The sequence below is a fragment of the Brachionichthys hirsutus genome, chromosome 8, assembly GCF_040956055.1.
Source record: "Brachionichthys hirsutus isolate HB-005 chromosome 8, CSIRO-AGI_Bhir_v1, whole genome shotgun sequence".
In the NCBI taxonomy this organism is placed as follows: domain Eukaryota; kingdom Metazoa; phylum Chordata; class Actinopteri; order Lophiiformes; family Brachionichthyidae; genus Brachionichthys; species Brachionichthys hirsutus.
In genome coordinates, this window is record NC_090904.1 from 3,950,753 (window position 1) to 4,086,630 (window position 135,878).

Genomic DNA, 135,878 nt, shown 5'->3' on the forward strand with positions numbered 1-135,878 from the left:
CCTGGATCACGTTGACATTTTTGGTAACATTGCAGTAAATGGAGCTTCATAATTTGTTCCTCTATATCTCAGTTGATTATTGACTGACGAGTATGGAATTTGACACAGTTATGTAGGGTGGCGACCTCTATCTAAACACCGAATTTCTTAATCTGGAAATTTTGAGATTTTGAGAACTTATTCCCGAGTTCTATCTTTAATACCTGAGGAAACGGATCCAGTTGAAATCGGGGTAAATTTTCACAACAAAAGGATTTTGTTTTATCTTCAAACGCTATGGGCAGAATGGAGGAAGCAGGATCGGCAAGACAACAGGTGGCTGGAGCGTGAAGATCTGGAGCAAGGCAGGAAAAAATGTATGTATGTTGCAAAATACAAGGTTCAGGTAAGTCAGACTGAGAGAGAGCTGGAAGGTAGCACTGAGTGAGTATTGCAATCTTGCAGAGCCATGCGGCTCAGTTGAGGGCTCCCTAACCTTTCCCATAATGTTTCTATGACATGTATTTTATAAATGGTGGGAAAAGTAGGATTATAAATTATGCACAACACAAAGAGCAAAAATTATGTCTCTGGTAAAAAAAAAATGCACTGCATTAAATCAAATATTTTACATACGGCACAAATACTATTAAATAGCCGTGATGTATTAAGACCCCGAAGGCACTGATCACGCTCTATCTTTAATAGGTAAGTGTGGAAATAAAGTCTTCACAAGAATGAACTATTTTTCAAAGGAATTACAACAATTTGCATGAAATCACATATATGAGAGTAAAAATGATGGCAAGGCAGTTTTCACAATCCACTTCAAAAGAGTAAAGTTATGGTATTATATGACAATTACAGCTCACCTCTATTGGTGGAGGGACAAACTCTAATTTTCACATAGTGATTAATTGATTTTCTGAATCTTTAGTGGAAGCCTGGCTCCAAGATACATTTAAAAATGTCATTGGAGTAAGAAAAGAAAGTCAACTTCAAAAAAACAGCCAACAAATTGCTGATATCAGTGGACATAGTTCTGTTCTATAGCCACCATGCAAGGTATAAAGTATGTTTCTTACAACCTGCTAAAGGCCACTCTACAAGATTCACACGTGAAGTCATGTGAGTTGAGCTTTGCAAGTTGTTTTGTATGCACTAATATCAAAAGCTAATTGTGCTATTAAGATTTGTCTGTGCATGTTCTCAGTCATCCAGGTGGAGGTAAATCAAGAAGAGCAAATCAAGTTTGATGGATGATAGTGGAAACATCTTCAAAGAGGCTTTTTCAGTTCAGTTCAGCCTTGAACAAGTCCAGATGACTCTTCATTTTTGCTCTTCGTGGCTATTAAAATTGTTTGCGGCGTCAATCTTGAAAACAGGCATTTTTACAACATAAATGTTGATGGTGGTGATTCAGAATCTGCTGACTGGATGGGATTTGAGATAGATCAATATAGACTGCTTGTAAATCCTTAAATCCTTTATCAGTTGGGTGTCTGGGTTCACAGTAAGCAGTAGATAGTGTACAAAAACTCAAAAATGCAATAATCTATTCCTGGTAATATTCCCAACATTTCTTGTCAATTTCGTCAAGATCCATCTGAAACATTTTGAGTTATGTTGCTAAAAGTCAGACAGACAAACCAACGGCGGCAATTCCATAACCTCTAACCTGTCGTCCTGGTGCTGAAGCAGCAAAGCATCCCCATAACTTTATACTTTACTTTAGATATAATACTGTTTTATAGAATGTTGTATTTTGTTTACACCAGAGGTAACAGGTTCCTTTTGTTTCAAACAGCTCAACTTCTCATCAGTAATATTTTCTCCCAAGATGATAAAGCATTTCTTTCAAAACTTGTAAACCGAGAAATATTTTCTGTATAACTGAGCTGTGCCATAAACTCAAAACTATTACACAAACATGAGTCAAATTATTGCACTGGGTGGCATTTTAATTTATTGGTTTAATCCACAAATGAAACTAGCACCCACAAAGTCATGTTTTCTTAAAACTGCCATGCCTGGTCACTCTCGAAAATTACTTGGTGTTTCTTTAATAATGTAATTTGTATTCTGAATGTTCATGCCGTTTATTGACAATAGATAAATAGATATATAAATTATTGCATGCATTTTCTTCAAATCAAAGAAGTCCATGCTTAAATATTTAATATTAAATAACGTAGACTAAATGCATGGTCACTTGCCTCCAGCTGACAGGTGGAACATTTTGTAAGAAAAAAAGCTGGACCGGTTCAGTTTGCACAAAGCCCCCCCCCCCCCCCCCCCTCCATGGTCCAAGATTCCTAATCATGTCATGAAATAAATCCCCACACGTTCCCAGTGCAGCAATGTCATGTGTGTTTAAGAAAGAAAGAAAGCTTTATTCAAGTCATTGATACACTGCAAGCACACAATGAAATTATATTTACACCCTAGTACAACGGGCTCCATGAAACAACCACACATGCAGGGAATAAGGTGAAGGCGCCGGCATGATCGGCGCACCCGTAGCAGTTTTTTGGGGGGACGGTGCCTTGCTCAAGAGTACCTCGGCAGTGCTCTAGAGGTAGACTGGCCCCTCTCCAGCCACCAGTCCACACTTGCTTTTTGTATCTTCCTAAAGATGCATAGCAGCCGATGAGTGCACATGTGCCTGAATTTCCCTCTTGGATTATTAAAGTATTCTGAATCTGAATTTAGGTGGAGAAGAGCAGGCCCCGCCAACCCTTCTAATTATGGCGGATGCCATCAATGCACGGACATGCCAGCTCTTTGAGAACTGAGGTTCCCCTGAGGGGTGCCCTGAAGTCTTCTATGTGAGGACTGTAGGAATTTGGAGGCTGAGCTGGATGATGGAGTTGTTCTACATCCCCAATAATAATCTCAAATGCTGAATAGAACAATTAAGTTTCCTCACCATACATAAATATTTCAGGGTCCCAACATTGCTCCAGGGTGTCCATTATGCTTGTAAGATGATCATTTCATATGGTATATGAACACATCCCACCTGCATGGTAACTGAGATGGCGTGCCTTCCATCATCAATCACCTGATGATTCTTTTTATATAGGGATAAGTAGCTGAGTGGAGGGATAGTCTTAGCGTCGCTAATGTGATGGTGTGGAAGGACAGAGCAGCTGTAATGCAGATTTGGGTGTTACTGAAGGAATTTGTTCCAGATTAAGATAACCCAGGGTTATAGTGCAAATAAAGTAGCACTGAATAAAATGTAATAGAATCAAGACTGAATTTTACAATTAGAATGTCACTGCTTGGGACCTGAATAGAGTCCAAATCTGAGCTCGGAACATGCTGCCACCACTTGTTTAAAAGCATATTTTTTTATATCTCTCAGCTAATTTTAGAGCACAAATGTTCTTTAGCTCATCACGTATCAGACCTGAGAGAGGTTTTAAGATTTATGAAGGGATGGGTTTTTTCATGAGTGGTGAATATGCAAAATTAATAGTCGAATTTTCTCCTTAATTGTTTTTCTTCTTCTGATACATTTCCTACTTATCAGACTTACAAGAGAATTAATATTTGCAAATTCTACCTCATTGGTATGCCAACTGAATGTAAGATTTCTCATAATAAAGAACAACCAGCCATCAAAGCAGAACAGAAATGAAAATTCAACATCTACATACCCACGATAGATATTAATTCCCTTTAGCCAGACTCATATTTATCTTGAAAATTAATTCTGCTGACTGATTTGCTGTAATAACCTAATAGTATTCCACTACCATGCTCACTCGACTGGAACTGATAGGGAGAAGCCAACTATCGATTGAGAGGTCTTCACCATGTGCCCACAGATTTATAGCAGAGTCATTTTTGTGTTTATTTTTTTATTCTTGCAAGCTCAAAAACATAATTACTTTAAATGAAAGAGAAACATCAAATGGATATTTGAAACACAGATGAGAAAGAATTAAAGCTTTATTACCAGTGAAAATACACTGACTGTGAATACAAGAATAGCTTTGTCTTGAAATCAAGAAGCCTTAATGGGGGGGGTCTGGTCTAAAGAGAAGGGTGGCTGGCCTTTTCGGGTGAGCTATGAGCATGGCATTTCTCTCAGTTGCAATCTGTATCCATTTTAAAACATGATGCCAGTTTGTTTTCAGCAGAAGTGACACTGCACTGCATTTTACTCAGTGTGTAAGATGGAGTGGATGTTTCAAAAACAAACGCATTCTGATATGTCTTTCACACTTGCCCACACTCCCCTGCTCCGCTCTAAGCTGGCAATGTTACAGCTATTGTTTCTGCTCTGAATAAACTAAAGCCCCGTCCGTGCATTAAAGAAAGTATCAAAGCAAATTATTTAGTTATTCACATACTTTTCTTTTCTCCAATAACACGTAATATGTCCTTGTCAAAATTGACTTTGTTTTTACATGTATTTATTTATTTCCCCCTTGGCTACAGTAGAAGGAATGGGTGGGAGGCGGAGGAGAAAAGATGCATCAGCCTGCAATATGCCAGGACTTCCTCTGATGCAATACTTCTGTTTGTACTGTGAGTAATGTTGTTTTGTTGCATGTTAAAAATCTACGCACATGCAGTTTGGCACACTGTGCAAACACTTACACAAGCATTTTGCAGCCCCAGCATCAGCAGATGAAGCCCCTTACAGGTTGTAAAAACATTACATTACAATAGCATCTGCACACATCACCCCATCAGTCAGTGCAATGCCGTTTAGAAGATTTAAGAGGTTTTATTGGTCTGGAGGTGGGGGGGGGGGGGGGGGAGCACCACAGATGGCGGTGGCAGAATGAGAGTTACAGCTACAATAATCAATATTTTCTATTATCAATTGATCAAAATACACAAATGTTTGTTTATCAAGTCATGTTAAACATGCAGGATTTTATAAGCCAATTACATCACTCATTCTGTCTCGGAGTTGTCGTTAAACTTATGTTCTGCAGCACAAGGTAGTTGCATTTATTTGAAAAAGCTCCAATTTAGTAACTGTATGCCACCTGCTCAGCACCAAGCACCGGGCCAACTGTGCAGCTCTTGTGCCAGGCAACAGCATAAACATTTTAGGATTCTGCATAGCCCTGGTTTGTTTTTAATGCTGACTATATGAGGATAAGGTAAGATTGTGGAAAGGTGGATAAGGGAGAATTTAAGTTTAGGCAAATATACACTTGACAAAGGCAAAAAGACGGTGATGAGAAGTAATGAAACGGGCTGGTGAACACTACAAAAGCAATACACTTAAATCTGGTGTCAGCATTCAAACTTCCTGTTGGCTATAATTCTGATGCTGCCAACTACTTCATTGATTTAGTAAAACTGACATTTACTATGGAGGAGGAGTTGAGCTTTTCAACTTGTTGTCTTGTCAATGTATACAAACTGATGATGGAATAGAACTAGTTCTCTCATCCAATCATTCAATGTATGTTATCTTCCTCTGTGTGTGTTTTCACAACCCGAGTCCCTTTTCCCAACTGTGCTGCCATATCAGTGGCAAGAATGATTTCACAGGGTGTGTTAAAGACTAATCCTGCTGCAAAACAGAATCATAGGTGTTGAAGAAACATCTGGAAAAAAAAGCACACACACTAAAAGGCTACTCAGCTCAGACTTCACCATCAAAATGTCAACAGGACATGTGCATATACTTTCAATTGTTTTTTGCAACACTTGAGCTGCCAAACATATTTTTTACCCTTCACGGATGAGGAGAGCCTTTTAAGTGATTCCCCTTCAAGTGCAATGCCTATGCAGTGTTTACACCTAAAACTCCTTCGCTCCACAATCGGAGGTGGTTTCTCACTAAGTGCACATAAGTAGAAACCCTCCCAGACACACAACTGCACAAAGTTTTATACGCAGAGGTTTCTTGAGGTGAGTGATGAACACTTTTTTTTTTAAATAAACAAGTAAATAGTTCAGAAAACACAGGAGCATGAGAGCTGGTAAATAATCTATTTTTTTTCCCCCATTAAAAAGCACCAACACGATTCATGCACATAAACACGATCAACAAAAATAGCTTTGGTACTGACAGCTTCGAGAGCTAAGCAGTTGATGCTTTTTACAGTTCAGCAGTTAGTGAGTATCTAGAGGGTAAATTTAAAACCCTTGCCTTTGATTTAGTGTTTGAGCTATTTCTAAGTCATCAGCCATGAGCATGCATGGCACACACACACATATACACACCCCTGATATTATCAGGCCGGCGCAGAGAACGTGTTTACTCTTGAAACGCCCTCAACTCAAATATTTAGACTGAGTATCAAGCTCTTTGCTTCGAATTGAAGTAATTGGTTGGTGTTTGAATTGAAACTTCTCAGACAGAAGATTCCTACACATTCTGGGGTCCGAAGAAGTATCCTAGCCTTAAAAAATGTGTAGTTTGCCGTTTTAGTATTCTGTCAGTAAATTCATATGAAAGCGTTGTCTCTCTCTTTTAAAGTCACCCCGACCTCTCCTCGTTGGTGCACTCTAGCTCTTTTCCTTTCTGTGCAAAGGTCCTGAGTGTGCCCTGTGGGCAGCTATTAATGAGGGACTACGTGGTGAGTCTTATTAAACCTTAATGACAGGCAGGCACCTGCCTGGATGTCGGCACGAGTCAAGCTCAGCCAATCATCAACACAGGGAATCTCTGATTCAGTGTGGAAAAGGTCCCTTGGCAGGATGGTTCTGTGATCTTCCATCTGAAATTTGCTCTGAAACGGCCCATTTAAAATGTCATGTAAAATGTCTGTGCCAGCAGACGCATGCTGCTCTGAGGTTTACCTTGTCAGGCGAGCACGGAATGATCTACCGATGAAGAGCAGAAATACAGATTGCATATGTCGCACAGATCACACAGATTGAATGAATTCATTTAACAGAGGCTTGAATTTGACAAAAACAGATTCAGTATCTCGCACATCAGAGGACCAAGAAGGACGCCACCTGAGACTAATGCGGACCATCAAACCTTCCAGCGTGAGACTCGGGAGGAGATCCACCATTGTTACTTATGTGACCAAGTTACACGCAAATCACAGGACTGTTACACAGCGGAACCTCAGTTCCCGAAATTAATCCTTTCTATGACTGCGTTCTTCAGCCACTTGATATCATTACCTGAATAAAAACATTTATGATAACACACTGTGTTGTGGGTTGCAAATATGGCAAGTTTTTAGACTTATGGGAAACATGGGGATTAAATCAGAGATTTATGTGGCTCATGGTGTCAGCTGTGCTGGATTTTATAGAAGATTAAAAAAATATTTTTGCATATAATTGTTCTGCTGGTTTCAGAGGCATACTACTATAAAAAGAGCGTCTATCTGTGTGTGTCTACGTGTATCTCTTTGTGAAAGTCAGGTGGACACTGATGGATTTCCAGAGCTTTTTTGATCAAAGAATTTCGCGATACAAAAGACTTCTTTGGGTACAACAGAAGAGGCCACTCTGCTTTAAATGCCATACACAGTCAAGAAGAATCTTTCTATCTATTGTCCCTGTATTTAGAAGACGTCTGGCAGGTTGCTGTTCATTCCAAGAGAAATGGAGAGACCCTGCATGACTTGTCCATGCATTGAGGAAGATGAATCTCATTAAAAGTTAAGAGATTTTCTTTTTACCTCTGCCGAGGAAGGGTGTTATATATTTACCGGCGTTGGTTTGTCTCTTTGTCTGTCTGCCTGTTGGCAAAATAACTCAAATAGTTACGGATGGGTCTTGATGAAATATTCAGGGAAATATTGGGAATGTTACCAGGAACAGATGATTACATTTTGGTGATGATCCAGAAGAGATCCTGGATTTTGTATCACTTTTAATTTTTTGTTACCATTGCAATCAATGGAGCTTCAAAATGTGTTTTTCCCCTCTTCATATGAAAACTATCGCTGTTAACACATATAGAACATAGCGAACAAGCATTCTACACCAGCAGACAGTGATATAATTTGAACTCGTACAGCAATGGAAGCCAATCAGAAGTATGGGTATGATATTATTATTAGTCTCTTTTTTTTTCTTGACAAACTTTGCTAACACTCCAGGCTTACAGCAGTGCCTGGAGATACTCACCCTTTTCCTGGAGCGGCATCCGTGCAAACCCAGAAAGAGGTTCCACATCGCAAAAAATACATCACCAGGCTGTTATCACCACCATGATGTCCCATATTTCCGTCGGGATCAATAAAAATATTTGTCTTCTCTTTTTATAGGTTTGCTATTTTTATTGCATGACAGTCACTTGACAGAGCAGGACATTTAAGGCAGCTGAAGTGAGGCCGACCGTTCATCTTGTGTTTTTATTGGTAGCTGTTAAAAAGGAAAGGAAAGTTAAGAACAAAAACATCAGACAACATACGATTCCTTTCACCCTGATGTAGATATATAAATAGCTCCAGATGTGTTGAGTGTGTGTGTGTGTGCATACGTGTGTGTGTTGTAAATCTTTTTTTTTTGTCAATGCTTACACAGGGTTTAAAGTGGACAAGCATTTCTTTCTTCTCTCCAGATGTGTTTGTGTATTGTATTTCTAATCCTATCCAACCTGGTCACTCCCAAGGAGAACCTCAGGATCTTCATCTCCTCCACTTCTAGCTCCGCCTCCTGTCTTTTCCTCAGCGCCACTGTCTCTAAGCCGTACATTATGGCTGGCCTCACCACTGTCTTGTAGACCTTTCCCTTCATCCTCGCTGACACTCTCCTATCACAGAGCACACCTGATACTTTCCTCACTCATCCAGCACACGATTCTTCACTTCCTTTCCACATTCTCCATCACTCTGCACCGTGCTCAATACAAAAACATTTAAATTTTATTATTTTTGAAAACAGCATTGCAGGTGTATCCATTATAAAACCAATTAAAAATACAAAAACATGACGAGAGCAAAATGATATAAAATTATTTTCATACATGAATAAGATTGGAGAATGTTTTTAGTGGTTCTTTGTGTTTGATACTGAAAGCATCAATCATTCAAGCTGCAGAATCCAGCTTTTATTTCCACTCGTCACCACTCTTTATTTTCTTTATACATACACACAAAACTTAATATTCCCACACTCACCCCCTCTCCCAGCCCCAGTTACTGATATTATATCATGTTTTATTCTATGTTTTATGCGGCTTATAGAGTGAGGTATTCTATAACTCAATGTGTCAGAGTTCTGCAATAGCTTCTGGCTGGATTCCATTCCCTCCACTAACACTGAAGACCAGGTAGCCTTGAAGTATCGTGTGTGAATGTTTCCTCCTCTGTTCTGAGTATAAATCAGTCTCAGCACCAGTGAATAAGTTGCTGCCAGCATATAAAAGGACACATGAATCTCTGGCCCCATAAAAGTATGAAGCAACAGAATGTAGCCAAAGGTAGCCTGAAGAGATGTGCTACTTTATAGACAGATAGATAGAATCAGAATTGGTCTATTGCCATTGTCAATGAGGGTTCACAGAATAGGATTTTTTTCTCGGTACAATCGTGCAACATGTAACATAAGGTAGCGACAATAATAAAATGCAAACTACAGCGCTATGCTGTAAAATAGGTGGGATTAAAAATGTAATTAATGCGATTAATAAACATAACACACTAAGTAGGACTGTAATTAATTAACCCCTAGTTATTATTATTATTATTATGTTGCTGTGAAATTTGGGGGGATTTTTGAAGGTTCTTTTTAGACAGTTACAACACCATTATGAGCCATGGTGAGAACATATGCCCACACAATACTTGAACAAGTCACCAAAGGAAAGGCGAAATCAAAGGGCCTGTGCCTCTGATCAATATTACAACTCTTGAATGCTGGTGCAAGTCCATTAGACTAGATGCGTGAAACCATCATAATCACACGCTCTTTTTGGAACAGGCATTCAGCTTAGGTGTTGAGAGGAATGAATGAATCTCTTAACAGGAGCATATGTTTTGTACAGGACCAAAGCTTCTACATGTCTTGCTTTGTGAGGCGTCCATGCAACTGATCTGCCAGATGGAAGTGAATGCAGAGGTGAAGAGAAGTGAGAAATAAGTCCTGTTATCATAGAGCAGACGAGTTGTGTAATGTCTGTTAGCTTGGCCTGCCGGCTACTAACTGGAAGTTTGTGCAGCTGCATCTAGGCCTATCAGGCCAGCATAATGAGGCTACATTATTTTAGCCTTGCCATTACCTCAGTTTATCTGTGGCAGCGCAGTCATATCAATTCCTTCAACACACTGAGCAAAATAGTGGGAAAGGTATTATTCAGAGAAATATCTCCACCCAATTATTTATGAAGTCAATTGCCCCCTAAAAGCAATATCAGACGGCAGGTCAGAGAGTGAGAAGAAAAACAGAAAAGATGATGACAGAAAAGGTGCAGAAACCACTTTTAAAGGAAAAGTGAGAGCCAATGAGGCCACGCTGTCGTCTAATGTAAAACCATTGGTCTTTTATCTGGGTCTCAATTATTCAACGCGGCCGCATCCACCCCCCCTCTGAGAAAAGTGTAGATATTGGACTCTTCATTACCTTTTGTCAGGGGAATAGTGGGACTGCAGTACATTCCACCTGAGAGGCTGTTCTGGGACCAGGCACCGGCTGTGCCCCTAATGACATCATCAATTTCTTGGGGCCTCCTGGAACAGGATTATGGTGATTTACAATTTATTCACATCTGTTGTTTTGTTGACTTCCTTTGTACTTTGTTCAGCTGTTGCGAGCTCTGTGATCCACTTCTCTTGGGCTAGTTTTACTTCAAACAGGCAGCAACGGTTCAGCAAAGTAAAGACCGTGTTAAAGCACAGTAGGTGAGGCTAAATGTTCTGATCACATACAGAAGCCTCCTCTGTCGGTCTCCCATCTGCACTTATGTACTGTGTCCCGGTTTAATGACACTGTATTTTTGAACCACACACCACGTCTGTTGCTGTAAGGGAGCTATATTAGTGCTATTGAAATAAAATTGAATTGAATTCAGGAGATTATGCAGTTTCGTCATTGCCCATTACATACAGGCGTGTTCCAGGAGCCTCATATCTTCTTTATTGCCCTCCTCCATACTCACCATTCATTCATTCATCTTCCCGACCGCTTTCTCAGTTACCAGGTCATGCCACAGCCTATCCCAGCAATCAACGGGCGAGAGGTGGGGTACACCCTGGACAAGCCGCCAGTTCATCGCAGGGCCACACCGTCATTCACACACACATTCACACCGACTCTCTCTAATGTCGGCTCGGTGTCAACACAGTCCTCTGATGACCCACTGTCTTGACAGCAAGAACTCACCGCAGTGCTTCTGTGAATGTTAGATGGATTGAGATATAGATTAGATAATAATGTTATTTGCTCTCATCTCCTGCTGTAGCTTCAGCCATTATGCCTCTTTGAACAGAGCCATGTGGTGTTGCTATGACGATAACAGACTGCCAGCAGACCCGACAGCCTGTCTCTTAATGGGAAATAGCTGAATACATTTAAAAAATAATAATAATAATAATAATATGGGATACATTTGAAAGAGTAAAATGTTTAATTTAATCTTAAAAAGTTAGTCCAGTAAATATGAATGTACATCATCACAACCCACATCCATTGTGTATGTGGTACAGGCATGATGTGGATTTTTAAAAGAAGCCGTTACTTTAACAAATATTATTTAAAACTAAGAAACAAAAGTTATGGCCTCATAAAAAAAAAGATATATATCAACAAATATATACACATCTGTAAAAACATAGCGACTAACACTGGGACAAATCCTAAACTGATTACAATTTTATTTATTCATATTGTAACAATTCAAAGACATTTCAAATGTTATTTACGCATGCATAACATAGCAAAATAAAAATAAAGCATGAAGAAATCAACAAAGTATCTTAACTATGACCTCAACACGTCACTTTATTTAGGGTAAACATCATCAAGGTCCAAGGACAACAACAACAAATAAAGAGTGCCGATGGGTAACTGAGTTTTAAGTCAGCAGCAGGTGCAGCCATCCCAGTGTGTAGTTGCAGCACTGTCAGTCAGACTTATGTACCTGTGCACCAAATCACTAATACATTAAAGTGAACCCAGAAACACCCGAGTGACTATAGCATTATATATATATATATATATTGAATGTAAGTGAATGTATATATATATATATATATATACATTCACTTACATTCAAATTGACAGCAGATGAACAATTTCCTCTCCTGTAGTCAATTTCAATACATCGGATCAGACATCATACTTTATGACCGCTGGCTGCACAATTATTTATTTCATATTGATGTCAGCTGTTAAATCCACCTTGGTTGACCTTTGCTGTATGACACGACACACTTAATGAAAGTACTTTATAATGAAATACCTATACTCAGATCCGACACATGCAGAACTTACATGCACACTGCAAATACACACCCACACACACACACGTTTATCACTGAAGCTGCCAACATAATCTAGTTGATCTCTGCTGTATGTAATATATTGCGCTGGTGTGAGTGAGCAAAGGAGAAACAGACTATGACTGGTGCAGAACCAATTTAAATTTTCAGATTGCCAGCAAGGTCAATGTGAAGTGAGGCAGGCACAGTGAGGCTGCAAGCTACAAGGGAGGTTTATCAATGAACACAGAATTCATTTGAGGGTGAATCTCATTTTGCGGACTCCAGTCCTCCTCCCTTGCTGTACCGTCTGGAAACAATTAAACAGGTTAAACAGGCATGGTGATGATGCATTTGACTGTTCACTGTTATTGAATGCAGGCACTGATCGAAGTGAAATAAGAAGAGCTGAGCTGTTAATCAGGTTGTTAATCAGGAGCATTCTGCCAAAAGATCTTACATTTGGTTGTTGTTTTTTCTACATATATGAGACCTTTAGTTTACTAGGTTTGTCCCACAGATGGTTGGAGAGACTGATGTTATTTTCTCTTCAGATAGAATCACTTGTCATAGCAACTAAACACCAGAGACTGTCAGCCAGGTTCATTCATTCTGTATGTAGTTCATCGAGTTTCACACATTCCGACTGTGCCTTCCACGTGTCTGTGAGCATGTGTGTGTGGCTGCACACACTTCAAAGAGGGAAGTGAAACCACTCTTCCAGACTGACCATGGGAAGAAATCAAATAGCCTGTTCTTTTTCTTATTTTATTTTATTTTGTGGCCAGTAATTTTGACACAGGTTTCGCTTTCCATCTTCCCTCTCCCCTCTTTTCAGCCGTCCTTCCTCTAAGCAAGAGCATTCGCCCTAAATTGAAGATTGTAGATTATCTTTGAAGCTTGCGCCTGCAGCTGGAGCAAGTTGCTATGAATTCAATTTCAGGGTCAGTCTCGGCTGAATTTATACAAATGTTCTCCACAGTTAACGCCCGTTTGGATGTTTGCCATCTATTACCAGATGCAGGTCGAGCAGAACTGATAGTAAGACTCTTTTTTTTACATTTGGACAAAACCAGGTGTTTGGTGTTTCCATCTGACGCTAAACAATGCACAAAGCTATGGAAGCTGGTGGAGTCAGTCTTATTTTCCACAAAGGTGGTATTGAAAGGATCTGAATCCACTCCAAACTAACATAAATCCTACATGTGTGTTTTTTTGTCTCTGGTTTAGATGGAAATACTGTAGCTCGTGTCATGCACAAGTTGGAATTGCTTAGTTTAGGATGCCATGGTCCATCAAATCTGGTCGAACCACAGACAAATAGTCCTATTGAAGTTTATGTATAATTGTATTTTATGTCTAAGGTGAACTTTTAAGTATACATTGAATTGTAAAGGGTTGTGCAGGCATATGTGCTTCCATATGTTCTATATGCTCTACTTGAACATGAATTTCATAGTCACATGATGGTGGATTGGAGTAGAGACGAGGTCTTAAATTACTCTAGCTGCCTTTCTTGAAGTAGGATTTGTTGTTAGCCACAGGCAAGGCTGATAAACATGTATATAGCATTGTGGGAGAAGAGAGGTCATGCGCAAACTCTGAAGTGCAGCTCATTTCCATTTCCTGTATAATGAGCTTCAGCTGTCACTCGATAGAGTGACTTCTGGTGTGGGAGCTGATCAGGATTACGTATATGCTGCTCCAGGACACTGTTTCGAGATATGCAGTTGTTATTTGACAGATATTATTGAATGGTGGAGGATTGCGTAGCACTGATAGAAATGCTGTGTGTGGAGACAAGCGGTCTGTGGCCGTCAACCAGTGCACTTCCTTCCAGCCCTGAAAGGGTGCAGCTTTCCAAGCGACTCCCGATGTGAGAGATAACCTATGATCCAAAATCGCTGCGATCAGGACTAGTAGCTTTTTCTTTCTTTCTTTTGTTATTGATGTTTGCAAAAGCTCTAAGCCACTGAATAGTGTACTTTACTTGATATTTGGCACCAGTCACAATTTGTATTTTGTCAGTGCGCGAAACCGAAGCGAGATCAAACCAATTATTGTGTCACAGAATTTCATTTGATGTGGAAACCTAATCGAATGCATTCCTCCGAACGTTAGGACAATTTGATCAAAAAATTTTAGCTGAATGAAATCCGTTTACATATTAATATGCACGCTTTATTTCATTATTTTCATAATGATAGCGTTAGCACCCTACAAAAAGCTTCACATCATCTCTCTCTTTCTCACTTGCTCTCTTTATTAAAAACAAGTACAAGTTATTAGGGAAGTATTATTTACTATATCTAACATCTCTTCATTGTATCTATCTCAGTTAATGTATTGTTGTCATTTCACTGGTTTCTTCTGAAATAAACAGGCAAAAGTGAAATTTATGTGGTGTGGAGAAATGTCAACCAGACACAGTTAGTATTGATAAGACTTAAGCCATGTACCTGTAACAATACAGCTGCCATTAGACATTAAGGCCATTCATGCTCTCTGGCTGTTTTTAGCCTGGCAGGGAAGATCAAGATGGAATGGAACAGTGTGACCTGGTGAATCACAGGCACAGGCCTGAGTAATCATGGCAGGCTCACAATGTGAAAACCTTTTATGGATTTCTGCATCCTGCCATTTCCTGATGAGAGGGACATTTTCAGTGGGTTATAATGACTGCAGTCAGGGGATCGTAGCTTGCCAGATTATGGGTTTGCCGGCCATATAGAGGTTATAGAATTTGTTTTTACCTCCCTTTTAATCACCACCTCATTCCTTCTGGATATTCACTGACTCTCCCTCATTCTGCATCTTTTGTATTTCATGTAGCTTGTGTGAATTAAAATGCACTCAAATTTGTGAACGCTCAAACTATGGGAGAAAACGATAAATGTCAGACTACAATGCTGACTTTATTATGAAACATTCATAAAGGGAATGCTAATACTACTGAGGAGTCTTATAGCCTTGGTGGTTTTGGCCCCTTCTTTGTTTTCTGCTGCAACAAGAGTATAAGTATCTCTACCAGTCTCTCAGAACTGAAGAAGCCTCTTGGATGAGAGGTGAAACGTCTTCTATCAAACTTGAACAAGTCCAGTTGATTCTTCGTGTTTTGCTCGTCATGATTTACCATGACCTGGATGACTGAGAATCTGCACAGAGATTTATTATCTGTTATTTAAGGATGTCAGTATCAAACATAAGAAGTCTGACTTCAAGAACATTTCACGACAAGTGGTATTGATATTATAGAATTATATGACACACTTGGTTAGAATTAGCCTTTTATTGATATAGCTTTGCAGGTGGCACAGTGGCGCAATGGGTAGCACTGTTGCCTTAGAGCAAGAAGGTACTGGGTTCGAATGCGTTCTGTGCAAAGTTTGTATGTTCTCCCCGTGTCTGCGTAGGTTCTCTCCGGGTTCTCCGGTTTCCTCCCACCTCCAAAAACATGCACATTAGGTTAATTTGGTCTACATGTTGACATGGAAGCAATATTACAATTAATTAAAATCAAAGCAACTAAAATGTATATTTCCATTAAGAAAAAAGAGGCATAATTTCATAATTCGTCCACTGCAACTCTTTCACGAACTCCTCGACAAAACCTTTTAATTTTCTAAATGTTTTTCAAAATGTAGAAAATGCTTCCACATCCTCTGGCGAAGCACTTACACACCCATTATCCCCTTAAGCCTTTGGCACCCAGGTGCCAGTCTGCAAAAGCTAAAGGCATGCATAACAAAAGTCACTATAACCCCCCCCCCCCTCTCTCTCGCTCTGTCAGTTATTTTCTTCTAACCATCTTTCATCCTCTCTTCCCGCAAAAATCAGCCTGTAATTCCATACAATTTCTCACCATAGATAACCAGACAATATTCCGCAGCACTCTCCCAAGAGTGCTATAAGGAGAAGATAATGTCATCTAACATGGGTTTGTGAAATCCTTTGATCCATTTTTTTTTAAATGGCAAGGGGGTACCATTATCTTCATCATAAAAGGCAGCAAATCTTCCAGTAACCTCCCTCATTTATGTAAAGTGGGGTTTTATCAGAGCTCACGCTGTGCCCCCCCCTTTCCCCAAGATGCACAGGAAACTTGCAAAGGTCAGAAGCTCTTCTCAAAGTGTGTCATTTGGTGCAACTACAGTTAAGAGCAGCAAAATGTAAAGCAGTATAGGCTGGTACCTGTGAATATGAAGAAGCTAGTTTTAAGTGAAGTACTGTATTGCATTTATGTTCACAAGAAAGTAATTTATACCAATTTTCAACAAGGGCACAAACACAAAGGAAAACAGTGGCCATGAATGGATTTAGAACAGCTTTGATTTGCATTAACTCCAAAACAATACAGTACATCACACCCCGCTCCATAGCCATAAAAACTGTTTGTGATTCAGTGTTTACTTTTTGTTCAAATAAAAGTTCACGGTCTGAGACAAGAGTAAATACAACAACAAAACAGTCATGAAAGCCCTTCTCATAATCCTTCCTGGTCACACTTGGGATTCTATATTGTAGCTGTGTGTTGCAACATCTGGCTACAGCTTATCTTTCCAGCACCCATGAGCACAGAGGCGTGCACGCACACACACACACACACACACACACACACACTGACACATGCCTCGAGGGTGTGGAGCATGCCGACTACAAAGTGACGTTAAACTGTGACCGTGTGCGGTGCCATGTAGTGTGCATGCCTGCAAGTCTGTGGATGGTAGAGTCTGGTCTGTGTAGCGATGCCAGTCGTCACACACCAGGCTGTCAAAGGCAGCGCTGTGCAACTCCTGATAGTCCAGCTGTCTCATATTGGAACCTTCCTCCTGTTCAGGAAGAAGGTTCTGACGCCACGCCGGTGCCACGCCACCGGCCACTGCCAGCAACTCCTCAGAGATCGCATATAGAGACGGGTTCAAGGGTGGAAAAAATGTTTGCAGGTGCCACATCATTGACGTGAACAGGATATGCCACTGAGTATTTTATATATTTATTTTTTATATCTCCTTTTCATTTTTTTTTACAATTTCCAACTGTTTGCTCACTCGTGCCATCAAATGGGCTCGAAGTCCCAAACGGACAAATTGGTAGACGGGGAAAAAAGATTGTCACTTCTGTTCACTGCTCTTCTTAGAGGCAGCAAGAAGATGACACCTTAAAGAGAGAGGTTAATTTTCAACCCAATGCAACCGGCCAATACCAACAAGATTCAGCTCTTGTGGCTGGTTTGCTGTTTGAAATAGCCAGAATTCCAGTTCACAGTCCAGAGCTGCAGGTGAGGGTGACGAATCACGTAATTGGTTGTTTTATGCGCTCACCCTCTCCCCTCTCGCTCTCGCTCTCTCTCTCTCTGCTGGCACATTTTTTTTCCCATCAAAGTAGTGCCTTTAAATGGTCAATACACCCTTTGCTGCATTTACGGCACGCTGAAGAATAAATGACACCGCGGGCTTGTGTTGAGAATTTGGACAGAATCATGAAACAGAGCAGCGAATGTGTCCCTGCTTGCCTTGAGATGGCCAGGGAGACAGTGAAGAAGGCTGAAGCCTGGAAGCAATATGATTAGATAGATTTAATCTTGAGGCTGATGTGCACTAAAGGGCTATATGTGCGCCATTCTGAGATGCTAATAAAGCTGTAATAGAACCATAATCAGCCAGCCAAGCATGGTTATATAGCAGGACTGCACACAGGAGATTTATGGCATTTCTAAAGTCATTCAGACTCAGAATGCACAATGAAGCCAAAACCAAGGCGACCTCCGCCTCAGGCTGCCTCTTACAGATCTCGTGAAGTAATCATCTGGTCTCAGCAGGATATTTTCCTCCCCTTAACCCCTCGCACATCACACACACAATGCTGGCGGTCGATTTATGTTGCATGCAAGAAGAAATGGCACAACTGCTTCAGAAAACACCCTCCCGAGTTTTTTTTTTTTTTGCTCAAAAGGTTTTGGTTATTTAATGTAAGGCTTGAGGAATTTGAATTTAAATGGCAATGGATTAAAAACAAAAGGATGAATGTGTGTGAATTTTATAGCTAGGATTTTTTAAATTTTTTGTTTCAAATCTGCTTTGTTTTAGTTAAAAATTTAGTTTTGGCCTTTGATTTCTATTTAGATTACTCATACATATATTTCCCTTTATAACACGAGACAGGTGTGTATTATATCATTTAGGGTGTGTTTGCTGTTTCCTTCAGGAGTATTTTCCGGGGCAGTTGTTTCAGTACTTCATGCTTGGGATGTCCTACATTGAGTAATGCTGAACCAAACATATGAGCAAACACATGTGCACCAAGTCATTTTTCATAGTGCGGTTTAAAAAAGTTTCATCTGCTCTTGAACAGCCCGATGTCAGCTGGAGTTTAATCACCCCGAAGTGGGCACAGTGTGACAGAATCAGCAGTGACAAATGTCTCAGCTTAGTATGTACAAGCCTTATGTAGCCTCAGCTCTCTCTCACTCTCTCTCTCTCTTGTACTGCTTTGTTTCATCTTCAGCTGAAGATTTATAACTAAACAACAGATAGTTTTTGGCTCGCGGAGACCAGATGGCTGATCAATATCTCCCAAAACATTGATGGTGAGTGAAGGAGAAGGGGAGCGGTCTATTGTTTAACACCGAGGCAAAGTTACATTTGGCACGCATGAGTACTGATATACTTGATAGCGCTTTCATTCCGATCTGAATCCCTTGCGCCTCTCGGCTTGGATGACTTGCATAATGCTGGGGCTTTGGTTTTTCAGTCACCCTACCTCTTTGGTCTACCATTCCCCTAATTCTCAGTTACAATCTAGCGAAATGTTGAGATGTGACATTCTGAGAGGATCTGGCTGAGTGGAGGGATCTGTGGTGTCGCTGATGGTGGAGTATGTGGGGTTGAACGTTTTAGGGATTCCCCTGCCTTCAGTCAGAGTGTTGCAAAAGCATCCGTCATGTTTAGTTTTAAGGAGCTAAACCACAAGTCCAGGGGGAGGATATTAAGAGCCTGACAATGGGAGCTGAGGTAATTGATCTATTGGAAACTGCTGGGGCAAAAGCATTGGTGTTGTACAAGATTTGTGGCATTTGTATTTTGTTGTGCGTTTTTCACTTCTTGATTAGATCTGGATGGCCTTTGGGTAAACATTTACTCCTTCTCAGGACCAAAAACTGAGGGGCCACAGACAGACAAACAATCACTCACACTCACACCTATGTAAAGTTTAGTGTAACCATACATAACCTATGTTGCATGTTTTTGGTGGTGGGAGGAAGCCGAAGAACCCGGAGAGAACCAATGCAGATACGGGGAGAACATACAAACTCCTCCTGCGACCTTCTTGCTGTGAGGCCACAGCGCTTACCACTGCACCACCATGCTGCCCTTGTGTGTCTGCACAATTGAGAGAATGTGGCGTGATCAAGTGCAGCCGGGAAGCTACATGCGTGCAGCCTGCGAACAGTTTTTGTGGTTTTGGTGCCTTGCTCAAGGACACCTCAGCAGTGCCTAGGAGGTGAACTGCTCCCAGTCCTCACTTCATATTGTGTTCCACACTGATCTTGAACCAGTCACCCACCAGTTCCCAAGTCAAGTCCCTCCAGACTGCGGTACGACCATCCCGAAGATGAGCGAGGATTCTCCTCATCCAAGGTCAGCGGTGTGAAGGTTCAAATCTCAGGGTGGATGGTGGTGCCCTCAACTTGTAACTTCACCTGGTATACAAACTGAATAGTGTCTTTGGCATGTTACGCTTGATGGTGGGAGGAAGCCGGGGAACACCGGAGAGAACGCACTCACAAAAAGGCCGCAAGTCAGGCAACAGCGCTGACCACTGTGCCACCGTGCTGCCCCCAAAAAAACAAAAATATGTATATTAATATATAAAGCTAGAATTGTTGTGGACTCATCACATTTATACAGAAGTTCTTTCTACTTTTAAAGTTTATGAGTGTGAGTAAACATTTCGTCAGAATTTAATCACCCACCGTTTCTGCAGAATGCCATTTTCCCTTAACTTTCAGGGAATTATTTGTTCTTTTATGCAATGTTTAAATGCTTACAGATATGTCTGCTATTTTTTCCCCATTTAAATATGCATCATATGAGCCCTCTGTTGAAGCCACAGCTGTGTAGTCATGTATTATGGATTTAATATATTTAAAAAACAAAACAGATAATGAGCATCTTGCACTACACACTAACTGAGTTATTGCACAAACAATGTTCACTAAATTACAATAGGCAAAATACTAACAGTAATTACACAGCAGTATCTGAGACATGTCTACAGTTTTGTTTTGTGTCCTTGTCAGTCGCACAAAGCACCCTTACATTCTATCGGTAATCCTTTTCTGTCAGGATGTCACGCTCATCTAAAAGTTACATGCACAGAATATAAAATGATATTGAAGCATATGCCTATACTCAACTCTACATATATCATTGCCAAGCTAGGGTATGACTCTCGTGTTCAGTAAACTGTAGGGCACTCATTTAAAATAATATATTCTGCATTATGAACCAATTTAAACTAAACTGATTTTGTGCTACGGGAATAAAAAATTATGCAAAAATAAAAATTTGCTTTTTTTTGGTGATAAAGGTGAACCTTTCTGTGAATCACATCACATGCTCAAATGTTCTTTTGGAAGAGAGTACAGCTTCAAAAGGATTTTGACTTTCACTTCAAAGATCTCTCCGTCTCCATGAGGTTTCCTCTCTGTACGGCAGCTCTGTGTTAAAAGTGTGTGTGTTTTAATCTGCAACCTTATAATCTTCCAGCCATCCCTACCCCACCCGTCCCGACGCCTGACTCGCTACCGTTAATGAAGAGCTTTTTGTTGCTCACTAGAAAGATGATGCAAAATCAAAGATTCATCATAGTGGGTATATGTTTCTTAGATATCGTGATTGTTAGTTGTTGACCCCTAGATACTGGGTACAATAATTAGATACATGCGCAAGACTTTAGTTGGGGTTTACTTTGAGCGAGCTAGCTGTGATCGATTTTTAATGACTTTCCAACCCATCCTCATCTCATATTCGAATGTTGGTCAACATGTGACAGAAAAAAAAAACTTAGCATCTTTTCTCATATATACTCTATGACACTTTGCCACTAACCAGCAACTGTTGCTGGTCAAAGGCTTTTCAAAGGTGCTGTCTTGATCATCTTTGAATGGAATTTTTATAGCATTAAAGAATAGATGGATCCACTGAACCAGACCGGCCCCTACCCCGACTCCTAACCCTAACAGCAGAGCAAATCTTGACAAATAATCAGTTTGTCTCGACTGGATCAGCTGCAGAAGACCTGCCTAGAGAGGATGTCTAAATTCAGACAAAGCACTCATCAGACATTGACGGAGCAGATGAGAGCTTGAGCATATTCTGATATAACCACTTTTGAAATGTATAGTGGTTGCACTTGCGGATTATCATGTCACACTGGCATTTGAAGCGGTGTCGGCTCCTCTGCAGGCTGTTCTCATTTTCTCAACTGTGATAATGGGTTATTATGATGACCTTCAGTACGTGAAGAATACCTATGAAAAATGTATTGCAATGTTATTCTCATAGCCAACAGCATGATTTAAGTAAGTTTTTTGTGTTGTTGCATTTCATAATATAATTGTCAGTTCTTTATAAATCTATCAAATGTTGCATATATGATAATTATTTGTGTTCAATAAGCGATATTAAAAGGTGTGATTTGCATTGCTGATTCAACATTTGAATCTGATCCGCTTATGTGATACTACACTGTAAACTCTCATCCTGATCTAAATTTGCATTTCAACCTCTATTCTGAATACACGTGGACAAGCTATCTGTTTTTGGTCCTCCATGCCTCTGCAGAACCTGCTCACTGAATGAACTGCAAAGGCAACAGAGCAGATTAAGGAGAAATAAGAAGATATAAGGGTTGTCTGGGGCATTGCAATGGGCAGCAACAGGGAGGCAGCAACAACTGGAAACCTCGAGCATAGAGGAGGCAGCCTGGTGATCCTGGTGAGCTCTTCTCCATGCCAAGCAAACAACTCTAACAAGGCCGTCGCTCCCTCCGGCCCCCTCCAACTCCGGCATCCGGTTAGGTACATAAGGGATTGGAATACTTAGTTGCAAATAGAATGATGTATAAAAGTGGATAAACAGCAACATGTATACAGAGGTTATGGTGTGGACCATTGTATTTACTTTAAAGATTTGATGTGCTTTAAATGTGCTTCACACTCTGCAAAACACATTTCATGTGGATGGAGTTACCATGTAAAGAGAGTCATCTTAATTATAAAATCATAACATTTAAATGGCCTTGTTCTGGTGCCATTACTATGCTGATGCTGTGCAGAAATGGACAGGGATTTCATCTTGTATATTCAGTTGTGAACAATGTGCTTACCACAGTACGTCAATGCCACTGGCAATGAATGGAAACGCTTCACCTAAGACAGATTATACTGATTGGAAATATGGCCTCATCTTCAGAGACGAGAGCCAGCAGTTTACTGTGAGGAGAACATTGTGTCACCGTTACTGAACCGTGACTGTAGAAGACGCATACCTTCATTAAAGCTTCTCTCCCCAGTAAAATGAATGGTTGGCTTTCATTGATTAGCCTTCCTTGATGAATATCTTACATTTTGATATTAACAGTGTTCATTATTTATGCTTTTGTTTCTGAATATCCAAACACATGTGTTTCCATTAACCTGACAATTAGTTGTGATGAAATAGTAAAACATATCTACTGCCCTGCCCTGGAGTGAAAAATATCACATACCTTCCATACACTCAACTATCTAATGGTTCGTCATTGATCTGTAGCGCAAGACTCTCTAAAACCACACTACCATGACAACCTGCTGTTTTAGGGCATTACATAAATCTAGTTAATAAATAAAGTTCCAGATAAGTCCAATTAAGGCTGTATCTGTCAATAAACCTTAAATATTCAAATTAAGTTACCTGTAGATAGTAGAGCGCTGCTACCTGTCAGTCTTACAACAAGACCAATGCTATTCAACCCATCAGGCAGGTTAAAATGCTGGTCAGGAAACATGACAATGTTAAACAAATGTGCCAATATCGCACACATACGATCATAAATATTTCAGCAGCTTAATCAGTGTTAACGATGTAATAGTTTACAATGTAGTTATACAATCTGAGCTTTGTATATTCTATACAAATCCTGTATTCAGTTTGATAATATATATATCAGTAGCTGTTTTCCGACCCATACTTGTATACATGCAGTGCAGCTCATACTTTTTTTGTCTTATTTGCTGGCTGTTCTTTTTTTTAGAAACCTGCAACTGTGGAAGTAAGTTTTGAACAGAAGACAAATGAGCAGCTATAAATGGAACTTGGAAGTTCGTGTACATCAAAAAAAAAAGTATGACAGGTGAGTCAAAAACATCCAGAACTCAACCTGGGAGACTGTAGCACATGGCATAAATGAAACCCAAGGTCAATGTTGATTTACTTTAATTAATGCTATGCTGTTGTGTTTGGTTAGAGCTCAGTGGCAGGAGGTGCGTGTGCGCGTGTGGGAGGTGATCAGGGAGAGTTAATTATAGCAGGTTGTATGATTGCTCTTTCTCTCTTTTACTGTAGGAGAGTGTTGGATCTGAAGAAAGCTGACAGAGAAAGAACCAGACTTGAACGTTGCACAGAGTATTTATCAATTTAAATAGGTTTTATTGTTGTTATTCTGTTATTGTTTTTATTTATGTGTGGACCACATTTGAAGGATCCATCGAACTGGAACGGGCCACTGTTGTACATTCATTTCACAAGTGTACAATTTAAACTCTGAAATTAGACACAGACTGTGTTCAAAAACACTTCCAATTGCATGCTGAAATGTAGTACACACTGTGAGAGTATACTTGCTTGCTTAGTGCTTGAATTTCGACAAACACTGCCAGAAATGACGGATGCAAAATGTGACTATGAAAATCAGTTTCAAAACTGTATGTCAACTTTTTACCTTGACTAGAAATGAGTGGTTGCACTCTGCATTTAATGCAAAATGGTGCTTCATTGTTTCTTATAAATTGATCAACACCATAAAAGCCCAAACAGGGGGGGGGGGGGGGGGGTCACCTTTGGGAGTACCACAGGTCAGGGATCCCCCTCTCCCGAGGACGAAGTAAAAATGCAGTAGATTGTATTTGTACAGAATGAAACATTCCTGATGGTCATCACAATAATCAAAGTCCATGATGGTTGAACTGAGTCCAGCAGCATGTTACTGAAGAGGTGCACGCCAAGCGCTGTCCAGGAAGCAGATGATAATCCAGGCCACTCTGTTTCCCAGTTCTTGCCCATCTTAACATATTTTTTTACTTTCTTGCTTTCTTATTTTGTCACTTCACACCCTCACCAGAGCTCCTCTGCTCTTTTGCGTGTCTTTAAGCTTCTGCCTGAGCCAGTTCCTGTTGTTAAGTTCTTGCTCTACAAAACGTTCTGCTGTTTATCCTGTCAGCTTTCCGATTCAAGCATCTGGACTCAAATGCTCCACTCATCTTGCAAGCAGTCACTGGTGATCAACTTATTCAGCAGCTCAGGTAATTGGGCGTGCTTTTTTTTTGAATAATCAGCACAGTCTCTCAGCAATCCAGAAAACCTTTCACCGGGTGCTTTATAAGGTGATTTATGCCGGTTTCTCAGAAGTAATTGAACTTTTTTTTCCCCAACCTTGATGACTGCCATTAGTGTGAAATGAGTGGAGGAGTGACAGTAAATTCGTCTTCGCAACATCTCTTAGTCACAAAGGAGTTGTTGAAAGAGTGAAATATGTAACCTTGAGCTGGCATTGACATTCTTAGACAGAGGTCCAGAGTAAAGAAGCAGAAAAAAACACTGTGCTACATTTTACATTGTGCAGTTCACATGCAGCAATGAGTTTAACAAATATATTTGTTATTTATTGAAACATTAATATATGAAATGAAATATAAAGGCAACACAGAGCATGTACTGAACAAACTGCACTTCAAACATAACGTTTACTTATTCTATGTTTTTCTTCCTCAGTATAGCATCCAGCATAAAAGCAGGAAACACCTGGTCTGATTCCTTTAGACAAATATATGAGACTTTTACTTCAACCATTTTCCTCACTAACACTGCAGGAGCAGCCGGTTGATTGCCTTTTCCTCACTTAATAACTGGTGCTGCATCTCCGGAGTGGCTTTAATTTTCACTCACCAGCGTCACAACTGTTCAGTGAAAAGTGCTTTCTGAAGTCGATCAGTCATTCTATTCATTGGCAGGGCAAGCATTTGGAGTGGTATGGCTTTGTTAATGCCTATAAATGTACTTGTGAGATTATGGAGCTGCCATTGTGAAGATCTTCTCCCATTGAGTGTTTGTAAACTCTCCTGAGACGACACTCTGCAGTTTTCTATCATCGTACAACAACTTCCAAGCACATTCAAATTGGTATTCGTCTTTATTGGAGTCATCTTAACTCAATATAGCTATATACTGATCGTTGGAAATAGCAGCAACAAGATTATTGGATGCTTTTGCCAGGACAGGGATTCACCCTGGGTCTACCGCTCACTGTTCTCCAGGCAGTCGTTTGGCTGCGTAACGTTTTCCATAATTTACATTTTAACACTTCCTGAAAGACACAGACCCGTTAAGAAGGCTTCCGAGGGAGTTGCCTCCGGTTTATGCTTTTATGAATCTTCCAGAAGGGCTTTTACAGGCTCTGCCTGGCCACATGTACCTGACAGATCTCACAGCCAAGGCACAGCCTGTAAAAAAGGAATGGTAATTAATGGAATATACAACATTCCACAACAAGTAGTGATAACAAAATCAGAGCCAACAATTTGTGATGATTGAAGCGATGCCTTTGGCTGTGAAATCGGTTACATATGTCAACACTGTCAACCAAGCCGAAGTGTAAAGTGAGAACATTTCCTTTCGAGGCTTCATTTTTCACTTTGCCCCGGTATTTTTAGAATCGCTGCTTTATTTTACATTTTCCCGTATTTACAGATTTCCGTACTAATTTCCGCAGGACAACGTAAAGCTCAAAAAGCCAATTTTCCTGTACGACAATACGGGGAAACCGTATTAGTTGACAGGTATGTAATATCCGCAATCTGGATCCGATCCAGATGTAATTCGGTGCTAAGATAGAGCTCCCCACCCTACATGACAATTCCATAAACATTGGTCAATGGTCAACCGAGATATTGAGAAACAAAATTTGAAGCAACATTGACTGCACTGTTAACGCCAATTTCAAAGTGATCCAACATCGAGGATCTTCTTCTGAATCATCACCAAACTTTTATCATGTGTCATGCTTTTTTCTGACGGTGCTGAGTGATTTCTGTTACATATTCAGTTTATCTTTCTGCTGAATGTCAAACCTGATCCAAGGAAGAATAGTGAGCTTAAAGGACATAGCATTCCTTTAAAGATCATGTATTCACCTTCCTCCCAGTATGTGGATGGTGGAAAAAGGCTTTCCGTCTTCAAATCAGCGTGATTGTCCCCAAAAAGAAAATCCTGGAGTCAGCTTCTTGAACACATGAAATGAAAGAAATGAACCATGAACTCTAATTCAGTGAGTGGACCTTGTCCTCGGTGGAGCACTTAGGGGAGGAGGAGTGCCTGTGATAGTTTACCCCATTATCATCAAAATGCCAAACGATGAAAATACAGTAGTTGTAAAGCAACACTTAGCTTAATGGCTAAATGTTGACGCTCTAATTGTGAAAGCAATATCTTGAAAGCTTCAGAAGTTCCCTTATTAAAAATCAATGAATATCCTTTCCATCAAATGTTCCATCATTTATGTCATGATTTTCTTTTTCCTTAAACATTTGGTGCATTGCATCAGGAGATTCAACATTCACGAAACTTGTGGCAAAGTGAATGCATGTGCAAGATGGTGGGAGTAGCTTATCGTTTAGGTCAAAAAGAAAATGCTACAAATCAAGCCAATTTTATTTATAGCTCATCAATCACAGTCTAACTTCAAAGGGGCTTTACAATCTTTACAGCACAACGACCTTATACCCTTGAGCCAGTTAATACCACCCCATCCGCCCACCGAACAAAAATAGTTTCGATGTGGGAATAAAAACACAGAAACCTTGGGAGGAGCAGCAGGAGAAACACTCCTGTGTTTTGTGGAATCTTTGAACGTTGGCCGTGACCTTGATTGCTGATCTTCCTCTTGAGCTTGAAGCTCCAGCTATGGCGATCATAGAATAGCACAAATCGCTCACCAGCTGACTCACAAATTCACCCAAGGCTGAAACATACTTGAATATAAATGATAGACTTTGCATCTTGACGCAGGGCAGAGGGCACAAAACATTATCTCAACCTGCCAAGCAGCATGTGTGTCAGACAAAATAGACAACAAATGGTACATATCTCCTGTCCCTGCATTAATGCATCCGCTATCTCTTAATATATGTGCAAGTGCATGTTAAAATACCTGATTGGCACAGGAATATATTTGAACAGATTATTTATTCCTCTTACCCTCGGAACTAATGAAAAGCATTGGCTGTTTATGCAGATTGTAATAATATTTTCAGCAGCAAATATTTGGCGTGAATGATTTTTAACCTTTATTTAACCAGGTTAGTCAATTGAGAAATAATTATCTTTTTAAATAACGACCTGGACCAAAAGGTGCATGGTTTTGTTGGTGGGAGGAAGCTGGAGAACCCGGGGAGAACCCACGCAGACACAGGGGAGAACATGCAAACTCCTCACAGAAAAGCCACAAGTTGCATTTGAACCTGCAACCTTCTTGCTGTGAGTCAACAGTGCTAACCACTATGCCACCGTGATGCTATTTTAGATAATTAACAACATTATGTTTATGGATTATTTTAACTGGAAACACAATTCATGAAGTAGGTGTCATGGATAATATTCCCTGCTTTATTTTGAATTATTAATTTATTTCTCTATTTCTGTAATTAGCAATTCCTATCTTGGGTAGCAGTTTTTTTCACCTGTCTAGTTTGGTTTTCCTTCTTTTGATAAATTAAATAATATAAAAGGGGAGGGGCTGGAATTTTTATGAAAAGCCTGTTTGAGACCATTACATTTCTTAGCTTGCTAAGCCACAGAAAGTAGAAAAATCTATCTCTGCAGAAAGCAGAGTAGTATGGATGGCCATGTCAATACAACTGGCTCTGTGTTTTATGGCCTCAACAGCTCGCCATCCATCCTCGATTTACAGGTTATTGATTACAGCAGACGCATCATGTGAATTGTATTTGTGCCTTTGGTCATGATGCAATGTAAAAGTTTACTGTCGATTACATCTTTTTTCTGAGCTTGAAAAAATCTGCGATGAACTCCAGCAAATGCTCAATCCATTGGACACTGCTGAATCGTGTTGCAGAGGTGTGTGGTCAGAAATGATTATTTATTAATCAAATTAAGGGGCAGTACCGTGGCGCAGTGAGTAGCGCTATTGCCTCTCAGCAAAAAGTTCCTGGGTTTGATCCTACCTGAGGCCTTTCTGTGTGGAGTTTGCTTGTTGACACGCTAAATTGTCCATATGTAGCACTCAGAGAGAGCAGACTTCCTCTGAGCAGCTCAATCCCCTCCTAATTGGATTTACACCGTCCACATGGTGATCCAGATCATCTAAATTGTTCTTGGAATCTCTATACACCAACAATGAAAAGTAAAAGTAAATCGGAGTTGATTTTTGAATCTGTAAATTGGGTATTCAATGTTAAAATTTAATATTTTTAGGATCCGATCCAGAATAAATTTGGCGGTGAGAAAGAGGCCCCCACCCTACACGACTGCGGGAAATTCCATAAACATTAGTTCCTCAATATTGCGGTTGATTATTGACCAATCTCGAAGCTCCATTGGCTGCAATGTTACCAAAAATTTCCAACTGGTGTGTGTGTGTGTGTGTGCGTGTGTGTGTGTATGTGTGCAGGGAAATGAAAAGTGTAGTTGTAGTAGTCATTTTATTTCAGTCAGTATCTTAACTCAAAAAGAAATAAAGAAATAAAATAAAATGAAACAACAGAACAGTGTACATTTTCAATAAAATCTTACGCTGGCAAGCTTTTAGATTTTGGATTTGAAGCGTTGTAACATTGCAATAAGAAATGCATTAAGGCAGAGTCAGGGTCAGATAACAAAGTGGCATACACCCACTCCCCAGAGCCCGGTCTTTCTTGTATACTCACGACACAAAAGATTATACATAATAAGTGCATCATTTTCTAAGATAAAACGAGCTCTTTCCCCATTCATCTTATTCCTCTCCTCTGCCCCTGTTGCTAACACTGAGCATGTTTTTTTTTTATGGAGATCAGTTGCTGGCTCTATAATGCCGTTGCAGATTCAGCAACAACAAACTGCCACACGTACCTATAAATCATAACTCACACACAGGCACCAATTCATCGCTGCATTGGTTGACACCTTCACCTGATGGGGGTAAAAAAAAATACGCCTGGAGATGGAGTATCATTACATATGCTGCTTTGTATGTGCATGCATGCATCTTATTAGCATCTGCCATTCTGCCATCCCTATAAACCAAACAAACTGCACCGGTGGCAAACAGATTTTTCCTACATCTGCCTGAATCATCACAACAGCACGCAATGCAAGGCAGCCAGATGGCAGCGAGCGCAGATGAATGGAATCAGATCTGGTTTTGAACTGTAGTTCCTTCCTGTCTCAGAAGGGCAACGCCGAGGCTTGTGGAAGACCACAGAGGTAGCGGAGGCCATGCGTCCTCCTTGTTAGGTGAGGAGCAGTCCACCTGTCTGAGTGGGGAGAACGAGTGTGTGTGCGTATGTGTGTTCATTGTGCAACAGAGATCCAGGTGATAAATGTTGAAAGAGGTCTTGTGCAAAAATACAACCAGCCAAATGAGACGTTTTTCCTCATGTATTCAGGCCAAGAATCTTTTCCTCTTTTGATGTGCAGCATCATTTTGTGGATATTATATACAGTATTACAAGGTAAACACACATGGTAGCTTTAAGACATGTATAATTTAAAATGTCTTACGTAGGAGAACTGTTTGATGTTCCAGACACCATTGAGGCATATGAGATGCAGCCCCTTCTCTGATTTGGTAACCATGGAGGTAAAAAAAAGTGATTTGGTGCTGCCAATTCACATGCACAAAATTAAAATTGCATATTGAATCCATCTTTAAACTGTAGCGATACTGTGCCTCTTTTAACCCCAGGAGGAAGGAATATGTTCAGCTTACATCAGAGATAAGATAGAGACCCTTTGGGGAGATGAGAACAGAGAGGGTAAGGCAGAGGAATAAGGATGGAGAGAAATGAGTCAGGTCAACAGAAATAGATGGGAATAATGTTGACAGAGACATCGGCAAAAATACCAAAAGAAAAAACAACGGCAGAAGGCAGAGTTCTCCCAACGATATAGGATAAGGATAAGTCTCTGAGTCATTCTTCCTTCATTTTATGGTTATAAGTGGGCAGATTAGGACTGTGCTGCAAATGCAAATCAGCTGGTGGGGAGATCAAACCATTTTGGTTGATTTTGCCCTCTGGTTCACACAACTGCTATCAGAATAGACATTGATACACTTCTACGACAGTAAACCGTGGAAGAATGACATCCACCTCTAAACTATACCCTGTACTCAAATTACCATAGCTGGGATTCACAGAAAAAACATACACAAGCATATAAATAGTAAATTAACTACAAGAAACATAACTGATAACCCGGTAACTCTTTGCAAGAGTTTTATCATAAGCAATATATTGTCCTAATTTGGATTTTGACCTGATAATGGTATAAGATTAAGTGTTGAGGATTCATACATTTAGAATATATTCCAATGGGGATAGAAATATCTGCACTGATACCATGACCGTGTAAGCTGTAGCTCTGGAATTTCTTATGAAGATAGGATTGATCACAACAGAGGAATGAAGTAGGTATGACATATTTGTGAACATTAGAGTGGAAATAAATACACATATATACAATTTGACCATTTAATGTAAACATTTTATGAACTAATTAATTAAAGGCAAAAAAGATAATTTGGATCCTCACCCAGGAGAGAGAGAGGGAAGCCTATAGTATCAGGACCTGGTCTAGCAGTGTAGGAACAAAGGCTGGCTATTCCCAGTATAGGTCGGCTGCAGGTGCTTCCCGGCACAGTCTGTCTGGAAGATGCTCACAACTCTGGGGATCATAGGAAGGCAGGGGAAGACGGCTGTCCATGGGTTGGAGGAGGCAGCAGAGAGAGCCTCTTGTTGGCTCTGGAGTAGGAGTGAGGAGTTAAACTGGGCGGCCAGGAGAGGATGGGTAATGACTGGCCATCACTGCCGGACCCACTAACTGGAGGGCGTTGTGGTTCAGGGTTGAAACGCCCAATGATGGTTAGATGCCACCTGAAGGCATCTTCTCCTGGCCGTCAGCTACAGTCCCTGCACAAGGGACTGAGAAAGGGCGCAAGTGAATGTTTTTAATAGATTTCTAACTATCTATCTACCTATCTATCGATCTACCATAGTGGTATTTGTGGCAATACATACATACAAACAATTCACAAATAAATAGTCAGTGGAGATGACACTGACACCTCCTTGACAGATGTGTTTACAGACAGATTAAACATGAATTTTGTATTTTCTAATGTAATCATTTGGTTTTGGTTATACACGATGTTGGACTGTAATGGATGGATGAATATGTAGCTGTTTGATGTTTGTTTTAGACTCATCCATCAGATCTTATTTGAAGTTTCTGAGTGAATGAAGAATATCAGTACCAGAGCAAATGTTTAGCAGCAGCCTAAATCCTACTGGAGGGCCATTGGCATTAAAAATTCATGTTGTGGGCCACTTAGAATTACAACATCGAATCCACGGCAGAAAGTTGAGCCTCTTTCACATCTTCATGCTCTGTTGCTTTGACAGAGACCTGAAGCTGTTCATTTCAGTGGAAGCTACTTTGTTGAACACTAAAGACTTAATGCTTCAACTGAAAGAGTGGCCAATGATTTTCTGAGGTGACTGGAGGTCAAGACATTTTGAAGGATTTGTGGATTGCTTCTGCGTAGTCAGCAACAGCAGTGTCCAAACTGCTGGAAGGGGGTAAAGCGGCAATGGATAGTCTATTGTCAGACAAAAAGTAAATAAATACACATATATATATATATAGCATATATGAATATGTTCAAACTTATCCCATGAAGTGAAGCATAAAATCACTGTTTATTATTTTAACATACTTCAGAGCACAACGGAACCACATAAGCTCTCCGTCCTCCATCCCAAATGTGTGTGTGTGTGTAGGTAGGTGTGTGTGTGTGTGTGTGTGTGTGTGTGTGTTTTGATATAGAAAACCTTAAAGGAAACAGACACAATAGGGAAAATATGATGCAAATCACATTGGTGCACTCTCTGAGGTTACATTCTGCATTTGTATATATATAGAGCCTGAAAGTCTGAGACACTCTGGGGATGTCTGACAATGCAATAAGCAGGCAGAAAACATGACACTGCTGTAAGTGAGTTATCTTTCCACTAAATCACTGGACTGCACCACCAGGCATCTCAGACCGCGCTGACTTTATAATGAATAAAATATCTTTCACTAATGATTAAATCACAGCACCAGCAGTTTAACCCAACAGCCGCATTTGTTTCCAGTGAGAATCATTTTAGTACTACATGCACAGTTTGATGGGTTCACTGGGCCTCCCCGAAAAACATGCTGATTATATTTTTGATTGTATGTTCATACCATATGTTTGTGTTAAAGATCACACATTATACTCTTTTTTTCCACAAGTTAACGCAGTTCCCAGACATATGAAATATATGTGACAGTCTTTGGTCAAAATAGCAAACTGATGTTGCAGGACAGTGTCCCTCTTCTCTGTCTCAAGCAGCTCTGTCAGAAAAGCCTCTGAAAACGAAGTAGTGCCATCTAGTGCACGCTCTAACAATGTGACGTCACTTTAACGAAGATTTCTTCCAGACGCATTTCAGAAGGTGATTACAGAACTACGCAAACTACGCAGGATTTACTTGATGGTTTATTTAGCTGTTTTTGGGTTGATAATGACCAAATACTATTTCAGAATATGGGACCTTTAATTATCTGCCTATATTCAGCTTTGGGCTTGGCTTGCACCTTCTTGATACTATAACCTTTTTGGACTGCATGCGTTTTATAGTATCTTAGAATTACAAGCGGAATGAGATGCTTGTAACTGCTCCCTCAGTGCTTTTCGAGTCAGATTAATGTTATGTAATTTTTTTTGGCATGAACGTACTGTAATGCAGTAGAGCATGTTGGTGTATCTGCTTATTCATTTACACACCCAAGCTCGGGTTTTATCCATGTATTCATTGGGATAGTTGATATGAATAACATGCGATATGTATCCAGTTACCTGTTCTCTGCTGAGAATGAACAACAACAGGGAAACATCAATGTTGACCTTTGTTGTTATTGAAGCACCTTTGTTAAAAGTTGACAACAAAGACGGCAGACAGACACACAAGACTGGTCAAAGGAACCTCATTCCTTATTTATTGTCTCTTGTACGCTGTACAGTATTCCTGACATTCAGCTTGCGGGTATTTCCCAGATGGATCTGCTACCTCTGCATTGCATGGACTAAAACTGTTCTTCTGGTTCCCAACGCAAGCTTGTTGGTCACACAACAGACTGTGTGTTCACTTGTGCCAGTGTAGTGGTTTGCTTTCATTAATTTTCTTAACTGCTTATTCTGAAATTCGGGTCACGCGCACACACGCAGCCCTATGGACAGTTTAGCGCAACCAATTTACCTAAGTTGCATGTTTGTTTTGGTGGTGAGAGGAAGCCGGAGAACCCGGAGAGAACCTGCGCAGACACGGGGAGACCATGCAAACTCCTCACAGAAAGCCCCCCCCCCCCCCAAGTTGAATTTGAAGCCGTGACCCTCTTGCTGTGAGGCAACAGCGCCACCTTTCTGCTGCCTGTATGCTTGAAAAATATATGTCTGGCACTAAGCTCTTTATCAAAGGGAGCTAAATCAAACCATTATGACAGTATTGATACTGCAGTTATTTTGTGATTGCACCCATCATCGGCCAACAACTTATAAATGCTAAAATGGGGATATGTGGGAATGTAAATTCCTTATTACATTTCTTGCTCCAAGTCATTCAATTTATTTCTTGCTTGTTTGTTTGATTTTTACTCACATTTAGATTTGAACGCGTGTTTCCACTGCCCACACCGATGTGCTCTTAATCTACAAAGGATTTTTCTGAAATATGTCTTGCGAGTCCCCACTCCACTCCACCCCTTTATGCATTTCAATAATAAATTATTCGTGCTTCCTGAAACACTCCCTTGGGCTAAAGGCTGATGTATGGGAGCCCAGAGGGGACACATGCAATGCATTAGCTGGGTTTGAGCCTGCAAAAAACAGAAAAAATTGAACGTGAGTGATAGTAAACAGTGTTGACATCATTTGACATTTCTGGAAGAGAAAACAAGGCCTTGGTGCTTCAGCTCAACTGCAGCTAGTCGGTGCAGACTGAAACAAGAGTGTATGCAAACCTAAAACAAAAATATTTAGCATAAAATAATTTCTACCTAAATTTGAGAAAAGCATTGAAATTGGTTTATAATCACTCGTGCAGTCCAGGATTCTTGTTACTCTATGCCTGCTTTGCATAGAAAAGGCCAATTAATCCAACTTGGCTACTTCCTGTCTGACTGTTAATACAATTAATGGGATTGTGACTAAAGCTGATTGGATGTGGGCGATCCTGGGCTTGCGTGGGGATAATGGTAGTGACAGAAAGACATTTTGACACATTAAAACTAAAAGATAGAACCAGATACGTGAGGAAAAACAGCTTGCAGGCAATCTTAAAAGTAAGAGATGTATTTGAAGACATTTCTCATTGTGTTGACTATGTAGTATAAATAGCAGAAACACTATCTAATGAAGCTTTGTAGATGAAAACGAAATGACCGAGATGGGTTTATTCCATCATTCAGTTTACCTGCCTCACGTTAACATGAGCACACACCTACACATTAAGCATTACTGTGATGATGCAATTATAAATTGTTATTTGAGGCAAACATTCTGCAGCTCTTTTTGAAATATATAACATGAGAACACCTTAATTCAAACAAGATTTGCACTGGATCCTGTGTTACATATTTAACATGAGTTTACTCTGTCCCACAGAGGCCTTTGTTCTCGGAACTGCAATGCGGCTCAAAGTGTTTCACAAAGCCACAGACAAAAGGCAAGAGTGAGCAATTTAGTGCTAGCTGCATTGTGAAGGGCCTCCAGCCCACACGCCACCATTCATGGTACTAAAACACAGGCCAGGATTTTGCTTATCAAACATTAGCAGTTTGGTCATACAGACGAGGGCTTATTGGTGTGGGACAACTTTAACCGGCTGCACTCCTCTCGTGACAGGGAAAGAGAGTCAGAGGTGGTGTGTGTGTGTGTGGGTGTGTGTGTGTGTGTATTGGGCCGGGAGCGGTAGTACAGCCATTGCTTCTTACTGCCATTGATGTCAGTAAATGAAGGGCTGAGGGTTAGGCTCTGCTGAGTGGTATTATCTCCATAATGAAAAGGAAGCAGCACATGAAGCACTGTGCAAAAGACAGAACAATGGCAATCCCTCTTGCCTGTACATTTGAGATGCTAAGAATGCTGGATGGATTAAAGTTTTCAGAACTTTGGCATAAAGAACTGAGAAAATGTTTGAAGGGAATACAATCTGTCAATGGCACACCACGGTTAGAAAAGCAAAAGAGGCCATTAGAGTTATTCCCCAACCATGAAAAGTAAAAGGGAATCAGAGTTTATGCATATTTTTAACAGATTTTTGAATCTGTAAATGTGGTTTTCAATGCTAAATTTAATATTTTTACTGAGTCCATTCTGCATCCAATCCGGATGAAATTCGGTGGTGAGATAGGAATCCCCACCCTACATGATTGTGTCAAATTCTATAAATAGCGGTCAATAATGAACCTAGATATTGAGGAATAAATCTAGAAGCTCCATTGACTGCAATGTTAATGAAAATTTCAAACTGATCCAGAATCCAGGATCTCTTCTGGATCATCACCAAAATGTAATCATCTGTTCCTGGTAACATTCCCAACATTTCCCCGAAATGTAGCCTATACCTCGCCTCGGCGGAGATTATTATATTGACATATTTTGATTGATTGGGATCAATCTTGATTATTTCACCAAATCATTAGCCTATCAAAGTTCTATTCAGTGTTCAGAGGGCCTAATGAAATTAAAAAAGATGAGTCATTCTACTTAAAGCGTATTTCTACTCCCAATACTCTTCCATCCCATTTCAAAATGACAATACCTCATCTGCTCCTCTTTGCTTGAAGTTAATTTCATGTAATACATTTATCCAAGCATCACACTGACCCAGCCTATGTTTCCTAGAACCACATATAGACTCTCCAAAATCCACCAGATATTGTGTATTCCTGTAAATCCTGCCTAGAAATATCATCAATGCGTAGTCCGGTTGCTATAATCCTCTCTCTCTCTCTCTTTCTCTCTCTCTCTCCCCCCTCTGTTATGTCCTTTCCATTAAAAAAAAAACCTTTACACTCACACCTGCAACATCTGAACCAGTATGAGGGATTTACCGTCTCTCTCGCTCCCTCTCTCTTTTCAATCTGTTCCCACTCCCACACCTCTCTGTCTCTCTCTCTTTTTAATGCCGCCTGTCTAATTAAAAGACACACAAAACAGTAGGCCACATTATGTCTTCCAGCTCATCTCCACATCTTCAGCAAAAGGGTCAATTACATACAGGATGCAAAGTGGTGAGAAACATTAAACTCACCACTGGCTGCTCCGCACCATCTGCGTTACTGCAGGATGCAGAAGCAGCGCAATGTCATAAATTTCAGTCTAATTTTTCATTGGAGGGCAATGCCTTGCTGAGTTTGCTCCTCTGTAGCAGCGCTTAATTATTGTCAAGGAGGTGTGGCACAGTTAATATAATATACTGACAAGATGACTAACTAACTACTTGGAGATATTGTGTAAGCACGTGATAGGTGTTGAAACAAATACATGTTTGTGTTTTTTGCTCTACAGGCACTGAAGCAAATCCCTCTTTGTCTTCTAAAAAAGAAAAAAAGAAAACAGGTTATTACTCTGCTGAATGATATTTCATAAGTTCACTTTGTAAGGCTTTTCTCTTTTGCATCCAAGCCATTTACAAAAAAAAACAGAGCACAGTGCAATGCAAAGCTCAAGACCAGAGTTTTGCAGAGAAGCGGTCAAAGGCGGGGAGGTCGATCAGCCGTTCTACTACATTTTTGTTGCTTCACAACAGGGCAGATGTTCTTGTGCAGTCTGTCAGCTGAATACTAAAATGCGAGTGAAGCTGGCACAGCAGTCTCAGCCTCTTCCCTAGAGACAGCAGGCGCCTCGACAAACATGGGAAGAAACAGAAACTTGGACTTTATTCATTGATACCTTAACGTCATGGTAAGTAGTTCAAAATGGTGCAACAGCGGAATCAATAGTGTGATTAGCAGAGGCCTTGTAGCTATAGCGTGTGGTTGGCAATCCATTGTGTCCCACTAAGCCCATGGGACAGGGGGCCGCTGCGCCATTCATCAGGGCATGAGGAGGAAGAGCTTACGTGTGAGGAAGAGGCTGAGGCAATTCTAACAAGGGCTAGATGTAGAAGGTTCAAGACAATAATAACAAAACAATGTCCTCTACATTTAATGTAAGCCCACTGTCATGAACTGAAGGGACAATATTGCCTGGTTCAGTATTATATTATATATATTATACTAGACCAAACTAGATCAGAAACCAAAGGTACAACATAATTAATGGTTATGAGCGCCTGTTTGACTTTCATTGCTGAATAAATCTGTTGCTTGTTCTCACCTTTAAAGGCTGAATTTTAATATGAATTTAAACAAAGAACAATTGAACGGTTCTGGAAAAGTTCTTGTTTTCACTCTGACAGTATAGCTAATTATAAGCAAACTCGGTATCCGTGCGCCAGCAAGTGTCTGACAGTTAGCCATGAAGTTAAGTTCCCCTCCCAAAACAAAAGTGTGATATTGTGTATAGAATTGTATAATAATTCACTGGAATTGAGTTTGAGGTCTACACATGCTATTTCCCTATTGGTTAGATGCCGCTTATGATATGCCTCACTGTTTTGTGGTCTATTCATATAGACTATTTGCACTGATGCAGGCCAATAAATGAGGGCAAGAGCTTGACTTGCTCTCCCTTCCACCTAACGGGGAGTGTGTGGAGAGGGTGGCAGACTTCCACTTCCTGGGGGTCCACATGGAGGAGGGCCTGATCTGGGGCGCGAACGCCACTGAGCTGCTGAGAAACAGAGACTATTGGTGTCCTTTTACCGACGCTCTATTGAGAGCATTTTAACGTACTGTATTTGCATTTAGTTTAGCAGCAGCCCAGAGAAAGGCCCCCTAGGATGGTCATCAATTCACCCCCCCCAAAAAATCATTGGCTGCACCCTCCCCTCACTGGAGGAACGGCAAGGTTCCCGGTGCCTAAAAAGAGCTCAGAACATCATGGGAGACTCCTGCCATCCTGGCCACAACCTGTCTGAGCTGTTGCCGTCAGGCAGACAGTACAGGAGCATTAAATGGAGGACAAACAGACGAAAGAACAGCTTTTGTCCGATGGCAGTGAAGACCCTGAATGCGCTTACGTGTTGAACTAACAAAATCTGCTTCCTGCTCAGCTCTGTCGAACTCCCTCTACCTTCAGTCAGCGTTGTTTAGCAAAAACTGCAGAACCATATCCAACTGCTTTTCAATAAACCATGTTAAGCCATTATTCTGCTCCTGGTCTGTTTACTTTGAGATGCTTACCTGAACTACCACAACACTGTTAGGGTTAGGGTCGGTAAAAGGCTGTGCAGGTCACCAGTTGAATTGTCTGAACATAGGGGTGTCTGAGCAATGCCGTTATCCCATTCTGGGGGGGCTGCTTTTTTGTCCACTTTGGCGATCCAGTCACTCGTTTCTTGTGTGGTTAAAAGAGAATTTGTGAAGAAATTAAAAAAATCCTTTTTACTTAACCCTAACTTGTGTTAATACAATTTTACTGGAGTGGTAACGCGTAACCCAAACTGATTCATCCAATTCCCAGGTGGTTTACTTGCCCATATCGCTCTTGACACCCTGGACTGAGTCATGAGAACTGATCTATTATGCTAGCTGTCCAACATAATCTACAAATAAACTTTTCATGTTATTTACTCTAACTCTAACTAACTTACTTTGTCTGTAAGAAAAGTATAGTCTACCCCAACCCAGACGTCCAGTTCATCTTGAAAGCTTTGTTCAGTTATGTCTGACCATTATTTTCTGGCTCCTCAATTTGTTATTGTTAGCATTAGTGAATATAATCATTAAGGAGCGTTTAGGAATCTGAAACCAGAGAGAAAAACAGGAAAAAAGAAACCCCTACTTAATATAGTTCATTTTCGAAGCTATATATATCAGTCAAACAGATTGGTGTTAGAGTAATACATTTTTCAGACATTTAGTTCTCTATTCTTATTAGTGACTTAATTTATAAATTATTTGGCTTCACAACAAAGCTTGAAATGGAAAAGCTCAAAACATTTGCTTTTGAAAAGGTGCATTTAAATAAATAATTTCCAGCCAAAAAAGTTCAGTTAAAAGACATTATACACTATACTGCCAAAAGTATTTGGTCAGCTACCCAAATCATTGGATTCAGGTGTTCCAATCACTTCCATGACCACAGGTGTTTAAAATCAAGCACCTGGCAATGCAGACTACTTCTGCAAACATTTATCAATGAATGGGATCCTTTTCGAGAGCTGTGTAATAAGTCCAACTGTGAACAATCCTTGTGCTAAATATTCCACAATGAACGTGCGCACTGATGACGGTGATTGACCCCAAACTCAACCAAGAAAATATTGGACCCATTTTTGAAATTGCTATTATTCTGACAATAAAACATGTTTTTTTTTTTTAAGTATCTACAAATCGAGAAAATAACAATTGTTCAAAACTTCAATCTCAGGTGATTTATGGGGAGCAGAGTAAAAAAAAAAAAGCAGTGAAATAAGCCTTTATTTTATTTTATTTTCTATCTAATGTATTGTTTTGACATGGACATGTAATTAGTTTGTGTTAAAAAATGCCTCCTGGTGACACGTGAGAAAGCCAACTATGCCTATTTAGGAACCAATCCAATCCAAGGAAACGGCTAATTATCTTTGCTACGGATTATCTGTTAGCATGGAGACATTTAAATCACACTCGCCTTTTACCTCACCTCAAACACTTTATCTGCAGGTAAAAAAAGTGAAACCTGAAAAATAGATTTTCAATGCCAATAAAACTGCATCAATGTCACATTTCCTTTTAATTTTATTTCAGGTTTTAAAAACATGCCCTAACCTTGTATGGCATATGGTCTTAAAACGGTTGACACTGTACTGCAACCACAATAAAACCCAGTGTTACTGTGACCTTGTTTCACTTAGGTAATTAGTCTTCCATTTGTGAGGTTGTTCTACCCCTGTGGAAGAGTATGATATGGATTCAAAGCATCTCAGGCTTGTAGTGATGGAAAACTGCATTAATTAGAAACTATAAAACATGACATGGAGCAATACGGGGATAACGTTTGCTATTCCATACCGATAGAGGGAACATACATTTTCTGCCTTATATAATTGGGTATCTTATGTTTATTCCCTGAGTGCTTTGGTCATCTTGCCAACGCTGGCATTTAAAGGATGTTCCCTTATCAGTGCTGCAATTTCATTTATTAACAGAATTTTTCACATCGAACGCATGACACCTCCAAAAAACAACAAAAATAAAACCGATTTACATTTTGTAGCTTATTAACTTTTGTGAACATGGATCTTAATGTCGAGGTGATAATCTACCCCCCAATAATAAAAAATTGCCACATTCTTTTTTGATCACAGGAATTTGTCCTAACGACCTCCAGTAATGGACTGCAAAGTAAGTGCTCCAACTGATTTTTGAATTTTGGCTCTTCTGCTTGCTTTAATGTACGGTAACTGCTAAACAAAGATCCCAAGAAAACAACTAAAACACAAGTTTACGTCATTCCATTAGAAAAAATCCCCCACCAGTTCAAGCACTGAGAGTATTTCACTCCCAGCGATTGTGGGCGTATTAAAGGCGGTGAAAAATGGACGCTCACTTTTACTTAAAGTGCTTCCCCAACAGGCACTCTTGTTGTGCTGCTTTGCAGCATCACCGGTTTGGGTCCAGTCCTTCCAGATTTATTGCTGCTGGCTCTGACAGACTGGCTGAATTTCATTACGGCGTTCTATTACACAAGCAAGCTGCTGGGCTGGCCTCAGGATGAGAAGGCCAATCAATACAGTCAGCATCTGCCCCCTCTAATCTCTGTCGCCTGTGTCAACCCTACTATCTCGAATAGATACTAAGGATTAGAGGGGGGGGCTTTCTTAAGACCCTTCTTTTTGCTAAGAACCGCACAGCCAACAGGAGCCACAGGGTCCTGGCCCAGTCATGCTTATCCAGTGTGAACTGCATGAGGTGTGCCAGGAGCATGGTGAGAGGCAGTCAGAAGAACGAGCAGAATCCATAAAAAAAAAAGATTGGGTTGGGAGAAATATAAATTGGGGTATGGCACTGGGGAACAAAGTCAAGTAACAACATCGCGGCTGTGACATCGAGGGATTGATTGAGGGACGTTGGAGTGGGAAAGATGGCGGGAAAATGAAGAGAACAAGGCGAAGAAGTAAGGGGAATGAAGGATAAAAAAAAGATGAGCAGAGAGGAGGATAAGCACCGTGCCAGGAAGAGCGAGAGCCCATGTAATTTCTCTAATCCTCCTGGCATTTATACTTTCACCACCACAGATAATGAAAATGAAAAATAAAATGGAAAACTTCCCCTCTTGGACTGAGCAAATGATTTTTTTTTCCCCCTCCTTAATCTGTTGCGCTGTTCAACTTTCTGTGCCTCAGTGGGTGTGAGCTGAGTCAGTAGAAATGTCTGTTGTTATTTCATGACATTGTAAATGTGGTGCACTAAGGCTGAGTTTTTTCATGAGATAGTTAGATAGATAATGGAAAAAAAAAATCACAATCTTGGTGGTACTTCAGTCTCATCTACAGCCTCTTCAGGAATCAAACAAACCTCCTCCCCCCCAACCCAAAGTCCATCTAAATTAACCTGGACTATAACCAGATCGGAAAAAGAGTAATTTCTGCCATTTTTTATTTATTACATATCGGATGATGCTGCCCCCTCTAGCTGAAAGTGTTCATAACCATAGGCAAGCAAATTAAATGGCAAAGGAAAACATATCCAAAAGGTCCAATGTGCTAATTACCAGTAGAGCCTAGCATTATATTCCTCAGAAGGATATGAGTGATCAAAGCGAAATGTTGAAAAGCTTGTTTATCTATGGCTGGCTGAAACCTTGAGGTTTCTATGCTATGCATGCTACTTCACTTGTAGCATTATAGAAAGCTCTGCACGTGTTTCTTTATCCTCTGTGAATGTAAATGACGGCTCAGTCAAGCGTCTTCAACCATCCTGACAGCAGACTTGAAACGTTTGTATAGATACTGATGTTCGGTACTGATAATCTGGTACTGAGATAGACCCCAGTCTTCATGAATCACACTAACATCATTAAACTGTCACAAATCTGGCTCATCCTGATAACGTCAAACACATTACAAAGAGAGAGAGAGAAATGAAGAATCAACTGGGCTTGTTGAAGTTCGGTTGACTACTTTTCACCCCTCATCCAAGCGGCTTCTAATTGCTCGTGGTGATTTACCTCAACTTGGGTGACTGAGAACCGACAACATCAAACATGTTTGTTAATTTAACATTTGCTAGGTAATTGCATCTCTAAGCAGGAACATTATAGCTATTCCAAGCAATTTTAAATATTCTAGCCCTTGAGGCAAATGTTAGTTAGAAAGTTATCATTGAGCCATTGGAGGCTCTGTGAAGCAGGTTAGGCTTTTGTGTTTTCGTGTTGGACCATGCAGCCGAAAAACACCTTTTGGTGGTTTGTCTCCTTGGGTTAGATCTACTATGGTAGACCATTGCCGCTATGACTCTTGTGCTTCGGGCCATTTCTTGTGCCGTCACAATAAATGTCTCTGTGCTGTCTGTTGGAGCCACTTCCTCTATCTGTGGGTGGTCCATTCCATGTAGGCTTGTCCCTTCCATGTTGTTGCTCCTCTCCTCGCCCTCATCAGGTTTCTTCTGCCTGAGGTATTCAGGCAGAGTCTTGATATACTCTTGGATTTTTTGTATGTTTCATTTGAAATTGGGACCCTGTTGCTAAAGTCCCCTGCTTCCATTTATCATTGCGTGTGCAACCTCAGGGTACTGGATTTCGATTTCGGCCAGGATAGGATCCCAGTAATTTGATGTCTGGAAGTGTGTACATGTTGATGTTCTTTTCAGAACTTCCATTTTTAGTTGTGGGTATTTGGCTGTAGTTGACTTCCTTGCAGCCTCTCCATGGCTGCCATGAGCCTGTGGGATCCCGAGGTCAAACTGTTCTAGATTTCTCCTTTGTTGCTCTTTGGTATGGTGACCCCTTCAGTTCTAAATCACTTTTTTTTTTTATCTGCGGGTTTATGCCAAAACTAAATATGTAACACACAAATATTAAATACATTAGTCCGACAATGTAAAATTAGATTGCATATTAAAAGTGTCTGAAAACATTATGTTGGAGACGTGAAGAGAGACAGAAACAGGCACTTGCCAATTACAAGCCTAAACCCAGTTAGTGAGGGATTGTTCAATCTCAGGTCAGGCTCGGCTACTTGCTGCTGCACTTCACGTCTCGCCTATTATTATTAAGCACGTTGGCCGTTTATCATCAGAATCATGTGAAAGCCAGTCTAGAAAACAGTAATATCTGAAGCCTCCGTTTCAAACTTGAAAGAAAATGCCTAATTTTACTGCATTGTTTTTCCGGTGAGAGCAATTGAGAATGTAAGTGTATTTGCTCATATGAAAAGGTCAGTAGAATGCATTTTGAGATTTGATAGTGTGTACTAGCTGCTCTCAAAGCATTACAGCTGGAAGCCTAACCAGTCTTGCGCTAAAGCTGTGAAGAGGAGTGGATCAATGAGTTTGCTGCTGTACAAATCACAGAAGACAAAAAGCTGACAGAATCCAGGACAGAGTGTGCCGGTTTGAGTTTACACAAATATCTATTCAACTTTCCTGGCAGATTCGACTGTGCTGGGCCGGTGCCAGGGGGGGAGGGAGGGGGGAATGTGCATCTTTGTCTTTGTCTTCCCTCGATGGAGCAGAAACATAGTTTGTTTTAGGCCTGTCATGGCCTTTTAGGTCTTTGTTTGATGGTGAGATGCCTTAGTACATACTGCTAATCATGCACTAATGGTAATAATAACCCTTCTTTGTCACATTATTATTATTTTATTTTCCTATGCCGGAATGCATCGATGCACTGTGAAACAGTACGCCAAACTCATTACATATTCTGCACGGCACATATGGTGTTGTATTAAAAAACTATTGAGGTAAATCCAGGCCTATAAAGCGGCAGGAGCAGCACTTGAGGCCCAATGCAGCAAAACAACTTAATGTCGCTCCCTAATCTTGTTGCAGGTGTTCAGAAGAGCAGAGCTCAATTAAAACCAAATTGGCTTCCACACAGTTACTCAGATGAGTTTAGAATCAAACACTCACAAAATAAATATGCTTACCTGGGCAGAATCACCCTCTTCCCTTCAACAACCCCCCCAGCCCCCCTTTTCTCTCCCCCCATATTAATTCACTTTCAAGATGGGGGGGTTGAAATAAAATGAATTACATATAAATCAGCCTGGATGCTGGGTAAAAAATGTGATCAGGGTCTGTGTTTTTCCCACGGCCTTAATCAAAATTGTGATTTGATGACACGAGCCCCATGAGGACTTTCCTTGTCAGTTCCTCATAAGTAGACTATGAGGTAAAGTGTTATTTATGGGCTGCCTATGCCTCATTTAAGCACCAATTAAAACCACAGACATATTCTGAAAGAACATTTCTCATTTCCTGGTTATACTGCAAAAGACTGATTATTATTATTTAATTATTATAATATTTGTTCGAATATAAAATGTGCTAATATGAACCAGAAACACTGAGCATATTTCATGCTATTTGCTATGTGCATCTGTTGATTAGCGTGGCAAGCGTCTTAGGCGCTGTCTTGTGATCATATGAGGGTAATAGTCAATATAATTTGGGGCCGTCAGTGTGTTCATAACTTATGCATCATCTTTATTGAATAGAAGCATGTGAGATCGGAGGCAGCTGCCACTGATCCTATGTTTATGTTAATTTGATCTCCCATGAGAGACAATTAATTGTCTTCTACTGTGGTTGGCTGACAATAAGTCTCTGCATCTCATTACGGAGGAGCTGCTTTAAAATCTTCATTGTTATATTCAAACATTTCTCTCAAACATATTGTAGAAAGTAAGCGTTCTGTAGGGCAGCAACAAGGTCCTTGGTTTGGCTCCAGCTGGGGCATTTCTGTGTAGTTTGCATATTCTTCCTGTGTCTACATGGGTTCCCTCAGAGTTCCCCAGCGTTCTCCCTCCTCCAAAAACACGTGAAACTCGGGTGAATTGGTCACTATAAATTGTCCGTTAGTATGAGTGCAAGCGGGAGTCGGTATCTGTCTTTCTGTGTGGCTCTGCGATGAACTGGCGACTTGTCTAGGGTGTATCCTGCCTCTAGCCTTGAGTCAGCTGGGATAGGCTCCAGTGTGACCCGGATTCGGATGCTGTTTTGGTTGGATTAATCACTTCAGCACTGCAATTTTGACAGTTGCAGTGCTGAAGTGATTAAATCTGAATTAGTAATACTGCTTCTCATTTGATAATCACACATGCTGACAGCAAGACAATTCCATAATGAGCGCTCTTCCTTGTGTGGATGAGCTGAGTGATTCCAGCCTCGCATTTATTCCTTTTGGTTTTTAGCTCCTGCTCACTTTTTAACCTCTCTACCCCCCCCCTTTTAATCTGGATTTTTCTCTCTCCTATCATATCCACTGGTCCGTGGAGAGAAGGATCAGCCAAACTACTTTATACTAAATCAGCCATATCTCCTCAATCTGCCTTTCATGCAGCCGAGTCTCTGGTGGACTGAGTACAGATAGTCAATCAGCCCGTCACTTTGACTCCTCCCACCCAAACCGACTACTCTCTCTTAGCGTTATCTTTGTCACCCTCGTGTTCTCTGTATGTGTGTGTGTGTGTCAGTGTTGCTTTCTGTCTGTATTTTTTCCTCTCTATTCCAGGAGACGAGGATCACTCAACTCCAGTCGGAGGTGATCAGCATGCTAACAGCATCTGTGAGAGTCTTAGCCGGGGTGAGATGGCCAGAGGCTAAGTGAGGTGTCGTTGTAAAGCAGAGGGAGAAAAGGCCCACTGTTCTCCTCATTCAGCGAATCATAATGATGCTGAGCGATTATGAAGAGATTAGAGCCTGCAGAGTTGTTGAGACAAAGGAAATGTGAGACGACACCTAATTAAAGACTGATGACCGTCTTTTCCGTGACATTTTACAACATTTTCAACAAAATCTGCTGAGGAATAAGTGAGCGCTAGGATGTCTATGATGGTCTATTTGCAATATCGGGCTATTCATGGGGAGATGAACTGGGACAAGCTATGCTTTAATGACTCATTAGTTATTAGATCTTAAATACCCGTAATGTTCTCTGCACCCTGATGAGATGCATAATACTGAAGTGGTACTTCTTCACTACTACATCCCCCCCCCCATCCTGTAGTGGATCTGCTTTGGAAGACAAAAGTTGCTGCCTTCTGTCTATGACACTGCATCACACAGCTTCAGTCTTTCATGTGTTACCAAGGAACAGAGCGCCAGCTTTACTGATGAAAACCTTGCAAATATTAATGAGCAATTTTCTGATAATATAAAGCAATTAGCCTTTGTGGCCAACATAAGATCAGCAGCCCATTCCATTACTGTCGAGATTTTTTCTGCAGGACAGAGAAAGCCAGCTTTTCACTCTGGCTTCAGTTAAACTGCGAAGAGGTGACCAGGTACCGGATAAAAACACTGTAAATTGTTTTTTCTGCTGACACTGTATTTGTTCACGATTAGAGTTACAGGATGTTGAGTGCAAAGTTTATAGAATATACACTTTAAAAAGTAGGAATTTTGATTTATTCACCGGTAATATCAAATAGACAGTTCACCTCGCACTTTTGAAAGTGCTTTTCCTTATTGCTCATTGTTATTATTCCACTCAAAGCAGAAAGACTGAAGGACCTCTGAGGCTTTTCTTCACTTTTATGTCTGCCAGTGGTCATGGAGATTCTTTGTCAAACCAATTTTCAAACAAGCAGCCTGTAATTTCAATTTTCATACAAAAGGTGCTTTTAAAATGCAAAATCCTGCACAAATTCAGCTTTTAAAGCACCTGCAGAAATCCAATGCTTTGCTTTTGTGAACTGCAGCTTTCAACTTTAATTCAAGTCTGAAGCCTTGAGCTCTGAATGTTGCCTTTTTTTGTATGTGTAAAAAAAGAGATGAGATAAACCACAGTGATCTGATTCATTTGCACAATTATTCACAAAACATTGACACCGAATACATAAAAGTAAGGAAATAGTCATAACTCATAACATATACCAGGAACAATGTCCGACATCTCCATCCAGAAGAGCCTCTGGTAGAGGACCCGAGCATGAAGGAGACGCTGAACCTATTTTATATATATATATATATATATATATATACTATGGCATGCCGTTCAGGAACTTATTATATATATATATCAAAAGTGCTGGAATATATATATGAAAAGTCTGAGAATATGGACCGAACTATGAAAAGTCTGAGAATATGGACCAAACTCTGGAATATATATATGAAAAGTCTGAGAATATGGACCGAACTATGAAAAGTCTGAGAATATGGACCGAACTCTGGAATATATATACGAAAAGTCTGAGAATATGGACCGAACTATGAAAAGTCTGAGAATATGGACCGAACTCTGGAATATATATTTTGATATATATATTCGGATATTTTCAAATATATATTCAGACATTTTCATATATATATTCAGACTTTTTCATATATATATTCAGACATTTTCATATATATATTCAGACATTTTCATATATATATTCAGACTTTTTTCGGTGCACGGGAATATATTTATGAAAGCCGCGGTGTAGTGGTTAGGGTTCCGCACTCACACCCCAGTTGCGCCCGTTCGGTTCCCGGTCGGGGCGCCAGATCGATCTTGTGTCATAAATGGAGTCAGCTTGAAATCTAGTGCCGGATATCCTCAATGCGGAGATGATGAACGCCCTGAAACGAATCCGCAAGGGCTTTTTTTGAAACGCTCCTCTTAGACAGGATGTTTGACTGTATTTGTAATGTAATGCATGCTGTGGGTGTCCGTCTGATGCGCGACAAGTCACGTGATGGCTGGCGTGCCGACAGCTATTCGCCACGCCCCCTCGCTGGCCAAACTGTTCTGGCCTGATACGCACTTGACAGGTCACGTGACGGGGTCGAAGCTGCCTGCCCCGGAACATGCATAGCGCCGTTCTGGCCTGATACGGCACTTGACAAGTCACGTGATGGGGTCGGGGCTGCCTGCCCCGGAACATGCAATTCTCCGTATAATATATATATTATACGTATAATTCATATATATGAAAAAGTCTGAATATATATATGAAAAAGTCTGAATATATATATGAAAATGTCTGAATATATATTTGAAAATATCCGAATATATATATCAAAATATATATTCCAGAGTTCGGTCCATATTCTCAGACTTTTCATAGTTCGGTCCATATTCTCAGACTTTTCATATATATATTCCAGAGTTTGGTCCATATTCTCAGACTTTTCATAGTTCGGTCCATATTCTCAGACTTTTCATATATATATTCCAGCACTTTTGATATATATATATAATAAGTTCCTGAACGGCATGCCATAATATACACACACACTGTATATATTCAAAGCTCTTTTACTAAATATCCACACTGTCATATTTCAGATAAGATTAGTCATTCAACTGTGTATGCAAACACAAGCACTTTTACATTGATTGGGGTGAACTGGCTCACAGTATCAAGGTATTTTCCCCATTTCAGCTTTTGGACGGGTTCATATTGGACCGCTGTGACTGCTGTTGCCCTCACGTTCTCGTTGGCTTGATGGAGCCATTCATTCATGTTTTTTCAGTGTCATATTTGTTTACATGTTTCTGCACTTTTATTTTATTGTCCTCAACAATATACACTGTGTTGCCTAGTAGAATAAACACTTCACAAACACTTCAAAATCAGTCCATGTCATTGCTGTACCTCTGATATTCAGAAATCCTATCCTTTTCATTTGTTTTACATTATAAATGTAAATCATTTATGGCCATTGCCAATTTATGGTGGGCCAGATTTGTTGGAACTCTGACAATAACATATATAAGGCCACCTGACATGATAGATGAGACAGTCTACCCTGCAGGATATTTACATTCTTCAGCAGTGCCGTCTTTGGTTTTAGCCCTCCCTCAGCCTGATGCTTGAATCCTACAAACGCCGAGCGGCAAGCACCCTTTTAAAGTTTGCTCAATCTTAACACTTGTCTTGATAGCACATTTTGCTGTTCCTTTTCGCCCATTGGGAGGACAGCGCCGTTTGCATTGAAACTGGTTCCGGAGACAGGGACACATTCATCATGTAATAAAGCGACGCAAGCTACTCCCAAAATGCCGAAACCAAACTGAGCTATTGTGGGTGCTTCACGGCAGTGAAGAGAAATCGTAGCTATTTGAGGGTTGCTTCTCTGCGTCCATTGCCAATCGTGTTCTGTTAAAGACAAAAAAAAAGAGTCTGGTATCTGTGTGTAAGTGTGAGTGAGACAGAGAGTGTTAGAGAGAAAGAGAGTTCATGTTACTTGGTGCGGTGGATTTGGTCTTGCATTATGAGATGATATTTCAGCAGAATAGTGACTGAGCAAGTGAGTTATCCTGAGTAGTCCTTCATAAAATGTTCCTGTATGCATGTACATTTACCTTTTATACAATGTATATCTTTTAGAATAATTACATGTGAACATTTTATGCCCTTTTATATATATAAACTGAATGATCTCAGCCTAATGAAGTCATACGTAATATAGAAAGTTTGCCTTACAAATGATACAATTAAAAGAAAAATATGATTAACATATCTTTTTTTTCAACGTGAGCAAATTATATGCAGGGGAACTGCATTTTCTTCTACAATGTTTTACTGCCATCTATTGATGAGGTACAAGGAACTGATACAGAATGTGGAACAAATCAAACTTTATTTTCTATATTTATATTGCAAGTTGGGCACTGAAAGCAGCCCATCCATTCTGTGAAATATTATAGAGAACAGGTCATTTCAAAACACACTTTCTCCTGTACCTAAAACACTGGCCATAATGTCCGGGGCAAACGCAGTTGAACCTTGAATGAAACAACTTAATACAGCAAAAGCAAAGTGGATATTTCTCGATATGCAAGTGACACACATTATTTCTGTTACAACTAAACTGTATTTTCAACACAAAAAAAGATTATGGTCGCACACCCCAACCGTCTCGTAAATGAAAACTCGCATCGTCCTCCCTCGCTACGTCCATGTAAATGAAATCGACAAAAATAAAGGTTCACTCCACAGCCTTTCCATAAGCTATCAGCTATCAGACGGCACCTGCATAGCTGACATGATCCGCTTTCTCTATTCTTCAGTGTTGCTCAAGCTCACGGTCTGACAGCACGTCGTGTACCTCCTTCGGGCAGAAGGTCGCATAAAATCTCCTGACATTTCTTGACACATTTGTTTGTCTTGTGTTCTGGGTCATACGGATGGCAGAACTTTGGGCAAACATGGCCACACTTAAAACGGAAGTTGCAGGGTTTGGTGCATCCCCCCTCGGGAGCTTGTTGGAAATCTTCTGCACAAGTTGCTTTTGCTCTTCGATGTGGATGATTCTGACAGCACAGGATCAGTTCATTTCCAACCTGACCCTTGTCCCTCAAGGTGCGAAAGATGTTGCGCCACAGGTTGACCCGTCCCAGCGCTGCACTGTTGCCGATGCAGTAAAGACCTTTCTTGGCACGAGACAAGGCTACACAAACGCGATTAGGAATGCTCAAAAACCCAACTTTTCCTTCTGGGTTGCTGCGGACCAGAGACAACAAGACGATGTCATTCTCTTCTCCCTGGTACTGGTCTACGACATGCACTCTGACACCTTCGAACTGCTTGTCACGCATGAGTCTCTGTAGACAGTTAAACTGGCCCCTGTAGGTAGCGAGAATGGTAATCTGCTCTGGCTTGTAGTCCTGTAAGAGAAGATAGCGGCAAAGGGCAACTACAAACATTGCCTCGTGTTGGTTCTGATGGCTCGTTCCATCTTTGACGCCTTCCTCGAGGTGGCTGTGCTCCACAAAGAAAACATTGCTATCAAGGCCCTGTAAGATAGAATAAAATTGGGTTGTTTTGTGACTAGATATTATATTCTTTTAAATTCAGTGTAATTTTAATATCACACATTGGTGGCTCAACCATGAGCAAATTTACATTTAACACAAATACTTTATCTGTATAGGAGAGTAAACAGATATTCGCTGGTTAAGTTTCCTATTAATTGTAATCACTATGAATTTCATGACCCCCCCCCAAAAAAAAGCCATTAAAGTAAACAAAATGTACGCAATTCCTAAAGAACTAAAAATATATAACCTATTTTAAAAAAGTATCCTACAAAAACAGGTTTCATACTTCATTAAAAAATATTGAATAGTATTTTAAAGACAAATCCCACTCAACTCTGACTAAAGACCAAATCCCGACGTAGTAAAAGGAACTTCAGCACTGTGGCCTGGACAACAATCCAAATTGAAATGCAAGTGTGCGAATCCAATACGCACCTTGATGTTTTCATAGTCAAACACAGAGGGATGGTTTTCCAGCGCTTTGTAGATGTGTGGGGTCAACAAACGGGCAATCTCTGGTCTCATGCGATGCTGAAAGCACACACACAGTTTAACACACGTCAGCTATGTAAAGATAAAGAAGCATGCATGTGCCTGCAAAGACTCACACGAACGATCAAATTATTCTAAACGCTCAACAAGATTAACATTTTATATATTAATGGGTCCTACAATGAGGTGAACACACATGAACTGACACAGAGACACAAACCTGGACGCTGAGTCTGACAAACGGAAGCTCCATCTTCACCAGCCTCTCAAACATGGACATGTCCAGGTTGAAGTCTTTAGCGAGTTCATATACTGTCGTACTGGGGCGTAGCTAAATGGAAAAAACAAAACAAAATCCCTGTTAATCATATCATCTGTGAATTTCAGGTTTTTAGTTGTTACCACCACTGAAAAAATTACATTGCTCCATTTTAATTCTCTGTATAAAGGGACTTCAACCATTGAGTGTCAAGCATAGAAAGGATAAGCAGTACTCTTCAGCAGGTGCATGTTTAACTGGGTTTTGAGTGGAATATAGAATCAATAGAGGAATCTTATTGACAATCCAACATTTGCATGAAAGGAACGAAATTTGCACTCTGGTCCCAGTTAGAAGGCGTAAAAAAAAGACCGAATCATTCAGACAATGGACAATATTCAAATATGTATGCAAATGCAATAAAACTTTATTCTGCCGTGCTGTTGCATATTTGTTTGTATTTTTTTTGCCTGTATGTGTGTGAAGACGTACTTAAGCCAGAGGACAGTGTGTGATTGTGCATGCGTGTGGGAGGCGTGCGGGGGAGGCAAGGCAAATCGAGATGTGAAAGCATTGTGTTTTGCTCGATTCGACACCAAAACCTGTGATTAATGAACAGAACAACAATGCCAGAGCTTATTTTACTCCTAAAGTGTGATCCGTCCACCTCCATTGCGTGCAGCCGTGCACAGACCCTGGGCTTGTGTTTCACACAGAAATAAAGCATCACATGGCCTTAAAAAAAGATTCAGCTTCATTTGTGCCATCAGAATAACTCATTTTGTTGGCCTTTGTGCAGGATTTAACCACGCCCAAAAATAACTACATTTTCCACAGCTGATGAATCACGGACATTTCAATAGTTCAGCACTTCAACATGCAGCAGAGTTGAACATTGTTTTGCATCACCTTGTATGGAACAGTGAAGATATCTTTGGGAAGAGTGGTGAACCGTGGCAAGACTAAGTTAGGAGTGTGGACTGGTTGCTGGAGAGGGGCCAGTCTACCTCCAGAGCACTGCTGAGGTGCCCTTGAGCAAGGCACCCCCGACCCTATTCCCTCTCCGCATGCCAGGGCCCCTATGCATACATATGCATGTGTGCGGTGTTTTCAAGGGGCCCGTTGTACGAGGGTGGAACAGTTGTAACATTACAATGACAACAATGCTTTCTTCTTCTTCTTCTTAGTTCAGTCGTAAGGTAGTCTGATGTATTTGCATAGTGGAAAGTATGCATAAGCTCATGCATGAAAGCAGTACAATGAAAAAAGTGTGAGAATGGCAGACAGAAGTTACACAGCAAGAAGAGCACAACAGAATAATGAGTACTGAGATGTGTGATAGCATTTAAATGTTTTGCTATCTGTGATGATGCCGTTCTGCAGATTGCCTGCCTGATTTTAAGGAATCGCTGCCCCGTGTGTCTTCTTACCTGCTGGTGGTCTCCAATGAGGATGAGGTGTTGGCACGTTTGACTCAATGACGTGATGATGTGAGCCTCGAGAACCTCTGCAGCCTCTTCTACGATCACCAAAAATGGATGCACTTCCCGCAGAATTTTGCGGTACTTGGCTGCCCCTGTTGTTGTCATGCCAATAACCTGATGGAGATGTAGATTTATTTACACTCAGGTGGGAAACGTTTGTTGAAGCCCTCCTCACATAATGTGACTCTTTTTTTAGTCCGAGTCTGCAATAACTTTCTTTAACCCAGCAAATAATCTGTTAAATCTTTCCAACATCATCATCTTTAATGCGTAACTATTTGACAATTTCAATATTCACAATTGATTTGTTAATTATTACATTCTTAATCATTCAATCTTCATTTATTGTGCTTAACAGCAGCTTCAATGGGGTGGAAGCTGAAACATAATGGCAGTTTTGCTATTTATTATTGCAATTACGCCTTACCTTCGCTCTTTTGAGGAGACAGACTCTTTCTTGGTGTCTCACTTCAGCCAATCGGCCCACTGCGTTCTCATATGCGTGTTGATACACTTGGGATTTGGTAAACAGAACTTTCCAGTAGCGTTTTAGCCATAACCTGCCGAGACAAAGTCCGTTACCAACAGAAAAACCCTGGGAGGACGAAATGCTGCTGTGAGACGTTGATGTGATTCAACAGTTAAAAGGAAAGACAAACTGTAAATATCATATCGGCTCTGTCTCAGAGACAAATTGCCTTATTTGTGAGAATAAATGATCATGACAGAACTAAGTAGGAGTCGATACTGTAGTGTTTTCACTGGTGATTACTTAACTTCCCTCTGCTTGAGGGGTGGACAGACAGGATTGCAAAAGGAAAAAGAAAGCAAAAGCTATGCAAGGAAGTTCGTCGCCTGCGTTTGGTGACGGAGAATGAGAATTGGAAAAGAGGGAGATAGTGACAATGGACGCATGTAAGGAAATGTGAAACACATATGAGGCCCACCGATAGAGTCTCAATCTGTCTGACAGACTAAGGGTCCAAATATCCAAGACAGCCCCTTCCTCTTCCTCAGTCATGGCTGATGTTTTCCACACTTCATTCATGATTTTCTTCATCCTCATCCTCTGTTCCTGGCGTGCAGATCAGAACAGGGTACAACTTTAACGTGCGGAACTCATATCTGTAATACTGTCGCGCCGTCTTGCATTTCTCTTAGAACGGAGCGTCGTCGCATCAAAATTGCAATTTCTGAATGATGGGAATCAGATCTGGCGTATTTAGCCAAGTTGTTCAACGACATGGTGACGATATGGATCAGTGACAGAGAAATAGAGTATATTGTTTGAGTGGCTTAAAATGGTTTTAATGCAATTTGGGAATTCCTTTCAATGACTCTGGTTTACCACTGGAGCTGCTGAGAGACTTTAAGCTGATTGCAGCTACTCTCTTCTGCAGTCAAGTCAGCAGCAGCAAACATTCCAGAGTCACCTTTACAAGCCTGCATGTGTGTTGGATGGAAGCCTAGTCCTGCACCTAGCTATTCCATATGCAATATATTCCTAGAGTCAACAGTTTGGTGGGAGTAACATACAAAGACAAAGGCTGCAGGCAACCAAATATGAATGAATAATGCATGTTACAAATTCTTCTAAAAATCTGTTTTGCTAATGTTAGTGTAAAAGAATGCAAATGCAACACGTTTGTTAGACCACGCACAACACAACATGTAAATGTTGTGTTGTGCGTGGTGTAATGTAAATCTCACAGGGCACCTTTCAGCACAACGCAGTAAAGACGCGCGTATATTCAGCAGCGCCTTGGTGACTACGACGGTGGCATTTAAAATCGGCTCCTCTCATCGATTACATTCTGCAAAAATGTGACGAAAATGTTCACATAATTTTGTTTTTTACCTTCATTTTAGTTTTATCCAAGTGCAAAGCTCCCAACCCTTTTTCTATTTCTCTCTCAGCACTTTTCTTGTCGCCTTTTTTCCCGCCACCTCTCCCAAATTTGTGATCAACGTCGTATTCCATCATCCACTCTTCCTGGATCAGATCTTCTTCCTCTGCAATATCAATGAGACCCTCTTGCGCCAACTCCCTTGCTCCTGCTGCTGCCATAGGTTCATCTAAAAAAACAAAAACAAGAAAAATACGTTTTGAATATCATGAAAAAATGTGAAATATTCCAAGTCTATTTCTTTAAGTTTCCATACTTATAGTTGACAAGTTGTGGAAAACAAAATGTCCGTATCTCAAAATATTAGAATATTACTTACCGGTAGTTCAAAAAAAGATATCCAATACACAAAGGCAAACTTCTGACAAATATGTGGTCAGTCGTTTTTGTACACGTGTTACTGCACCAGCCTGTGGTGCTGCCCAGGCTTTGATAACCTCCAGCTGATCTGTCTGGTGTCTCTCATCTTCATCTTCATCTTCTTCTTGACGCAGATTCTCTATAGGGTTCAGGTCAGGTGAGCCAATCAAGACCCGTACATGATTAAACCCGTACTATGTCATTTCAGCAGATGCCAAGCACTGCTGGAAAAGTAAATCAGTAAAGATTGTCTGTAGATAAAAGTATAAAGTGCTCTCAATGCTCCCGGAAGATGGCTGATGGGCTTTGGACCAACACCAGCTGATGACACGACACCACTAATCATCACTGACTGACGGACGGATCTTGATTCCCAAATGAAATGAGAGGTTCTTGGATCCACTTTGTTCATCGGCCATCTCAAGGCTGCGGGGGGCCTCCCTGTTGCTGAGGCACCTTTTAGAAACTGCCCTTCCAGTCAGCTTCCTGTGAACACCCTTTGAAGCAGCGCTCTGAGCAGCCAGCTCATTTCGCAATGATCTTCTTCGTGCTCCACGTCATTGTGGAGGGTGTCAGTGAATGTCTTCTGGGTGACTGTTGAGTCAGCAGTCTTCTGCATTACTGCGGTCGTGTATACCGACACCGACTGAGAATTATGATGTTTATAGTGCATAAATAGTGTTTTTAATCAAAATTGGCATAAAATATTAATAATAATTCATTATTAATTAAATATTAATTAATATTTACTCTCGACAAGGAGGTTAGGGTATGTTTTTGATTATGATTGTTTGAATTGCAGTTTCACTAAGATTATATTTCTATACATTTATAAGTCACAGTCAGTTTTTAATGAGAATATATATTTAAAAAAACGGTTCTGTTTTTTTTAATCTGCTTACAAAACAAAAATGCCTATAAAATTTAAATCAGATCTCACACTGATGAATAAAACGAAAGCCATACCCTCATTTTCTTTTTCCTCCTCTGTCTCCCTCTGCTGGAGAATGATGGAATCCAAACACAACCACTCGGTTATCGGATCGGAATGCGGCTTATGTCTCTATAAATCATTACACAAACGCAAACTAATTAATTTTCACTTCTGCTTTCAGTTTGCCTATAATTTATCAAATATTCATATTCTTTTCAATATGACTCACAAGTGATTGCCCAAGTTTGCACTTGTGTCTGAATGAAATTGACCCTTGTAACAAGGATTGAGGTAGGATTTCATTCAGAGACTTCTGCAGCAATGAAATATCCTTATTTATCTCCATCTCCGCAAAATTCCGCTCCTTATAAATCTATCAAACAGATCGCAAACACAGACATTAAGTTAAGAAGCTATACAAAACATACTTAAAATTATTAATAAACTGAAAACTTGAGTAGTAATGAATGTATTGATGTGACAATTCTTTCAAGGATATTAATAAGTCTTAAGTGTTGCAGCAACATGCACTCTTTCCTCTGAACAGACAAGAGAGTCTAACTGTGTTATGCAACATGGTATCACCTCCTTGATTTCACGCTGGCAACGTTTGAAGGGAAGTGATTGTAGCAGCTCCCTTAGGTTGAAAGGCATCAGAATCTTACTGTCGCTGCGGCCTCCGACTCTCACAATGCCCTTTTTCAGAAATTTTAAAATACCTGAGATGAAAAAAAAGAATGCAAATCTCAACCACAGAATATGCATATTTGTCTACATTCAAGGCAGGAATTTACAAAGACAGACTTTGCAGCACTCGCCGTATGACCCCCCTCACAGATGTAGCTCATCTAGAAGCAGGAGCACCGTGATTGTTAGGGAATCGGACATGACCCCAACGAATTTGGCATCACATGGGTATCATAATTATTTTGATGAAAAACTCAATCAATAAATCAAATGTATTTCACCAGTGGTGGTTTTCCTCAGGATGTAGTTCCGTGCTTTTGGAAGAGTTTTCAAATTTGGTTTCCGAATTTAATCAATAGTTTTAGCAGCAGAAGCTTCATCTTACCTACAAAGTCTTTTCTAAACAGTCGGGACAACCAGCGCCAAAATAATTGAATCCAGCTCATTGTTGGAGAGCAGATATTATGGGGATGCCATTCTTTAATATCGTGTGTGTTTTTATCTGAACATTGCTTGCATCATCCATGAAATTGGAAACAAAAATCTTATAAAAGTGTCTATGCCACTGTGCTAAGGAATATTTTAACAGTCCTGATGACACATAGTCCCCTAGTTTATCAAATTATCATCTGGCTTCATCCGGTTAGTTTAATCCATTTTCACTTAGTCCAGAAAGCAATTTCAGTAAAGTCTACCTCTGTTACTATGGTAACGTGCTGGGAAAATAGAAAGGGTGAGTAGTAGATGTCTCGCGAAGGCTAACTGTTGGGCTGTAACCTAAGACTGAAAAAAAAAGATGATTTTACGACACGCTTGACGTGCTGCAAAATGATTCTGAACTTCATTCACAATAACTTTTTAAAAAGGTGAAAGAAAATAGACGTAGATTAATTTAACGCTTAAACAATTTTGACAATGATAAATGAAAAAACTATTAAAAGTGGAATAAATGTTATTTAATACAAGACATTCTGCAAAAAACAAAATATATATATGTAGCCCCTTTATTGACAAAGCTTTCAAACCACTCAACCAACTTAAGAAGGAAATCTTACATTAATATACATGTAATAAATACATTAAGACACTATCCCTACTTACCCTCCAGGAACTGATCGAGGGCATGGTTAGTGTGACACACCACCAGAATTGGATCCGTGCCAAAGTTAGTCAACAGAGCCTGAGCAATCTTTAGGCCAATGTAGGTTTTTCCTAGAGGAGGCGGTAGAAGAGAAGATGAAGAAAAATCTGATTTTAGATCTTTACAAGCACACTTTAATCACATTCACAAATGTACAGTTTTACATATCTCAACAGGAAAGTGCTTGAATCTTGAAGCTAAAGTGCTTCAAATTCAAAAGTCATAAATGAAAATAAACCTGTCAGCTTCATCGTCATTAAAAATGCAATTATTTTCTTATTTTGGTTACCGGTAACTGCCTTTTAAGGCGGAGCATTTCCTGATCAGCGAGTTCTGATGTAGATCTAATGTAGATTTATTTTTCATGAGATGTTTGAGTTAATTCTAAAAATTTGTTTGTCAGAAAAATGTTCTCGATTCAGGCCAGACAGTTCACTGCAGTCAGACACGTAATCCTCACTGTTGTTGCCGTCTGCAACACTCGACGTGGTCTCCATCCAACCGACTCTCCACAGCCAAAACATTTAATACATAGGGTGTCGTCAAAGTGCACATTAAACTGCGGGTTGAATTCCTGCTTTATTGGTTCGGATCATGAACGGCTGTCTGAGGTGATTTGCATCCTGACAGAACTTTTTTTGAATCGGAGATACAGCTTTTTTGTGCTGAGACAACTCTTTAATCTGAAGTTGATCGCCAACACAACACAACAAAAATATATCAAAGCATATCGATTTAAAAAGGGAAGTAAAGACAGAAAAAAACACACTTAACTGCATTCAGCAGCTTTATTTCTTTGTAATTATTTTGTATTTATACCAATCCAAAGTAGATTTTGTATTTGTATTAACTATTGAATGCAGTTCTCCCTTATCATGCCTTACCAGTGCCAGGAGGCCCCTGTATGATGGCCAATTCTTTAGTGAGGGCCAGCTGTAACGCTTTCATCTGAAACCTATCCAGCCCCAGCGTTTTCCTTTCTGGCCAAGTCGTTTCCTTCAAGATGTGAAAGCGCAGTAAATCGTTCCGATATTTAGGATCTGCAATGGAGCGCAGGTCACATCTATCTCCTCCTCGAAGATAAGCAGGTGGTTGCACATCTGCGTTGCACTCCACGATGTACCTAGAAGAATCAAGGATTGGGCCACATCACTCAGTATCTAGTGTCGATGTAAAAGAAAGAAAGTAATTCATGCTGAATATTTACAATGTTCCTTCTCCCAATGAAAGGTTTTCGGAATAGGTCACAAATAAAAACGAACAATTGATTTGATTGTTTTTATCTTTACCCGATATCAGTGGTTCCCAACCACTGGGTCGCGGCCCGGTACCGGTCCGTGAGGCATTTGTTACCGGGCCGCACAGAAAGAAGAACTAATTTATACAATTTCCGTTCTATCGATTATTAGCGTCTAAAAGGTATTTTATTTTGAAAAACGAACGGATTTTCACCAACGTAACATTCGCCTGTGAATTTTCTTGGTCATGTGATACGCTACTTAAAAAAAACAGCCGTAAACTAGTGATTTTTTTTTTTTTTAAACAAACAAACATCTTTGGAGAGCTTCTTTGCTAAGGGGAAACGTCCAACTGAAGAGGAAGGAGAGGTCACCCCAATGCCCAATAAAACATTTTAAAACGCAAACTTGTTTATGACAATGCCATCAAGCAATGTCCTTGATTGGTGAAATGTAAAAGACAATCAACCTCTGACCTCTGAAAGGGCAGGTTGTCCTCATCCAGCTCCTTCAGGCCATCGAGAACGTACCGATAGCCCTCAAAGTAGGCAACGCTCTCAACCATCAGGAACTCTTGGTCCATCTGTGATATAATTCAACTTTAGTTCATTGTACTACAAATATATATGTTGCATACAAAATGGTAAATTCACATATAATGCAATAATCCTGTATGTAGGAACATGACAGTATTGACAAATGGTTGTTTTCCCCTTTGCCCTCTTTGGAGGCTACTGCACGGTGGTGTGGTATATTATAAAGAACTATAAAAGTTATCATTTACTGCCCAACCTCAAGTTCAGCAAACTTCAATGTGCTTTCTTCAGTGAAGGTGATCTGGACCTTCCCCTTCTGTAGGCTTCTTGGATCCCCATCCGACACTGTGGCAAACAAAACGGTCTTGAAGTTATCGCAGGACAGGAGGACCAGGGAACCGTAGACCAGTCTCCTGGAGAGCTGCCATTGCACGAACTGTAGGGAGTATGAAGAAATGCAATTTTGTTAATATACATGTGCCTTTCCAAAAACAAACAAATGTAACAAGCACATGAGACCATCACAAAGCTGACCTGGAGAGGCTGGATGTCAAACTGGACTACGTAGGAAATTCCCGCGTGTGTACATATGGGCATCAACGGCCTTGTGCTGAAGTATAGTCGGATGCCATCAAACTGCTTCGTCTTCAGCGAACTGTCTCTCTTTTCCATGGACGTCCCGTCCAACAGTAACTGCTGGAATCCGTCGCGAAGTGGCTGCACAAAGTCCTCTCTCAGCAGGCGGAAGTGAATGTCAAGATAGTGATGGGTGTTTCTGTAGCGCTCATACGTCACGATGGGTCTGATGAAGGGCTTCCCCTCCTGACGGAGCTCTTCAGCCGTTGGGCAGCTGGGTATGGTCCTGAAACCCATCTGCTTTACTTCACCTGGTGGGGGGGGGGGGGATTTCACATTTAAAATTGTGTGACACTGTTTAAAACATCACAAAATGGGGAGCATGAAAATGTTAGGGAAACTGTTATGGAGCATTCACCTCCAGTGTGCAGGAGGCCTCTCCTGCTCAATCTCTCCATTTGAGGATTGATTTCCTCTCCTGATGTTTTCAGGCTGTCGATGGAGGACTGGAGCCGCGCGAGACGCAGCTTCAGCATCTGCTCCGTGCTGGCAGCAAACGCGCCGTATACCTGATTGACACACAACACGTCACAGTAAGTTGAAGAACGAATTCGAGTGCAAGGAGTTCAAATTACCAGGAAGAAGCAAAAGCGAAAGGTTCATTCGAGGCCACCAACTGTGATTTTGGTTTCTTGTGCTTCTCAAAACAACTTGTCTGTAACTATACTCACTCTGATAACTGACACATCTTCTCAGGGGTCCACATTAACGGCTGCCCGACTGCCCGGGGCATGTAGACGCTCATTTCGGCCAGGCACTAACCTTATGCAGGCAGCCCGACGGGGCAAATAACTTTAATTCAATGATTTATTAGGGTTTGGCGATAATATTTATATACCGGTATAAATTCTTCCAATGATAATAAAACGACTGATACCGGTATAAATGATAATTTAAAATGGCAAAAAAAAGCAGAGGTTTTTTTTAATTCTCCAAGTGTGATGTGTTACGCTGAGTTCTATATTCATTTCCTGTGGAAATATACCAGTATAAATATAGTATCCTTTTTTTTTTGCAACTGCAATGACAGAATCCACCTGAAGAGGGCACCCTCTGCACAATGCAAGAGGCGCTTGCATGGATCGGTTTCATTTCTCGTGAACAAATGCCGCATCAGAGCTCTGTGTTCTGAATCCTTTAGGATATATCGATATTAGAATTGTACGAGTTACTAAACAAGCGTCTAAAAGTGCGTAACCGTTTATTTGTTCAGTTTAGCTCCACCACAATTTTATTTTTTATTCTGATATTTTTTTATTATTATTATCTGAGTAAAGAACGAGGGAAAGATATTTACCTTGACTGAAATCCACTCGAAATTGTTTTTCCCAACTTCATCTAATTTTAGAACAGATGGACGGGGGTGATTGTTGCGTCTTTCCAACGCTGCTCGCTCATCATCCCTGCAGGTCGCACTGAAACTGAATTTAGAATGGGGGTTGTCGTCTAATTCTAATTATCATAGGTTTCGTTTCATCACTGTCGCCACACCTCCATCAGGCAGGCATCACGCTATATTCAGACACCCCTAACTTCAGACAGTACAAAACATTTCAACCTACTTGCATGTTGCATGTTGGTGTTTGCATAGTCAGTTTGCATATAGCAGAGCTGAAAATGGATGGCACTCAATGAGTTAAAATTAATGATAATTAATATACATTTGTGATAAGTAAGAATCATTCAAAGGTAGCTGCGATATTTACCCAATATGATCAATATTGTAAATTGTAATTGATAATAGATTGTAAACAGATTATACAAAGCTAGTCATCACTCATTAAGCACAAAATGTGAAGTTTAGTTCCTCATTAAATTTACAATGAGATGTTTTCTTCCTGGTACAATTGCTGGCTTCGCTGTCACAGAGCGAGAGAGAGAGAGTTTTTGTTTTTGACCCTACTTGTCTAAAATTAATAAAATCATAATAATCTCGCCCATAACGAAACTGACAATGAATGATTTTTTTTTTTTACAGTTGTGAATATGTTAGATTGTTGCTTGCCAGTAACTGGGATGGGTTAATTGCAGTCCCAGATTAGAAGTACAGTAGTTTCTTTAAATAAACTGACGACTTTCACCTTACCTCCTGCAGGTGTCGCTGCAGTTTGTACACTTAATGTACATGGCTACGTCATCAATCTGCAGCTATATCCGCTGTCGTCATTGTAAACATGTAGCCGTGTCACCGGTAACTTCTGTGGTTAAGCGGCGTTTCAAAATCGTATACCAGTTCATCGGAAGTTAAAGTAATGATCGCCATGTTGCTGGAAATACCCGTTTGTAAACCAGGGCAGTCTGACGTTTGCGTGACAGCGAGCTAGCTAACTAGCGGGCGTGTTTGTGTGCTGCTGGCCTTGCTAATTAGAAAGCTAGCTTCCGTATGGCTGTCACGGGGATTGGGCTAAACCGAGGTTAGCCAAACAAAGGAAGAGGATGGCAATTCAAGTCTAACAAAGACGAACCGAGAAGTGGAGAAAAATGGAAAATTCCACAGATGTCGTTCCCTCGTCGCCCGTAAATACCGGTAATATGTCGCTTGACTGATGCCGTCTTTCAGGACAGTCGGGCGTTTTTACGAACTCGAGCTACCTACGTGCGGTATTTACGGGATTCTGTATGTCAGATGTGAGTGCAAGATAGCAAAACCTAAGCTAATTAAGCATTGTGATTTCTGTGTAACAGGATGGGACGCCAGACGGAAGAGAAAAAATGTGGACATCACCCAGGCTCTAAGTGCGAGTCCAGCGGATGTGGCAGCACTGAGGAGGATGGCTATAAGTGAGGGTGGACTGCTGACTGATGAGATACGCTGTCAGGTCTGGCCACGACTTCTCAACGTCCCCCCTCACCTCCTGGATCAAGAGCCAGGTGGGAGGCATGTTGTCCACACGTGCAACAGAACGGCTGCATGCCGCGTGTTAAATGCTGCAGCCTCCCTTTTGCATTGCGTACTGCATGTGCAGTGTTTGCGTCGTGTATAGTAAAGCTGATGGTTACATGTCTTGTGCAGAAACAGTAGAACGGGAAAACAACAAGGACTACAATCAGGTGTTGCTGGATGTCCAGCGATCCCTACGGAGGTTCCCACCAGGCGAGTACAAACCAGACGCAGAGACCGCTTCATGGAGTTCTGCTGTTTTTACATCATATTCCTCCACAACAGTTACACACTGACGAATGAAAGCGCACAACACAAACCCGGAACGTCAGGTATAAAATATTTGACGAAGAAATGTGTTAATTGTATATTTGTACTGCATCGCCTCTTATAGATCACAAATATGAGGGTGTTTTTCATATATTTGCAAAGTTTTAGTTTGGAGTTTGCAGCACAGCAAATATGGTTCTTCCTTGAAATCAGAGTATTGTATTTTTTTTGGGATGTCCCGATCATGTTCTTTTGCCCCCCTGAGTCAGATCAGGAATCGGGCCTGATTTCTGATCACAGTATTTTTGTCCATTAATTTTAATTTAGTTAATTTAACAGCTGGCGCAGGTGGTTGAGCGGGTAGTCCTATGATCGAGAGGTTGACGGTTCGATTCCCGGCTCCGGCAGATGTGTACACTGTTGTAGTGTCCTTGTGCAAGACACTTAACCCACATTACCTGTGTGAATGTCAGTGGTGGTCGGGAGGGCCGATGGTGCCGTTTGGCAGCCTCGCTCCTGTACCACCACCAAGTGTGGAGTGAATGAATAAAGTCTAATTATTATTATTAAACGAACAACTGTATTTTGTTTTTGGTGTAAAAGGTATGCCAGATGAGCAGAGGGAGGGTCTCCAGGAAGAGCTCATTGACATCATCCTCCGAGTTCTGAAGCGTAACCCCCAGCTGCACTACTACCAAGGATACCACGATATTGTTGTCACCTTTTTGTTGGTTGTGAAAGAGAGCCTTGCAACTTCTCTGGTGGAAAAGCTCTCCACGCATCATCTCAGGTACTTCGCATCTATGCATAAATCTACAGACAGAATTAGATTCTGCTAAATGTTCTTTTTCTTTTATTTGTTCACATGTTAGAATAAAAAAATCAGTCACTTCCCTCCTGTCAACTCTTTCAACTCCAACAAAAGCTGTGTTTTGTGTTTCTCTTTCAGGGACTTCATGGATCCCACGATGGACAACACTAAACACATTCTTAACTATTTGATGCCTATTATTGATCGGGTCAACCCTGAAGTGCATGACTTCATGCAGCAGTAAGAACCTCCTGATTTTGCTGATAAAAGGCCAATAAAATTGTTTGAAATATTTTTTATTACTCAAAAGTCTTGGAATCCACTTAATATGCAGGTTAAATGGAATTTACAGTGCGTCATGCTGGTTTATATGAACTGTTTCCACTGTTGAAATTGTGCTACTGTTATTGACTTCAACTTTTCATTTCCTACTGAAATGAAATGTTGCGTCATCCAACATTTAACATTCGTGTCAGGAATGTGAGGAAATAAAGGATTCACTCTTCACCAGGGGTTAATTGCAGGTGGACACAAAAGATATTGACAGTATTCCAATATTGTTGCTATTTGAAGAAAAGATTCCATCATGGATAATAACGCCACACTGATCCTTTACGGACTTGACAGGGTCATGAAGCCGTCCTTTAAGATCACCAATATGACTCTCGCCCCCTCTCTCTTTCAACACAACACAACTCAGATTTGTAACCGTTTGTGGCCTTCAGTGCTAGACATCAGCCATCAAACGGAGCATGAGCAGCCATTACTGATGGGTATATGTTGTAAATGAATCTGTCATGTATTTATTGATTGTTAGGGCTGAGGTGGGTACAGTCTTCGCTCTCAGTTGGCTGATCACCTGGTTTGGACATGTCCTGTCAGATTTCCGCCACGTTGTCCGGTTATATGACTTTTTCCTGGCCTGCCATCCGCTGATGCCCATCTACTTTGCTGCTGTGGTGAGTTTCCCATTATCTTTACCTCCTTGTAGTAAAGAGGGTCTCAATAACTGAGATGTTGAACATTACGCCTATGGCGTATTTCATATGATATTCAAAATAAACTAGAAAAGCACTCAGAGAGCAGCTCAAGCAGCTCGTTCCTCTCCTAATTGGATTTACACCGTCCACAAGATTATCTGGATCATCACCAAAAGGTTCTAAATTGTTCTTGGTGTCTTTATACACCAACCTTGAAAAGTAAAAGTGAATCAGAGTTGATGTGTATTTTTGAATCCAGAAATGGGGCTTTCAACGTTGTAATTAAATTTATTCCTGACCTCATTCTAGATCCGATCCAGATGAAATTCGGTGAGAGATCCCCACCCTACATGACTGTGTCAAATTGCATAAACATCAGGCAATAATCAACCGAGATATTAATTATCCAGGATCTCTTGTGGATCACTTCCAAAATTTAATCAACTGTTCCTGGTAACATCAATAACAAAGAGTTCCAGAAAATTTCATCAAGATCCGGCAGTACCTTTATGAGGTGTGTTGCTAAAAGACAGACAAACAAACCAACGCCAGTGATTACATCACCCCCGCCTCGGTGGCGGTAAATACAATGTATGCAGCCATCTGAAAGACAAATTAAGCTTTATGTTTTCCCCACACCCCCCCCCAGAAACACGCGAAAGATTTGCCACGTGCCCGTTTTTTATCATACCGTCTGCAATGTATGATTATTCTAAATTTAACAAACGGTCACATGTCGAACGAATGTTCTGTACCAGTGTTCAGAGTAAACTTTAAGTTTCTATGTCTGTCTCATTCCTGCTTGTGTTGCAGATTGTTTTGTACAGGGAAGAGGAGGTGCTGGAATGTGAATGTGATATGGCCATGGTCCACCACCTGCTCTCTCAGATCCCCCAGGATCTGCCATATGAAACGCTCATCAGCCGAGCTGGGGACCTATTTGTCCAGTTCCCTCCCTCTGAACTGGCCAGAGAGGCTGCTGCACTTGAAAGGTGCTTAACCATGAAACGTCCCAGATTATTGTGAAAAACTCCCATGAACTCACCATTTTTTTTCCTTCTCATTAACACGTCTGTGTTCGGTTTCTGCTCCTCCCTCAGCATGGCGACTTCCACCTTTACGGATTTTGACCTCGCGTCGACTCAGCAGCGACCCGACGCTGTCCTCCGCCGCCGGCGCAGACAGAAACAAGCTGCTCTGGAGGAGTCGGCTGCAAACTCAGCTGTGGGCCGACCTTCTGCGGCACGGCGCTTTGTTCGACTGGCTGTCATGGGTCTGACTGTCGCTTTAGGGGCGGCGGCTCTCGCGATGGTCAACAGTGCTCTGGAGTGGGCCCCCAAACTGGACTTCTTTCCCTGAACACCTGCTACTATTTTCTCCCTCTGCTTCATACTGTCTGTGTCTACAGAGTCTAACTGGGTTTTTTTAAGAACCACTTGAGCACATTAAAACACACACCGTGCGGTCGATGACACTGTCTGAACTGATCCAGATGACGCTTCACTTTTGCCGGGGAGGATGTTTCTGAATATCCCGTTTGCTGTCCGGTAATGACTCCCGAGGAGCAGACGCTGGTGCAACGGCAACAACCGCTGATGTTCTGAACTGAAGAATCAGTCCAGTCATAAACGAGAGAGACTGTACTTCAGAGAACTATTACTCATGTTGTTGCAAATACATTTTGTTTATATTTGGTATAATACTGCTCTGATATGGAGTTGCGTTCAGAGATCTATGCTGAAAGCTTATAGAACTCCCCACACTTGAAAATGCTGGCAGCTGCGAGCGAGCGAGAGTGTATGAATGTGTTTGTGTGAAGAACTCGTTATTTAATACCCGGACCAAATTTTGGCTTATGTTCTTGCGGTATTTTTATTTTTTTAAATATGGTTGTGGAAGAGGGGGCCATGCAACAGTCATCTGAATAAGTATCTTTAAAAAGATAATTCGAATACTTTTGGGGTAACAGTTGTCACATTTGACTACACATTTTAATTCTGACCCGTCGTGGTCTGCTAACACGTTTTTAAACATAATCTTATTGTTACAGTAAATTTATTGATTTTCTCCTAATTTAGCTGCATGTATATATTTTGTAGCCAAAATAATTGGTCCTTTTATGGTGGGGGCTTGTGTGACCCAATCAAATCTGGATTGAACCAAACAAATCTTGTAAAGGGTAAAAGCCTTGATTGATTTTTTTTTTTGAACATGCTTTTGAGTAAGTGGGAATTCCTAGCATGTAGCATTAGCATTGCAGGAGGACTCCGGGTCATTCCAATGATGCAGTCGTTTTCATTCGATTACGCTCATAGTTGTCTAAGTAATCTGGGAATGCGTAGGTTCCAGTCGTTTGGTGCTAAACCTTCCAGATATTTTTGCTGAGCACTTCATTTTGATGAATTTGAGCTATTTTAAGGACGTTGTGCTTTTCACAAATTAAGTATTGACCAAATTTTAGGCCAATCTGCAAATAGTGTAGAAATCAGCTAATATCTTTTTCTTCAATTGACGATCATATGGAAATAAGATTATGTTGCATTGAGAGCTGAATGTGTAGAAATCCCACTATTATAAATTGGTTTACCGCATCTTTTAAATGAAAGTGACCTGGCGCTCGAGGATAGTTGTTCAGCAGCATTGTAATGCACTTTGTATCTGCACTTGTTGGTTTTCATTTATTTCCATTGCACTAAATGGGTGATCCATTTGTTTCACTATTTATTTTGTTAACAGGAATATACCACACTAATGTAAAGTTGTACAAGTGAATGCTAATACGCTAGAGTGAAAACCGACTGCACGTCTGTATCAATAAAGAAACTAATGTGTTGGCATGGATATGCAAAATTTATTTTTCAGATCCACTTGAACCTTTAAATCGATCACAGAGAGTTTGTGATTGAACAATTTAATGTGAAATGACTCAATTGTACATTTCCTTTAGAGTATTTGTTTTTGTTCTATTACATTGGCTGCACTCAGCTTGCAGAGTAAAACATCCCTGCAGCCTTCTCAGGTGCGTCATCCATTTACGTTGTGCTGCGTGTTGAAATTAATGCTTCGATTTCAGCGAATCACTTTCAAAAATTTGTCTGTGAAACTAAACAAGCTTCACTGAAAGCAGCCAAATTAAAACGTGTATATATAAAAAATAATTTAGGGACTTCAAATGTTAGACATTCTGATGAAATCACACATGCACAGCATCATTTGTTTACTGTGCCATTGAATTCACTAGAGCAGCTTATTTTCCATGAACACATTCAATATAAGATTCCTTCAACAGTCTGAAAAGTCTGCAAAATAATTGTACTCTAACAAGCAAAAAAAAGAGTTTTTGTTACAAAGATCAGTTGAAACACATGAAAGATGGAGGTGGCCGTTCATGTGACATCTGTGTGTCCGTGTTTACCACACTGGAGAAAGGTGTGCCACAGGCGCCATATTGGAAACCAGGCTATAAGTAAGAAAATAAAACGGCTTTGGTTAGGTAGAAAATAATTTGAACAACACATGCACGTAGCTGGTAAAGCTGCTGAGATCCGCTGAGGTTTGTGTTCCAGTCCCATGCATGCTCTTTAGTGTGCTTGTCTCAGTGGCAATTCTGGCAATTGGGATGACAAGGCTGATTATTGACTCTGCATCTGCAGCCCCCAGATGTGTCACCTCTGCCCTGTAGAGTGGAACAAAGCAAAAAGTCGTTACACAGCTCAAACACATTGGTTAGCGTTTGAAAAGAGAACAAGCGCTTAGAGTAAATGTTGTTGTTTTTTTTACTTTCGGGCCCCAGCGAGCTTGTTTGGTGACCCAGCAGATTTCTGTCTTGCACATTAAACAGCAGATCCAGTCACAGCCATCTTTTTTCTGCACAGTGATGTCGCACCGCGGGCATTTCATGGCCTCTCCATTTATAAGCAGGCTCTGCAGGTACACAAATAAGGCAGAGGGAGAAATGCAAAAATTAATACTATTTGACTTGCTTAGTCCTTTAAAACTCTGTGTTTCGCGTGCCATAACAGTCGTGGTGCTTTTTTGAAAAAAAAGTGACGTGTTCGTTGTTCATTCGAAACAAATTCATAAACTACAAGAAAGAGTCACCTTGTCTGTGAAGTTATGATACAACTATACCTCGAGCATCTGTTTGGTTTGTTTAGCCGCCTGGTCGTTCTCTGCTCGGATGCGCAGGTCATCCTGGTAGTCCTTACAATTCATGTCACTATGAATGGCCTGCAAACGCACAAAAACATAAAGTAATTCATGCTTAAACTATTATGAACTAGCGGGGAAGATGTGTTTTTGTTTTTTTTCGATAAAAAGTGAATAACATTAAACTACCCTGCAGAGAATGCAGTTGCTCTCATTACAGATCTGACAGTAGAACTCGTTGACTTCGTCCTCGTAGATGCACCACCCTCGACAGTTGGGCGTCTGACAGTGGAAGCTGTGCTCCGAACAGCTCTCTGCCATATTCAGACGCAGCTCCAGAAAGCGCTGGTGCTCCTCTTCTGTGAGGAGCTGAGTCCAGAGCGGTAACGGTGAGACAGAAAAGGGAGGAGAAATGGCGTATAAGTCAAGAAACAACTAAATGTATCACTTTGCTGCATGTTGGGAGGCAGATTTTTCTCCCAGAGGAATTTGGAGAAAAATGCAATTTTGTTTCCGTCCACATTCTTCTGCTTATCAGCAGCAGCTCACAGACACAGCATGCCCAGCAAGGGTGTTTCAGATAACTCCATTTTCAGCTCCCGCTTCACCATGATGGTCCGATTAAACAGCCACATCACCACTGATAGAGTACCAACTGAGATCCTCACACACATTTAATTTCACATGTTAATTATAACTTCTACCCCCACCCCCCCCTCCACACTCCCAACGTACAATTGACTTTACTTTACAGGTCAGCTTTAGGAAGGAAAAGCAGTGCAGATCAATGGCATGCATACACAACAAATACAATTTAACATTACAATACGGCTATAATATCAAAAGCTAATGTGCCAACTTTAAATCATAACTATCTTTCTGTATTATTCGTTGTTGTTGTTGTTGTTGTTGTTGTTGTTGTTGAAGACTTGTTGTCCAGTCCCACACTCACCGCTTTGATCTCTCTGTCCAGTATGATGGACTCACATGAGTCAGGACAGGACACTTCAGCATCTTGACTGTTGACGATTGTCCCGTGTAGACACTCCCTGATCAGGAAGTTACACAGAGGGGAAGGTGACATGTATGCAGTCAATCTGGACTTTAGTCAAAGCACTTTGATCTGTTGAATAGTTGATGATACAAGCTATGTAAGTAAATCCTTTCAGACCTGCAGAAGCTGTGCAGACACTCCCTGAGCACGACGGCCTCTCCTGGCTCCACGGTGCTAAGGCAGATCGGGCAGTCTGTTTCTGTGGTGGTGAAAATAAGGTCTCGGTCCTCCACTGCCAATAAAATCATGTAGTTCCTCTCTCGTTCCTCCTGCTGAGTCTTCCGTCACCCAGAAAAGATGAGGGCAATCACAGTACAGATATTAATTTCACATTGCCTTAACAGAAGCTGATGCGTGACCCAATTACAGAAAAGGTGCTTCTTGAGAAAGGGAAGTGAAACCATTTTGGAGTGAAGAATAAAAAATATAAATAAATAATGATTAAATAAACTTATTTTAAATTTTGGCCAGCCATGATCATTGGCTGAGAGAACCCATTAGCATTTGTTTAGGAACATGCATATGAATAATGTTGTACTGTGTTGTTGTGTTTTTTCCTTTTGTTGCTGTTTTTCAGTGAGTGAGCGCTCTGTCTGTAGCGCCATCTCCGACCAGGTGACAGTCCCCACCTCCTGACGGTTAGCTGGTCCTCCTGCAGCTGGTTGGATCAGCTGATGAGCCAGACAGCTTAAGACAGCCTCCCCAGGCGGCCTTTTTTTTGCGTTTCTGCACGTTTGAGAATTTGCTTGTGACTTTAGAGACAGCCTGAGTGTGTGATAATTATTGAGTGTGGCACTGGATTTTGGTTGATGGGCTTGTGTGTGTATGTATCTAGTTCAGCACTCGATACATGCATGCATGGTTTACGTGTGGTAGGAAGCAGTAGGGGTGTGGCAGGCAGTTGTTTTGTTAGCTTTCCCCCAGGGCTTAGTCCGACTGGTCGAGTGAGTATTTCTGTTTGTCTTTTTGGCCTCGGTCCACCCTAAGGTGACGCTTTCTATTAGTTTTGTGTATTCCACCTCCCGTTTGGAGTGTGTGATTTTTTGTTGTCGTTTTGCAAGCTGTTTTTTGTGTCTAAAATAAAATGGCTTGTGGTTTTCAAACGTCATCATAATCTCCTTCATGTTACGTTTCGGTTCCCCTCGGCCGGTCGTAACGTGGAAGTGGAGGAGATGAAGATGCTGAGGTTCTCCTTGGGAGTGACCCGGTTGGGTAGGATTAGAAATGAGACAATAAGAGGGACGGTGAAGGTTAGACATTTTGGAGATGAGGTCAGCAAGGCCAGACTTTGATGGTTTGGACATGTCCAGTGGAGAGACAGGGACTATATCAGTAGAAGGATGCTGAGGATGGAACTGCCAGGGAACTGGGCTAGAGGTCGACCCAGGAGAAGATACATGGATGTAGTGAGGGAGGACATGAGATTGGCTGGTGTTGGGGAGGACGATGCAAAGGACAGGGTGAAGTGGAGAAGGTTGATTTGCTGTGGCGACCCCTCACGGAACAAGCCGAAAGTCCGGTAGTAGCTTGCTTTATATTGATTTTTGTTTTGAATCCAATAATGTCCTTGATTTTACAGTCAGAGTTTCTGAATTGCTCATTTGCTGTTCTCATGGCGAGACGTGACGTGCAGCATTGAGCAGCGGAGCCTGACCTCAGATTGAACGATCCCTTCTTTTCTTTATTCTGCCTCTGTTCGCGTCTACACAATATAATGTTCTCAGACACTCGGACACAAAGCAAAACAAAACGGATTTGACATTGAACTGAAAGCATCTCAGGAATTCTGTCGGTACCTCTTCATACTGCAGAAATGACCGCTCTTCCTGCTGAATTCGAACAATCTCGTGCTGGTCAGGCTGGTGAACGTCGGGCACTTTGTAATCCTCCGGCCTTTCCTGTCCGCAAATCTCACAGCCGGGACGTGTCGGTTTGTTCACGAATGTACACGAAGTGCAGGCCCAGCCGAGCTACACCCCAAACACAGATGCTGGATAAGCTTTACATTTACAGACGTAGTCATGGCAGTGTTATTTAAAAAATAAAAAATACATGGTACTAAACTGCAGTTTGTATTCTCACCTGGGGTTCAGGCAAATCAGGCGTCGTCGTAGTACGCGGGGCTAACTTTTCACCACCACCTCCATCCAGCCCTCGAGGCAAAAGTTGCATTGATTGAATTTTCTCCACAATGCCTATGAATAGATTGCATAAAACTAACTCAACCGATCAATTGCCATTCACACACTTACCTGTCATTCCAACTTTGAATCCCCAAAAATCAGCTAAAACGACTTGTCGAATATTGTGTCGTCAGTAGACACGTTTACATGGACAAAATGTCTTTAATCCGAGTTCAGAGTAAAATTGTGATCGGATGCACTGTGTTCATGGACCCTAAAATATTGATCCAATTAGGACTTGTGTGTTCATGCATCACACTTTCGATTGGAAAAAAATATTTTGACATGCGCAATTTATACCAAATAAACCGGAAATAGTAGAAGAAGCCGTTAGCAACTCTCGTTGTAAACAAAACATCGCTCTGCGTTTTCTGCTTAAAACGTTAGCTTCCGGGAATAGCAGCAATGCCTACAGTTGACGTCAGACATGAGCAGGAAGGACGGCTTGTACCGGAACATCGGAAAAGTGATTTCATGTGCCCTGATCGGATCATCAATCGGGATAGAATCTTGATCGGATTGAGCTTGATTGGGTCAGACTAATCCGATTTGGGTGTGTATTAAGCATTTTTATTCTGATCAGGCTTTTAATACGATTAAATGTGTCCATGTAAACGCACCTAGTGTTGCTGCTGGTGGCCTCATTCATGGCGCAGACATTAAATACCTCGCATGTACCCTGACTGCTAAAACTTGCATCACAAATCCCAGCTTCTGTAAATGTATTGTGAATTTACGACACCTTCATTAATTGTCAGGCGGTGTTCTATTTTATGAGGGTAAATAAAGTCATGGTTAAAATCGCTGTGTGTGTGGGTGTGTCCAACCCTCTAATCGATGTTGATCCTCATCCAGTCGCTGTTGCTGCCACGTGAAACGAGCAGCATCGGCAGAGAGGATAAACAAGAACGCCTTGTCTCCGCTCTGATGGACGCCGTGGCTGTACAGAGTCTCCCGGTCGTGAGCCAGACGCTTCCCGATCACCCAGCGCTGCAGCAACGGCGGAAAGCCGTAGTCGGCGTTGATCTGCACACATGAAACGACGTTTTTGACTCATCCGATTTCTCAGTCTGATAGGAACTCCTAATCATGACAGCTGACAGAGTGGCCATATTTGTTATTTGCCTGTGGCATAAATTTTGCATTTCATCCGGTAAAGAATTACGTTAATAAATGCTAAACTACAAGAGTAAAAACACGTAATGACATAATTATACTAGTGAATGACAATAGAAAGGAAATGTCACAAAGACAGGCATAATAAATAGGTTCAACATCATCCTTATTTTTTTTTTTATTCTTACTTTCAACAGGTCTTTTAGATAATAGAAAGTTACGCGTATTTGTGGAAACATCAGTACCTTGTCTTTGAGTTGTGCAATTGTCGTGTAGGGAGGAACCTCAACAAACACTGGGATGCACGAGTCTGACTGGGAATCCTCCACTCCGACCCACAGCCTGGGAGAACGGAAAACAGCAGATCCAGATGTTTCTACAGATTTGTCTCGACGCACATCGCAACCGATGGCAACAGAAAAAAACACAACTCTGGTCCTTTGAAGTCCATATTTCTCCCTGATTTATGAAACGCAATTCTTAATTGTAGTGCGCTTATATTTGTGTTGTTGCTTTGTCTAAAGCTACAGTAAGACAATCCTTTGAAGCGAAGTAACAAACCAAATGCAAGTTATTAAACATAAACTACCAAAACATACTTGCAGGGACAAAAAAAGAAAAAAACAATGATTGCACATTCCGATCCGGTATCCTTAGCGCCTGCATCATCCCATTCATGACATAAAGAGCCTAACTGCCAGGTTTGTGGTCAGAATGTGGACGCGCACACGCGCACACACACGCACACACTCACACCTTATGGAGTCCTGAGGGTATGCCTGCCTGCTGACGCTCACGCTGACTGGGACACGGAGCTGGGACAGTCTCTGGCTCAGCCCGGCTGCTTCCTGCTCATCCCCGCCGCTGAGGGCTTCACCCAAAGCCGCAGCCAGTCCCTCCGCTGCACGGGGAACAAGGACAGACTCTCCAAACCCGACGAAATGCACCCTGACAGAATTCTAGTTGCGCCTCTGGACGTGCAAATCCATTTGGACATTCGCGATCGCTCGTGGACAAAGCCTGAAATCAAGTTGCTCACCCTCTTTCAAATGGTCTGCTGGTGCAGATGCAGGCTCCATGGTGGCTGCGCGCTGGAAGGACAGGGTTCAGGTCGTGCGTGACATGGACATGATCCCAGGTCAAAGGTAACAACCAACCCTCCCGGGTTGTGATCGCACATCCGACAGGCCCGAGGAAGACCCTTATCGATCAGGAAGGTAGTTTATGTCGGGAGACGTTGTTGTTGTTGTTTTGTTTCCTTCTGTCGTTTCTGTCTAAACCAAAAGTGAAACAGCGTCAAGTCCAGGAAGAGAAACTGTTGCGTGACGCCTTCGACCTGCGCGTTGCCGCGCCTCCTTCAAACTCCGGAGGAATTTATTCACGTGGATGTAAATTCGCTCTGGTTCAGTAACGCAGTATACGCACAGTAACGCAGCATAACGCGCTGTAATCCTGCAGGCGTCGTGCGCGGAGACGAACACAGCACTTCCTGTTTTGTTTTAATTATTATTATTATTATAAACTTTATTACAGGCTCTAGACCCAATAGTAAAAACATACAACACAAAAACACAGCAAAACAACTTTGATGTTAATAACAAATAAAGTTGGAATAAGTCAAAATTCGAAATTATTAATTATTAAACGGTTTATAAATCTAGACATGCAATGTCATTTATACATTTATAATCTTTCTCATTTATTCTTGAAATGTTCCTCATGTGTTTTTGTTATAGCCCTAAGGAACAAATGCGCGCAGGCGCACACACATTTTACGGCCTCCTGTTACATTGTTTGGGTGTTTTTAAAAGAAAACGAGACTGTTTTCTCACTGGCTTTCATCTTGTAATAATGAACAGCAAGTTTCACAATTGCGCAAGTTTTAGAATGTGAAATACTTTGAACTGGAACCGGTCACAAGGTTTACACTGGAGCCGATCCCAGCGGACTGCAGGCGGATCATTTACCAGTTTATCGCAGTGTATATGGAAGCAGTGATTATAAAATGGAATGCTTCTTCTTCTTCTTTTTTTGATTGGTTGATGCAGTTGCTGCTAGCATCCAGCAGGTGGGAGTGTCTGTCAATCAGCTGATTTGGTGTAACGTCGCAGCTTAGAGTAACGACTGAACTCATCACTTCTCACATGTAATCGTTTGAACTATCGGACACAAATAAATACCAGAACAAGTATATTATTATTACGCAATGATTCTCAACTATTTGTGATTCCCATAATACACAATCATATTGTTCTTCCAGTGATCGCTGCTTATGTTTTCCTGATGAGTTGGATCCACCTGAAAAAACAAATAAACGAGCCAATCACTGCGGCCCTGGGAGGCGGGGCCAGGCAGCTCTCCTGCAGCGCACCACGAAGTTGCGTCTCGCCGAGCGTCCACCTGCTCTTGGTTCCACTCGTCTGTCAGACTGCAGCCTTCCACGCGCGTCTCGTCCCACCAGTCCCTCCTTTGGTCGTGCCCGCTGAGCCTCCACGATGCTGGCTTGCACCGAGATGATCACGATGTGCTTGCAGTCGGCCAAACAGAAGCATCTCCGGGCTCAGCAGCAACAGCAGCCGCTGGTCCCCGCCGGACACGGGCTCAGTATCTTTCACGATGTGAGTGGATCGAGTCTATTATTACTCATACGTAGAAATTATATTATTATTAATGAATCAAATTATTGCAGCTCCAAACTCTTTTTTTTAAACCTAAAATTTGTTTTAGAGTCTGTCATTAAAAGCTAAATTCAAAATAGAGTATCATAAAGGTTGAGAAAATGAGACCAGTTTACAGATTTGTTAATTTAATTTGCAATTGTTTGCTTCTAGTATTTTCTATCAAAGTGAAAATATAAATGTTTTGACATTTGTTCAAATCTTCGTATCTTGGTCACCGACATCACATACACAAAGTTGATAGGGTATTTAGCTGTGTGTGTGTGTGTGTGTGTGTGTGTGTGTGTGTGTGAGAGAGAGAGAGAGGACAATAGGAAGGGCTGCAGCTGATGCCTCTGCATGCTAAATTAAGATCTCACAGTCAGACAGTTTTAGGGACTGCTGGGCTTCTCCTCTTCTCCTCGTAGAAAATACCCATTGTATCCAAAACCCATGGGCAGAACTCCCAAGTCTTCATTTAGCTCAAATCTGCTTGTATCTTAATATTCACAAGAACAAATCAATTGATTAATTGATTTAACTGTTATTATTTCTAATCACATCAACCATACCCAGAATGCTGTTATTGTAGCTGTACAGGCTGATCCTGAATCAGGTACAGCACTGAATGAATACACGAAGAAAGGTGACATTTGTAAGATGTGGCCCTGTTTTGTTTTGAATATTCAAAATGTCATTTTTACGGGGAGACCGTTAAAGATATATCTTAAGTGTTTGATACTGTAACCAGGACCAACATGTCACATAGCGCCGCACGGGCTTTACAAGAGCTTAACATATTAAACACTAAATCACAATATATTAAGACCAGAAACATTCTTTCACATATATTTCTTGTGAAGGGGGGGGACTTTCAACCTTTAAGTTCTCATCTTTTACTGAACTAAAATGAGGCTTGTGTCTTTCCACAATAACTTGTGCTTTAATTGAGGTATAATTCCAATTCACAGTGGGAGATGTTCAAATATTCTGACACTTATTATTTCCCACTGCCGAGCCTGAGCTCGTTCCTTTTATCTGACAGCGTGCCGGTCACATTAACGTTAGATTATTTTACTCTTTGAAAATGAAATCCGACATAGCTATAGTTTTGGAATCTGTATATTGTCTGTAATTTTTCCCAGTATAATCATGGACACATGCTGCCATGCCGGTTGCTATTCATCCTGTGCCCCCCCCCCTTATTGGTTAGCAATGAAAAGAGGCGGAGCATACGGGATGATGTGGCTAAGCGGTTAAGGCCATAGACTGCTAATCCATTGTGCTCTGTATCATTATGATGAAACGTGCATGGTGATTTAGCTTTACAAATTGTCCTCCTCCCCTGTCTAGTATGTTCTATATATTTTGATGCGATTGAGCGGTTATGCCAATGTGCTCTTTGGGTTTGAATATATTCTTCATCAACATATATACATTTTCTATATATCTAGTTCGACCTCCCCAAAAAATGTAATGGGTTGTTTCTGGTTTCATCAGTTTCACTATGTTGCATAATCCTGCTAACGAGCAAACCAGCAAGTGCAAACAAATAGACATGGATGATAAACAACCTATTTCCTAAGGTAGCAAGCAAGTCAGGCACAGGTGCATCCCCAGCAGAGGTTGTAGAGCACAATCAATAGATCAATATTAGATCTATATTCACATCTTAGTCAGCCAGTTGGTGATAGCAGATGCAGATATTTCTCTTGACTCATTTAAAGACGTCCTGTTCAAAGGACAGGGACAGTTGCATTACTCTGCTGAGGGTCGCGGGAGGCGGTTTCATCGTCTGTGTTGTTGGTTTGTTGGATGTCTTTGCGTCAGTTGATTATTTTTCTCTCTCCTCCGTCTCCGTACGTTAATATCTTCCTTCTCCGCTGTTTGCTTCAGATAGAAACAGAGCAATGTGTCGGAAAGGCGATGATGTTGATTTCAGTTTATTTGGGTCTGGCGAGTTCATCCTGATCTGCCTGGAAGCACAGCTGAATTGTGCAGCAGCCATCGTTGGTTCGGACCTTTTAAGCCTGTATTAAAAACAAACTTTTAATCTTCAATCAAAAATTCAAAAAATATTGATCATTAATTTCTCACCAGCAAAAAAAAAAAAAAAGTCCTGCAGGTTTTAAAGATAAACAAATGTCACCCAATTCATTCATTTCCTGTTTCTCATTTTTACATTTTAAATGTTGTGCTATTTAAATATGAACGGTCACATTGAAACTCAACACTGGAAAACGGCAATGAGTTTTGTGTTTCCACTGTTTCCCCGCGTTTGATCAGCGTCGCAAATATGACTGAAATAGAACAAACATCGCGTTGATACTATTTGGCGTTTAACGATCCGTTAACGCGTGACATGAATTGAATAACATTAAGGCACATTTAAAGGCGGTGATGCAGCAGTGTCAGACACCAGTGTGCCGATCAGACCTTTTTTCACAGCTGACATTTAGCCTTTGTCCTTCCAGGTCGCGATCAACAGCACTATTGATGACTGTGTTTAATTGAAGTGTAGCGGCATAGGAGCCGGAATGACAGCGTTGAACTTGGAGCTGGAACTTCTAAATGTGTTGACTGTTGCATTAGTGGAGCCGGAAGGTGCAGTTAATGGCCAGTGAATGCGGTTAGCAGCAGCAGCAGCTGACAACAGCAGGGGAGAGACCGACGCCTCCTTTGGATCTGTTCTGGTCATTGAACGTTGGCCCCCCAGGAGCAAACCTGGCTTCGTGCTCCTGCCTGAATCAGCACAATGGCTTCCAGAGCTCAGGCTCAGCTCGTTGCTCTGCTTGTTCTGCTTTCATTTCATATGCATGAGATGTTTCCTTGTCAACAATTGTTTTTTGCCGCTCATGCCACATTTGCTCGCGTTTAATTTTAAACATCCATTTGTTCATCCTCTTGGAGACAAGACGTTCCCAATCGTCGCTTCTGCAGCTTCTTGTCCTCAATGCGGGTTTCGCGGGTCTGCTGGAGCCCATCTCAGCTGGCTACAGGCAAAAAAAAGGGGGAGTACACCTTCCTGGTGGTGGGATGGAGCCCGAAAATCTGCAGACACGGGGAGAACATACAAACTCCGCACAAAGAGGAATCGAACCCAGAACCTTTTTTGCTGCAAGGCAACAGCGCTAACTACTGCACCACGGTGCTTCCCTTTTTTCCTCCTCAACATTTCATTTGAGAGACATGACGACAGAAGCTGTCACATAAGGAGCCTGTCATGAAGCACCATGTAGCAGCCCATTATTTGCTCATGCTGTGCTTCTGCTTGCTGCAGCAGAATAAATGACCCTCCACCAGTAGCACCAAACATCCTATTATGTTTTTGACAGTTTGCAATTATTCTATTGCACCGGTTCCTCCTTATTGCTAGAATGCGTGTGGTGAGCTGTTAGTGGTAATGAGCATTTTACAAATTGACATTGGATTCTGAACGTGTATTCTGCCATCTTAATGTCATACAGTGATATTTTGCTGTAATTAACCAGCATAACCACATAGTTAACTGTGAGGCTCAGAATGCCATCCTTTTACTGGATTGTGATTGGCTGTTGATCCGAATTAGCAGATGGCATCTTGCTGGTAGCTTGCAGTAGTATCCTCTTTGTGTGAATGGCTGAATGCCGGCTTGTATTGAGTTCTTTGGGTGGTCATTCGGTCCATTTAACGTTCTAGAAGTGCTGTTGTATTACACTAGCAGTCTTTAAATATTGAGTACTGTAGAAAGATAATATGCAATAATATTACAACCTTCCAATATTGTTGTGTAAATTTGCCAAAATATTGTAATTAACTGTATATTCATTTCTTTCTATGCTGTGATTCTTAAATTCAGTCAGAAACTGAAAAACAAAAACTTTGCATGTGACTCTGCTTCCAGTTAGTTGCTGTAAATGAGCAGTGAATAGTTTTACAGTGAATTTCTTCCCCTTTCTCCTTTTTTCCAGATTTTCCGCCGAGCAGACAAAAATGGTGAGTAAAAAGTGCAGACATCATAGGTGAATAATTTGTTGTTTTTGAAAATGATGACTTGGTCCTCTCTGTAAAAGAATACAAGCTAAGGCCAAGCCAAAGTACTTTTCATCTGGAATCACTGAAATGTTCTTTATTAAATATACTTTTACAACCCTATACACATATGCCTTTGCTTGCTATCAATGGAAGTCATGGACAATTCAGTACTTTCACACATTTTGCCAAATTTAATTTTTGACCACTGTTGATGGTTCGTATTTGTTCCACAGAAAAGTTCACAGTTCACGGCAGGCATCTTCTGTCAAAGCTCAAAATTCACAGTGACTCGTATTCTATTTAGAATTTCATAATTCAAAGTCTTCTTCACATTTCTGACAATCACAAACAATTGGAAACTGTTGTGTTTGCAGGGACTGTAATTAGCCTGCCTCCACAGTGTTTACGTCTCAACAGCTCTTAACCTTCACTTTGATGAATGTTGGGATGTGAGTTCTGTGGTTTCAAGCTAAGATCACTGTTCTTTTGTTATTATGATAATAAGCTCAGCTGAGATGAATGTCATCGCTTTAATCGTGGAGGATGATGACGGTAAGGCGGAAGGAAAACATACCGTGATACATTCACTGCACTTTATCTTCCTGTTGTAGAAACCACAGGGATTTTCTGTCAAATGAGAATAAGGATAAGGTCATTACAAGCAGAACATCTTTAATAATCAAGCAGGATTTATATAAATCATATCGGTAGGTAAATAAAAAGTATAAGATAAAAGCTTTGAGCATGACAAAACAATCAGTATCAGAATACTTTAATGCTCAAAGTAGTGCTGGCGTTTTCAGCTGTGTTGCATAGTCTACACTACATCAAGTCGTGATTTATTTATGTCCACTTTTCATGGACATGCTGAGGACCTTGAAAGGATGACTAAATGTTTTGTATTAATAATGGTTAAATTAATGTAAATGAGTTGCTTGGAAGGCAAGGAACTTTCAGAATAAAGGTGATTCAAAGTGCATCACAAGGGCAGTTTTTAACATAAAGTGTATTATTTTTTAAATATTAATGTAGCAGTACGTAGCTGTTATGTAAAGATGCATTAGAGTCATGGAAATGTGTCACCTTCTCAGTCTGTGTGACAGAAATCGGAGCCTCTCTCCTCTGTTTTGGAAGATGAGATCTCTGTGCATACATGTTAGTGCTTTCTAAAAAAGAATTAACGCTGTTTGTTTTCTCCTAAAATGCGGTCGCCTGACAGCAACATCTCGTGGCAGTGACAATTAATGAATGAATTGTTCATTCAACTGCTGAAATAGGATTTTAATCACACACAAAATGTCTGGTTTATTTTACCATGACCTGTGAAGTCACATTTACGGGATGTTTTAGACTTCTGTGATAGAAATTATTTCACTCTTTTTGCACTTCCAAGGTCGTCAGAACCACAGATGAATTAATAGTTGCATAAATGTTCATGTGTGACTATGAAAATGATTAGTTTGACAGAATAATATCAACACAAGGCTTGCTTCCCAATTCACAGTTCAAGTTCCCTGAGGTTTTGGTCTGCAACCATTTAATATTTCCGACTGGCTATAAAATACTGAGGATAATAAGGCATCAGAGATATTCCCAACTGTTCCAGCACATAATTGGGAAAATGGTCACAGACGAGCAATTTTCTTAGAATTTCTTTGTGCCTAAAAGCTTAAAACTTGCGTTTTTAAAAAGTGTCTTCTTTTTCCAGATTGTGATTTTCCATGTGACAGCTTTTAATGAACTCAGCTGCTCCAATGAGAAGGAAAAGACCAGTGCGCAGCAGACCATTAGTAAGGCGTAGGACGGAGAAGCGGGAGGGTATGTGATCTAAAAGCAGCATGCAGGCTTAAACCAGGATATGGAAGCTAAAATTCAGCTTATAGCACAGACGGCCCGATGGAACGCATCGTAAGTAGAGCATAGATGCTAAGAATACCAGAATCTGAGAAGAATAGCAAATACAGTGCAAAGGACTTTTATAAAAAGCAAGACACAACTCTGCTGAAAATAGTAGTTTCTTTTGACGCTGCAAGGTATTTTGTAGCAAGTTGTAAACCACTTAGGAGAGGCTGAGACCCAAAACCTTTGGAGAGAAGTGCGGCCTACTTTGTGCCCTACTTTCCAGAACTGTTTTGCACCCACTCCATTAGTTCTTGTTTATTCTGATCTTTAAAGAGGTTTGATTTTGGTCCATTTCAAGAAAGATGTGCACATACTTTGACGTGATGAGAATGTTTTCTGCTTCATCGACACGCAGCATACCTTTGCTGTTTTGAAATTAAACAGATGTAAAAGACAAATTGCTTCTTTTCTTTTTTTTATCCTAACATTTTTAGAGACCACTTGACTGCTGCTTTAATTCATCATTTAAGTATCTGTCTCGTACCTGCAGAGCTGACATTTGGCTTGTGGTGGGGAACACCCTGGGCAAGTCGCCAGTTCTCTAGTCTCCAAACAGCTAAAAGTTATCATTAAACTTCTTAACGTGTATTTGAGAGGCATCCGGTCAGGGACGACTGTTGTAGTGATTTCCCCATCAGTACTTATCAGACAGTGCTGTTAAAAGAACAACAAAGAAATGTTGGATCCACTTCCTGGTCTGTTTCAAGTATCAGCAGCACATCCTTGGTCCGAAGCCACACCCCCTCCACCAAGTTCAATACGATTCATTTTGACTTTATCTCTTTTTATCTTAACCTTCTGAGATATCTTGCTCACAAACAGGCATGAAGATGGATGATTTCAAAGCCTCTGCCTGGCTCTGTAATATAAAAGATATTTAGCTTGTTCAAACAGCTACTTTTATCTTTGTAACCAGGTCAGCAGCAGCGCGTGCTCATTTATTACAATTCTTTAATTAAATTATTCTCCAGGAAACAAACTGTTCTGTGTCTTCCAGGAATAGCTTCACATTGCCTTTAAAAAAAAAAGAAAAAGAAAAATGACAGGAACAATGTTTCATAAATTGTGTTCATGTTATACATAATGTGTATTTTATGACTGTTTGGATCTATGATCTACTTAAGACACCCCGTGTGTTTTCCTTATATTGCTTTAGGACACACATGAATGAGTTAGTCATCTGGAGGCATCAGCTGGAGGACAGGTTGGGAATCTGTTTAGTAACTGGATACTGCAGCTGCTCCGATTGGCTGTAAGAGGACTTCGATTGTCTCATTTGTCTTTTGATAACAACATAAATGGAAACTTCATGCACTCTCAACACTTTGGTGTATGAAATAAATAGTGACTTATAGGCATAGATCTGCAGGCTCAATTGAGACAGACACTTCTGAGGTGTTGTAGAACATGTTAGCAGATACTAGAACGTTCACAGCTGTGAACAGGTCACAGAAGACAGAATAATGTTTGACGGATGTCCCATTTGACAACTTTGACGTCCGCTATCCTGCGGTCCTACCCTCAAATCCTTCACAAAGACAAGCACATAATATGAAGGATGATTCAGGAAGTGAAAATGAGAGGATAGCAGCCGGTATATGGATGAAATATAATCTCCTCCACCACACTGCAGATCTTCTTTCAGTGCTTTGCAGCACCATCTTTCTGATGCCAGCTGTCACCATCTTCTCTTTTGGACCAACATTGATGTACTCATTTTCTGGAACCACTTATCCTGTGCAGGCCTACTATCATTGTGTCTCAGTGAATATCACGACTGCCTGTTCCTACGATCAGTGTAGAAGGTACAAAGTATGGATCATTGTATAAAACCTGAATTGGATCCATTCATATGATGCAGAGGTGTTTCTGAATTAGAGTTTGTATTGTTTGACTTGTTAAAGTTAAGCAGCTCTGTGGTTTCATTGTTATATCCAGAAGTTAGGACTAATAATTCAGACAGCTCTTGCTTTCTGATTGGTTGTGCGAGTGCATCAAGCACAAGTCTCCAAACATTTCACTGCCACTAAAGCAGAATAGTTCATGGCCTCAGTGATTCTAATGGATTTCATTCTAGAAAGTCTCCACGCAAGATGCTACTGCACAGATGAACACACAGTGTGAGACTGCATTCTTTATACTCATGTCTATGGTGGCACAGCTCTTCTCTTATTTTTGCATTTCTGCCAAGAGAAACGGGCACAGACCCAGTTCTAAGTAAAATGCTTCCTACAGATAACAAAATGCATTTAACATTCTGGGTTCGCTCCTGCAGTGGAGGAAAAAAATCATGCATTGAATGGAAGAGAAGTTTAAAAAGAGAATGCGAGTTGAGTTGGCGAGGGCAATGTATTGCACGTTACGCTTTCTGCTCGGAACTGATGGTGAGCGGCGTCAGGAGGCTCCAGCGGAACAGATGGTCGTCGAGCCCACCCTTGAGTTTTCAGCTTTGATGCGTCAGCAACTTGGAGCACCCTGACACTTCAAACTGCTCCCGTTTCACCTTGTCTTTTGGGAGGCTGGATCATTATTGTGGACATAGCAGTCGATTGGGTTAAGTCGCCATCTTAGGGCGCTTAGCTCGACCGCCGTGTGTGTGTCGATGGTTGATGTGTTACCATCACCTCTAAGTCACCACTTTGGATCACATGTTGGCGTCTGCAGAGACATGCACTGTATTTTAGCATCATCACTATGATTACGCTACATTGCTGCATGAGTTGTGAGTCCTTCGGTTTGATGGATGCTTGTGTGTGTCTGTTTTGTACAAATCGTGTTGAGGGTGTCTCCTTTGACTCTCTGCTGCTTTGTTGTTTTACTTTGTCGTTCATCGGTCTTTGTTCATTATTGTCCAGCTGGCTCGCCCACCTCTGCTCTAATCATTTATTAAATATAATTTCAATGATATAGAAAAAAAATCCTATAGCTGTGGTATTTTCTGAGCTAAAAAGTTCACTCTGTGGCAACATGATAGCCAAGTGATGAGTCGATGAGGTCTACAGGCAAAAAAAAGGTGAAAATGTAATTAATATTCAAAGGATGAACACAAAGCGATATATATTATCATGGATCTGGGACCAGTAAGAATGGAGCAGCTGACTCGCCGACTGCCTCGTCCTGATAAACTTCTAGATAGATACTTCTTATTGTCTTGGTGATGTTTGTTGGTCCGAGCTCTTATCGGAGCTTTTCAACATCTGGTCTCTCTGGCAGGTTCTATGCCAGCTGTGCCAGTACACAGATTGGCAGCATGCTCACAAAGAAGTGCTTCTTCACCGATGACAAGCAAGCTGTTTATCTGCTGTTAATGATTTATGTGCATTTTCTGTCAAAACAAGCTGCACTACAATCTGCTGACAGCAGAGGTTCTTCCATTTTAAAAGATTGGGGAATATTAATGTGCTTTTAAAGAAGGTAATCAATCAGGAGTCCATTGGGTTCATTTGGGTAATCCACTGATCTAAATTGTACAAACGAGGTCTGAAAAAATGTGTTGGTTGGCCAAAAAGAAAACTGGACAATATTGATATTAGGTTAATTGTTTATATTAAGAAAAATTGTAAATTATCTCGTCAAATGTTAATATTTACTTCTCTTGTGTCTTTTTTTAATTGGAACTTGAATATATTTGGGGTTTTAAATCTTGAATAGAAAAGAACTTGGAAGATGGCATTCTGAAATCTAGAAAATGCATTTTGATGATTTGATATTATGTATAATATAATGTTTTATTTTTAAGTTACTATATATCATTAACATCTCGAACAAATAAGATCTACTCTACTCTTTTCCTGTGTTTCAGATGATGGCAAACTGTCATTTGATGAATTTAATGCTTACTTTGCTGATGGGATCTTAACTACTGAGGAGTTGCAGGAGCTTTTCTACTCCATAGATGGCCGACAAAATAAGTGAGTCTTTGTCATTTCGGTTTAATTTTTTTTTTTTTTGTAAGAGAATTCTACATAATATTCACAATGTTGCCTTTGGAGAAGCAGAGGGCCGCTGAACTGATTGTGTTTCCGAGCATGTTCCTTTCAAGTTATCAGTCACGAATAAATGCCTCACAGCTGGAGGTCCTCAGCAAAAAAAAAAAAGAAACCTGCAGCCGACCTAATAGATTATATTACCTGGTTGACTGTGCTTTTGATAAATTAGAAGTGGATTCTTTCAGCCCTCAGATTTCTCTAACGTTCCTGTGCTGTGAAGCTGTTAGCATGAGTTGAGTGCAGATGTCTAATTTAAAAAGCTTTTGTTTTAATAGGTCTGCTAAATGTGCAACATCACTCGCACAGAAGTTGTTAGTAAAAACATGCAAAGTTTTTAAAGAATATAATTGTTTTAGTCGTTTCTTGGTTAGCCTCCAACAGCAACCTCATTGTCAATATAAAATTGGAAATATCCATGTTGCAACTGAAATAAGAAATGCTTTAGAGCACAGACACTTTGCAAACTTTCTTATTGCTCAAGTCATGAACCATCTTCGTTGTCTGTCTTCGCTGTTTGGGGACAAACTATCAATCCAACAATTAGTCATACTGAAATGACTTTGAATTTCTCTAATTAACTTTCACAATGTATCTCTTCTTTTCTGCCTGCAGCAACCTGGACACTGATAAACTATCAGGTTGGTGGAAAAGTGATTTGTTGAATTTAATGTGCCACAGAAGATTAAATCCTGTAAAAATGCTGTCATTTCAATTTATCACTTATCTTTTTGTCTTATTTGTGCATCCATATTTTCTCAGCATTAAGTAATCTGTTAGATATGGCTCAAGTCAGAGTTGTTGTTTTTTTCACTTCCCCCCCCCCCCCCCCCCCCCACTGTTTTTTTCTCAGTTAGGATTTGACCCTGTCTGAAAACATATTATTAGCTGACTTGAATGTCAACATTGTAAAAGCTGAGTGAAAACAGATAACTGTCTCATCTCAGACGCAGTCTGTAGTCTCTTTTATATCTCCTTGGTAACCGTCCAAAGTAGTACATTTAGTTCACGTGGAATGAGACAGAAAGAGTTGAGGTCAAATAAAATGAAGAGAATTGAAGTCGGCGGCTTCAACATTTCCTTTCACACCTCTGTACATGTGACTGTGAATATTGTTTGTGAAATGTACAGTGTTAAAGGCAATGTTAAGGCAGTCGACCTGCAGCTTCACACTCCCTCCATAGGATTTTATTTCACATGTGTACGCCTACAGAAATGAGAGCGGAGTCATTCTTCTGACACTGTCCATGAAAAAGCCATGAAGGAAGACTTTCTCAGACACACGGCTGTTTCTTAAATTGGTCTTAGTGCTTTAGATTTTATGGAGGCCGCTTACAATGAAAGAAAACTCATATTTTTTTCATCGGCTTAAAAATGCATGTGTTTTAGATGGCCTGAATAAAGCGAGAAAATACCTGCAAATACCAGTGGCGCTCCCAGAATAAAGCGTGTGCATAATTTATTGAATGGGGATGGTGTCTTTTCCTTCTGACGTTAAGAGAAGTTAGCAGTTCTCTCTCAAAAAAAAAAGAATATTCCACTTGTCTCAGATTTCGTTCGCTGAATGGTCATTGTCTTCGTTTGGAGCAAGCATTTCTTTGTGGCATTAACCTCAATTTAATTTCAGTTTATTTTTAACTGTAAGTGTGTGTGTGTGTGTTCCATAGTGAGGTCATCTTGTGGTTGCTTTTAATTAAGAACTAATATGGATTTGAGGATTTTTCTGCTTTACTGATCTGATACAGCAAATGCCATTTTCCCACACGTGCTGTGAAATGAATGTGGATATTTGTAGGTGTCTGTTATCATCTGGAGTTATCTGGTATCAAGTGAATATTTAAACTCCTATCATACTGTATCCTATAGGTGTGAATGAGCCTCTGTTATAACACTCGCAACTGGACTGGACGTTAAAATAGACATCGATATTTTTTACCCATTTTCTTCCTCACTGTCTATGACAAGGCCGTTTATTATGGAATAATAAGGACATTTACAAGTCTGAATAAACAGTGAATAGTTCTGCCGCCACAATGACACTGACGTTTTGTTTATATTTTATTTCTTATTAGAGTATTTTTCTCAGCATCTCGGGGAGTATCTCAATGTACTTTCTGCTCTGGAGAACCTGAACACAGCTATTCTGAAGGCAATGGATAAAACTAAAGAGGTAAGTTTAGTATCATGGGAATCTTCTGTTTTGTGCTTCCGTACTTCAGACAGTGCTGCCGTGGGGGAAACGAGCAGGCGCTCAAACCTATGCATGACCAAATTTGGAAGTTGTGCTACAAATATGTTTAGTCGGTTGTTCTACACAGGTGGAGCCAGCTCAGGGTGCGGACAGACAGGCCGAGAGCAGTCCTTGGGAGGGGGTGGATGATGAGAGTGATCCAGAAACTAATAATGGTAGCAGCTTATTTGCTGTAGCATAGTAGTTGAGACAGCAACAGTTTCTATGTTTGTGATCATTGTTTGGATGTTAGATTTTGAATACAATGTTTCTCTGAAATCAATCCCAATATTTAAATACTGCGCCTGAGATGGAAAGCAAAGTGCAGGACCTTGACCCAGAAGCATAATGTTTGAATGCTTTCTCTGGTTTGTGTTGATGGTTAATTAAACAGCAGTAACACTTAGGTTTAGGTTAGGGGGAAGATAAATGTTTTGCTTTTAGGCTTTGGTTTGCAACCTGCATCCTACAATAATCAATATAGCGGTTATGTACTCATTGTAGCAGGAGAAAATATAAAATTATCTGACAAAATAAAGCATTCACTCTTACAAATCAGTCTTAAATCAAGAGAAGTTCTAGGAGATAGAGCTTGGTAAAGGTGCATAGATGTGCTAGCAGCGAGAACTGATAATGATAATAGTGTTGTTTTTTATGGTGCCTTTCTCAATCCCAAGGACGCTTTGCAGCAAGATAGCAGAATAATTGAGAGAGATATAATTGAGGTTAAAATTGTATATGAAATATTAATGGATTAGTGAAGCAGCAACATACACTCCAGTGTCCTCACAAGACTGGATGAGGATGGAGCAAGATGGATCTGGATGGAATCCTGACACCTACAGACACACAAACATCTGGGAAAAGGCACGGAGGGGAAACACAGGAGCAGTAAAAGTGGAACTGTTAGTTTAGATCTGAGAGAAAACAATGTCAAAGAGTTCACCCATAAGCACATGCAAAAAGGTACGTTTTTAACCTGGATTTAAAAGTCTCAACCGTTGATGCTGATTCAATAGGAAGCCTGTTCTATTTGTGTGCAGCATAACAGCTAAATGCTGAATCACCATGTTCAGTTTTTACTTCTGGGCTCACATTTCTAAAAAGCAAACCAAAAAGATTTCTATGATTTGCCATGTTGTGCTTGATTTAATAATAGTGTTATTTACCATTCGGGGCACGTTACAAGACCAGATTTTATTTTTTACACAAAATATTGCAATGGATAAACTATTCATTTTTTGAATAGAACATCTCCAAAGATGATTCTAAATCAGGAAAAAAAAACATATAACAACAAAAAATCTTAAATTGCCTAAACACCTCGAGGTAGCAGCAGGACAGCAGCAATGAGGCTGTGAAATGGCTACTGAATAATTATGCATTGTGTTAGATCACCTTGCTCCGTTCTTCTGCCTCTTCTAATTTGTTTTTCCCATGGATAGATGCGCAACCGCTAGTTAGCAGTTGCGCCTTGTCTGCATGCTCTGGACCCTTAATCCCAAGATGCATTTCCAGTATACAGGCTGCTTGTCATTTCAAGCTTAGACAAAGAGCTGCTGCTCTGCTCTTTAGTGTAATTGTAATTCTGCTTGGGGACTCACTCAACAATTCTGTCTCCTATAGCAGTTCTTCCGTATTATAATTTGAATTTGCAGCACTGAACAATGTGTTTGTTGAGAAAATAAATGAACCCACTTAATTGTCACTGTCAAACATTTGCCTATTGTTTTCCTCATCTCGCAGGAGTATCAGGGTTCCAGTGTGCTGGGCCAGTTTGTCACCAGGTTCATGCTCAGAGAGACATCCAGTCAGCTTCTGTCTCTGCAGAGCTCGCTGCAGTACGCCACGGAGGCCGTGGAGGAGCAGAGCAGCCCTGCCCCGTCAGTACTACACTAATAATCTTTACATATTGTGTGTACAACATATTGTGCTTATTTGAAGACAACTGTTCATCCTGTACACTTTCCTGGGACAATACTTAAACCCTTCAACTTCAACTTAGCTTCTCCAAACAATGCTGGATTTAAGCAGAACATATATAAAGTTCGGGAAAGACCAGGAAATTCCTTCTTGCCTTCAAAAACAACCAGAATGCCATCTAATAGTATGAAAACAAACATTTCACGCTGACTATTCAGGAAGTTGTTCAGATGTTGGTGGAGTCTACGGAGGTTGGGTGAGGCAGTGATGGCTAGAGATTGGAGCTGGCGCAGGAGTCTTTGGCTCAGGAAGTACACGCTTGGAGGGCCAGGCTTGAAGGAGCCAACATTGTCCGCAAAAGGCAGAGATGAAATCCTTTGGTCCCCTAAACCAGACCCCTTCCGGTCCCTGATTGCGTCTAGAAATTCTTATCCATAAACATTATGAACAGAACATTATTTGGTAATGAAATAATTTCCCGGTCTCGGATAAAACATCTTTCTCTACTCTAGAAAAAAATATGTATACGTTATTCTATGGAATAAGAATAGAGTAGAAATACAATACAATACATGTCATATCCTGTACCTGCTTCAGGCCCCATTTCTTTGGACAGCATTGCCGCCACCTGCTCCTTCTCAGATTATTAGTTTTATATTTAGCATCTGTCACGCCAGGATTTGTGAAGCTCTACATTCCTCAGCTCTGGTTTGATGTTGTTGAGTTACACCTCATCAGTATGGGTGACATGCTCTTGGTCAGCATCTTGTACATCTGGGAACAGCAGCAGAAGCAGTACATTATTTTCAGCAGTATAGTGCCTTGGTGACAGGCAAGAGCTGCAGCATTTGCATGAGCAGCAGCAGAATAGCAAAAATGTCTCCTGATCAAAACTAATTATAGGAGCATCCTCGGAAACAGCAGCAGTGAAATCCGTAGAACCGAGGGCAGCAGCAGGAGAGGGCGAAGGGTCCAGAGGGGTGCAACCCCTGTGATGCTTACATCTGCTGGTTTTCTGCCATAACAGCAATATCTTAAGAGGGTTTGTGGCATTGCTCCATGTCTCATCAACGCTTGCATATTCATGACAGGGAACACAGTGGAGGTTTTTCCACATTAGACATGCGTTTTCCTGATCGTCTTTGTGCACAGCAATAATTACCCCACGAAGTATTGGATCTGTGACCTCCAGATGACGTATATTAATACCTAAGGGTACCCAATACTTGCGACCAGGTGAGAGAGGTGACCGCAGGAATGTCGGTAAAGGAAATCCGCAACCAGTTTGGTATGCAAACAGGCTACTGGTACGTTTTTAGAAAAATTGAAAACCCCGTCTTTGACTAAAGAGATATCCGTTGAAAGATTAAGTTGAATGTGACCAAAAATTAATAGAAATAAAAGTTTCTTTTATAAAGTCCACATTCTTGATTCTTGAGATTAAGAATCTCCTGGCTTCTATATTGAAGACCGATGGTTCATGTTTCAATTCATCCAACCTGCTTCGGAGACGGTAGTTTAGCGCTGTCCAACTCGTGCTTGGATAAACTCTTGATGTGAAGATGTGTGCACATCTTCTCTTTTAAGCAGAGAAGAGACGTTTTGACTGCACACCCGAGATGAGACTTAATTAAACTACCTTCCCAGATTTTTGCCTTTGCCTCAACAGCAGCTCTCTTTTTCTCGCATTTGAGGACTGGTGGATTGCGGCAATATATTTTCTGCAGGAACACAGTCCTTCAATGCATGTTCAACACCAGATTTGTGCAATTAAAATGAGGAATTTAGACTAATCAGTGTGAACTCGGATTCCTTTAAGGAATGCTGTTCTGCACAAAGCTTTGCATATAACACATTCTCTCCGTCCTACAAGCAGTTTGCGTCATTAACTGGCAGACCGCTTGAAATTCAGCATCTCTGTCCAGGAACCCGAGGCTTACAATAAATGTATAAAGATATTGTACAATTTAAAGACACCTGCATCAATTATGCAGTCTTCCATTGTCAACCGTTTTTGCAATGAAAGACGTGTTCTGTACATCAAAGATTTTAGCAAAAGCTCCCAAGTCTTTGATGCATCAGTTGTTCATCATAAACAGGGACATTTAATGAGCAGAAGGCTATCCCGCCCACAGCAATTTCAATTTACTTCTAACATTTTAAATAACAAGGATGCTTTCTCCATCTCTCATGGTTGCCTGATTTGGTCACACAACTTGCAGTTTTCTGTTGCACAGCGTGTCTTCAGGCTCAACAGCGCTTTTGTCTTTCCCCTTTGGGAGCCATGCTGGTATTATTGGGTGGAATGGGTACAGCCAAGTCAAATTGTGAGATATGAACTCTGGTCAGCGAATGGGGAAGCAGAAGAAGAAAGGATGACGAGGTCGGAATTGAAATACAGTGAGCGATTGATAAAGACATAGCAAAGAGGGGATGAAATGGAAAAGAGAACTGGCAAATGTGTGAAAGCAGAGTGGAACAGATTTAGAAACATTATGAGTTGGTAAGACTTGCTTATTTCTCTCCATGTACTTCCTTGGAGTGGATTTTTGGTTGTTGCGGTGGCCTTTGAGCTCCTGCCTGTTCCCAGCATGAGAACCTCTGATCAATGCATTCCCTCCATGATGTCAGAGGGAGTTCTGTATACATGCTACCTCATGTTGCGTATTCACATACACATGTGCACACACACATACTTACACATGCACAAAGCCCTGCAGCCGGGGGTTAATAATGCCTTAATACGCAGTCGTATGTGTCCAGCTAAGAGCTTTCATTTTAGACGTTTGATATTTTTATCTGCTTTTTGTGTCCCACTGACTGATCTCTCACACACATTGAACACAACTCTGTTCTGAATACATTTTTAAGGCATCCATACCTACCTCATTTTCATATCTTCTCTCTGTCCTTCTTAGTATCATCCAATTTCTCTTTCTTCATTCCCTGCACAACCATCTGTCTGCCATATTTTCAATGTATGATTAGGTTGTTTTTTCCTTCCATACCTCACTGACAGTTGCTGTCTTTCTCTCGGATGTTTGCTTCACTCCTGTCATGACAGCCAAGAGGTGAAGGAACCAGAGATGAGAGCAGTACATGGGCATGGCAAGAAATGTGGGAGCAGGATCCATAATAGCCTGTGCATGTCTCCATCAGATCCCTGCACTGACATCCTAGCCGCAGGTAAGCCATGGGGATTTTTACAAAAACATTGTTGTTGTTTTTTGCATTTTGGCCTTTCGACAGCGCACATTTTCCAAACAATGCAACATTACCTGCTAGTATAGCAGATGTAGAATGTCGAGATTCAGTCTGCATCTAAATAACTGGAGCTGCAAATAAGAGCAACTTTTTGGAAATGTGTTCCAACTTTTCTAAATTATACAGTACTGTGCAGAATAAATCTGGGTATTTGATCATGAGAGAAACCACTACACACACTTTAAACTTTAAACCACCGATGAGGTTTTGTGTTCTCTCCAGGTGTGGTCATGGAGGATGGAGAGAGCTGGTGCTCTCAAATCAACAGGCTGCAGGAACTGCTGGATAAGCTTGAGTGTCAGGTATGAACCAGCTATTCCATATTTTCTGAAGAGGAAGAAAATGCATGTTATCAAACATCAGCGAATTAAATAGATATTCAATGCTATTGTTATTACAAATTCTGCAGTGGCAGTCATATGAATTGCATTTAGTAACTTTACAAAATAGGTAAGGTGCTAAAGTTGGTATTATAATACTAAAAATAATAATTATGCAAAAAAAAAAGGATAGAGAAATTCCTTGTGTGTTACATTTTCATAATTCTGTTTCTGAGCAAACAATGTTACGAATGAAGAGACGTAAATTGCAGAGAGGCTGTTTTAATAGCAATACTTGTAAAGATAGTTCCGAGAGTTTATTTTTACAATTGTGAGATTCCTCCCAACATGCCTCTTAAGTCATACTTCATCTTCGCCCTGACATCATAACTCTGAGCATGTTGTTGTGACGATCATAAAGAACTAAGGGCACTCTGGCCGGCAATGTTTTTCAGCGAGAGGTTCTGCAGGTCTGCCAATTACAAAGCACAGTCACCTTTCGACCTCCCGTCTCTCATTCTGTATCCTGTGACCCATTCTCACATCATCGCAAAGCCCTTTTTTTTACACTCGTGCCCTCATCTTCTGCTTCATGTCACTCTCCTTCCATGCTTTTTTTATTAACTCCCATATTTCCATCTGTTGATGTTCATCCCTCTCCTCCTTTCAGCCTCTTTTGAAGCATTTATCTTTGGTTTTGACAACCCGGAGGAACTTTGTTTGTAATATCACAGCAATTCATAACCTGTAGGTTTTCACGAGGGCAATATCCGCTGACGCCGCCGCCACACACACGCACACACACCTGTCTTGTCCACTAATATTGAGTTTTTTTGCTCCCAGGTTATTTTCCTTGTAAAGACACATAAATAGAAGAACAATAAATATACAGAGTTATTACATTGACGAAATGTGAATGCCTATACATACGTATAGGCATTCAATACCAACAAAGCAAAAGAGAAACATCAGACGCACATTCACTTTCCTAGACCGTTTACTGTCTGCCGGATGAAGCCTTTTTATACCCCACTTTGCCCATCAAATAAGATGCAAATTTACCTTACAAGATAAGGCAAATGTAAAATTCTGCTTAAATCAAGCTTCCGTCTGCTACTAAAATGTTTTTAATACAGATTTGGAGTCGAGAATGTATTGTGATGAAATTTGTGAAATTAAAATGTTTTTGAAATGGATTCAATATGCTTAGAAATAAAAAGGATTAAACTGGCATGTTGCACAAAGGTGTGAGTTCCTTTCTTGACGATAGGGACATTCAATGGTGAAATCATTTATATCTGTACCTCTGGAGACACTGATATTTCCCACCCAGAACATTATGTTTGTTTGTCAGGGTCCCAAGTTGGAGCCGCTGAAGGAGGACACATTGGCCAGCACATACAAGTCTGTAAGTCAATCAATAATCACTTTGCTTTGTGGAAAGTAGCCTTTGAGTAGTTTTAATCATTTACATATTTGTTGTGAATGCCAATCACTGTGGTAATTGTTGCATATATGATGTATGGCATGGGAGGCATGGTGGCGCAGTGGGTAGCGCTATCGCCTCATTGCAATATCACTCCAGGTTCTCCAGTTTACTCCCACCACCAAAAACATGCAATTTGTCCACAGGTGTGAGGGTGTGTGTGAGCATTTGTCTGTCTGTTTGGCCCCGCGATGAGCTGGCGTCTCATCTGGGGTGTGCCCCGCCTCTCCCATAGCCAGCTGGAATAGGATCCAGCAGACCTGCGACCTGCAAGGTGGATTAGCAGCAGATGGTTGAGGTCTCATCTTTTAGAAGATGGATGGATGGACAGACGGATGGATGGATGGATGACATTTACAATACATGTATTAATACAACAAATCACAGAAGAGCTCGGTCATTGCAACACTGGATTTGAATTTCACATGCTACTGGATGCTACCAGGCCAGACACACACACCCACAGTATGTATCCATAAACCATAGTGACATTGTACTCAGTGATTCTCATAATGCTAGGTTAAATTACACGGTGGGTTCTCTTCATTCTCATGCTGGCATGTCATTAGTCTCTGCCTGAGGCCACAACACAGCAGAATGATCATGCACAAGAGCCCTCTCTTTGCAGACATAAATTAGTCGCGGTGATTGTGAATCATTGCACAAATCAAGTAGAAAGCTGGACCAACTGACTTTAACAGTGTTTGCACATATTGTTCTTCAGGTCAGTCCCAAACTCGGCTCATTTAGAATGTAAATGTTGTCAGTTTTTAAATAAAACTTAACATGTGGGACAAAAGTACTTTTTCAATACTCCTCTGACACTGTTTACATAACTCTATTTATTAAAAACAAAGCAATGCGTGGATTTTCATCTCTACTGTCATATTGAACTTTTAATTCTGATTTAGCAACATCTTCATTGTCCTGATTTTACGTCTGTTGATTGAGAACACCTGCAGGTGACAGAATGTGCTACGAAGCTGATGAGATATTACTCAATCGCTTTTTCGGCTGCACTGAGCAATCATCCTCTGTTCGCTGTCCTTATCCTAAATGTCAAGGAGCCCATCTGCCTCATTCTCAAACACAATGATGGAACGACATGTTCCAGCAATTCTACAGCACATAGATTCATTTTAGCAGTTGCCGCCCGATTCAAAATGGATTAGGTGTAGTGGCATAGCGGGTCGCGCTGTCGCCTCACAGCAAGAAGGTACCGGGTGCGAATCCTATCTGTTCTGACTTTGTTTGTTCTCCCCGTGTCTGGGTGAGTTCCTCCCCTGGATGCTGGATCTTTGCCCGTTCCAGGGATGATTATTATCTGGCATGTGGAAAGCCACCAATTAATAGAAGAAAACATTACGTTTTAAGGTATGTTTTCGAAAAGCAAGTAAATGCGAGAACTCGTGAGTGTGCTGTGGCCACCTCACCATTGGACAAGAAATTCACTTGCACCTCTGACACACCAAGTTTGGCTTTAAGGAGAAGAGAAAGCAAAGCAGCTGCTGTTGTCAGTATATTATCTGAAGAAAGTGACAAACACTCCTAAAGAGAGTAATGAGGTGTCATGGCAACGCTGTTATCGTGGTCCAAAATACGTGTATATAACTCAAGATAAATCATTGAATTCCATTGAGATCTCACCTGGTTCTTAGTGACGGTGAGTCATCACATTCTGTAAGGTATCCATCATGATATTTGTCCATTTGTATATGATATCCGTACAGATGTCTGCATCTCTTCTCTGTCTGCTTACAGAACATCTTGCTGGTCCAGAGGCAGATGTCAGTAACTGATGAAAACCAGGACAACTTCCAGAAAGTTCTGAAGGGCTACGTCAAAGCCACCTCTGCCCATTCTGATAATCTGCAGTAAGAGTTTGCTCGTTTTCAGGCAGAGCGAGAGGCCTTTGTCGGCATTATGTCAGCTGCTGACTGAACTTAATGACCGTTGATGAATCAGGGTGGAAAATCATTGTTAATTAAACACATCCACTTCCATCCAATTATTCTGAGTTATTATATCAGGTTTTTATGTGTGCCTGAACTATGAGCAGCCTAATTTGAAAATGATATAAAATAGTTTCTCTAATGATTGAAAGTTTCCACAAAGCGACCCTATTATTTTTGGAATAACAGCTCATTTTCTTTTCACATGTCTGTCGGTTTGCAAGAACATTTTGCTCCCTGCTGAGTTCTATCGGAAGCCTCTCGGAAGATTCAAACTTTTTAATGTGATTTATCCGTAGCGGGTGCAGACTCTCTTTCATTGCGTATCCTCTTATTGCCCCCACTCTACTTCTTATCTCTGTCCTGCTGTCAGTGTGTCCATTCAGAAGCTCCCAGGAAAGTCTTGCTACATAATGTATGAGTTCTGGCAAGACCGCATCTCCTGGATGAGGTCAGTTGTGTGTGTGTGTGTGTGGGGGGGGGGGGGGGGGGGGCAGGCATGTGTGTCTCAGATGTTGCCAACATCTTCACTTTTTGATGGAAATGTTCTCCATCAGTGAGAATGAGCAGATGGTCCACATACACAGAAACACACCACACAAATGGAATCCAATGGTGTCTGTGACACACATAAACAAATATATTAATGGGTCATTTTCACAGACATATAATACTGTATTGATTAAATATATTACGTATATATATATTATATTTCAGTTCTACTTTTTTTTCAGACTATTGATCCATTTGCTGGGACTGTTTTAGCTGGTGATAAGGAGAGTCTTATACCCTAAACTGATTCCACAGTAAATCTGCCTAAATGAGTTAACCCCTCTTGGTTTCAATGCAATTGCATTCAGGGAAGTTACTGGCAGCTCTAGTGCATTTACTTGGTGTGCATCACTTAGAGTTCATGTTTGGTTGCTTCACATGTAACAAGACCAATACCAATACTTACTCCCATCATGCACCATGACTGGGATCAACACAATCGCTGCCTTGTCTTGTTTTTTTTGTTAGTCACAAATACTTTGGCATGCCAAACGTTGCCATGTCTGGGTTCACAGTATTATCCGGCGGTGCACGCATGCCGCTTTGTTCGTCCACATGCAGCTACTCCTCTTTCACTTAGTAAAAACTCAATATTTCCTCTGTGCACCTCTCAGGCTTATTACCGGCAAACAGAGATTTGACTTCATAATATCTCAGAAGAAAACGGTTCAAAGCTGCAGACTTTTTCCAAATAGAGAAAATACCCAGTGTCAAGCTTTCTGTTTCAGTTCTATTTTGACCACGAGTAATTTTTCAGCTCTCTTTTGAACTCTGTCCTGCTCCTCTGTGATCGGCCCAACAGCTACCTGCAGTCCAACAGCAGCAAAGACTTCCAGCGCTGCGTCATCGACATGTTGGAGGACACTGAAGTCGTTTCTACGATGCTGATCCCAGGTTTGTATGTGTGTGTGCTCGCAAATGATTGTGTGTGTTCATATTATTAACAAGCATCAGATGGCAGGATAGCAGAAAATCGAATGCCATCCTCCTGTCGACTTAGTTGCTTTTTTTTTTTACAACTTTCATCTGTCAGTTTTCTGCTGCTTCAGAGTCTTTGATGCTGAAAGCATACTCGGCATCAACAGGACACTCCTACTCTTTTGAAAAAGCATGTCAATAGCTGGCCTGTTTAGTGAACTTGAAAATGGTATCTTGAGTTTACCACAAATTATACAGCTTTCAACGACTTTCTGCTCAGCCTATCTGTGGACATTCTTGTGGTGCTGCAAAACGATCATGCAATATACCCCGGCTCTCAGCCCACGTTTATTAGCCAGTGTTGTGCAGTGCAGCCTGGATAATGCTGATTTAGCAGTCCCATATTGATTATGTCCAGATTAACTCACTGTTTATCAAAGCCAAGATGATGAGATTGATCAGACTGGTGAGGAGATAAGTCTTGTTAGTTTTGCACCACAGTGGCATGAATGCACCACAAAATAAATCAGCAGAAACATGAGAGACCATCAATGAAGGCTGTTGATCGAGGATGGCCGATATCTCACATGCATATGAGGACTGAATGACAGGATGGGGGAGAAATAAAATGACCCAAATGTATAACGGAACAGTCTTGAAGCGTCATTGAAGTATCTCCAGTGTGCGGAGGAGATCTGTGGTCTATCCAGAATTTCTGGGCATCTTAACAACAGCTCATTTTTGCAAATTTGCTCTTTGAGATTAGAGTAGAAAAATATTTTCACATTATTTATTTGCTGTTCAAATATCAGATGTTTGTGAAAGAAGGCATCCAAGAGGGGCTTTTCTCTCTAAATACTGCCTTCCTGTTGAAAGTGAGCTGGTTGCTTTATTCCACAGTCAGATAGATAAATCTGTCCACGTCTGATTTAACGGAGAATAAACAAGCACCAAAATGAAACACGACATGTGATTGTGTTTTTTTTTCCTCCTGGGGGAGACTCTTACTAATGGCCCACAGCCTCAAATGGCATAAATAGTTTACACCTTATTATGAATATTGATCTGATAAAATGCTCCCTTTTACAACATAAAATTAATATAAATATTAAAATGACATTGGGACAAATAATTCTTGACACATTTGAGAATCATTATTTGCCTTGTTATTATTTGGTATGTGGTGGACAGCTTTCTCTCTCTCTCTCTGTTTCCTCAGCTTCCTGGTGGATTATGACTAACAGCAACTGAATTCAGAATGTTGCATCTACTGTCACACAGACACACTGACACTCCCACCCACCCACACACACACACGCGCTCATATAAAGCACATGCATGGAGGAATTCAAAACGTATCCATGTGTTCAAAAGCAACTGGAGACCGAGACAACTGCATCTTCCAGCGTTCCCCAGCAGCATCTTTCAACGCTCCTCTGTCTGCAACAGCTCATTATTGCACCGCTTATATCAAAGGGTATACTTGCACCGTATAGCCAATCTATAGACTTGAAAGGAGCTGATTCTCTGCAATGCAAATGTTATTTTCTTGAATACGAATATGACACTCTAGTAAATCCCACTAGAGGGAAAATGGCCACATCAGTAATGTTTCGTGCTCGTGCTATTTACTGTTGAATAAAATGAAGGGAGCAGGAGAGAAGATGAGGCGACAAAGAATGTGATAGTTGGAAAAATGCATGCTAATGACGTTGCTGAATGATTTCATCTTACTATCTTGCTATCATGTGCACGATGCCAACAGAGGTTGTAATCAGAAAAGCTACACCTGCTCTGATTTCCGTCTAATAGTTAAGTTTACTGGTTATTCTGATTCAATCTACAACTTGAGACACAATCTATGTGGGGTCTAAAGGTATTTGTAAATATTCCCGAAAAAGGGATTTCACTATATCATGAAGTTACAGATAGAAAATGTTATCTCATGTACCATGTATGTATTTTTATGGTAGATTCTATGTGTTCATATGGAGCTTTAATTATATTTCTGTTGTGTTGTGGTTGAGTATTGTACACCATCCAATGCAGCTTTAATAAAATTGATAATGCTAATACCTGGTCTGGCAAGTTTAAGAACCTCTGAATACACAGCCTACACATTATTCCTGGATCCAGAGTTTGATTCTCCTTTCATCAGAAACCTGAACATTTGTTTGTCTGGCATTTGCTGTTGGAAGGTCATTTCCAATGTTTTCATCAGCGTTTCGGCGGCTCCGAGTCTGGATCGGACTTTTGTGATAAACCGCAATGGGCACGTCAGAAATAAACGCTTCCACTACTACACATATTACACTACATATATTGATATTTGACTCAATACAAGACAAAAATTTTGACTGATGCTACTTTATCTGGATTCAGCACTGTGTCGTTGTTGATTACAGACACCAGACGAGTCGGATGTTAATTGGAGATGTGAAACTCTAAACGGTCCAATTAAAATGTTAAAAGAAATAGCCTGTCTCACAATTACAGTGAAAGATTTATGTTACAACGTCAATTCATTGCTGTTCCGTGAGCTGCAAATTACCCACAATGCATTCAAATAGGAACAGCACTTGAAATTAGTTTGCAAATAAAATGATGCACGTTGCTGGCCAAGATTTTTCCTCTGTGAAAGCTGGACATGAGAGAGTCCCAGTTAGAGGCTGCGTTGCAACTGTAACTGTGTGTGTGTGTGTGTGTGTGTGTGATATGTGGAATTGTGTACGAAACACATTTTTTTGAAAGAACTCTAAGTATGTTTTACTTTATATATTCCTTAAAGCGCTTTAATGACAGCTTTGTGAACCCTGGTCCTTCTTTCAATGAGCTTCATGAGGTATCTACCTGAAAGGGGTTCCACTTCACAGGTGAGCCTTGTCAACAGTCATCTGTGGATTTCCTTGGCCTTTTTCATGGTGTTGGAGACTTGGAACCAGAGACTTGGTTGGTTACACAGTTGACAGAACCTATTTGACAACTATTGGAATCCATATTATGGCAAGAACCATTCAGCTATGTAAGGAGAAACGACAGTCCATCTCTAAGATCTGAAGGTAAAGCAGTTTGGAAAAATTGCAAAACCTTTCAATGTATCCCGAAGTGCAGTCGCAAAAACCATCAGGTGCTACGAAGGAACTGGCTCGCATGAGGACCGCCGCAGGGGCAGAAGACCCTTCATGGCCCTTACCTCTAAGGTAAGGGCTTTGTGACCAAGAAGGGGGGTGATGGAGTGCTGCGTCACATGACCTGGCCTCCAGAGTCACCTGATGGTGGTTTGGAATGAGATGGACCGCAGAGTGAAGGCAAAAGGGCCAACATGTGCTCTGAAAATCTGGGAACCCCTTCAAGACTGTTGGAAAACCATTTCAGGCGACGACCTCATGAAGCTCATCGAGAGAATGTCAAGAGTGTGCAAAGCAGCAATCAAAGCAAAGGGTGGCTATTCTGAAGAAATGTGTGTGTGTGTCTGGCAAGATCAGGTTGGAGGATGCAGGCATACAGGATAGTGTCAGGAACCCAGCCAGAGCTTCCTGCTCCACATAGCCCCACCCCCCTGCTCTACTCTCACTACACTGCCTGCCACGCCCGTCATCAGCTCATCCACATCACCTGTGCTGCTCTGGACACCTGCTGCTCATCTCCTCATCAGCCCCACTGCATTTATACTCAGCTCAGCCCTCTGCCAGATTGTCAGTGACTGGTTCCTACTCGCCATAATAATAATAAATGTTCTTTATAAGGTGCCTTTCTAGGCACTCAAGGTCACTGCACAGAACAAATCAAAACAATAACAAAGTTAAAAGATAAATTGAACAGCAAAGGAGGTTTTTTGCGTAATAATCCATGCAGCAGAATTTTGAACCAGCTGAAGATATTATGGAGATATTTTTGAGGAAGATCAAAAAGAAGGGAATTAAAATAATCAAGATGGGAGGTGGCCAGGATGTGAACCAGTGTTGCAGTGGTGTGGGGTGTAAGGGATGGATGAAGACGGTTAATATTATACAGGTAAAAGAATGCTGATTGGGTGATATTATTGAGGATGACACCCAAACTCTTAGCCTGTGGGGAGGGGGCGGAATCCAGACTGAACATTTTCACAAAGGTTTTTGTGCGATGGGTGAGAGTGGAGTTGTATGGCAACAGTCTTTTCGAGAATTTTAGAGATGAAAGGAAGTTTTGATATTGGGCGCCGGTTATTGAAATTGTTGGGATCAAGACCAGGTTTTTTCAGGATTGGGGTGACAGCAGCAGATTTGAGTTTAGGAAAAATTCCAGATGTGAGTAAAGAGTGTATGATTGCAGTAATGAGGGGGAGCAGAGAAAACAGACAAGATTTAACCAAGACTGACTTGGTTCACGTGAATAATCCTGATTCACGTGAACCAGCCTTGCATGTTTTTGGATTTTTATCTGTTTGCCTGCTCCTCTGGATTTGTCTACCTGATTGGTCTGATTACCTGGTTCGTGAACTCTGCCTGTTTCCAGGAACTTGACTTATTGCCTGCCCCTATCCTGATTTGTCTGCTGGTCGGGACTGACCACCTGTGCTGGAACATTAAAGTTACGTTTCTGGATTACCTTCTCCTGTCGGGCTTTTGGGTTCTCACTGTCTGAGACCTGACATGATATTCCCAACAATGGCTGAAGCAATCAATCCGGCAGCATAACGGAGTTGTAAGCTCAGTATTAGAGGCAGATGTCAGAGATTTCAATTTGCCATCATTTTGCTTCCTGAAACCTGATCCGAATCCTGTGATCACAGCACAGACAGAAAGACAGACGGCTCAGAAGCAGAGGGTTGAAAGCTATATTCAGCAGCCAGTTTGATCATCGAGGCCATTGGTGAATCAGATTTCGTTAGCATAATAGCCTAAAAATATTAGGCAATGCCAATTGGTAATCAGCAATTATGCTATGGGGTTAATACAATAAAGATCAAACTTGAGGTTTTTTTTGACTAAATTCAACTGGACTGGGAAACTTCTGTGAATGACTTAGCCATGACCCAAAAGGATCTTGAACATGAAAAACAGTGGTCCAAGTGGTCGTAGCGAACTTGTTTGATTACTTGATTTAATGCTCAAAACCTAATGTAGTCGCGCTTTAAGGTTTAAACCATTCTGTAGAACTGATGCAGAATTGAAAATGATTTTCACAAATCGAAGCTTCTATTATCACAAATCTGGAGTATACTGCCATCTGGTGGTTACAGACTTTCAATGACTTCAATGTTTACTTCAGAGGTAGAAATGCATTTTGCATTATTCATCACATAATTCTCACCCACTTCAGAAATTAAACCACTCGAAGCACCTTTCACTTCTTCATATCTGTCTTCTGCATATTTTATCAGGTGTCACTGAATTATTCACAACCTCACAAAGAAGATGCAAAAAATGTGAAAAATACGTTTTGATTGGATTGTGTTCATCGGAAACAATTGGATTCACTTCATGACGAAGCTTTATCTGGTTCTATGTGTGGATGATGTGTGGTGGGTGGTGATTACCGTTCTGCTCCGGACACCGATTATCCAAAATAAATTACATGCAACACTTTTATAAAATTAAATAGAAATAGCTTTGGTGAAATGACTTGCAGTGGTGCTTTTTCTAATGTGAGTTTGTCATTACAATATACAAAACTATACATAACTAATAAATGCTGCCGTATATTCACAACCTGAAAGGCTGGAGTCTCTGTGAATTATACAGCGTCAATAAACAGATATACTCTGGTGTTATAACAGATTGCTCATGATTGTTAATCAAGAACAGATCTTTTGGCAATCCCTCCCTGGCTGCTGATGAGACGATTGAGTTCATTGTCACAGATCGGGGATATGACACATTAACAGACACGCGTTTCATTTTAGATTTCACACAATGATTTCATCACGATGTAAAAAAAAAAATCAATCAGAGAAAAGAAGAGAGAGATTTTCAAAGTAATTTTTATTTTTTTATTTCATACTTCAGGTCATCATTTTTTTTATTTTAATATGAAGTTATGCCTCATTGCAAAATAACTCGCTTAAAGGATGAAGAAAATTGTGGCTCACAAAATAAAGGAATTTTCTCATGTATTTTTGTTTTTTTTTATACAAAGTAATCTTTTATATGAGAACGATGTCGAAGTTGCAACAGCAGATTGTAAATCAAAGTTCTTCACTAAAGTTTTGATTTTAACCCCACTGTCACAGAAGAAAGAACGAGATCTGTACATACTAATGGAATTTCAGCTCCTGAGATTCAAAACTGTGAAATGAATTAATATAAATCCTCAACTCCATTTTCCTGCAGTTTCTTAATCAAAATCATGCATTGGATTAAGAAACTGATGACGCTTCTCTGATGATCTGGAATGAAAAAAGTGTTTTCACCGGTTTGTTAGCTCGTTCGTAGCTGAGCTCATTATATAATCAGGGTTATTATAATTACCTCTCAAACTCAAACAAGCAATGACCTTCGTTAGCAACGGAAAACTTTGGTGACGCAGAAACGGCTACCCGAACACTTCACTTTGATATTGCTTTGACAAAAGTAGGCTGTACAATATTCACCAATGGCAAGCCACGCGCATTCACTCGCGCCTAACGACCAGACAAGGAGCTGGCGAACGAATATTTCTGTTTACTGCAGAGCCGACTCTTGTGCGGGCCACTTTGGGATCGTTTCTACAAGACAAAGACGGACGGAGACCCTTCATGACTGGTATTATTACATGGTTTACATTTCCCACCACCGCCATAGGTTTATACAACAGAGTGAGGATATCTGTTCAAGCAGGCAGAAGCCAGTCTTTTCTTTTCGTTACTTCTTCCTCTCCGCAGACAGAGATGAACTCAAGTCAGGTTTTTTTTTTTTTATTCCCCCGCCACTCAGATTTGGGGTTTTGGATGAAGAAGAACACGTTTCCATCTGTTCATCTAAATCAAGATGAGTCCTTCTGTTCTATGCCAGGGACAACATCCCATTTGACATATCAGGCAGTCAACCATAATCTGTCCTTTTTCTATCTGCCAAGAAGTAAGATGAAAAATCTGTTACCCTAACTTAACCCGAAATTAGTTTCCTCTCGCTGCTGCTTCGCTGATTCCCCCCATTAAAGGAGAGGAGAGTTTGCCACCAACAGTGTCCAACTCCTACTGTCCACCTCCTAGTGTCCATTGGTCTCGGGGGCTGAGACTGGGGTGGAAGGAGTAGAGGAGCGGGAAAGGACTGAAGCCTTCTCTCCACCAGGACTGGAAACTGAGGGGACACTCTCGGGGGCCTTGACGCCAGTCAGGCCTACAGGGGACACCCCGGCAGCCGCCGCCGCCGCCGCCCTGCTTGACGTGATGGCAGAAACTGGCTTCGGTTGAGCCTGAAGTCCCGAAGTGCAGATGAGATGATGCCTCTCCCAGTCTTTGTGCTGGCAGAAGGAGCCGCAGTAGCGAGCGGCGTTGCAACCGCTGCACGTCTCGCTCGCTTTGCGGCCGCAGTTCCAGCAACACTGAAGAAGATGGGGGGGGGGGGGGGGGGGGGAGGTCAGGAAAGACGTCATGTGTGCAAAAGCTGGTCTTTAACAAAAAGCGAGACGGCCGCCTGCTTCCACGTGAGATATGAAATGGGAAGCGCGTGCGTTCATATACAGCGCTGAGCTCACCTCGCTGGAATCCTCCTGCTCATTTATGACCGTGATGGCGTCCTCTTGGGCCTTCCTCTTTGCCTCGGCCAGCGTTTTGTCCATCTTCGCCCGCTCGGCAGCGATCATCTCAAAAGCCTTCTGTTCGGCCTCGGCGACAGCTTTCTGAACCTCGTCCATGGCCTGGCGCTTCACCTCGTTCACTGCCTCTTCTGTGCACGAAGAGAGTGCATGAGCGAAAGCAGACTGATGTGTGTGTGCTGTATCCAAACATCTTGAGTGTCGCACAAGCAGAACAGCGACTGAAACGCTGGGCTTGCCCGTGTTCTTACCAGCTTTCCTCCAGATCTCATCGGTGACGTGCGCCGACCCCGGCCTCTGAGCAAAGTCGCGCTGGGAGTCTGCGAGAAAGCAATGATGGGATTAGCACCAGCAAAGCTTGTAAAGGTGACGACTTGTTGGAATATTTGTTGGCTGATGGTGTGATCGAGGTGACAGGTGCAATAAATGACAGGCCAGCGGGGGGGCGAGGGGGGTATTATCGTTGCCATTGATGTGAAAGAGGCTGCATATACTGGGCCACACAAGAATTTTTAAACGTTGTTTATTCGAGTCTTGGACTGATCTTGAGCTCTGACAGCTTTTAGAGAGGAATGTTGTTTGGCTTGGAGGGAAATGCAGACAAACAAGCTGCGTCTGTGTGTTCCTTCGACTCTCGCTCTCCCTGCATCGTGTCGCTCCGAGGCGCTGCCTCTCCAACGGCACCACCTGGCTCATCTCCTCCTTGCTGAGCTCGTATGCACACATCGCCACGGCTACATTTACGTAATGTCTTCAACCAGGCCTGCATGCAGCCCCCTCCCCGCCATTTCCACCCCCACGACAGTCTTCCTCAGCCCGAGCCCAGGCAGGCTTCCCGGCTGTGGACCCAGATGGTGCTCTGGCAAGCGAGCCAGCTCTGGGTCTCTGAGCCTGCAGGACGACAGGATGGCCCTTCTGTGGCCGATATGTCCGAGGCTAGTCCTGGCACCGGCGTATGACTATAGACCAGCGGGAGGGGGCAAGGCTGGCAGTGAGAGAGCAGTGCCAATACGCAGAAGAGTGGGAGGAACGCGCTTTGTGATTCCTGCAATTCTCTCAATGACCACCAGAGGGAGGATGGAGCATGTCGGAGAACACGCACTGTCCTGGTTGGTGGATATGAAACACCTCAGCTTATTCAGATCACTGCATCTTATTTTTTGAATATCGGTTCAGACATAAACTTGTGACCTAAATTATATTAGTCTCAGTATTCCTGGTTGATGAGTTTTGTTTTGTTTTTTTGCAGCTTGCGCCTCCAAGAATTCTCATTCATGTCTGGCGCTCATCCTAATTCATATGTAACATTATGGATCAGTTCATCCAAATTAGTCACGCACACTTTGATAGTCGTGTTGGAGACCGATACCTTTTAAGCTCTAATGTGGCAAGCTGTAATGTCTGCATAGCTAAATAAATAAAAGGTGTTTTTTTGGATGCCGATAGAACATTCACGAGTAAAATTGTCTTTATTATCATGTCCAGCGGGCCTGCAGAGTAAGTTTGGATTCATCCCAGGGTCCGAGAAGAAAACTTCTCTTGTGGAAAACAACAATCAATCACATCAAACACAAGCTTTTTTCTGTTTTCTGAAAATCGTGAAACCCACCCGACTCTGCAGAGTGGGGGCTGTGTGTCTTCGAGAAGGGAGCGGCCGCTGAGCCTGCTTTGCGTGAGTCCTCCTGCTCACTCGAACGCCGCCTCCAGTAGTTGAGCTCCTCGCGATCCGACTCCTGGCATCTCCTGAGCACGCTCACTGACCTCCGTGTCTTTTCCACCATGTCGACGATGCAATTCAACACCTAGAGGACCAAGGAAGACACGCACAATATTAGAACTCTCCAGGAAAGATGACCTCTACTCGTGAATGCTTTGTCCTCTTTACTTAATCAAATAAATATCTTCAAGAGAAAAAGTCAAAAGTACAAATAACACAAACGCCTCTTTTTGTTGTTTAACCCCCAGATGGACTGCAGAACCGCGACTCCTTTCATGCCATGAGAAGTCAAAAAACTTTAGACTAGGACCCCAGTAAAACAAGCCTTGGTTTACATTCTTTCTGTATCGCGAGCCATTAGCAGCAGCGGTGTCCATCTGCAGACTTACGTGGTCCAGATGCCTCCATTCATCAGCCCACTCCCGGTCTGTCAGTCTGTGGTCCACCGGCTCCTCGCGGTATCCCCCGTTAGTGCCTGATTATAATACATAAGACAGACCACAAGCCAAGCATGATTTAACATTCCTTCAAAAGGAGGAGAAGCCACAAGCAAAAGGTAGGCGAGTGAAAAGCGTTTGCAGGACAATCTATGATGAATCTGTACTGAGCTCAGACGAGCAGGAAAAAAAAAAAAGGTTTTTGATAAATTAAATGTGATGATCAACGTCAAAATTTTGACACATATCACAGGAGCCGCGACTAAAATCCAGATTTTAAACAAGTGAAGTGAAGAAGATGGGCTGAGACGACAGAATGAGAGGAGGTGGGCTGAAAGGGAAAAAGGAGAATCCTGTGATGTGAACCAGACTCCCAGCACACGGAGCCCGCACACATCTGGAAGTCAGCTGTCAACCACAAACACACACACACACACTCCCCAAATGTCTCCTTTAGCACCTCCTCTCCTGGAGCTTACAGCATTCCAGTAGGGAGACACAAAGGCTGAGTGGAGTGGCTCCACTTCTAAACACAACCAGGCGTGCTGACACTCCTCACCGTGCACCGTTACAAGCCCAAACACACACACACACACACACACACACACACGTAATTACCAAACTGTCTTATTGCTATTTAGTTATTACACAACAGGATGACTTAAGCAATATGCAATTGTATACACAACTGTATTTTAAGTTTGCGCACACAGACTTGTGCGCATACACGCCTTGAAACCTCGTGATACACACCAGTGCTCACGCACACGCTCACACAAAGCAAAACCACACACACTTTAAACTGAGTAACAAACAGCCAACATGAGGCCACATGTCCACTCGGTCTGCTGAGGAGAATAATCATCTCCTCAGCAGACACACACACACACGCCTCTCCCTCGACCTCTTCTCCACAACTGGTTCTCATCAGTGGTCATCAGTTCAAAGCCCCGAGTGTGTGGACCGATGTGTTTATGTGTGTGTGTGTGTGTGTGTGTGTGTGACTGTGAGTTAAGTGGCGGCAGGCGGGCGGGAGGCTGTCAGACAAGAGACTCAGGCCTTGTAAACACAGCAATGCTCCCATGAACTCATCAAGGTGTGTGTGTGTGGGTGCGTGTGCATGTGAGCTACTGCTGTTTCCACTGTGTGCTGACAACTCCCAAATGGAGGGTAGATACACATCAGAGTAGATCCAACCCTCACCGCCTGGACAGCATGGCACTATTTATACACACCTAGAGTCCTGAGATGCACAGCAAGGGCTGCACACACACACACACACACACACACACACATATATATATAATATATATTTTAATTTCCTGCTATAACCAGATAATATTTCTGGTCATTGAGGGACTTCTATCAGTGTTTGCATGATTGATAACAGGATTTATGCCCACATGACAGATAAGTAATTGTGTGTTTTAATGCACAGACACTTTCCACGACTGCAGACGGAACTTCTCAACATCAATAATGCGGAAGACATAAATACAATTAAAGTGTCGGCGGTCATCAAGTCAGACAAAACAGCATCTCTGCGTCGCCTACCAGGGAGTCTGGGCCTGTCTTTGAGATCACGGATCTCCAACATGCGCTGGCTGTGCTCGCGATGTAGAATGTGCGGCGCTGCGATGTCATCCAGGGCGTAGTGCTGCAGAGGTGGAGGGGTCGGGTGAAGCTGGGTGCTGAGGGGTAGCGGGTGGGCGGGGCTGTGTCTGGGAGCAGGGCTGATGGTGCAAATTCGTTTGGCGGCGGGCTCCATGGCTACAGGTGGACGCTCATGGAATCCATTCTCTTTACTCCTGCAGATGACGAAGCAGTCGGCGCGGTTAGAGAGCTTTACGAAAATGGCGGCCGCATTTTGAAGAATTGCGCTGATACAAACTCTTCCGCGAACCTGCTGGGGCTGTGTCTCTTGGGGGCAGCCTCGGGCTCCATCAGCAGCTCAGAAGAGTCTGGAGACGAAGCCATGGTGGTGCTGAGCAGGAGGTGCTCATGCTGGGACAGGTACTGAGCTGGAGTCTGCTTTGCTGCACGAGCACAGTGGAGCAGCTCCCGCTGCAGAAGGGGCAGATTGGCCTTTAAAGAACAAGAGGGGGAAAAAAGAATCAACATTTTGTTCACAGTAAGTCAAAAGAACAGTGTTTTAAAAAAAACTTCATCATTCAGAGGATGCTGGGAGACACAAGAGACCTGCCATATATGCCCGAGGATTACTACGACCTGAATAAATGAGAATCTGCACAAGCAGAGATGTCGAAGAAGGGGAAACTGAGGGGGGGGGGGGGGGCACTGACTCCTTGAGGTCTGGCTGCAAGGCCCAGCGTGGATCTGGGTGTTGTTCTGGCTGCCTCCACCGTGGCTGTGGTTTCCTCTGCTCAAATTAAAATAGCCGTTTTCTGAGTGGCTGCTGAAGTTGCTTTCCAACCCTCTCATACGGGACGGAGTGCTGAGCACAATGTGTTTGGTCAGGCCGCATAACCCCCCCCCCCCCCAATTCTACAGGGGGTTGTGAGCTCAAACCCAGTGCCGTGGAATGGTACAGACGCCACTTCATCAGTGCTTGCCTTCGTCTTTGAGATTTTCCTGCGACTGCCTCCGTCCTATCTTTCCATCTCACTTTTGTTCCCTGCATTTCCATAATAAGGAACAGACTCTGGTGTGTTTGCAATTACAGCACTTCCTCACTCCCTCCTCTTGAGCGGCCAACTAAATAGCCATACTGTTCTAATTCCGCGGCTCTGACCTCCTCCAATCACGCAGCAGATTCTAGAACTCTTTAATCTGACCTCTTGACTGGCCAGGACTCGCAGCATCTCCGGCGCCATCCCAAACTGGCGGAGCTTCTTCCCCCCCAACATGCTGATCGTCGAGCGCCTCGTGCTTTGTGATCTACGACCCATATGGCCCCTGTGCTCTCCTTCGCCTTCCTCCCATGCTCCTCTGCCTCCCTTCATTCCCTGGGGCCCCCCCAGCTTGCTAACATGTGCGGTGTGTCTGCTGAGCAGAGGAGTATCTGAGGTTCAGCGGGGCGGACGCTGGACTGGCGGCGCCTTGGAGCCCGACTGCTCTTTTAATGGGACAGCGGCTCCACATGGCCCGTAAAAAAGAGAAGGGAACACTTTATAAGCATGTTTCTCACTTCCGAGTTCCCACTTTCCCCCCCCTTACCCCCTCACCCACCCCTCTCTTTTCCACTTTCTCATCTCTGATACTGTCCTATTTCTCCCCCCGCTCTTTTTTCTCTTAAGACAGAATGCTTTCATGGAGTTGGATTTTTCAATAAAGTTGTGAGGACCCCACCCGCTTTGTAATAAATTAGAGGAGGTACTTTCAGACAGATGGAGGCGCTCCGAAGGTGAGTAACAGGTAAGTGTGAAGGAGTAGATTTTGGCTGCTTGAAGTCACAGTGGAACAACTGATTGCTAGTTCACTGAAGAAGGCTCCTAAAAGGCGAACACTTTCAGACTCCCCTGGTCACAAAGGGGCTCATGGGGCTGTTTAAGTCTCTCTCCCACACACACACACACACACACTCATTTGCTGCTTGTCAAGTCAGCACGATCGAATCTTTAAAGTTATAACTCTATCAAGTTACTTTGAAGTGGAAAAAGAAGAGTTTCATATTGAATACCGACATCTCACCTTGGAAATGTCGAATCGACTGTAATGCAATGTTGCATACATTATTTGAGAACCGACCGAATGAGGGTCATGTCGATCGCCTCCTGTTATCACTTCTTGATTCTGTGATTCTGTGCCAGGAGTGACAGTGATGCTTTATTTACCTTGAGAAAGGGAATGACGAAGGGCCGTAGGGGGAAGTTGGTGGCCTCCTGAAGGCGTGAATGGAACTCTTCGATAGTAACTGTTGAATTCTAGGAGAAGGGAAAAGCAAAGTTCAAGAAAGCAATGGTTTATAAACATTTAAGGAGAAGATGAATCATCTTAGTAATAATAATAAGAATACTTCTTCTTAATGACTAAGAACTTACAACAAGGGCCAGAACAAGGCTTCGGACGCTGTCGCCGATCTCAGGCGATATGTCGTTGCCAAACTGTTGCAGCGTGGTGAGGAAGCGTTTCAGCTTGCTCAGCTGGCGAGCCCCACAGGTGGCTGGCAGCTGCTGGTTGGACAGCGACGAGGAAGAGGAAGAGGATGGGCCATTGCTGAAGCGCTGCGGCGGAGACGGCACTGCGTTCAGGGTTGGTGGGGAATGGTGATTCCCATTGGTCACTGGGGAAGAGGAGAGGTTAAGAGTAAAGAAGATGATCCCAGTATGAGCTGAAGAAGTAATATTGAAGGCTTTGCTGCTTTCAGAATGAAAGATTCTCTGAATGCTCACATGCTGTGGTGGAAAAGGAGGCGGGGCGAGGGCCGCCGGAGTTGACAGAAGGCAGGGGTGGCATCATGGAGCTGCTGCTGATGATGATGCTGCTGGGGGCGGATCTGGAATGAGTCTTAGCATCCACAGGAGAACCGGGCATGGCAGGGCTCGTCTTCTCTCTACTGTCTGCAGCGTGAGAGGGAAGAGGTGAATGGCAACACACAAACAAAAGCAGGTTTTGTTTCCAAACACTGGTCAATATTCTGTAGGTTAAATGGGTAAAACTGGAAAAATAAGTGGCTGAAAACCATGGAAAGTCAAAGGAACTGAATTCACAAAAGCATCGCTTTAAAGTTTCCCTTTAAGATCAAACTTCAGGTTTGTGGCAACAAAACCAGCCTTCCTGCCCCCCCCCCCCACCCCCCACCCATCTCCTTATCAAAGAGCCAGATGTCTGAAGTTTAGGCCCAACTCCCAACCATTCAGATCAATGACAGAAGAAATGCTGAAGAAGCCTATTGTGTGGGAGAAAAATGCCCCCTCATTCAGCTCCTCAGCCGGGGCGGGGTGGGGGGGGAGACACGGCAGAGAGGAGGGCGAGGACATTTCACGCTTTACTAACAAGATCGCCAAAGCTTTTGAATGTTAAATGGTATTTTTTCCAATATGCTGCTGTGCCTGAATAAGACCACCAGATCAGGGCTACGGCGGGAGTGGAATGGGTGTGGGTGGGGGGGGGGTTGAGATCAGACAGCGTCTTTGTCTCGTGGAGATCCGTGAAAACAGGCCGGTTCCCGTCTCCATTTAGAGTGGATCAGACTTTTCTAACTCTTTGAGAATAAACCATTAATAGACAAGAATGGTCGAAAGGTCAAGGGTCGGCAGAGAGCAACCTTTTAAATGGCCATTCAATGGTTTTGCCTTCAATGGTACTCTTTATACTTTTCCACAGCTATGAACTCTGCATGGACTCGTGTGTGACGGGGTCTCAGTTTATAAAGGTTTGAGACGGACATCTTTAAAAGCTGTTAGTAGGTAACCCAAGAGAACTTTAATGGAGGCGCTGCACCTACTGAATAATTAAAAAGGTGCATTTAATGATGTCAAAATGTGTCCGAGAGAAATGTCACGTGAACAAATAAAACGTTTCAGAGGCTGAGAGGAAGTATTACTTTGACAGCAACTCTCAGTCTTCAATCGAGGCTAAATCTGATCTCGTCTGATGCAACTCGTTATTCAGCGCTGCACGTTCTGCTGCGAGGCGCGCAATGCCCTCCTTATCGTCACCTCCTCTTTCAATCGCTCTCAGCATCACGGCCTGCCTGCCATCACTCCACCTGTTCACCGACACAGGGGACAGGAAGGAGGGGGATCCAGGAAGACATTTGGATTGTCTTACTGGCTATGAACATGATCTGCCAGCGCTCTGTAGGGTACACACACACACACACACACGCACACGCCAGCATCAAAGCTACACGCATCCAAGCCGTATGTTCAGGAAATTAGACTGACGTCTCAATAACAGAGTCAATGGGGCGCATGGCCTCAGTGTCCACACTGTTACCATGTAATCAACTTTGTATACACACACACACGCACACACACACACACACACAAGAGCGTAAGGGCAATCAGTGGCGGTAGGTGTGCAAATGCATTCACACGTACTTGTTTGAATGAACGGCACGTCACACATTCTCCATTGGCAGTGAACAGTAGTTTTGTGTCCAAATTGACTGGCGTCCTTACGAAGCTTCATTGTGCTCGCCTGACAGGTCACGGAAAATACGTGCTCAACACAGACCCCCAGCACGTTTTTACATGCCTTATTGAGTTGTGGGGGGGTCGCAGCTGCGCTCTGGCAACCTTGAGGAGATGCGGCGTGGCGCGTTGCCCTGCCACGTCGGAGGTAATGGCCGGAGCGGGCAACATCAGGTGTGCAAGCAAGCAGTGCCGACAGCCCACAGAGAATAGACGCTGCTTGTCAATTAGACAGAATGCATAGCTGAATGACTTCATCTGGCGTGTGAGCACCTGAGCCCACTATATATAGTCACAGAACTCACAGGGGAGGCGAATGTCACCCCATGCACACACGCACACACACACACACACACACAGTATAAAGCGGTCTGATGTTAACTCTGGTGAAAATTGGCTTAGAGGATGTTTGTGTGGTCAAACTGCCACCTGTCATCAATCCAGTAATGGAACAAAGGCAAAGTACATGAAGCTCCTCAACAGCAGGATGCATAAGCAGCACCTTGAAGTCACCTGTGATGTCAGCAGACCGGTGCACACTGAATACAGCAACGTGAGCGGAGCGCTTCATCTACATTTTCAAAAGTACTTTTTTGGAGAATGAAGTAGAAATTCTGCTCACACCACTCTGCGCCGCCGTCACTCCCCTTTCTTACCTGAGATGATTTATAATTTATAATCCTGTAAATGACTTGAGCCCAGTTTTTTTCTTTCTTTTTTCCTTCTGTCTGCGTCGCAAGGCTGGAAAAGCAATGTGCATCCATGGGCGATGGCTGTTTGTTGCTAGCCAGGTGTCCCTTGTTTGTTCAGCCTCAGGTGACACTCGTCTGCATTAAAACATTCAATCGGCTTTAATTGCCCCCGCAGGTGATGATTCGGAAAGAGGCTCAGACGCAGAAAGAGATGCGGTAGAGCGAAAGAGAAACAACGTAAACCCACTGAGCCACTGCTGTGATTCAAAATTGATTAAATGGCATTGGAAATGACAAAAATAAAGCAAATGGAACAATAATTGACCTCCCTGTATCGCGTGAGGTCAGCCGATCTTTGAGTCGTCACTAATGAATTCGGTGCAGTTTATTAACTACATGGCTTCACTTGGTGAAAACTCTGCAGCTGGAAGTCCCTGCTGTGTGTGTGAGCAAATGTTGCGATGCAGGATTGTGAGTGTGCTACATCTCCCTTGCGACTGCAGACGAGGTGTGAGGAGATGCAACGCAGGCCTGACAAATTTATCAGCGAGTAAAAAAAAAAAGACCAATGAGATTACATGCGTTCCCAGAACCACGGGGGGGCTCAGAGCTCAGAAATGGTGATTCCCATTGGACACACGTAGAAACATGCTGCACAATCAAACCACAGATTACTGTGGGAAGGTTTGAGGAATTGCCTTTTTTAATTTGGAGATAAAGATGTTTGGCTTTGCACAAACAATCCGAGCGAGAGTGCAACCGAGCTGAACGGCAGTTTTACCCTGAAATGAGAAATGTTGGTTGAGTTGTTGTTCTTCTTCCTCATGTTACCTGACAAATGCATTTCGGACGGCTGATAATGCAAACAACACAACTCCTCTGATGATGAAGGTTCAGCTCATCTGCTGCTAATATCTAACATCTAACATCTAACATATCTAACAATGATCAAAATAAACCTGAAAGTCATTATAATAAATGGTGAACTGGTGCGAGAAAAAGGGGAAAGCAAACATGTGTTACCTTTAAGCTCAAGGTAAAAAAAAAAAGGGCAAGTTAATGGCCTCTTCTGGCAGCCATGCTACTGATGGGCACTTTTCTCTCCTCCTCCTCGCTCTCTTCATCCTGTACCATATGGATCTAATCGGCCAAAAGATGGGCAGCTGGGACTTCCAACAGTCACCTGGGGGGGGGGGCTCCTCCACTAAGCCAAGGCTACCCCCTCCTCCACACTACACATGCACACATTTAAAACACACACACTTCTGCATTCCCTCCAAGGAGAAGAGGAAGGAGGAGGAGGAGGAGGGCATGGAGGGGAGGCGCAAGACAGCTGAATGCAAGCAAGTGGACTTAAATGCTGGGGAGACAAAGGCTGCACCTGGTCCCCGTCCGTCCATGCACACCACCACAATACAGCACACATCTGTTCCTCTATTCTGCACTCCCTGCTGCCCCACACACTCACACACACACACACTGAAGATCAGCTTATACAACCGATCATTGAACAGTGTATGATATTTCATTTCAGTTGCTGAGTCTGCTGCTGCTCATCGCTAAACAACTAGTTGAGGGATTTTTGTGTGTTTAAAGTGTCGGGAGTTTTGAAAATCAGGAGACACATGTCCCTTCTGCTTGCTTTAATTAATTGCATTTATTTTATTGCCCTCTTGGGGCCGTCAGGTTGCCAACTGTTGCCACAATACAGTTACCGCACTTCCTCATAAGCAGTCACTTGATACTTTTTTCCACTTATAGTCGGCAATATACTGATTTACAATAGATTTAAGTATCATATGTTTAATGTTACACCTCTACCGTTACATTATTTATAGGTCTTTATCAGGTATATTTTTACACCTTAAAAGACATTGAACAAGGGCTAATCAAGCATTAGAATAAAAAGAAAATAAATTTGTTTGCATATTAGGTGCACCCGAGCCGGAGAAGAGGGGGATGCACGTAGGGATGGAGGACGGGAGGGAGGAATAACAGGGATAGAAAATTCTATTTTCATTTGGTTTCATCTGACAGACAAGTCGAGTTGTCAAACTCGGAGCCAGGCTGTTTTTCTTGGCTCTCATTACCGCCTTCCAGTGTAGACTACGTATTTGGACAACGCCCAATGTCAACAGCACTCCTCATTCTGCCAGGGGAGGGAGACATGGGGAAGTGACAAGGCTGAAAGTGAGGGGAAAAGTGAGAGAAATATGGGGGGGGGAGGGTGAAGGCCATCTCTCGAGGGAGAAAAAAGGAGGACTGTCTGTAAGCGAAGGACAGGGCAAGTGGCACAGATGTGCTCCTGAATTGAACTTGCATTGGTGAGAGACGTCCTCACGATCTCCGTCAGTGAGATAATTACAATAACACTGGCCTAATCCTGCAGAGTGAAAAAGAAGAAGATGAAGAAGCCAGGAATGGAAATGTACTTAGTGGCAGAGCGAGAGAGAGAGAGAGAGAGAGAACAGCATTGTAGACAGACGTCGTCCATAAAAACATAGAATGAGCAGTTAAAGAGGTGAAGTGATGCTGGAAACAGGGGAAAACAGGGAAAGGGGGTTTGGCAGAGGTTGGAAAGCAAAAGCGAGCAATGATGACGCACCTATGAGGTCAGAGCTCGGAGAGAACACACTGGAAGGGCTCGAACACCAACAGCCCAACAAAGCCCTGGATTATATGGGAGCGAAAGGGAATCACTTCCAGCCATATGACAGCAAGGACTAGTTTAACAAGGACACCTGTACTACTATGAAATAGCAATAAACTAATGACGTTTAATGATACACATCCTCGGTCGGAGGATGGAGTAAGGACATTTGACAATATGCTATGTAACGTGGCTGAAACCATAAATGGTATTTAACAGATGCTACTACACTGAAACAAAAAACCCTGAGGATGTTAGCAGCTTTGACTGGCTGCCTTAACATCACGGCCCCCACCCTGCTGTTCGCGTCACCTTCACATAGATGTGCAATTTGCTGCTGTGGCATCCGCCGCCATCGAGGAGGCGGCGCATAACAGCCCCGGTTAAACCTTCTGACTGAGTCACACGCAACGTTTTCAGCTTCTCGCACAGACTCCTCTGTCAGCTGGGGGACAGTCGATAGCTGGAAGTGGATGCGTGTCATCGTGTGTGTGTGTGTGTGTGTGTTGGGTTGGCCCCATTTACCAGGTGTTGGGGTTGTCATCGGCTGAGTGGAGGAAGGATCACACACCTCCACACACACACACACCTGTGAAACGGTCTGCCTGTGGCACAACAGGCCCAATTCAAGCCTGTCAATCATGGCCTGGGACCACAAATGTTGCGGCACACTCACGCACGCATGCAACACGTATACCCCCCCCCCCCCCCCCCCTCGCAGCAGCTCGCCTTCTCCGAGAGCGGTGGATTATCTGCCTATCTGGTTACAACCCTTCTCACCTCTCTGTAACTAATTGGTTAGCCCGCCCATCAATCATTGTAAGCCTGACAATTCTTTTAAACCACACAGTGCAAAGTGAAAAACAATCGGCTTTGGCCTTTACGCCCGCCGCTTCAGATCAGACTTCTAAAGCTCCCCTGACACGCGGTGAAGACGTATATGTCATTACGCACGTCTGGCGCATGAAGACAGGCCGGCCGGCTCCTATACATTATAATCCCACACAATCAAGTTAAACTGCAGCCCTGCATGGCAATTCGCTGCTCTTCATCGGTTCCATATGACAGACACAATCTCAGAAAATTTGTGAGCTACAGAAGTCCATAAAACAAAGTATGAGCTCTTGACATGACAAAGTAGAGTAAACATTAAGACTGGCCTGTTTCGGAGGCTTTATCGGCCAGATGGCCCAGACTCAGGTCCAACCAGATGTTCCAATCACCACAGGCCACGCTGAGAACATTTGCACTGCCTTTCTTGACCCAGACCTTTAGATATTTATCTGACATTTATCCAGAGAGAATAAATAAACAGTTTCCCCGATAATAAATATACCGCTTAATGGACGTACGCAAATAGCTGAAAGATTATCCTTCCAGTTTTTGAGGCCGAGAAATACAAATTACATTATGTTTTGATATTTAGCATGACTTGTAAAAAAAAAATTCTAACTAGGCATTGAGAGTGGTGTCAGTAAAACATGTTACGACACGTGCCTGCCGTGCAGGCACGAGTCACATCACAGATTATAATCTCATCTGTAAAATTACAATTTTACTTGCTGCATTGCAGTAAAAAACAAAAGCATCCTTTTCCAGAGGTATGCAGATGACTAATCTGTTGCCTTCAGGTTTTAGGGACGCAGTGAATCAACACTGAGCAGTAGGTACTGTCTACTCTACAGAGCGCATAAACAGAGTTGTGGGTAATCTGAGCCCAGTAGAATAAAGGACCAGAGATTAACAGCCTCTGAGTGAGACAGATAAGTAAAACAAAGAGGCCAGCTGTGCTCAAAACAATGAGGAACATGATTTGGCTGCAGAGGATGAGCACGAGTTTGTGTATGCATATACACAACTGCACTTTTAGCATATGAATGGTTCATTTTCTGGAGACAAATCTTTGCATAATCCAAAATATTCGTCCATGATAATGAACAACTGCACTCTCCGAGTGAACATGTGCTTAGGTTTTTTTTTAGTCTCGGGAACATATCTGCAATTCTCAAACACTGAAAAAGAGACAAAGAAAGGAAGTAATAGAGATAAACTAATGATGTCGATGTGCTGAAGTTAAAATGTTTGCAAAATGTCCCTCCTGCTGATCTGTGCTTCTCCAATTCAGTGTTAGAAATCCTGCCATTAAGGCCACCTCACACATATGAAGACACGACCAGTGTTGGTCTGCTAGGCGACCACATGGGCAACTCTTCGTAAACATGTTAGCAATCTTTGTTTGGTTAAATGATTTGTTCTTTTGTTGTTGTCATTATTAGGATTTTTTGTTATTTCAAAAGTGGCTAACGTAGCTTTCAGAGCCAACTTCTGACCTTTTAATATTCCGCATTTAATTTTCCACCTATATGAAAAGCCCCAAACAGTCATACATCACAGATGAAGATGTACGTTCCAATGACCTTTCATTAATTGCTTTCAGCACTTAATCTAAATTCATAATTCAGAAGCTTGAATTGATACGGACGGTGGGACTTATATTCAGCTGAAGCTATTTTGCAGCCTTTTAAGCGAGTGCTGATGCTTCCCTTGTCAGACCACACTGGGCAGTAAATAAAAATCTGGTCTTGGGTCACTGAACAGCCCTCAAGCCGGCGAGGGGTCAGTTTGGACCCCTAACTCATGCACTTAGCGCGAGGCGAGGTGCTGCTACGAATGCTCAATGAGGTCAAAGTAAAAGAGGTCGGGGAGTGCAGGTAGTTAGAAGCCCACTGACAGACATACATGTGCACACAGAGCCTTTTCCAGTCAGGAGACGTTCCTTGTGATGAAACAATCATGACTGAGTCATTCCTGTTGAGTAAATGATCTAACCCTTTCATGTCCACACACACACACACACGTAATTGAGCACACCCAACCTCTCCTTGAACCCCGGGGGCCAGATATCACGGCCCTCGTCACTGGAACTAATAGAGAGCTTCCTGCGTCAAACTCTTGAGGCAGCTGCTCCTTTCACTGTGTGTGTGCACGAGTGCGTTGAAAAAAAGGGGCATTCTTTGACTGGATTCCTCAGATAATAGCGCAGTGAGCGAGGGTCATCCGTTTCTTCATTTAACGCTAAACTCGCAGCTAGAGGGGGGGGGTGGATCTACGGAGGGAAAGCTTGTACTTTACCATGGTGTCTGCAAGACGCCTGGTGCGTACATACACTCACTTCCCAAGAGTCAACTTGCAAGTATCAAGTATGCGATCAAAAACATAAATCAGGTCCCCCCCCCCCCCAAAAAAAAGGCCCATCAAAAGGGTGAAAATAAAATGTCTGCATAAAACAAACAGAGACGTCGCTGATCCTTGCACAAACACACAGGTACTCTTGTGCACACGGATGCAGAGCAGCGCCTGCTGTCAGGAGCGTGACAGTGTCCAGCAGACCAGACGGGGGTCTGTGGTTTGAGACTGTGCAGCAGACAGTTTGTCTCTCCTATCTCCCTGATGGACCGGCCTGGCCTGGGGGTGACACTCGCCAGGTATCTCTGCCTTTTCTCCGGCTAACGGGCCTCCTCCCTTCATGCAAAAACACATTTTCACCTTTGAGATACTGTAGAAAGAAAAATGTGTTCATATCATGAGGGGGGGGGGGGGGGTCCCCAAGATTAATAAACTATTTATATCCATGTGACAACTACGCAACATTTGCAGTGTTGGGATCTACATTCCCACTGATATCATTGCTGTATAACATCCAGGCACAGCAGGAGGGGGTGCAGCAATCCCCTTCCTCCCATATGTCTGGGATACCGTGCAGCAGATGCCCAACTTTGCAAATTCTCTTCTGGTCTACTTGCCATGTGGAAAAAAACCTGATTTACTATCCGAGTAAATGACAGCTGAGCGAGAAATGTGCCCTTTTCACACATGGAGCCAATCACATAGCTGGTTTTATTTATCCGGTTGAGGAAGCAGTTTTTGATGTTTCTACGCAGTATTACTTACTTTGGGGGGGGGGGAGAGCCTGTCTGTCTGTTCCAATGCATAATAATCATTCCAGGCTGCGTGGAAGCAGATGGTGGGATCAGGAGGAAGTCAAAAAAATCAAGAAACAGAAGGCTGCCTGCTTCGGCTTTGGTATTCCGAAAAAAGACCAAAACCTCGGATTTTATAATCCTGCCGCAAAAACAGGACTGCTATTGGTGCTGAAGTCCCCATATGGTGCCAAACTCTGACAGTTACCACAGCATATATGGTGATGATGATGTATTTGTGGAAGCCATGGCGAGTAAGAGAAACATAAAAATGAAATGCGGAAACTAAAGCGATCACTGAGTAGAGATTCTCTGAGAAATTACACAAACAATATCTCAAATGTACTGACAGCAAGATTCTACCAAATAACCTGCATTTCAACGATGTGGCAGGAGAAGTATTTACGTACTGTTAAAGGAAGCAGGAAGAGACATTCCTTCCTCGGTGGAAAAGGATGAAGAGACAGCGAGATAGAGACAACACGATGAGGCACCATCTGTATCTTAAAGATCAGTTCTAGCAATCAGAAATAAACACACACACACCCACACACACACACACACAGACACGGCATGCAGATAAACACTCCGTTTGATCAAGCAGATAGATCCACTGACACGCACACACAGAACGTTCACTGTGGATTCTCCTCTCCTACCTCCTCTCTCGTGGAGTCCACTGGAAGGTCGGCTGCAGAGGCAGGGATTCACTCTCTTCTCTTCTCCTCTCCTCTCTTTTTGTCTCTTTCTGTGGCTGCTCACCTTCACATGTCAGGCATGTGTTTGCATTCCCACATATGTGAGCTTCAGTGGGGCGAAGGCCAGAGACACAGATGGTGCCCAGATGGAGACAGACACCCAAGCAGTCCGGCGTAAACTGCACACGCTATCTTTCTGTCCCACGTCTCACTACCAGCCTGAATCTGCTCTCTTGCTGCTCTCTTCAACTTTCCCTTTCTCTCTTCAGATGAACATCCTCCCTTGTGCTTGCTCTCTCAGGCTGTGAGCCTCCCACCCGGTCTCTCTCTCTCTCTCTCTCTCTTTCTCTCTCTCTTGTCTCTAGCTCCTCCCCTGTTTTCCCACACACCATCCTCTCCTCTGTTTTCATGGGCCGGGTGCTCCAGCCTACGTCACAACCCCCACATCCCTCCTCCTCCTCCTCCTTCTCCTTGCCCACTCCCTCTCTGGAGCCTGGCCAATCATCCACTGCTGACTGGCTCTATTCAACCTGCATTCACCGGTTAAGGTCCCTGCAATTAACATAACTAATTGCTTTGGCACCTAAAGGCTAAACAAGAGTCCGTGCCAAGTGAGACAAAAGTGTGTGTGTGTGTGTGTGTGTGAGGAGTCCTTGGAAACCCCGCTCCCGACCACCCTCCCCTCTGCCCCTTCAAGTAAAGAGGGGATCACCATATAAAATGTTTTTATACTCTCTCCCAGCACCCCAATGGGCTTTTTCCACTGATGCCCTCTTTTGTCTCAGTTCTTAATGCGGCCTTGCCAGCCCATTGGGGGGGGGGGGGGTACTTGAGGGGCTTGAATGAGGTATTCTTTTCTGCTCTTCTGCGAGCCATCCCTGCACTGAGTTAAACTTAAATCACTGTCTGATTTATGCTGTGAGCACAAGTGCTGCTGTCGGGACAATGCAGGTGAAGATAATGGAGCCTGGCTGAGTCTGGGCAGCCTGCGTGCTTCATTCACTCCTACCTATTATGGCCTCCATCAGTTTACTCCTCCACAGTAAAGGAGATAGTGCTAAGTTCATTCTAAGCCAGGGATAAATAAGGCATTAATCTGCTTTTGAATTGGACAAGCAACAATTGAGAGAACACAATCAACGTGTGAAAGTCCACAGGTTCTTTCTTGGCTGCACAAACAAACAAGTTTACACAGCCGAGTGCCGTCAGATACACAAAAGGTTCATTAAGCAACGCTGCTGCCCGACAAAGAAAAATGTCTGACCAGCACGCCATAAGTTAAGGCGATCAATTGGGGTAAAGTGAAATCCACACTAAAGGAAGAGCGAATAATATCGAGGCAATATGTTTTTATTTTTTAAATACCCATTGTGACTTAAGGTTGTCAAAAATAGATTTGACGGTCAGGCACAGCATCGTCTATCTCCCCTCCTCTCTCGGTGTCAGCCTGCTCTATTCAGAGTGCATCTGGTCAGCCGGCAGGCTCAGAGGCAGGTCCAGGTGGCTGGTGGAGCGGGCTGTGGGGGGTGGGGGGGGATGAAGACACGAGGAAGACATGCGGCAGAAGCTAAAACTGTAGATGGGGAACAGCAATTTACCCCAGCGGTGGACAAAATGTTACAGATTCTGGTTAAATCCCAGGTGGCAGAGCAGATGAGACGGCGGGGGCTGAGCCCTCAAAAGGAATTCATTCTCGTTGTTACAAAGCAACCACACTTTAGTGCAACCAGGTTGATGCACGCAAACTCACGCTGCTCCATCCATCATGCTTTCTGCAGCAGTGAGGCCATGCTTATAGTAGCACAGCCACTTCATTCATTTTAATAGGGCCAGTCCTTTAGCGCAGCTGGGGTGTCACACAGGGCACTCAAAGGACCATTTACATGACAAAAACACCCCCCCCCCCCCCCCCCCCCCCACACACACACACGCACTCTTTTTTTTTCTGTTTTCAGGTTCTGTTTACATGACAACGTCATGGAAATAATCCTCGTGCATATGGATCTGCAAAAATGTTTGAAGACTTCCAGCTCCAGTGACGAAGACCGCGTCTTATGGCGATCAAGCTGAAAGCGCAAAAGCCACGCATTCTCGGTGCTCTCAAAAGATTACACGCTGGAAACTGTTTTCCAAAGTTTCCGTTTGAAACCCGGGAGAAATTGCAACAAAGGTTTGCAGTTTATTGCAAATAAAAAAAAACAACAGCTGTCATGTGTAAACAACACTGTAAAGTGAAACAATGCTCGACTTTATCCCAATTCAATTTAGCCAATTTGATAATTGCAAACACACATTCCTCTTTGATTACTGCACAATATTTCTCCTTTGTTGTGATAAAAAAAAAAACCTGATGCTGCCATGGTAACCTTCCTGGGTTGTAAAAATCCTGGTCTGGGTAATTACGTGAAGATTGTGAGATAAACAGCAGAAATTCATTACAGAGAAATCCACCAGGAATCTGCATGTTCTCGGGCCACCGAAGCAGCATCTGCACAAAGGGTTGTTCTGTGTTACGGTGTCTGCTGAGCCTTTAAGAGCATTTAATCTGCAACTCCGACCGGACTTCAGGGATCATATTTCATTGTCTCTGACCCGAAACAACACACAACCAGCGGCACAGGCCCAGGTGCTGCGATGCAGGGCTGAGAAAGGCAAAAACGGCTGCCATCACAGAACTTAAAAAAAAAAATAAAGAGAAGAATTTAGCATACGCTGACGGCATACAGAATCCATCCTCGTGTGTGGCGATAAAAATATCAGAGCTGCTTTTGCATGTTTAAAAGTTTCTCTGAGAACTTGGCCTCGCGACTGCATGAGCACATGCTCTTAAAAGCTGCCTCACACAAGGAGAGCAAATATGCAGTGTGTTAAACCCATCCTTTCTGTGATGAAGAGACAGCGTGCTGCTGTGTATGGCTTCCTCTTACACTATATAGCTTCTCGACCCTCATGCAGCTGTTTGCAATTGCGCGTCTGTGTGTGAGATCTAGAGCGAAAGAGCAAGAGAATATGTCACATCTGTTTGTGTTCACACGCTCTTTTTGCCAAACTTCCGCTATCAGAGAGCGTAAACAGAGAGGAAAACATGCGGGAGGACGAGGTGGTAAATAAGGAACGAGGGACATGAAGAGATCACTAAATAAGAGAGAAACAATGGTTATGATAATAAATAAAAGAAAATCCTCATTGGTCCAATGTACTGTGTCTAAATGCCTGCATTTCAGTTGCTCTATTTAACAGGCACAATAAAAGCATTGCTTTATGGTTTTCATTGGTTTAGTTTAGTGTCATAAAAGGTTCACCGGCTCCAGCCATGATGTATTTAATGCATCGAGAATCCCTGCAAGCTATAGCTGACCGGATTCATGACATTCTAGTTATCCAGAGTATATCATCATCACTGCAATGTAGTCCAATATCTAATGTCATTTTACAAGAATTAGAATAATAAAAAAGATTAACTAATTATCATGGTGAAGGAGGAATAAAAAATGCGCAAATCAGTTTCCCCAAGTACTACTTCAGTAACTTAGGAGAATATCGAGGCAGTTGGAAGTGGACTTTCATCACTGGAAATAATTGAATTGATTTTTAAGCAAAATGGGCAGAAAAATAGATTTAAAACAAAAAAAAAGAGAAAAAAAGTGCTGGTGGGGGGGAATATTGTGGTACATTTCCTTCACTAAAACAAGAAATGTTTGAAGTCATTGCAGCTGATTAGTTTGTCCTGCTTTTGCAACGCTTTACTCTTACAACCCTCGCACACAGTTTGTGTCTGGGCTTATTCCCCTTTAGTTTTAAAAGGTGGCTTCTTTGGTGGAGAATTTTAAAAACAGAATTATCGCAAATTGGTGTGGAAATGGTCGATGAATTTCTGGATGCCGAGCCATACGCGTCTTTCCTCAGCTGTTTGCTTATGGCGTCAGATTTTGTTCCATATTTGTTGTGTAAAAGAACAGAACATCATAAAAATGTGTGCTTAATATTTTCAGCTATAATAATCAGAATCAAAATCGCCGCATTGTAACATCTGTTGCTCAACCTGGTCGAAACATTTACCAAAAGCTCTTGCTGGGCTTGCAAGGCTACTGCTCCAGGAAAAGAGCAAACAGATCCAACTGCAACGATGCCCAATCTACATTTCTGTGGGCGCGTCACTGAGCAGAAACTGCACTTGGTTGTCTGTCCTCGGGGCGCCATTGTAAGCCTGAGTATCAACCAAAGTTTGTCAAGCAAGAAAAGACAGGTAAAAATTGGCTGATTGGCTCCCATGGCTGTAAAGAGTTCAAATTGTATCAGTCTGCTGGAGCTGCATGCTCTGCATGCTCTGCATGCTCTGCACAGCATTCCAACAGCGTTTTTATATAGACAGCCATAGTTTTCATGCACACACTCGTGGGGGTGTGATTTCTTTTTCTAAAGAGAGGAGGTTGAAGGGGGTGTGTAACTCATCAGAGTACCAAACACGGCAAATATTCAGCAAGACCTATAGCACAGACTTAGTGTAGAATACTCTATTTCTGGCTATCAGATAAAAATGTCTGGCTTTTTTATATAATTGTTCATGTTGTTACTATATATATTTTTTTTTACATGAAATCCAATCATTGTTTCCCCCCCACCGTCTTTCCTTACCATTTTACCAGCAATGCACTCACCCTTCCTCCCCCCCATTTCCCCCATCTCATCACTGTTCAGACTGATATTCACTAATTTGATGCAGCTGTGGAGATTTCCCTGTCTGATCTCACACAGCCACATTTTCCATTGGACATTTATCTATTATGGACACATAATTCTGTCTGGAGGCCCATTTACTGTAAAAAAAAAAAAAAAAACAGAAACCTAAAGATCAAGTAAGATGCTTCTCGGTAGTAATCAGGGCTGAAGTGCGGTCTATTTTCCTCTCCGTTTCCAGTGTCTGGTAAGTGATAGGTCACATAAGCAAAAACAGATTTCACTGAATTTGCTGGTTTTGGACATGGAAATTAAATATTAGTGTTGGCCAATAGCAAGGGGCATGATGCGATTCCCAGAACAACCCCCTCGCTCTCATCCTCTAGGTTTTGCTTCCACTTTAGCAACCAAAGAATTTTAATATATATATATATATATGTTAACCCTATTCTTCTTTGTCCAACATTAGCTCTGTGCACCCCTTGTAAAGATTGAGAGGTCTGCGTAAAGAGTGCGTGACAGAAACACACAAGGTATATCTTTGGGATCTACCAAACATGCATAGTCCCTGTTCACGTATGATTGAATCTGGGTTTTCCCCCCCGACCCTAGGGTTGCTGGCGTGTTCTGGTCATCTGTTGATCAGTATCATTATAAATTGTGGGTGAACTCAAGCTACTCATGAAGTAACAGTGGAAAAACACTGATGGAGTAACTCAGAGATCGCAGACCTCTGCCAAGCAGCTCATTCCCCTCCTAATTGGATTTAAACCATCCACATGGTGATCTGGATCATCATCAAAAGGTTCTAGATTGTTCTTGGCATCTTTATACACCAACCATGAAAAGTGAAAGTGAATCGGAGTTGATGTGTATTTGTAACAGATTTTTGAATCCGTAAATGGGGTTTTCAATTTATGTTAAAATGTCATATTTTTTTCCTAATGTCATTCTAGATCTGATCCAGATGTCAAATTCCATAAATATTGATCAACAAGCAATCGAGATGTTGAGGAACAAATTTTGATACTCCATTGACTACATTGTGAACAAAAATGTCAAACTGATCCAGAATTTCTTCTGGACCATCACCCCAAAAAAGTTATCTGTCCCTGGTAAAATTCCCAATAGCTCCTGAAAAATCCATCCAGAACATTTTGAGTTAACAGACTCAATCCAGCCTAATTTATTTCTCCATCCACTGTAGAAGTTCTGCAGTGCGACTATGATCTCATTCCGTTGTGTTGACTTAGAAAGGTTACGTCACCAACTGCTGGCCGGCATGTATATAATAGCATTTTTGCAGACATGATTATTCAGGTGATCTCACTTGAATCTACTTATTATTGCTTGAAAGATGGATATAGAAAGACAAGATGGAAATAGAGGAAGAGTAAAATACTTTTCATTTCAAAATGATGCCAATCTTTATTTGACGTCATTGCGGGCCCCATCAAGGACGTCAAGTAAAGACTCTGCAGAAATGCAAATGAACTAGACAGGATTTTCAAGACTTGGGCATTTTTTTCCTGTCAAAAATAATAATTCTGTGCCTTTTCTGCTATCATTTAATTTGTGGCTCCAAATACTAGTTGCATTGATAACTAGTAGGATCTTGTCTTGGTAACTCATAGATTTTATGATACTGAATTTAATCACTTATCCATTAAATTTAAATAAACAAAGGGACAATATGAAACTACAGACATTTCAATCTATGATGTTGCACTTTGAACTTGAACAGTTGGAGGTTTGAGGATATCACACTATGGATAATTTACTCAGTCAGTCATCTGAATCATTCAGTTCTTGTCTTCGCCCACCTTTTGCCGTTTCGGTGACACATTTCTCAAAGCATCCCGGCATCGCTCTATTTATATATATATATATATATATATTTAATCCATGTCAGACCAACAATTCTTTTCCCCCATAAAGAAACAAAAAGAGAAAAAAGGAATTTGCATCTGATTTGCATTTGTTTGGCTGCGATCTCAACGCTTCACTCCCTGCAGATCCATTCACAGTTCATCACAGCAGCGTTAACATCAAATGAGTGGCTGCTCAAGGAAGTCTCATGATGCTCTGACAGAAAGAAGAAAAAGCACAGTGCCTGGTACTTTACCCCCTCCTGACATCCCAAACCCAAACACACCTCCCCTGTGTCCTCTCAGTCCACGGATGCTCTCCTTCCCCCCCTGTGTGCTTCCACTCTAAAGACTATTGTCCCCTCCTTTTCATGCATCCTCGTATCACCCAAAACAACTGGATCCTGCATTTTCCTCTCTCTCTCTCTCTCTCTCTCACCCCCCCCCCCCCCCCCCCCCCTCCTTTCTCTCATTTTCCTTCTCCCTTATTTTCCCCTCTCTTTCACTCCTTCACTCCATGCCGATGAAAGGCAGGCATTGAGCCGGCAGTGGCATTCCAAAACCTCAGGCCTCGGCTCCAGTGTGTCTGGCTATTCAACACTGCTGGGAGCCATTAGTTTAAGCAAGGTCTGACCCGCCCACTCACCCACGGAAAACCCTCAGATCTCCTATTACACTCCACACACAGAGGGCGGGGGGGATACACAGCTGCTTTTCGGGTGCAATGGGTATGTGTCCAAAGACAGGACTGAGGCAAATAACGATGATCAAATATGAGATATGCGACCATGACGGACACATTCATGCATGAGTGAGAATAAGAACAATCCAGTTTTTATGATTGATTATGCACAATGGGAACATGAGATAGAGTTTGTGTGTTGCCGTAAGAGAGGCTAAGAATAAGAAAGAGGCTGCATGCGAGCTTCAATTTATGAGCCGTGGCTCTCACGCTTTCTTGGCTGCATCTTCCTGAAGTTTCCACGCAGGGAGGCCAAGTGCCTAGCCAGACACCAAACCCTCTCACCAGCAACTCCCCTTTAAACGATATCCAACAACCGCGCTCTTTTCGAAGTCTCTGCAGCCGCTTCTCCCGTTTAACGCACAAACCAGATGCACCATCAGGGATATATCCATCTTTGGCACGGGCAGCAAAATCCTTCAAAAATATATAGCCATTTCTCTCATTGGAAAATGATACCGTGGATCAGGATTTGCACCGTGTCGCGAGCCTCACCCAATTGTCGGCACATAAACATGACTAGTTCTCGTAAACAACTCCATCTTTGGGTAAAGTTGTGTGTTCGGCGCCCCGGCAAGCCCACACACAAATGTGCACATTCAGTGTGGAGCTACGCACCGAGCGTTCCTCTGGGAATAACAGGCTTTATTTCAGTCACAGTGTTTGTATATTGTTCAGTGGGCAAGAAAAACATGTGTGGCCTCGTTACCTTTTCCAAGGAAATTTATTACCACCCACTTCGAGGAGGACGTCGCCTCAGGAAGATGCATTTTCTCATTCTCTGCTCGGAGATTTTCAGACAATTTGAAGGCATTTTCAGACGATTCTTCTCCTGTTTGGTCGAGCTGCTATCTGCTAATAGCTGAATTTAATTCTTGCCGACTGGGGTCAAAACATCACCCCACCCCCATCCTGTCTTTCTGTCTCACCTTGATGCACATGTTTTATCTGACTCCATGGCAGGTAACTGTTACTGTAAAGAGTAAAAGCAACAAACGGGACGAGTAAATGAAGCCTTGTGAAAGAGGCTCCACAGAAGAAATGCAGACAGCAGAGCAATCGTCCTTCCATTTTCCATCTGGGTACAAGGAATGGATTGACGCGTGCGGGTTACTATCTCAACATCCAAAACAGCTCCCATGCACTCTGGTCTAAACCGTCAATGAACAAGCTAAAGTAAACGTCAGCAGACCGCTAAACACTTGTAATATAAAGTTACTACATGTACTGTGTATTCTGGCGTGCATTTATGTGTGCTTCCTGCTAGCAGTAACTCCATGAAGTCTCTCTATCCTCTCTGAGGACGAGGAGCAGCTGTGTTGTTCCCTTCCCTGGTGAAGGCCACACCTGCGATCTGCAGGTGGTTCATCTGGCAGCGGAGCCGTGAACACCTGGCCAAGCACAGAGATAGCGCCTGCAGGCTTCACTCGTGGTGTGGGTGTGCGCGCACGGGCGCGTGTAATAGTTGGGGGGGGGGGGGATTTCTGAAAGGCTCAATTAAAGTTGGAGGAAGATAACGGCTGAGGTATGTGTTGGCATTTCCCAAGGTTAAGCCTCAGGGATGTTTGGGCTTGTCTTTGTTGCAATATGATCTTAATTTTGTGTGTGTGTGTGTGTGTGTGTGCACGCATGCGTGCGTGCATGTGTGTGTGCGTAAAACAAAAAGTTGTAAATGCAGTTTTACATGTTGAAGCTCTTTCCTCACAAGACACCAAACTAAATCGTCCGGTGGTTCCTGCTCAGCTGATTAAATCACACCAATATCTCCTAACAGAACGACGACGGGGGGGGGGGGGGTCTGAGCGGCACCTGCTTCGCTGCTGGTTTGCCGAGCCAACACGTGCGCAACATCTTACCACACCGCTCTGCTGGGACAGGCAAAGGCAACAAGCAGATGCACCAGCTGAGGACAAGACACATAAACAATAGCACTCAACACACACATTCCACCCTGGGAGCAAGATCAAAGCGCACAACAAGTGCATGTGTGTCATGAAGAGAGCGGATCCGGTGCTCTGACAGCACAAAACCCGGCGGGAGTGAAATCAAAGGCGGGACAGAGGGAGGTGAACATGACGAGAGTCATAAAACTGCAGAGAGATGTTGGCTTGGGCTCGGATCCTCTGTCCTATTCGCCTTGTGATAAAGTGGGACTGGGCCAAGGACTCACACGGTGCTCCTCTTTATCTGTCAGGATGTGAAGCGGCTCCTCTGGGGCCAACACTTTGCTCCTTGTGCTCGGTGCACATGAGAATCACATTTGTGCCAGCTGATAAGTGACTATCGTTTTGGCTACCGGCAAGTCGAGCCATAAAACACAATATAGAGATATTTATCAAAGATGGGACTTGAATGAAAAAAGAATAAGGAAACATGACGAGTGGAATGAGGGAAGCAAGTTTCAAGAAAGTGCGACGCAGAGAGCTTGTCATCATTTTTTTACTTCACACAGTTGGGTTTTCTTCACCGGTGAGGACAGGCCGACTGCAGTCGGGATGGAGACAGATGAATGGAGACGGAACAGGAATGGGGACATGGAGGGATCTCGGAGGGAGGCCGCATGTCCGATACGAACAGCAGGTGAGAGGAGGTGCTGCCGTAGGCCTGGAGGGCGCAGAGAAAAGAAGAAGCAGTGCTAACGCCTCTTTGTGTGAACCAAGTGGGAAATCATGGAAGGGGGGGCGGCCTTTCTGTTAACGGCCAGTGTCGCTCCTTTTGCAGTAGTAAATGGAACCTGCGCCCCATCGTCTCGATAGAGGACACGTGTTTCTTTCTGCGATGGTTTAAATGAAACACAGTGGAATGCACAAAAGAAGTCTTAATCCCATTTGGTTGAAGGTTTCAAAAGCCGCACAACAAAACCTCTCTCAGAGCTCGTGGGTTGCCTTTTTTTAGAATGGGAAATGTGTCAAGGCGATGTTTGCGCTACCTGGTGACACCCGAATAAAATAAAATAAATAACTAAAAAGGGTCATGGTGTAGGCTCGCAGCCTAACAAAACGAATGTTAGCAACATTTAAAAACCAGAGGCTGCAATCAGGAGAAAGCATAATGCTGGGTTATCTTTCAGAGGCGAAGAGGCGGGCGAGCACGTGCTATCCAACTGGCTGGGCATTTCTGAGGATCGTTATAGGCGAGTGATCTTCAGCACAAGAGCACATCTGGATCTTATAAACCCAGCGGCTCCATGCAGCGCTCGCGCAGCAACAAGAAGCAGCTGTGCAAAACTGGCTTCAATTAGCCTCACATTCTCCCTGACAGTTAATCCCTTTCTACTCCCCTCCTCTCACTGTTTTTCCTTCTCACTGTTCAGCCACTCCTCCTGCTCTCTCTCGCTCTCTCTCGACAGGGAAACTAAATGCTGAATTAGTATCAGACAATGTGACAAAAAAGGTCTTAACAAGACATGACAAGTCTGTCTGCAAAGAGCGAGTGTTCCAACACTTTGTTGCAATTAGGTTTAATTCCGATCTGGTCGCAGCGTGAGATCCTTAACAGGAGATGTGAAATTAAAGCTGTTTTAAATCGGCATCTGTCCCTCACATTATTGCTCCAACATGAGATGCTTGCTTCTTTGTTGTGGCGCTCGCATGTGGAGCGCCACAACAAAGTGAGCCCATAACTTCAGTCTTTAAACATCACTTTTCCAACTATAACCACACACACGGCAAACACTTATGTGTGATCCAACGGTGTAGCACACTGTTGTCACCCATGAGTCATTAATCACACTCAGCTCGGCTCACTCCTGTTCAATAGCCTGCCGTCTTGACTCAGCTGTACTGCACGGGGAATCTATTGGTCCGGCAATAGGAAATCAGAGGCGGAATTTAGATGAGGGAGCCAATCTGATGGACTTGATGAGCAAATCTGGAAGCTTCTGCAGCCATCGCAGCCCCCCCCCCCCGGGGGGACTGAGTAAAACACTAACAGGTGGCAGTGCTGGTGGTATCAACCCACACAGAGGCCAGAGGGAGTGAGGAGGATGCTGGACTCGCTGCCTGGTGCACACAAACGTGCACCCAAGTACACACATACTAAACCGTTGACACAAGTCTAAAAACAAACAGCGGCACAACTGAGTGCATTTCCAACATGCACACCTGCAGACATTGTCAGGTTCACTCGAACAACCCACAAAGTCAGCAGGGGTTGACTCTGAGAGGATCTGCAGGCACCTACTGCCACCTCCAGCGCAGGCATATTTTCCCACATGGCAAAAAAAATATATAAAAAATAAACGGGGCGCGTCTGGCAACGCCAGGAGCCCACTCTAGCCAAAACCAATTAGGTCTCTAATACAAACC

At 42.1% G+C, this 135,878-nt stretch overlaps 5 protein-coding genes across 5 annotated transcripts; 2 read left to right on the forward strand and 3 right to left on the reverse strand.

Moving 5' to 3' along the window:
- Nucleotides 1-51,236: 51,236 nt before the first annotated feature.
- On the reverse strand, nt 51,237-62,393 carry znfx1 (zinc finger, NFX1-type containing 1). The gene is given in 17 exon segments (XM_068742038.1): nt 51,237-51,950; nt 52,410-52,505; nt 52,687-52,797; nt 54,156-54,323; nt 54,637-54,769; nt 55,157-55,312; nt 56,039-56,285; nt 57,443-57,539; nt 57,640-57,783; nt 57,996-58,129; nt 59,199-59,309; nt 60,123-60,361; nt 60,953-61,059; nt 61,269-61,448; nt 61,547-61,899; nt 62,007-62,157; nt 62,370-62,393. Coding segments are annotated over 17 exon segments (3,165 nt in total).
- Nucleotides 62,394-63,823: 1,430 nt separating this feature from the next.
- On the forward strand, nt 63,824-67,949 carry tbc1d20 (TBC1 domain family, member 20). The gene is made up of 8 exons (XM_068742754.1): nt 63,824-64,175; nt 64,334-64,519; nt 64,662-64,742; nt 65,403-65,589; nt 65,749-65,850; nt 66,428-66,569; nt 67,404-67,582; nt 67,691-67,949. Exons 1-8 carry the CDS (start codon nt 64,130-64,132, stop codon nt 67,947-67,949), a joined length of 1,182 nt encoding a protein of 393 aa, XP_068598855.1. The 5' UTR covers nt 63,824-64,129.
- Nucleotides 67,950-69,427: 1,478 nt separating this feature from the next.
- On the reverse strand, nt 69,428-76,171 carry rbck1 (RanBP-type and C3HC4-type zinc finger containing 1). The gene is made up of 12 exons (XM_068742469.1): nt 76,132-76,171; nt 75,849-75,993; nt 75,338-75,434; nt 74,804-75,002; nt 73,876-73,988; nt 73,590-73,763; nt 71,911-72,071; nt 71,692-71,788; nt 70,929-71,108; nt 70,722-70,820; nt 70,371-70,514; nt 69,428-70,266 (listed from the first exon to the last, which is right to left on the reverse strand). Exons 1-12 carry the CDS (start codon nt 76,169-76,171, stop codon nt 70,186-70,188), a joined length of 1,530 nt encoding a protein of 509 aa, XP_068598570.1. The 3' UTR covers nt 69,428-70,185.
- A 1,416-nt stretch (nt 76,172-77,587) lies between these two features.
- Nucleotides 77,588-101,596, forward strand: necab3 (N-terminal EF-hand calcium binding protein 3). The gene is made up of 14 exons (XM_068742866.1): nt 77,588-77,710; nt 81,700-81,724; nt 87,468-87,576; nt 88,267-88,292; nt 89,724-89,821; nt 91,628-91,764; nt 94,869-94,990; nt 95,291-95,370; nt 96,743-96,796; nt 98,265-98,267; nt 98,636-98,748; nt 99,200-99,277; nt 100,181-100,272; nt 101,516-101,596. The coding sequence occupies exons 1-14, from the start codon at nt 77,588-77,590 to the stop codon at nt 101,545-101,547; spliced, it is 1,092 nt and encodes a 363-aa protein (XP_068598967.1). The 3' UTR covers nt 101,548-101,596.
- Nucleotides 101,597-107,463: 5,867 nt separating this feature from the next.
- On the reverse strand, nt 107,464-114,684 carry cbfa2t2 (CBFA2/RUNX1 partner transcriptional co-repressor 2). The gene is made up of 10 exons (XM_068742475.1): nt 114,519-114,684; nt 114,168-114,409; nt 113,961-114,050; nt 112,070-112,251; nt 111,721-111,974; nt 110,119-110,204; nt 109,622-109,814; nt 108,264-108,332; nt 107,953-108,143; nt 107,464-107,799 (listed from the first exon to the last, which is right to left on the reverse strand). The coding sequence occupies exons 1-10, from the start codon at nt 114,658-114,660 to the stop codon at nt 107,464-107,466; spliced, it is 1,785 nt and encodes a 594-aa protein (XP_068598576.1). The 5' UTR covers nt 114,661-114,684.
- Nucleotides 114,685-135,878: the final 21,194 nt, after the last annotated feature.

Bases quoted from the DNA above. Each gene is read 5' to 3' on its own strand.
- necab3 (XM_068742866.1), top strand. From the start codon at position 77,588: ATGCTGGCTTGCACCGAGATGATCACGATGTGCTTGCAGTCGGCCAAA. The intron at 88,293-89,723 runs GTTGGTGGAAAA...ATTTCTTATTAG, and splicing joins GGACACTGATAAACTATCAG to AGTATTTTTCTCAGCATCTC. The intron at 98,749-99,199 runs GTAAGAGTTTGC...TCCTGCTGTCAG, and splicing joins GCCCATTCTGATAATCTGCA to TGTGTCCATTCAGAAGCTCC.
- tbc1d20 (XM_068742754.1), top strand. From the start codon at position 64,130: ATGGAAAATTCCACAGATGTCGTTCCCTCGTCGCCCGTAAATACCG. The intron at 64,520-64,661 runs GTGGGAGGCATG...TGTCTTGTGCAG, and splicing joins CCTCCTGGATCAAGAGCCAG to AAACAGTAGAACGGGAAAAC. The intron at 66,570-67,403 runs GTGAGTTTCCCA...CTTGTGTTGCAG, and splicing joins CCATCTACTTTGCTGCTGTG to ATTGTTTTGTACAGGGAAGA.
- cbfa2t2 (XM_068742475.1), bottom strand. From the start codon at position 114,660: ATGCCCGGTTCTCCTGTGGATGCTAAGACTCATTCCAGATCCGCCCCC. The intron at 108,333-109,621 runs GTGGGTTTCACG...GCTTTCTCGCAG, and splicing joins CCCCCACTCTGCAGAGTCGG to ACTCCCAGCGCGACTTTGCT. The intron at 107,800-107,952 runs GTGAGCTCAGCG...CATCTTCTTCAG, and splicing joins AGCAGGAGGATTCCAGCGAG to TGTTGCTGGAACTGCGGCCG.
- rbck1 (XM_068742469.1), bottom strand. From the start codon at position 76,171: ATGGAGCCTGCATCTGCACCAGCAGACCATTTGAAAGAGG. The intron at 71,789-71,910 runs GTCTGAAAGGAT...CTTCCTGATCAG, and splicing joins TGTCTGCACAGCTTCTGCAG to GGAGTGTCTACACGGGACAA. The intron at 71,109-71,691 runs GTGAGTGTGGGA...CTCTGGACTCAG, and splicing joins TGGACAGAGAGATCAAAGCG to CTCCTCACAGAAGAGGAGCA.